At 34.8% G+C, this 144,179-nt stretch overlaps 1 pseudogene; it reads left to right on the top strand.

Moving 5' to 3' along the window:
• Window positions 1-3,431: 3,431 nt before the first annotated feature.
• Window positions 3,432-105,317, top strand: LOC115520128 (annotated as a pseudogene).
• The last annotated feature ends 38,862 nt before the right edge of the window (window positions 105,318-144,179 follow it).

Here is a 144,179-nt window from a genome sequence, read left to right on the forward strand (position 1 = left end):
GTCCCACTTCAAATTGGGGAGGAGAAGGGAATGAGTTGTTTTAATACAAGAGGTTCAGCCTTCTGGCTCATGATAGACATACAAACAAAAAATATAAACAGATGCCCACTTCATTCCTTACACCATGTAAAATTCAAGGTGGATAATAATTCAGAAGTTAAAAATGAAACTGCAAAAGTGTTAGAAGAAAACATAGGCATATATACCTTTATATATGTTAGGAATAGGCAAACACTTTCTAAACATAATCTGTAATATCCTAATAAAATTAGCCAAGATAGTACATAAATTTATTTCCTTCGAAGAGTAAGGTGGATCAATACTCAGGATATGAAGAATCTGAAAAATGTGGATATTTAAAAAGAAATAGTGAAAAGAGTATGTGTTATTTGTACATGCCCTCCTTGTATAAAGATAAATAAATAAATGCATGCTAGTTCTCATATATGAAGAATATTTTTTTTAATGTTTCGATCTTTTTATTTTTGAGAAAGAGATAGGGTGCATGCACATGAGCAAGGGAGGGGCAGAGAGAAAGGGAGAGAGAGAATCCCAAGCAGGCTCCATGCTGTCAGCACAGACCCTGATGCGGGGCTCGAACCCATGAACCATGAGATCATGACCTGAGCTGAAATCAAGAATGGGACACTTAACCACCTGAGCCACACAGGTGCCCCATGAAGACTATTTATGAAAAAAGCATATGGAAATATATTTAAAGCAAACTATTATTAACATTTATTTGAGGAAAAATGTTCTCTAGACTCTGAAGAAGACAAATGTTAGAGCTAGGGTTTCCAAAACCCTTGCTTTTAATATCTATTTAACCTTCATTTTAGATTCAATTTTAACATGTGTTCTAGTGAATTTTTATTTTTTAATATGTGTAGGAAACAGTACTCCATTGTTTATATTGGTGTTAATATAATATGGTTTGAAATCTTGTAGAAGTATTTTTAAATAATTGAGTTTCTTACAGGGTTTGTCTTTTGATGATTTTTTTTATTAACTTCTATAATAGGTAATTGTGTAAAAGTTATCCCAGTGATTTTCTATACAGACAAGAAATATAATATAATCAAAAAATATCTGAAGAAATATACATTACTGGGGTCAGATTGGACCAAAGTAATAAGAAAGTTCAGTTACTGACCTTCTCCCAAACAAGGCTCTGCTCTAACACTAGATATCCAGGAAAGCTTAGGGGGTGAAGGGATTGGCCTTGAATCTACGATCTAGATTGAGAGCATGAAATACACCATAAAGCAAATAAAGCAAATAATATAATTTTATTTTTGATAAGAGTGCTTAAAAAATTAAGCTTGAGAGGAGTTGTTTCAGATAGAATACACAGAGGGTATTTTTTCTGAGGAGATGACATTTCAACAAAAACTGTAATAAAGTGAAAAAGAGCTATGCAAAAATTGTCCAGATGCAATTTACAATGGCATAGTTAAGTTGCAGCTATAAAACCTGTGTGTCTTTGAGGAATGAGCTGGGTCAGGAGTTGGAAAAAAGTAAATCAGAACGCTAAGCAGAGAGTACATTATGTAAGGTCTTGTTGATCACCTGATGGTATTGAGCACAGAAAGGATAAAATATGATTTATATTTTACAAAGGTTACATCACCTGCTGCCAAAGAATGAAATGTCTTTGGGTTTGGTGGGTGTTGGCAAGTGTGGGGGTATGGGAGCCAGAGTACTGCTATGGTCTCTGCTAAAGAAGATGGTAGCTAGCTTGGTCTAAGGAAATAGTGGTAGATTTAGTGATAAGTTGTTTGATTCTGATTTTGAAACTTGAGCCAGTAGGCCTTGAAGATGGATTTCATGTGAGGTATAGGCAAAGCAAGGGATTCACCACGACTCCTATATTTTGCCACTGAAGACTGGGTAAATGGTGTGCTTTATTAGAATGGGGAATCCTGTGTGAGAAGTAGGTTTTGCAGGAGTGCTCAGAAAGTAAGATTTTGTTTTCATATGCAAAATTTGAGACACCTGGTATTCTAGGTGTCAAAAAGTCAGTTCAATATGAGTCGATAGCTCATAGAAAGTGTCAGACTAGAGATACAAATTTGGGAGTGATCAGTGTATATTTAAGGTCGGAGGATGAATTTTCCTTATAAATGAAGAGGAAAAGGCCAATATTTGTTCCTGATATTTATGTTTTATATAATAGATGGTATATATTTTTTTTCTTTCTTTCTTTTTTTTTTTTTTTTTTTTGGCTGGGTAGATGAATTAGGTCAGAAATGTAATAAAGAACATTGATAATGTATAACCGAGGGGGAGCAGCAATGGTAAGTTCAGTGACTTTCCTTTTTGTATAACATGATGTGAGTATTGGACAGAAGGTTCATGAAATTGAGCCCTTTTTAGGCTCTGCACGAATAGCAGAGAGATTCTCCCTGTCTCTCTCTATCTGCCCCTCCCCTGCTCATGTTCTCCTTCTCTCCCTCTCTCCCAAAATAAATAAATAAACTAAAAAAATTAAAAAAATCAATTGACTGTGAAAATAATGACTATTTTGGTCTCTATTCTGCCCCATTGATATATAATTGATTCTGGTTATCTGTGGTAGTTTTGTTCTATAAAGTCCACTGTGCTGATAAATACTTAGCAGTTACTCTTAAGGGAGATATAGGGTTAGGTTCTTGTAAACCTCTGGTCACAACATTTTTTCAGTTGATCAATATATACTATTGTTATACATTTGTTTCTGTTTTAGAACATCTTATTTAATATACTGTTGATTCATCAACATTGAACTCACTGCCAACAGCACTAAAACTCATACCTGAATGATGTTTATCTAATACACTCATTTTCTCCATAAGGCACATGGTAGCCTTCTTCAGCTTATAAGCCCTAGATAGTATTTGAACACGATGCTTGGGAACATTCTAAACAGCAAAATCACCAACTAAAAAATGTGAAAAGCATGGCACTAAATAGACTGCAAAAAAGGACATTTGTTTACACTATGAGTTGAAAGAAGGCAGAGTGTTGCCTAATTGGATGTCAGCTGGGAAAGTGTCAGGGGACTCAAAATGTTACTGCTCTGTGTATGTCTGAGACTGCACAGCATATCTTGATTTGGGGGTTACAAATAATATTAGTGAGGAAGTAAGTTCACAAATAGAGAATTTTTTTTTTTTTAATTTTTTTTTTTTCAACGTTTATTTATTTTGGGACAGAGAGAGACAGAGCATGAACGGGGGAGGGGCAGAGAGAGAGGGAGACACAGAATCGGAAACAGACTCCAGGCTCTGAGCCATCAGCCCAGAGACCGACGCGGGGCTCGAACTCACAGACCGCGAGATCGTGACCTGGCTGAAGTCGGACGCTTAACCGACTGCGCCACCCAGGCGCCCCACAAATAGAGAATTTTTTCCTAAGCCGGGGCTCTTATGTTCCTGGGGAAAGGAGGGGCAATGCCGGGCCCTGGCTGGGCCTCAGAAGCCCAGCGGGACCAGGATGCTTCACAACATGAAAGGGTGAGCATCTCTGGGTCACAGAGATACCTGCAGTACATCTGCACCCACCCTGATGTGGCCAGCACTTCCCTTTGTCTTCAATGTAATGATTTCATCATAAGTTTATACAACTTAATAGCCACTACATTTAAAACTGGTGAACACAATTAATGAAAATCAGCATTTAAATAAGCACATTAATGTGTAATTCTTTATCTCATGTAATTTCTTTTCTAAACTCAGTCTTGTCTTCAATTGAGTAAGATCATGACTTCTAGCATTATTTTCCTGCATGTATCCCATAAGACATAGTATTTTTTTTTATTTATTAAAAAAAAATGAATTGCTTATAGGTGTGACATGCACAAAGGCCAGATTGGGATTTTATGTTATGAAAGATAATGTAGCTTATTGGTTAAGAAAATGTACTCTATTATAAATATATTATTATCACATTTTTCCAAAATGTTTTTATTTAAATCAAACTCAAGCTTGCACAATTTTATTTCCATAATCTCTAGTATTAGAAGATTATTTTGTTAAAACAACTTTGTATATCCAAAATATATTAGAAATCTTAAAAATTCAGTGTAATTGCATTAAAACCATGGTATCCATAAGGTGGACACAGAAAGTAATATATTAAGTTCATGTCCATACAAATATCCGTGTTTAATGTAAAATTACAAAACTGAACACTGACAAAAGTTGAATTAATGCATTCTAATATTAAAAATAAAAACAAAAGACTTTGGAATTTATAGAAAGAAAGACTTTTATATGCTGCCTTGGTGCTGCCTATTTGCCTCTTCTCTGCCACTCGTTTGCTACATGACTGTGCAATTTTCTCGTAACCTCACTGTGCCTCAGTCTTCATCTGTAAAAACAGAAGTAACATAACACCTCATCAAATGTTTTTCTTTGCTTGGTTTTTGTTTGGTCACCTGATTCTTTTTTTTTTTTTTTTTAAATGAGGATCAGATGAAGTATAGCACTTAAAACAGTAGGTGTCACATTTTTAGGACCATAGAAGTTTAGTATGGTAGGAATAGTATTATCTAAGATGAATTTTTCTTTTACTGATTTTAAAATCTATTTGCATATATTTTTTAAATTTTTTTAATGTTTATTTATTTATTTCTGAGACAGATACAGAGCATGAGCAGGGGAGCAGCAGAGAGAGGGGGAGACACAGAATCAGAAGCAGGCTCCAAGCTCTGAGCTGTCAGCACAGAGCCCAACGCGGGGCTCGAACTCACAAACCGTGAGATCATGCATGACCTGAGCCAAAGTTGGTCGCTCAACCGACTGAGCCACTCAGGCGCCCCCTATTTGCATTTATTAATAGGTCATCTACCTGTGTTCTTTGGCCTGTCACATGTCCTTATATTTTCATGGCCCAGAAAATTTTACTAGTGTGTTTTCCTATAAGTACATGCATGCATATATATTCTCCTAAGTTGAATGTTTGTAATTATTTCTTGTATTTATATATACAGCCATAACTTCACACACCTGACTCCTATATTGCTTTTTGCAGTATTTATTGAATACTTTCTCTTTTTTTAATTAAATGTTTATTTATTTTAAGAGAGAATGAGCACAAGCAGGCAAGGGGCAGAGAGAGAGAGAGAGGGAGACAGAGGGGGAAAGAGAGGAAGAATCTCAAGCTGGATCTGTGCTGTCAGCGCAGAGCCTGATGTGAGGATGGAACTCACTCACTGTGAGATCATGACCCAAGCTGAAATCAAGAGTCTGACACTTAACCAGCTGAGCCACCCAGGTGCCCCTGAATCCTTTCTAATGACAAAAATGAAAGTTACTGTCCCTCACCTTTCCTCTCCATCTGCCCCTCCATGCTATTTAAGATATTACTTTAATATTTAAATATTTTATTATTAAGTATATTTAAAATCCCTTTATTTCATGTATCCATTTATCTATAACCCTCATCTGTAAGATGTAAACAGTTTACTAATTTATATTTCCCCTTCCTCTTTTAACTTAGCTAGATAAGAAATTATAACCTGCATTAAGCCTTAATTTTTGAATAAAATACAAACCATGTCTACCTCAAATTATTTGGAAGTTATAAAAATGATGATTTAAATTCTTTGAGATGAGCTCATAGTAACAACTATTTCTGAATTCTAGTATCTTCACAAAGACTTGTTGATACTATATTAGAACTAAAGATAACTGGGCATACAGTACTTGGCATATGCTTTCTTTTTTGGATATTTACTTGGAATTGCTCCACTATATTGTATCATTGAATGTTGCTCTAAAATAACATAAGCCATCTTGTTCTTTTACTCTTATGTAACATGATTTTCTTGTCTTTTTAACCAAACAAGCAGAATTCTTTGAAAATAAGTAACTTTGTGCGTATGTATCCTAGTACTGACCATCTGAGCTTAATTTACTCAGGCCATAGTATGCCTTTTCAATCTGTGAATCTAAATCATCTTTTCCTTTTGGAAATATTTCCAGTTGGAATTACATTGGAATTACAAAAAAATATTGGAATTACATTCATTAACTTCTGCTCAATTAGTTTAGCTTCTTTTGACAAACCAATGATGTGCATTTTGGAATTTTGACTGTATTCAGTAGAGAGGGAGAAAGAGAATCCCAAACAGGCTCCACACTCAGCACAGATCCTGATGAGGGGCTCCATCTCATGAACCGTGAGATAATGACCTGAGCCAAAATCCATAGCTCAACACTTAACCAACTGAGCCACCGAGGCACCCCAGTCTAATACTTTTGACCTCATGCATTTCTATTTCATTTTGCTCTCTTCTTTTCTGTTGTCTATCATCTAAATCTCTTACTTCATTTTCAGCCATTTGATTTTATCCAGGAACTTCAAATATACCTGCATTTCTAAAACAGTATTATTTTTTTCCTTTCCTTTTTTCCTGAACTTTCTGAGTCCTATATCTTTGCTTGATGGCCTTTTTATAAATTATATTGCTTCAAATCTTATTTTATCTTCATATTAATATAAGTGATCACAAGTTCTGTTTGTTTAATGAAATCACTTTTTCTTATGAAAATATTCATGTTCCATGCATTTCTTGTCTCTTCCCCCCCCCCCAATTTTTGGTAAATATCCTGTGCTGGTTCCTTTTTGGTTGCTCATCTGAATCAGGTGAACCTTTTCCAAGAGGGATCCATTTATATCCAATCCATAAGGGCAAGACCATATCCTCATTCCCAGGGAGAGCATGTGTTTTTTGTTTGTTTGTTTTTGTTAAGTATTTACTACTCCCCTCCATAGATAGAGGCAGATGTACAGCATTATTCATGATTCAAGTCTCACCTCATCACTCACACTACTCTTCTAGACACCTGGTTGTTTTGATTAATGTAAACGTGGTCTGAGTAATTTCCTCATTCAATTCCTCCATGCCTATTTTTTCAGTTCTAGGGAATTTGCCAATGTTGCAAATAAATGTTTTGGTCATCCTTCATCTTACCTTGTCAGATATTTCTGGGAACTTCAAATAAAATCAAAATCTCTCCTTTTCTACTGAAATCAGAGATTTGGGGAAACTTTCCATCTATGTGGTTATTTGTTTACTTGTTATTTCTTTGCAAATGGGGTTATTTTGTTCTCCTTTTTTTAGGTTTGTTCCCAAGACAAGTAGAAGGAAATGCTAGGTGTATGTTTCCAACGTTGTGCCAGTTATTAAGCTAGTGTCTTAAGCCCCAAATTCATTCATCTACACTCTGTTTTGTGATGTTGTGTTGTTGCTGTAACTCTAATCTAATTTTCTTTGAATTAGCTGGCTTCCTATTAGATTCTTCCAATGAGGGATACTGGAGGTTGACTTACAGTCAGAAGTGAAATGAAGAGACTTACTTCTTCCTGTTTCCTTGTTTCCATTTGGCTTTGCTTTCATCAACAGGACTTCATTCTCAGAAAAAGCAGTTGGTTTTAATCTTCAACCACCTGCACCAGCTTAATGGCAGTCTCTTCCTAGAGGCCTAAACCTCTAGCTTTGTCATTATTCTTGTCTCAATTCCTGGGGTGCTGGACGTAACTGGTCACTGGCCTCTTCTTACAGACCTGAGTAAGCTCCCAGGTGCTCTTCCCCCATGTCTCTTAAGTTTGGATTATCCCCAAACCTTGTTCATCTAACCACATGGGTTTTAGCTGCTTCCAGAATTTGTGATTGCTAAGTTATAGTATTGTTCCTATTTGCTTTTGCTGGTCTTATAATCAATACTTTTCAACCAATTATCTAAATTAAGCTCCCTGTTTAAATACCTCACATAGTTTCTATTTTCCTGAGAAGAATTTAATTGCTCTCCAAAGAACAAAAAAGTAAAAATGCAATAATAATGTTATTCTTGTTATATATGTTAAACAGTTTGGGTTTCTGTTTTTTTTTTTAATTCTGATATAAGTTGACACAACTTTTAAAATATGTCTTTCCTTGGTTTAAGAAGCAGAATAGACAGTTATTCCCATTAACTGTCCATAGTGGATAACCATAAAAGTAAATGCGAGAAATGCTTGGTTCCTATATCACTTAGAGACCTTTATAAATTTGTGGAACCCAGAGATGAAACCAGTTCCATAAAGGTTTTTCTTCTTTTGTGCAGGCTGGAAGACCCCACCTGAAATTAACAGTAAGCCACAAGAGTCTGTTCTGGCAATGTCATCCATAATACTATCTCACATGTCACCCATAATGATACCTCCCTTTGGTCAACACTGAATTAGAAGGAGGATAATATGTCCAGTGGAAGTTTTTTTTTTTTTTTTCTTTTACTATGCTATCAGGTTATGTCTTCAAAGGGAGAAGCTATAGCTCTAAATTGCTAAGACTAAAATGATACTGTTCTGCCCTTTTCCTGGAATCTGAGTATTGCCAACACTATTTCCTTGTTCTCAATTTCTATCCCAGGCTTGTACTTTTTCTTGGGCTATCTCCAGTTCTGCCTTAAAATTTTAGGTATGACACATCATAACTCTTCATGATAATTAAAAAAAATCTTACTCTGAATTTTAAAAATTTGTACAAAAATATGTAAACAAATTACCAACCTTGCATTTACCTAATAAGACTTTACTTTAAAGACTTTGTTTACTGAACACCTGTGTGCCAGCTGCTGTTCTCTGTCCTGGAGATAAGACATGAACAAAACAAAACAAAATCCACAATCTCATGAATTACCATAACAGTAATGGAGTGAAATGCTTCAAAATTAAGTCAATTACCATGCATGTGATGTTCCACTAAAATTGAGAATCACTGAGCTAACTAATCTGATGACTACCTAATTTTTGATGTCTCCATTCAGTGAAGTAGATTCACAATCTACTGGATAGTTTAGGATAATATATACTCAAATGTTGAATTTATGTAGACAAGTTGTATTTTTATTTCCCCAAATAGAAGCTCTTACATGGAAATAGCTGATTGGCATATTTAGTAAGATTAAAACCTTTACTCAAGACTTTGTTTAAAGCTAAAAGTAAAATACACCGTGATTTTAATATAGGCAGAGCCACTTCTAATGGGTCATTTCTGACACCAGAAACAAGAGAAGATACATGTTTAAAGTCCAGCTGCAAAATCGTGGTTTTTGAGGTAGTAAATAGAAAAGAAATCCTGATGCCACAGAAATGATTTCTGAATTAAATTGATAAGAAATGGTATAAAATCAATACATTTAGTGAAAAGTAACTATAAACTAGAATTTTTAATTCTCCATGGCAAAATAAAACAAATGGTTTTTTTAAAGAATTTTCAGTGTGTTTTAATTATAATTTTTATATAAGGTGATTTATTTTAGAGTATCTTTAAATATTATTGATTCTAATGCATTTAAACTTTGAATAATATTTAGAGTATGCCATCTTCTCGTCTCAGCTGCTCACTGCGAATGCTGTCTGAGAACGCACCATGACTTGGCAGTTGCCCACTGACCGCAAGTTCAGATTTATGACGAGGCAACAATCCAGCTCTGTTTGTTTGCCTTTGGTTCAGCAGTCTGTTCCTGTGGTGATTTCCACATGGCATACATGCAAGAAGGTCACAATCATCTTGGTCCAGGGATTTGGAATCTAAATTACTTATTAGAAAAAACAAATCCATGGTCTTTAGAGGAATATGAAACATAGCATTTTTTTGGAAAGTGCTGTCTTAAAACATTCAGAATCTTACTCTGAGGCAAACAAAATGCATCAGTCACCGTGATGACTATGGACAAAGACTACAACCTTTCCTCTAGGTGTCATTGCTATGGGCATACAATAAAATCTAGCTTCTCACAAAGACACTCTACTTTAAAAATATTTTAAAGTATGGAAATAACGAAGATTACAGGCAACTGAAATTAGTTACATTATTAGAAGGAAGTAAGGAAAAACTTGTTCATGTGTCTCCATTTTATATATACAATAAATATTCAGTGTATATATACTGAAACTTGAATGCATTCGATGTAAAGAATGGGGGCAGTTGTAGATGACTTGAGACAGGAAGCTCATCTATAGCATCTGAACCATCTGCCAGCCGTTCAGTGTCTCTGGGTTGCCAGTTGTATCTGGGACCTGCCAAGGAGCCAGATGCTCTCATGGCTTTCTATCCTATAGTAATTGCTCTCCAAAGAACAAAAAAGGAAAAATGCAAGAATAATGTTATTTTTTGTCATGTTTGCTAAAGATTTTTGGTTTCTGTTTTTTATTCTGATATAGGTGAAAATAAATGCTTGAAAACAAAATACTTTTCTAGAAATGAAACTTGTGTATTCCAAAATTGAATCTTTTACGTTTCCTTCAACCATTAGGAGTAAATAGGTCAAGAAAAATGGCCTCAGATCCCAATACATTCTGTCCGTCTACATTCTTGAAAGACTGTAAGGGTGGTTGAGGAGAGGCTAAATGTTATCAGAGGAAGAGGATAATAGCACCATATATTCAGCATTAACTTCATAAATATTTGTTTCTTTTTGAATGAATAAATTGTATTAAGAGAGATGACAAACACAATTAGAAGTATTATCTCTACCACAGAAAGGAACCCTGAATAGAAGCTGGGACCTTGATTTTTTTCCAGGATATAAAGATGTTTAAGTTAGTTGGTGTGGAAGCGAGGGACAAGGAGAAAATTAGGACCAGGTGGAACATCCTAGCAGGACCTATGTGTCATGTTAAAGAGGCATTTTGTCACTACTGACCAGCTGATTCATTCCATTTTCTGAAGCACTTCATCTAAAATCTGGCTCTCTGAAGGATATTTTGGTTTCTTACTAACTGTAATATCTGCTACCTAGTTTCCTCCAAGCCAGCTTAATTTAAATAGGTGAAAACATCCTTTCTTTGTTCTACAAACAATAAATAGTCTCTCTCTCTCTCTCTCTCTCTCTCTCTCTCACACACACACACACACACACACACACTCCTTCGTCAGCCTAGTCTGGAATTTAGTAAGTGTCCATAAATATTGGATGTTCCTATTAATTTGTATGTAAGTAGTAGTCTAGCATTTCAAAAGGGTACACATATATTCCATAGTCTAAAAAGCCTGGTTTCCAATTCTGGTCATGAAGTTTCATTAAAAATCTCTGATCTTCATTTTCTCATATCAATAAAACATAGGTGGTAACAATTCTTGTATAAGATTAATCAAAGATTAAATTTAAAAATATATTTTAAAAATATTTTAGAAACAAAATGTAGTTTATTAATCCTACTTATAGCAGTATACTTATAACAAATGAAAAGGGCACAGCTTCTCCTGGACTCACTTTCCTCATCTATAAAGCACATTTGAAAAATCCCCACTTCTTACCTTAGTTTTAGCCCTGTATCATTCCACTTTCAGGAAGAAGTTAGTGAGAATACATACTTATGAAGAATTATGTTTTGAAAGAAGTGTCATGAATGTGGGACTGAATTGATAATGGAGTATATAAGAAAGATAGGTCTTTAGCACCTCCAAAGGGAGAAGGTGGGCATCCACAAAGCATAATCTAATTTGAGTTTCTTGCCAATGTTTCAATGGATTGCCGAGTATAGATTAAAGAGAGTTGCAAAATGGTAGAGGGTACAGCATGAGGACATAGCACCTCTGTTAATGCATAACACACTGATGCTTATATTTTGATATTGTTGCCTCCTTTTACTCAAATTGTAGTTGAAGTGCTGAGAAAAATGTTGTTTACAGTTGAGCACTTTAGTTATTTCTTCTCTTTATTTATTTAAAATTTTTTTTAAGTTTATTTGTTTTTGAGAGACAGAGACAGAGCATGAGCAGGGGAGGGGCAGAGAGAGAGAGGGGGACACAGAAGCCAAAGCAGGCTCCAGGCTCTGAGCTATGAGCACAGAGTCCAACAATGAGCTTGAACTCATGAACCACTAGATCATGACCTAAGCCAAAGTCGGATGCTTAACCGACTAAGCCACCCAGGTGCCCCTCTCCTTATTTATTACTGGACTGATATGGTGTATTCTAAGAGTGATGTACAAATACAGGAAGAAAAAGAAGAGTTTCCATTGAACACTGTGAATACTTAGTGCAGTGCCCAGAATGTGGTAAGTGCCCATAAATATTAGATATTATTATTAATTGGGGATTTTTAAATTTATTTGAAAGAGAGAGAGAGAGAGCAAGCAAGAGCACATGTGCATGAGTGGGGAGGGATAGAGAGAGACAGCTGTCAGTGCATGTTGATCCCATGAACCGTGAGATCATGACCTGAGCTGAAATCAAGAGCCTGACACTTAACCGACCCAGGTGCTCTGAGATATTCTTACTAATTTGTATGTAAGTGAGAAACATGATAGCATTTCAGAAGGGCATATAATCCAGTATAAAATACCTGTTTTCTAATTCTGGTCATGGAAATTTCATTAAAAATCTCTGAACCTTATTTCTTCCTATAAAGAAAATATAGGTAATAACAATTCTTATGTAAGATTAATCAAAGATTAAATTTAAAAACATATTTTAAAATACTTTAGAAACAAAACACAGTTCATAAAGCCTACTTATTAGGAGTGCCTGGGTAGCTCAGTTGGGTGAGGGTCCGGCTTCAGCTCAGGTCATGATCTCACTACTCTAGAGTTCGAGCCCCACATCGCGCTCTCTGCTGACTGCTTAGAGCCTGGAGCCTGCTTCAGATTTTGTGTCTCCCTCTCTCTCTCTCCTCCTCCCCTGCTCGTGCTCTGTCTCTCTCTCTCAAAATTAAATAACCATTAATATATTTTTTTTTAAATAAATAAAAATAGAGCCTACTTGTAACCAACGAAAAGGGCACAGCTTCCCCTGGACTCACTTTCCTCATCTGCAAAGCAGATTTGAAAAATTCCTAACTCTGTGACTTATACTTTATATTATTTCAAAATAGTGTGCTTTTCTTTTTCTCAGTTATAAAAAGTCACCAATTTCTGAAAAATATAAATAATATAGGAACACATAATAAAAAAATAAAAAATCATGTTTATCTCATCCAAGACTAAACATTGTGCCATTTTAGTAAGAATATTTCTGGGATTCTCTCCCTTGGGAGATTACCTTGGGAATTACTGTTCCCAAGTATTATCCTACCCTCCTGCCTATTTAAGTCAAGTTGCCATGTCATCTGTGTTCCTCCTGTGGCAAAGTATACATCCTTGCTCATTGACTTTGTCTTGGTTCCTGTGACTCACTTTGGCTCATGGCATGGAAGGTACATGATATTCACCTTGTCTGAGCAAAAGCTATTGAAACATTGTGTGTTTTTGCCTGCTGTCCTTCTTTTTCTCTCTTCAACTAGGAAGAAATGTTTCATATTGGGGCTGCTCCTTCAGTGAGGTCCCTGAATCCTGGAATGAGAAAAAAATGGAAGAGAGCTTGTGCTATGGAAAATTCTAAGATGGTCCCCATGACCTCCTGATGTTGTTCTCATGATTATATTCTGGTACAAGCCAAAAGGGATTTTGAGGATGTAATTGAGGTTTCTAATCAGTTGACTTTAAAACAGGGAGGTTATCCAGTTGGGGTTAACTAATCATGTGAGCCCTTTCACAGCAGAGTTTTTCTGACACAGTAGAAGAAGAAATCTGAGATATTGAAAGCATGAGAGAAACTCAATATAAGGAAGATTCACTATCATTGAGGCGAAAAAGGCAGCAGGGCAAGGACCTAAGAGCAGCCTCTAGTTGGTGAGAGGTCCCTGACACTTTGAAAGAAAAACGCTGACAGCTTGCAAAAAAAAAAGAGGGCTTCATATCTATGACTTTGAGCCACTGAATTATATGAAAAATGAATGAAGTTGGAGGAAGATTATTTACTTCAATTTACAGATGAAAACTCCAACTGGCAAAGACTTGACTTGAGCCTTGGGAACCCATAAGCAGAGAACCCAGTTGAGTTCCCTTGGACTTCTGACTCCAGAGAACTGTGAGATGATAAATGAGTTGATTAAGACACTACAGTGGTGTTAATTTGTTACGCAGCCACAGAAATGTAATAGAGCTACAGCAACCAGCCCACAGCAGCTGCCACATAATATAAACGAGAAACAAATATTATAATAAACCACTGAAATTGGAGGGTGATTTTGTTATTACAAAGCTGTAATTAAATACACTGTGTCTTCACACACATATTCTCTGTGTGTGTGTCACACACAGTATTTTCATGCCATTATACACATCGTATTGAAAATTCTTCTTTGTAACTTACTCATCCATTGCATAATTCAGTGTAGAAATTTTTCCTACAATATTGCTTGTAATGGTTATGTAATTTCCCATTGTTTAGATGTACAACATATTATTTCCTGTAAATCAGCACTACTTCTTTAAACAAACCCTATTTCAGAAACTTTTAGGTTATACAATTATTCATGATTCAAAAAAGAAAACTCCCAACAACATCCTTTTGTATGAATATTCTCACAGTGTGCTCTCCTGAAGTATCTTACTAATTTGTAGCTTTTATTATTTTATTTTAATAATTTACATTCTTTCTTGTTTATAGTTGTTACTATGTCCCCAATTTTTACTGCTGAGATATCTGTGTACTTATACACTTATACAGATATAGAAGGTGTATACATATACATATATATATACACACATATGCATACTTTAATACAGTTTTTAAAATTATTTATTTTTGAGAGAGAGAGAGAGAGAGAGAGAGAGAGAGAGAGAGAGCATATAGGAGGAGCAGAGACAGAGGGAGAGAGAGAGAATCCCAAGCAGACTCCACCCTGTCAATGCATGACCCGATGCGGGGCTTGACTTCGCGAACTGTGACATCATGACCTGAGCCGAAACCAAGAGTCAGTTGCTTAATCCACTGAGCCACCTGGGTACCCCATGCAGTTTTAAAGGTTATGAAGCCATGGGACATCCAGGTGTCTCAGTCGGTTAAACATCCAAGTCTTGATTTTGGCTTAGGTCATGATCTCACAATTGGAGCCTCGCATAGGGGTCTGTGCTGACAGGGCAGAGCCTGCTTGGAAGTCTGTCTTTTCCTCTCTTTCTGCCCCTCACTAGCAGCACTCACTAGCACTCTCCCTCTCCCTTTCTCTCTCTCAAAATAAATAAATAAACATTTTAAAAAATGTTATGAAGCCAAAAGTTTCCAGGTATCTTTCACTAGTGTTCCCTTAATTTAGAAAGAAAGAAATATGAATTTTAAGTTAGAAATGATGGCATATAAGCAAACATTCTTTACTGTACCTTCTACATTTCCTGTTGGTATTTCAGACAGCACTTGGAAAGTCCAAATTTTAAAGCCAGAGCAGCTGTTCAACAAAATGTTCACACAAGCCAGCAGGCTAGTACACTCTCAATAGGTTTGTGTAACAAATAACTGCAAAGTTGTTTCTGCATAAATGAGAAGTTCATGGCCAACTACAAAGTTTACATGTGTAATTTAGCTCTAACACTGGAAAAGATAGCTAGGAATGTGCATATCTGGTGTATATAATGAAGGAAAGGATAACTAGGGAAGCAATGAAGAATTCAGAACATTTTTATCTGGATAACTTAAGGTATTGGCTTGAGTTCAGCATCATTAATTACTATTTTCCTCAGTAAATTTCTTACAATTCCTTTGAGACAAGTTTTATTTTCTCTATTTAAATCTTCTGAGCCTGATTACAGTAAACTAAATTGTTACAGTTTTCTTTTCTGTACAATGGATATCTATATATCATAATGTTGTTTGTGTATTATGGAAATTGTATGAAGTATTTGGGGTTCTTTCAGAATGAAAGACATTGCCTAGGCTGAAGATAGCAATGTTAAACAATGTGATAAATAAGTTATTTCCTTTTTGTCTGACCGAAGAGTTTTATGGTTTACTATTGGTAGTAACTGTATTTCAAGTGTTTTCATCTGAACAAACAAACAAAAATTGCTTTTGAAAAAATCTAATCTTTAGGACATTTAATACACTAGAAAAACTTGTATTCTTGACCAAACTAAGTGGCTCCAGCGGTATTTCCTGTTAGATTGGAAGTAAAGTGCCTCTGCCAAGAAAAGACTAATAATGTCTATAATGCCAGTTCTACCTGCATTGTTTGCTTGATTGCTTTTTAGCAGTAGGAGTTTGAAAATGAAAGGCAGTAAATGGAATTATAAGCTTTGTACCTCATTGTCTGAGAAAGAAATAATGGTATGTTAGGGCCCAAAATTCAATGGCATATTTTATTTTTATTATTCTGGCTACGTAAAAATTTCTTATGAATATAAAAATGTATAGAACCTTCCTGTAGAACATTTTAATGTTTTAGTTCATGAATTTTTCACTTTGAAACCAAATACACAAAGACCTCAACTTTCAGTGATTCACCCTAACAGAGAGCATTCCAACTGCATCAGTCCTGTTCTTTGTGATACGACAGGTAGTGAGAACATGACATGTCACCCAACTAATTCTGAGGAAATAACATAGGAAAAATCATTTATGAGAGACAGGTAATTTTATTTAAAAAACCAAATGACTGTAAGTCTCCACAAAATTGCCCTCACGGCACCTGTTGACGTTCCACCAAGAAATTCTATGAATTCCACAACCTCCATGATAAAATACCTCATATTATGATTTGTTCCAGAAAATAGGGATACATATTAAAGAAGATCGTTATGTGAAAATGAGTCCGTATCGTATTAAATATTATTTGAATTATGCTTATTGTTTCTCTTATGAGAAAAAAGAGGTTGAGATCTCAACCATAGTCAGTGTAGAAAGATAGATGAGATTAGCAATACCCAAACTCATGATTTCTATATTTTTCTCCCCCTGACCTGGCAATTCCTGCTGGGACCTTTAAATTACTTTCTTCAAAGACAATTTGTCCTCTAAATCTCTTCCCCTGCCTTGATGAGAGTAGATAAATTTGTATGACTGCTAATTAATCATATAAGTACTTGATGTGTCTGCTCATTTTTGTAAAAGTTTGGGAATAGGGTACTTGTTATGAATACAGATCCCAGTGATATCACTGTGTTTAAGTCTTAATCTATTTGACTTTGAATACTTTTTCTAGAGATGTAACTCATAATGAAGAATGTCTCCTCTCTGTCCAAAGCATTATAAAGATAAGACTATCAACAAAATCTACCTTTTACTTTTAAGCAATAAACCTTCATGTCAGGTAGTATAGAAAAGGCTACAATTTTATGCATTACTTTGGAGAAATATAATGAACTAATGAGTTCTATTATGTATCAGGTATTATGACCACAAGAGAAAAAGTAATGAACAAGCTGTTCGGTGTTTTAAGGGAGCTTACCACCTACTTGGGAAAACAGACATTACATTGTAATATCAAACTACTTAATAAATGATGGTGTATGTGATGGTAAATATAGTGCTATAGGACCCAAAGGGAGGGCACTAAAGCCATTATGAATTGTTGATGGGGACTGTGGTCAGTGAAGTGATCACAGAGTTCAGAGATATTTATATCAATAGATAGGTCATGTGAAGTAGAGAGTGGGGGAGGACAGAGAGGAGAGCTCTAGAAGTGCAGTATAAACAGAGGTTTGGATGCTCAGAGCCTAGAAAGCATAGAAAATTGTGGAATTAAAATGAAGTCCTCAAACTGGCTTATCATTTTCTGTTATCACATCTTAAAATTAAGTTTTTATTATTTAATAACTTCACTATATTTCATTATTTTATTTTATTTTTGCCTTGTTTTCTAGTTTTATATTCTTATATTCCCTGTATTATCTGGCTATTCTCTGGTCTACTGCAAAGCCAGAAAATGTAGGTAAGGTAGAAGAAAGGCATTGTGTCACCATGAATTCTAACACCTTGATTTTTCTTTTCTTTTCTTTTCTTTTCTTTTCTTTTCTTTTCTTTTCTTTTCTTTTCTTTCTTTTCTTTCTTTCTTTCTTCCTTTCTTTCTTTCTTTCTTTCTTTCTTTCTTTCAAGTTTATTTTTATTTTTGAGAGAGAGAGAGAGCAAGCGAGCAGCAGAGGGGCAGAGAGGGGGGAAAGAAGATCTGAATCAGGCTCAGAGCTGACAGCAGCAAGCCTGACATGGGGCTCAAACCCATGAACTGTGAGATCAGGACCTGAGCCAAAATCAAGAGTCAGACAATTAACTGAATCAGCCACCCAGGCACCCCTAATTTTTCTTTTCTTAATTTTTTTATTATATTTATTCATTTTTGAGAGATGGAGGAAGACAGAGCACAAGTAGCGGAGAGGCACAGAGAGAGGGAGACACAGAATCCGAAGCAGGTTTCAGGCTCTGAGCTGTCAGCACAGAGTCCAATGTGGGCTCAAACCCACAAACCATGAGATCATGACCTGAGTCCAAGTCAGACACTTAACCGAGCCACCCAGGTGCCCCATCCCCAATTTTTCTTAATAAGAATAATCTACCAAGATGTCAGTGAGAAAATGTGCACAGAGTTCCATCCAAGAGACTACTGATATTTAGGAATATATCCTTTCACAAGTAGCACTGAAAAATCAATAAAAGGTTGGCTAGATTTGAATCTTTCTTACCATTTTTGATAAGTTATCCTTGAATCTCTACTCAGCAAAGCAAGACAGGTAGCTTCTGCTTATTTCCTTTCTCTATTTAAGGAGCATACTCAGAGACACATCAGGCGGTTTCGTATCTGTTATACATAGCACCCTGACTATTGGAAATGAAGATACCTTCAATAAATGAGGACTATTTGAATAACTATGGATCCTAGAAATCATTGAGATACTGCAGATAATCTCTTTACAGACTCACCCAAGGTACAGATCATAACATTTTGATAAACACACAAAAATCCCTAATATGCAAATAGACATGTTTGCTCTATTAAAAAAAAAGCAACAAGGTGATGTGATTACACTAAATTATATGTTGAAAGGTACTTTGTTGTTCCCCATTTCTTTACATGTACTTACTGTGCTACTACTGATACTTTGGGAAGCCACTTTTGTTCCTAAGGTTAGAAGAGCTTTATTTAATACAGGTGGAGCGGTAATTATGATCAATGTAAATTTCCAAGCACAGATTGTGCAAGCTGCTGGTGCTGGCAGTGTGCTTTGTGTGTATTGATGTCCATGTGCCAAATGTTGTATCTATTAGCCTAGAGACATCAGCAGGATTGGACATCAGCTGAACACGGCATACTGAAAAGTAAATAGAAACTCAGCATCTGAAGTCAAGGTGCAAAATCAGTGTGAAAAATGTAGTGAATGAGAATTTTAAAAATTGATGAAATAAAGCTTGCTTGAACTTAAACTCTAAATTTAAATTTCTCTAGAAAATAGAAATTATTACCGGTTCATTATTTATTTTGCTTCACTTTTTGTACTTGCCTTTTAAAATTCTGTAGCATTTTTGGAAATGTTAAATTCTAGAATAATGTAAGAATAATGTAAGGGATTCCTGTGGGATAGCTGAGCAAATCACTATGACATATTTGATATATAAAATACATGAAAATGGGGGTAATACAGATACACATACATCTCATGTTCTTAATAATGAAATGAACATTGGTAAGCCTGTGCATCAACAAATAAGCTTCAGCATTACAGATCATTCCCTAACATACAGATATAAAAATACTGTTCTGCATTTCTAGGAATTAACTTTTTTCTTTTTCAAATTGAAATATTTAGTCTGTATTAAATGGGTTATTGTGGATGCTTGCTGTATGGATTACATTTTAATTTTTTGTTCTATTTGGATATCCAGTTGTATCAACATCATTATTGTTAATTTCCTTTAAAAAACTATGTGGTTTAGCTGTAAATGTATGGATTCAATAGATCAATCTTTGTGGTATGGACTATACCTGTCTTCTAAAGGGTGTATTACCTCACTCATTTAGATCTTTTAACATCTTTCAGTATGTTTCACATTTTATCTTCAAAGTTTTTGTATATATTTTGTTTACTACAGCCCTTGATACCTTATAGTTCTGTTATTAAATATTGTTTTAAATGTTTTGTAACTATTTTTACTGATAAATAAAATTTCAGTTTGCTGTTTATGCCAATATTTACAACCTTGCTAAATTCTTTTTTTTTTTTTTTAATTTGTTTTTTTCAACGTTTATTTATTTTTGGGACAGAGAGAGACAGAGCATGAACGGGGGAGGGGCAGAGAGAGAGGGAGACACAGAATCGGAAACAGGCTCCAGGCTCTGAGCCATCAGCCCAGAGCCTGACGCGGGGCTCGAACTCCCGGACCGCGAGATCGTGACCTGGCTGAAGTCGGACGCTTAACCGACTGCGCCACCCAGGCGCCCCAACCTTGCTAAATTCTTAAACAACTCTAATAAATATAATTTGTCTATGAATAAATTTTAGGGGGCATTATATAAATAGCCATATAATTCATTAATAATAAGAGTCTGACTTTTTCCTCTCAAAGATCTCTAGTGCATATTTACAAAGAGCCTGCTATAATAGTCGTCTTTGTCTTGATGTTGATCTAAAGAAATAATTCTGCATTTTCACAGAAGAAATCATATTTGCTGAGTGTTGATAGAATTTAGGAAGTTAAGAAAGTTTCCTCCTATCCCTAGTTTGCTAGGGGATGATAAATTTATGGTTTGTAAATTTTGTCATGTGTGTTTTTTTATTTTACATTTATTTATTTTTGAGATAGAGAGAAACAGAACACAAGTGGGGGAGGGGCAGAGAGAGAAGGAGGCACAGAATCTGAAGCAGGCTCCAGGCTCTGAGCTGTCAGCACAGAGCCCTACGCGGGGATTGAAGTCACAAACCGTGAGATCATGACCTGAGCCACCCAGGTGCCCCCATGCATTTTTTTCTGATTCTATTCAAATGAGAGTTTAGATTTTTCCTTCATAACCTGTTAATGAGATAAATTATACTTATGAATTTTATAATGTGAAGCCACTATGCATTCCTAGGATATATCCCTATTTTTTTATATGTTGTTGCTAATATTGTGTTTTAGATTTTTGCATCTCAAGGTCCTTGTTTGATTTTGATATCAAGGTAATATAGGACTTATTAACTAAGTTGGCTTCCCTTCCTCTATTCTATTCTGTTTAAGAACTTGCTTAAGGTTGTAATTATAACTTACTTGAACTTTTGCTTGAACCTACCTGTAAAACCATCTGGGCCTGGTTTCTTCTTTGTAAGAAATTTTAAATCACAGACTCCATTTATACAGTGATTATAGAAATTTTACATTTCTTTTTTATATTTTTAATTTTAATTTTTACTTTTTTATTTGAGTATAGTTACATGATGTTATGCTAATTTCAGATGTGTAACAGTGATTTTACATTTTTATATATTACACTATGCTCATCACAAGTGTAATTACCATCTGTCACCGTGCAATGATATTACAATACCATTGACTATATTCCCTATACTGTACCTTTTATTCCCATGACATTTTAAAAAAATTTTATCTTAATTTTTTTTTTATTTTAGAGAAAGAGAATGCATGAGAGTAGGGGATAGGGACAGAGGGAGAGAGAGAGAGAGAGAGAATCTTAAGTGACATGGGGCTAAATCCCATGACTCTGAGATCATGACCTGAGCTGAAATCGAGAGTCAGATAGACACTCAACCAACTGAGTCACCCAGGCGTCCCCACCTCATGACTTCTTTTTAATTAGTTTTATTAAATTATCTATTAAAAAGCATTTTCCCATTTAATTGTAACATGTTAATCTTTACTGACATTGATGTTTTCATAATACTCTCATTAACTTTTCTTTTTTTCTTTAGTTTGTCCTCTTTTCCAATATGATTTCATTGCATGCTCTTTCTCTCTTTTGTCAGTCTTTCGAGAAGATTTTCTTTCTTATTAGCCTTTTCACTAGAGCCAACTTTTGAGCTTTGTTGGACCTCTCTCTTGCATCGTTAAGGAATCAAATTGTGGTGCCTTTCTTTTGAGAGGATTTGGAAATTCTGTTTCAGAATCCAGGGGAAGTTACCAAGTGAACCTATTCTAATTCTCCTAAATATTTATAGACACATGGGACAATTTCAGGGTCCACCTTCTGTCTCTTTGGTAGAGAATAGCAGGCTAGTTTTTCCATTTCCAATATGATATTGCCATTTTCCTGAATGCAGTCTAATTTCTGTGTGCACTAGTTTTCAAGTGTCAGTTTTACCTTGCTGACTTATTTTTATTTGTATTTATCCTTGGACATTTCCTTTGCTTACAACAGTGCCTTAGAAGTGTATTTGTTGTAAATTATCTAGGATCAAGTATTATTCTAGTAAGAAGTACCTCCTGGGTATCTTTCTGTCATACTGCTAGGAATGGAATTCCCCTCTGAGATATTTTCAAAGGTTTAGGTATTTCAGGTAAACTTTACTTAAATATTTGGTCTTAAAGAATGTCTGTTTGAAGTCTGCCCTTCAAACCTTTGGGTAAATGAGGAAAGTAAATTAAGATTCAACAATTGAAGCCTTAGCTGTTATTATTTCAAAATATGAAAATAAGTTTGTCTACACTAAATCTCTTTCCAATGCTAACATCTTGCCAACTGCTTCATATCGTATTTTAGCTCTCTTGATATTACCAAAAAGGGAAGAGGAAAACTAATTTATTGAGCTCTTGTAATATGCCAGACATTTTATTAGTTACTTTTCATTTGCCAGCTCAATAAATCCTCAGACCAATTTTATGGCTGAGTGTTATGGCCATTTTTAATTTGAAGAAAGAAAAAGATGGAGAAATTTGCACAGGCTAATAACAGTTTAAGGATTCAAATTGAGCTCTGTTTGACCTAAAGTTATCTTACAATATGCTAGTACAACCTACCTCTGTTTTATAGGTGTGGAAATTGAGGCTTCCAAGGTCTAAAAAGTAACTTATCCAAATAAAACTGAAATGTACATCTCGCTGATTTCAAAGTCTGTGCACGTTCCAAAATATTTTGTTTTGTACATGCATCACAACCACACCATAAAATATAGGGTGACATGTCAAGTCTCACATATTCCCCAACACATCAGGACTCTTTAAGAGCAGCAAGGATTTATCATCACCCCTTTACGTCACGTGTAAATGCAGATATTGACCATCTAATTTTATAGTAACATAAAATAAAATATAGCCATTTACACTGTTTAATTTCATGAGTTTTGACAGAAATAGACATACCAGAATCCACAGCCACAGTCACAGTACTGAACATTTCCATCACTCTCAAAAGGGTCCCCCTGGGCCAGTTGCTGTTCATTTCTCCACCCACTCAGACCTCAGCAACAGCCGATATGCTTTTTTGTTATATAGAATATTTTGCCTTTTTAAGAATTTTTGTATAAACAGAATTCTATAGTATGTGGTCCTTGTATCTGATTTTTCATTCATCACAATGATGAGTGAAATGTGATGTTGAGGTTCCTCCATGATGTATATATTAATATGTCATTCCTTTTTAGATGACTGGTATTCTATTATACCATATTTTGTTTATTTATTTCCTTATTGATGAATATTTGGGTTATTTACAACTTTGGGATATTGTAAATGAAACCGCTGAAGAAATTGATGTATAAGTCTTTAGGTTCACATATACTTTAATTAATCTTGGATACATACTTGGAACAGATGGCTAATCTATATGGAAGGTGTATACGCAACTAAAGAAACTGCCAGTTTTCCAAAGTTATAATGATATTTTACATTCTACCCAGTTTTTGAGAGTTCTAGTCATTTTATGAGCTCTCCAATACTTAGTATATTCAGAATTTTTAAAAATGTAGTCATTCTAGTTTGTGTGTGTTTGTGTTTGCGTGCATGTATATGTGCATTTGCATGTGCATGCACACTCATGTAGAATTATCTTATGTGGTTCTAACTTGCAATTAGTTGAACACTAATTCTATGGAGCAATGATGTGACCATTGGTCATTTGTATATCTTCTTTTCGTCTTTCAAGGGTTTTGTCCACTATTCAAATTGGCTTATTTGTCTTCCTATTGTGTTTTTGAAAAAAATATTTTTAATGTTTTATTTATTTTTGAGACAGAGAGAGACAGAGCATGAGCAGGGGAGGGGCAGAGAGAGGGAGACACAGAATCTGAAGCAGGCTCCAGGCTCTGAGCTGTCAACACAAAGCCCGATGGGGGGCTCGAACTCACAAACTGCGAGATCGTGTCCTGGGCCGAAGTCTGACGCTTAACTGACTGAGCCACCCAGGTGCCCCCCCCCCACCCCGCCTATTGTGTTTTAAGAACACAGTATATATTCAGGTTACAAATCCTCTGACTGTGGAGCACATGAGTGACTCAGTTGCTCAAGTGTCTGACTCTTGATCTCAGCTTTGGTCACCATATCATGGTTTGTGGGATCAAGCCCCATGTCATACTTTGAGCTGATAGTGCCAAGCCTGCTTGGGATTCTCTCTCTCCCTCACATTCTGCCTCTGCCATGCTTGCTGTCTCTCTCTCTCTCTCTCTCTCTCTGTCTCAAAATAAATAAGTAAACTTAAAAAAAAATCCTCTGACTGATTTATGCATAGTAAGTATTTTCTCTCTATTCATGGCCTGACTTTTGATTTTCTTAATGGTGTCTTTTGTTTAGAAGTTCTTCATTTTGATGAAGTCCATTATCAATTTTTCTTCTTTTATGTTTGTATTCATTGTGCACTATTTAAAAATATTCACCAAACCACAGATCATAAGAATTCTTCTATGTTTTCTTCTATAAGCTAATAGCTTTAACTTTTTTAAAGTTTTAATGTTTATTTTTGAGGGGGGGTGGGTAGGGGCAGAGAGAGACACACACAGAAACTGAAGCAGCCTCTAGGCTCTGAGCTGTCAGCACAGAGCCCTTCGCGGGGCTCAAACTCACAAACTGAGAGATCATGACCTGAGCCGAAGTTGGACACTTAACCGATTGAGCCACCCAGGACCCCCTATAACTTTAACTTTTATAGTTAAGTCTATGACCCGTGGTCTTTTCAGATAAGAATAGATATTGAAAAGTTTTTATATAGATATCCAGTTCTAACAAAATGTCATGGAAAAGACTTATTTTTCAACCTTGAATTATCTTGGCGACTTTAAAAAATCAATTATGTACGTGTGTGTATACATATATACATATATATATATATATATATATAATCTATGTACATATATATGCATATGTCATTTCTAAACAATCTCTTATTTTTAATTAATTTATATTATACCAACCACGCTTTTTTTCATGAATGCTTCATAAGAGTAGTTCATAAAATCAAGTATCCTAAGTTCACAGATTTTGTAAAAATTGCTTTAGTTCTTATTTGTGTGACTTTCCATATAAATTTTGGAATAGATTGCCATTTAAAAATTCCCGACATAATTTTGATAGTTGTCACATTCAAATATACTGGTCAATTGAGGTAAAATTAACATCTTAATGATACTCACTTTTCTAATCCATGTGGATAATATATTTTTCCATTTATTTTGCATTTTTTAAATTTATAACCAATATTTTATGTTTCCATATCATACCATTCTCATCTTTTAAAAATTTTTATGTTTGGGGGGCCTGGGTGGCGCAGTCGGTTAAGCGTCCGACTTCAGCTAGGTCATGATCTCGCGGTCCGTGAGTTCGAGCCCCACGTCAGGCTCTGGGCTGATGGCTCAGAGCCTGTAGCCTGTTTCCGATTCTGTGTCTCCCTCTCTCTCTGCTCCTCCCCCGTTCATGCTCTGTCTCTCTCTGTCCCAAAATTAAATAAACGTTGAAAAAAAAATTTAAAAAAAATTTTATGTTTGTTTTTGACACTGTTGTAAATAGAAGTTTTAGAAATTTCATTTTTCAACTTTCTTGCTGTGTTGGATTTTATAGATTAACTGTGTGTACCATGGCCTTTCTAGTTACATTTATGTAGTTGTTTTGTAGATTCTTTTGAACTTTCTACTTAAACTGTCATGTATACAATATATTTTTCTTTGGTTCATTTCCAGATTGATTTTCTATTTATCTTTGTTCTTCAGTAGTTTAACTATGATATACATACATGTGATTTTTTTGTGTGTTTTTCCTGTTTGGCTTCACAGTTTCTTGAATGTATAAAGATACATTTTTACACATCATTAATATTTCATCTTTATTTGGTCAAATGTTTTTACCTCATTATTATTATACTATGTTAACACTTCTTAGATTTTTGTTATTGTCTGCTTATTTTTTCCATTTTTTCCTGTTTCACTCTGATTGGATAATTTTTATTGATCCATATGCAAATTTCTGACTCTCCCATTATCTTTACTGCATTCTTAATTATCCCAGCCGATTTTCATTGTGTATTTCTCATTTCTAGGATTTCCATTTTTTAACTATATATTTCCTATATTTCTATCTTTGTGTTCATTATGAGCATATTTTTCACTACTTCATCTTATGTAGGTATGATAAATATCTTCAAGTCATTTTTTATAATTGCAACATCTGGGTCTGTTAAATTTTGGTCCTGTTAATTGTGTTTCAGCAAGCAATTAATTTAGTTAGACCCAAATTTCTAACTTTGTCACAATTGCAGTATGCATCACCTCATATCTCAGCTCATTTCTTTTGACTTAGGCACATTCTGTTCTGGTATACCTCATGCATACTTGATTTGGGGATCAGCAGAATGTGGGTAAATTTTATACAGAGAAGCTGGGATTTATCTTATCCGCTTCTCTCTTTCAGTGATATTCCCCCTCACTTTCCAACAGCAGTGGTTTGACTCGGTTCCTTGCCTTTACCTCTGCAGGACAGAAAGTTCCCATGACTTCCATTGGAGTTTCCAGCACTCTGCACTATATTGCAACTGCCTGCAGGCTAAAGCTATAAAAATCTTATCCCATGCTCTAATTCTCTGTAAAGTTTTAACTCGTCTGCAAAAAAATTTGCCTGCTTTAGTTTATTTTCTAGAGCTTTTTGGGCATTTTTGCAGAGAGGTAGGTGGGTAAATGTTTTTATGTTTGTTAAGTATTTGCTGAAATGTTTATAGTTGTTATTTGTCGGATGGTAAGTTACTACTTTACCACACCTAATGCAGAATGACTCTCATATACTTGTTTCTTGTACTTAAAGAAGAATATACCTCTCACATTTTTTTTCTTTTCTCCTATCTTTTAGTACAGAAGAGGTGGAAATTTCATTTCCTCTGTTCCACATCTGGCTTTGGAGACATGAAGTAGCTATCAAAATTAGTATTCTTTACAGTAGAAAATGATTGCTATGATCTTAATCAGGTAATAATGGCTCCTGTCTAAACATTTTGAAATTATGTGGAATTAGGCATTATCAAGGATAAAGTAAATTAGCTCAAGCTTCCCAAATTATATTTCTTTTATATACATATATGTGCATATAAAAGGTTATTAAATCAAACTTTTCTAATTGTATAAAAATTCGGTTTAAGGTTTAAAGGAATTTAAACATGACAAATACACCAATTTGCAAAGAGAGCCATTAAATTCCTCACTGCAGGGGTTGAAAAAGCAGCATATAAAACCAGCATTGCAAACCTTAGCCTATCAGCAGATTGCAATTTATATGGGAAGAGAAATCTAGAGACTGCGGAAGCAGTGAGTTTTTATTTAAAGTTTGTTGGCATAGTATTCTTCGTTTTCTCTCACTTACTTGTAGGGGAGCCCAGGAGTAGAGTACTTCTCATCCAGTGCCAACTAAAGAAAGTATCAATAAAACTGCTTTTAGGGAAAGAGTGTACTTTCAAAGAGTGGGAGTTGTTACTATAACTGTATGCTTGCTGATAGGCAAAATCTCATGGACTTGCCCTTTACTGCTTCAGGGCCAAGCAAGGGGAGAGAGCTCTTCAAACTACTTGTGTTATCACATACAGTTTGGAGGGCCAAATCAATTTCTGGCTCTGTAACCCTCGTTTCTAAGAACTACTCAGAGTTCAAAGATACAATGAAAATATTTTCCAAATAAAGTCTTCTCCTACTTTTTAATGTCTTTTTTGGACAGTCTGTTTTTCTATTATTCTCTTTTGTTCATCATGTTAAATAAATGTTCAACTCCCTTCTAATATTTTTTGTTTGTTTCAAGTTATAGAGATATATCAACATGTCCCATTACAATTATAGATTTTTCTGCTTCTTATATATTACGCTTAAATAAAATTGTAGTTACTGATACTATGATATATGTGAACACATTGAAACCTGTTATATCTTTCTGGTAGATATAACATACATACATAAAATAAAATATATACATAACATAAAATACATTTTCTTCATTTAACTCCCTTTATGCACTTTGTGCTATGGTTTTGGGAAATTATAAATTCCATATGGTGCTATTTTTATTTTACGTAGTCAACATTCAATTAGAAGTAGTTCCCTATCTACTTTTCGAGTCTTGTATCCTCAGAGACTGTTTTTCTTTCACCTGTAAAACTCCATTTTGTGTGGATTTGTTGACAGATACTTGCTCTTCTTGTTTGTCTTAAATTCTGTTGTATTTTCATCATTGGAGGGGATTTTTACTAGATAGAGAATTTTTGGCTAGGAGCTATTTATTTTTTAAAAATTTTGTTTCACCGTTTTCTAGTTTCTAGTGTGCTGGATAATCAGCTTAGCCTTATTGTTTTCTGTTTGAAGCTGACCTGTGTTTTAATTTTTTCTGGTTTAAAATTTTTATTTTCTTTAACTTGAATTTTAAGTGCACTAACAATGAGTAATTATCATACTTCCTTTGAATTTCACTTATCATATGTCCATCTCTGGTACTTTTGAGTAATTTCCTTCCTTTTACTTTACATGTGTCTGTCAGGCTGAATATTTTATTCAGGTTTCTAGTTAACCAGCCTTTACACCAGAATTGTTTTCCTGTTAAAATGATGTATTGATTACTTATATTCAGTTATTTTAATTTCTGTTTTAGGATTATTTTTATGATTTAATAAAAATCTGATAAAATTCTTTACATTATTCAATTTTTGAAGCATTAATCACATCTATATCTAATAATGTTTCTGGATCTTCTGTGGGTCTATTTCTATTATCTCTATTATCCATTCTGTCTTTTTGTGCATTTAGCTGTTTTATATTTGAGTTTCTAAAGTTTCTATGAAAACTTGATGAGGCAATTTTCATGTTATCTTCCTCTAGAGAGGATTTACTTTTGCTCTGGTCAAGCAGGGACAGGTTGCCTTCATTTGTTCAGAGGTTGAACTGATTAGAAGTTGGGCTTCAGCCTTTGATACAAATTGTCTAATTCAATTTTATCTTTACTAGTAGAGTATGGCACGTTAGGGATTACATGTGAAATCCTGGGCTGTTTCCTAATATTTCTCCTTCATGCAGAGTCATAAATTTGAAAATTGTATACCCTAGTCTTAAGAATGTCAGAAATTCTGTTCTAATTAAAACTCCTGAGCAGCCACTTTCTGTTTGGCTTTTGAGTCTTTCAGCTGCTCCATTGGACTCAATAGAAGTGTGGCTCAAAATGTAAACTCACCTTTCTTCCATTTCCTTTCCTCTAGTATACTGGATCCTCAAGTTCACATTCTGTTAGCTCTTTTATTTTGTTTTTGTGGGTTTTTTTTTTGCTCCCTCATTTTTTATGCTTGATATTTTTAAATTTACTCAAATCTAGCTTTGCTTGTTGATTGACAATATTGGTCTAGAAATAGTCTTCCTTTCCTAGAAGGGGAATTCCTATTTTCCTTTTTATGATGTTAAATTCATGTTAAACTCTTCAAATACAAATATTCAAATGCATATTAAACTATTTTAATGATGTGTTTCTGAGTTATTTTCATTAGCTAACCAATGTCGTCTTATGATTATACATTGAGTTATCATTGACTCTTTGGTTAATGAATTCAGAAATCAGGAAAAATCAAAGCTAGCTTAAATACTATGAGAATTAGGAATAGAACCTTTCTATTTTACTTACTTAATAGATGTAATTTTAGTACATGCTCTGCCACTCGTTGTGTGGTATTTTGCAAATTACTTTACTCCTCCCGGTCTCAGTCTTCTCCGATAAAAGAAATAAGTTCAAGTAGATGATCTTTAAAAGTCCTTCCATACCTAAAATTCTGTGATTTAATAAGAATAAATTAAACTTGAATCTTTGATGATTAGAGTTTAATTTGAATCTTGAATCCATGAGATTTTTGTAGTTTCTAAATTTAGAAAAAAATAATATTCTTTCTCATCTCTAGTACTGGAAGATGTCCCATATGACCTGGACAAATTTCAATGCAATAATTACTTTTTGAATATTTAATTGCCAAGAAATATTGAGGAGGTCTAGTAACATCAGGGAACACATCCTACCACATATAAATAAATAAATATTATAATGACTAATAGTTATGATATGGTATGTTAATATTAGAATATACAAATTAATACATGGATGGAGAAACTGCAGTTTTATGTATATATGAAAAGACTTGATATAGTGAGATTTAACATTGCATATCAGCGAGGAAACATGAGGTAGTCAAAAATTGTTTTGAGACAATTAATTATATAGAAAAGGGAAGAAATCCTCAGTATTCAATGTATATAGTCAAGATTGTAAATATCCATATGTAAAAATCACTTTTTTTTTAAGAGGGAGAGAGAGAGTGGGGGAAAGGGAGAGAGAGAGAGAGAGAGAGAGAGAGAGAAAGAATCTTAAGCATGCTCCTTGCTCGGTGCAGAGCCTGATATGGGGCTCAATCCCATGATCCTGGGATCATGATCTGAGTTGAAATCAAGAGTCCGATGCTCAACCAACCAAGCCAACTGGGTGCCCCTAAAATCACATTTTTAATTCATTAGGTTTACAAAAAATATTAAACTTGAAACTAAATTTTCAAGCCATAAAAAATTATTTCTAAGAAAATGTGCAGGAGGTGGAAAAATTTTAATTAAGATTAAGATGTAGAACTCTGTCATCAGATTCATGTATGATATCAGACATATGCCATCATGCCCTATTCTAGCTGTTTAAACTTGGAATGACTACTTAAAAGTTTAATCATTGTCTTTCTCTGCTGTACGATGTGAATAATAGTACCTGTTTTACTAGAAATACTGTGTGAAATAAATAGGATAATATCAAAATACTTAGCATGTTGCCAGAATAAAATAGTACCCAACTATTGTAGGAATTGTGTTTGAGAAATCTCGATTTTTTTTCCTCTGTTGAGATCAATAGAACTTAGAGAAAAATTTAAGACTTGGAGAGAGACATTAATTTTGAAAAATATGTGCATTCCTCTAGCATTTAGGCCAAGCATTCCTAAATACTAAAAATACAAAAAAGACAAGTCATGGTAATTGTCCTTCATTTGCTCCAATCTAGTGACTTTTTTGAAGAATGAGAGAGTGATGTGAAGCAGCTTTTGAAAGGATTATAAAGTAGAACTGAAGGCTCACCCTGGTAAGGTTGGAGACCAGGGAATAGAATGGCATCAATCTACATGTTCCTTGATTTTGTTTATCACAGCTTAGCATCCCAAATCTAGGGGCAGAGAAAGTGGAGTTTTTCTTGTTTTAAGTGTAAAGATCTATGGAATGGAAGTAGCAAAATTACCACATTTTATGGTTCTTATTAGATTAGCTAAGAGATCTTGGTTTCTAGGACCTATAGCAAGAGAACTAAAGCCATTCAGAGATAAAATAAAAGAAGGAAGGACTGAAGGAAGTAGATATTCAATAATTTCTGATAACCTATAACTTGCAGTAAGGAAGTAGAGGGGGGAAGAACATGAAGTTGAGGCACAGAATCATATGTTAGGGTGTACGTTTGCAGAATTAAGATACTTACATGTACATGCAAATCTACGAATTAACTATGGGAAGAACTTAACTGAAGTAGAGTGGGTATGACATTTCAAGCAGAATTTCCTGAAAATCTCTGGAGCCCAGCCAGCAAGAAAAGTGCATTTGTTAAGCATGAGCACCTGGGAATTGCTGATGATGACTTAAATTTAGTTTCTTTTGTATCCCCAATATGTGAGAGTGCTTGGCCAGTATCACAGACTTGAATTTTATTGCATGTATTTATGTTAACTGTCCCCCCTGTATCCTAGGTTGATGATCTTAAAGGGACTCTAAAACTGTGAGTGTAAATCTAGAGGAACAGAAATAACTCTGTGAATGAGCTTCATTGAACAAGTTCTCATGGGAAAGTTTCCATTTCTAAGCTAAAGGTTTCACTGAGAATTCAACTATCTTTGTATTCCAACTCAGACTGCAAAGCCACGGTTTGCTTTTTTTTGTTTTTTTTAATGTGAAACTGAAAAGGTCAACTTGGGGCAGTTTGTATAACAAAAAGATATAAGGTATAAATGACTAAAACATTTATTAATCATGGAACATGCTTTAGCTTTAGTATTTTTTCTTCAATAGAGTCCTATTCCAGGCCTAAAATGGACAAAATTTTGAATATATTTTTATCTTAATCACCTTAGTTAAAATTAAAATATGAGAAAGATTATTTGTGTTTGAACTGGGCCTTTGAAATTAAGAATGCTTTGCATGGAAGAATTATTCTTGTTTTTTTTTTTATATTTTCTTGGGTCTCTCAAAGATGATTCCTAATGAATTGCCAGATGTAGGTTTGAGACTAGAATTTATAGACCACAGTTATTCATTCTAGTCAAATGCCACAGACAAGAACAGCAACAAATCAAAGTTAATTCGTAATTGAAACCGACTATTACTAAAAGCAATTTAGCTTTAAAGAACCTTGACATGTTGAAAAGATGAATTACTTGCTGCAGCTTTGTTATTTAAAATTATTTTTAATCATTTAATAGGAGAGAAGTCTAAACTTAGGAAGGCCAGACAGGAGTGGAATCTATTTCATGTTCTTTTTAAAACTCAGAGGATAAAATACCTTTTGAAGATAAATTAAAATGTATTTCAAGGAATCGTAACAGGGTTAAGTAAAGTTTTAGGGAATTTCTGTGTTGCAAATGGTAATATAATTTAATGCAAAACTTTATACATTAAAAAAGAATTTACATGGTTGCCATTTTACTTTAATTTCCTCCCTCTAAATTACCTAGCAAATTGTCTTTTCTTAATTTTTTGCAGTTTAGGGATTGGTTCCATGAAATATGTGAATAAGAATGTGATAAATTAAGCTCATAATTTTGCTAATAGCTTTATGTTTTACAAATACACAATCCCACTCAACTTAATTTATACTCATTGCTATACCTGCATGACATTTAATTCTATTTAACTTCAGCATGTTAGTTGGAGTGAACCTTTCTCTACTAATGTTAGTCTGGGCAACAGGTTATTTTGGGTTTTGTTTTTGTGTTTGTGTTTTAAATGGCAGAATAGCCTAGATGAATATCTCTAAAGTCAAGGTCTAATAAGTTAGGAATAATGACTCTTCTTGACTTGTCTCATGTGGTCATTTATATGGAACTTGCATATAACCGTTTTCTCCCTCAAGGAAGTCTCATTTAATACCTGCGTTTATATTGGCCCCCACTGCTTTTCTTGTATTGATACTGCTCTACTTGTCCAGCAGAAGAAAACACAAGTAGCAACTATAAAATGTCCAGGTTAATAATTGAATAGAACAGAGATATTCTGTAGCAACAATGAATGGGTAAGAAGAAAAATAGTCTTGATTATTGAAGACCTTGATCATTTTGATTAAAACTCTTAATAGATACATTTAGTAGATTCTGAGAAAATTTCACAATAGAAATACATATCTAACCTATGAAAGTGCTTCTGTGTTTTCACATGGAACCATTAAGTTTGGGAATAACAAAAGAAATGAAGCTTTTAAAAATTTTATTGAAAGCATTATTGCAGTTTTTATCTGCAAGTCCCCAGATAGATTGAAGGCCACAGTTTTAATGGAAATTTCATGAAGTGGAAAGTGAAAAGAGTTGAGAACTACAATGATGATAGATATAAAACAATGACAGGCAAATTGGTTGGTAATTAAAGCATCCATGTTTGTAGATAATATTTGGCATGTCAAATTGAATGTCAGCATTTGAGATTAGAAATCAAAATATCCATCACCATAGGTTGAAATTAAAATCAAGATAAAAAATGAAAAAGGGAAAGGAAATACCACACAAGAGGCAAGAATATGTAAGATCAAATCTCAAATGTATCATATTTAGTACACAAAGGGAAAGTTAAATCAGTGGACAAAAGCCAAGTGCTGATACTTGTTCCAAAACATGGTGTTTGAATATTCAGCTAAATTGTTAGATGGAACAGGATATAGAAGATCTATTTTATTTTTAGCTATATAGTGCATTGGTTCTCAATCTTTGGGGTGATATATTATTTATTTTTGAGAGAGAGATAGAAAGCAAGCAGGAGAGGGACAGAGACAGAATCCAAACAGGCAGGCTCCACGCTTTCAGCAAAGAGCCCGATGCAGGGCTCCAACTCACGAACAATAAGATCATGAATGACCTGAGCCAAAATCAACAGTGGGACGGTAAACTAACTGAGACACCCAGGCACCCCTTGGCTATATACTTTAATCACTGAGGCAGTTTTCAAGGTTCTGATGCCCATTGAAATTATACAGTTTTAGCATGGGAACTAAGCAACAGTAATTTCAATTTGGTAAAGTTTGGCAAGTGCCATATATCTGTATTCATCTGTGAGCTTGATTTATTCATTAAGTAGTTACTAGTAACTTTCATTTACATTTTTTGCATAAGGAAAAGGAAACATAAATAAATCTAATCATGTTATTTTTAAGTTTCTGGAAAAATATATCTTCCAGCCTTGTGAAAGGCAGTAATTCATTTCCTTTGTGATTTAGATTTCATTTAGAGTTTATGCTCTAGGAAAATCTCAAAATTAGGATTAATGATTAATATACCATTATATAAGATAGGGGAGAGTTCAATATAAATACTTCTTTGAAGAAATTTACCTTGAGTATCTATTTACTTTAGGATTTCCTTGACAGTAAAGTGGTGTTTTTGACAAAACAATTTACACTTTTTATTACGTGGAAATTGCAATCATCACTATGCAGACAAGTCGTATGTTACAATAAAAAAGTAAGGTTTATTCATGTAGTATACTTTTATCATAATATAACAAGCCAGTGTTTGGAGTATTTACTTGGATCTGGAGTGTATTATCCTTAGACATTTCGACTCTAATTAAAATAAATGTCCTATAAATATAAGTTAGCATTTTGTAAATTTTGTCATAGAGTATAAAATATTTCTCAGAAAAAAATTACATTTACCTTTATGGCAAGCACTTTTTGTCTGCTTTAATAACCATAGGATTATTTTAGTTTATACGTAATGCATGTTTCACATTTAACACCTCATCCTCAGTACACATTTTGGCAATGTTGTTTTTTTTTCTTCAGGTTGATAAAATCAGTTAATATAAATTCATTTCAGAGACACAAAAGTGATATTGGGCTATTCTGGCCATTTAATTAGGATGACCATCTAGCTGTAGTCCAGTCTGTTGAGATGTTCCTTTTTACTCTCAAAAGTGTCCTAGTTCAGGGGCGCCTGGGTGGCGCAGTCGGTTAAGCGTCCGACTTCAGCCAGGTCACGATCTCGCGGTCCGTGAGTTCGAGCCCCGCGTCAGGCTCTGGGCTGATGGCTCAGAGCCTGGAGCCCGTTTCCGATTCTGTGTCTCCCTCTCTCTCTGCCCCTCCCCCGTTCATGCTCTGTCTCTCTCTGTCCCAAAAATAAATAAACGTTGAAAAAAAAATTAAAAAAAAAAGTGTCCTAGTTCAGATGACAAGTTATACTGTCTCTCTATATCTAAAAAGCTGCCACTTGTGATAACACTGTTCTCAGAATTTTAAGTTGTAACAGGATTTTTTTCAAACAAGGCCTAGAACATGAATCATCATCCATCGGGACTGAAGGAGAACTCTTCTGTCAATGTTGAACATGAGCCTGACCCTGATTTTATGTTAAACATCACCATCTTCAGTGTTTCCCCTATAATTTATACATGTTAATTGGGGAAAGAGAATACTGTGGCTTTCTTTTTTTCACTCAGCACCTTGAATCTCTGTTGTAACCTAATCAACATCAGCTTTTCAGTAAAGTTGACTCCCTAGGTTTATTATTTAGTGTCTACAAATTTGTAAATTTTGGCAATAGCAATAATCTTATTCACCTTTGAGTTACTCTCTTCCTCAATCATGGTACTTCTCTCTTTTAATTTTACCCAACAAGAAGGAAATAACTTTTTTTTTTTTTAACAATAGGGGAGAGAGAGAAAGGAAGGAAGAAAGAATAAAGACTGACTGACTTACCACAGCAAAGTATTAATATGGAGTTATAGTGGTAAATGTGGTAATATATAGAACAGGACAGGTGTCCTGATTGCACAGAAATATGGCCAGAGGAGTAATAAGAAATGTACTGCCTTGGAAATAACATTATGACAATAATAAGAAGAGAGACATTAGCACAAGGAGTTTAATTTTTTCAGCTTTCTTCTTTAACATTTCTTTCTTCTCACCCGATCCTACTTGCTTTCCTCTTCCTCTTTATCTTTTTTTTACTCTTCTTCTTCCCCTTTTTCTGTCCTGTGTTATTCTTAGCCCCTAATGGCCCCTAATGATGTTGGAATCTTAATGAATGGGAGTTATTATTGCTAGGAAACAGTGTATATTTTCTAATCCTGTGCTCTAAACTGGAAACTAAAATAGTAGAGGCTAGTAGAGATTATATAATTATCACTTTCAGAAACATGAAAAAAATAATTAAAATGACTAGAGGGGGACACCTAGGTGGTTCAGTTGGTTAAGTGTCGGACTCTTGATTTCGTCTCAGGTCATAATCTCACATTTCATGAGATTGAGCCTGGAGAGCTGACAGCATGGAGCCTGCCTGGGTTTCTCTTTCTCCCTCTCTCTCTGCCCCTACCATGCTCACACTCTCTCTCACTCTCTTTCAAAATAAATAAACAAACATTAAAAAAATGACTAGGAATTGGTGTCAGGGGAAAAAATACACATAAGGTCTTTAAAATCCACAGTAAATTCAATTATATAGTAAGTAACTTGTAAGTAGACTTCATTTTCAATACCTTCTAATTTGCCAAATGATCATAATACACTTTTTAAAGTACCTCAGCAAACAGAGTCTAGACATTCTAAAAACATGCTGAATTTGCTAATGAACAGAAAGAATAATCCTTGCTGAAAGATTCGTTCTTCTGCTTTAAAATACATCTCAGGAAGTCTTACTGTAGTCAATTATCAGTTTTTTTTTTTTTCTCTCAAGCATGTAAAACTAGTCACGTAATGGTAACTTGTAGCCTATTTTGTAGCAAAGGTCTAATTTCTTCTTACCTCAGCCGTTGATCTCCGAATCATTTAATACTCTATCAGATTATTTCCAATAATCTCTACAAAGAACAAGATAAACTAGTGATTTTTTAAACTTCAGTGCTGTACATTTGCATAGAAGTTTATAACCTTACACTCTTGGCAGTCAACCTCAGTTGTGGATACTTTAGTCCTTCACAGATAGCCATTTAAGAAAAACAGTCTGGGAAGAATTACCATAGGAGAGAGTTATGCTTGATTCTCTTGTTTGCATGTTAATACCCTAAATACTCTTCAAGTTTATTCAGGATGGCTGTTTTATAGCAGAAATGCCATCTGAACTCTAAGAATAAACTAAAAAGACTCGGGAGGACCTCTGAGCTCACTGAGTTCTTTTTTATAAATGTAAGTGATCGTAAAAAGCTCAGCATCTCTAAGGAAAAACAAAAGAACAGACCCTCTTTTAATATGCAAATACAAGAACTCAACATCAACAGTGTGTTAACTCCTAATCTTTTTTTTTTTTTTTTTTTTTTACAAATCTTTAATTTTGTGATCCCATTTCTTTGCCACGCTGCATTAGATTCATTGTTCACAAATTGGCCCTGGATTCTCTGAGGCAGAAAGGCCAGGCAGTCAGCTTAATACAGTTATTCTCTGTCGGGAGCATCTGTAGGCAGGTTCCATAGGAGGTGGAAAGAAGAAGGTGGCAAAAATCTAATACATGGCTAATTAAATGGGAATGATACAAAATTTGGGACAGATTTGCTCTTTTATTTTCTTAGTTCAGGTGTCTGACATGACAGGCTTAACTGTGGAGCACAAATGATCCATTTTGAAAAAAACAGACAAATGGAAAAGCGTCTATTGTATGTGGTAGAACATTAGAAGCCTTTAAAGTACCAGCACCTTTCAGCCAACCATCATGTTTTCTATCTGATAATAACTTGTTCCAAGTCGAATCACCATGGTTGGCTGCATCCTATCACACCTTTGGATTAGGAAAGTGGAATTTAGAAGTTTGTGAAGTATTTCTTGATTATTCACAAGCTAACTCCTGTTTCAAACAGGCTGCAGCAAAACACTGAGTTCACCCCACCATACAGCAAAAGCACTGAACTGTGCTTCAACAAATTGACCTTCAGAGATTATTATGACCTTCAAATTGTCACTAACATCAATGATACATTTTTTCTCATTTTATTTTTTTAATGGAATTTGGTGGTAAACCTCTGGGAAGGAAGGCACATTGAATCAACTTATTTGCTAGTTTTCTGAAAAGGGTAGGAATCACTGATATTTGTAGACATATTAACCAAAAATACAATTATTTCAATGTAAATGTTAATTCTTATTAACATTGAAAGAATATATGCCTGTATTTTTAGAATGTTAAATTCTACTGGAAAGAGTAAGGTCTGCACTGTGCATATATAAATATTTAATCTGGGTTTTTTTGTAAACATTCTAATGAATCTATTTGTGGAGCATTTTATAATTAAATATTGTGTTGTAATAACTTCAAGTTTTGGCAGTTCACACCAAGGTCATGTTGGCTTAAAAAACACTGAAATGATTTACAGTCCAAAGCAGGCAGTAGTTTTCTCCTTGACACTGATACTAAACTCACATTCTTAAAATTTACAACTTGAAGGTGAGGGGTAGCAACAAAGAATGACAGTTATGGCCATTATCTCTTGTTTTTTGTTTTAATCTGAGAACTGAAGAAGACACTTTGCCACTTCAACAAGCTTGATAACAGAAAGAGCATGTGCCTGACGTGTTTGTTAGTGTGCAGGCAGACACGTAAAGCGTCCGTTCGTGGCCAGGTAGAAAATACGTGGATATGAGTAAATGCTGCAAAGACCTCATTTACGCATTGTTTTTGAATGAATTACTCAATGTTTTCTGAGTTTTTTGTCTCAATGCAATCTAATGTTTGGAGGAGAAACTGACATATTCCTTCAAAAAGCAGATGCTTCTGTATATGGAATGAAATATTTGAAAAAGAATTCAGAGGACATGAGTCCTCATTTCAAATAAAAAGTCCCTTCTAGGAATGTGGACAAGTGAATTACAGAGTTATCTTTGGCCTCTCCCTATTGACTGAGATTTCTTCATATGAGGCAGCTTTCATTCCATTAGCAAGCAGTTCTAGATGACACTGAAATTGAAACTAAAATTTCATTCTAATACTGGCTCAAAATTTGACCTTATATTTAATTGCAATCTATTTATCCATGTTTTTTTTTTCAATTTGTAACAATTCAGAAGAAATGTAGTCTCTGTTGTATATTAGAGATCATCAAATGTTTGAAAATATTTACTGTTGCTTCAAAATCACAAGTATTTGATTTCTTTCAATCCTATGTCTTCTGTTTCAAAATCATAAAAAAACATAGATTATCACATTTTCTTCTTCATGTATGACCACAATTGTTGGCAAACTGTTTTTACATATTGTTATTGAATGCCTTGGAGAGATTATTTAGCATGTGAATCTGTTTATTTTATTGCTGACTGGATTCCAGGCTGCTATGCTTTGTTGAATCCATTTATATCATCCTGTACTCTGTTAACTTTTGCTCCAGGCATGGTTATGCTTAAGACATTCCATTTACTTATAATCCTTATAATATATAAGTTGGGTAAAATAAAGCCTTCCAGATCAAAATAGATAACCAAATTCCCTTAAATTAATAACATTAATTTCAGACTGGGTTCAACATCAGTAAAGCTGTGGGATGAAGATTTTTAAAGCAGTTCTAAAAGTGTATTCTTGAACTATGTGATGGTTGTTTTTCTCATAATGAATAGTTAATGGGGCTTACTAGATAAATAATTATTATTTAAATAAATAAGGATGGACCTGCTCATATTTAAAAAAACACAAGACATATAAGAAGTAAAAAAGGGGCATCTGGGTGGCTCAGTGAGTTAAGCATTCAACTCTTGATTTCAGCCCACATCCTGATCTCATGGTTTGTGAGTTCGAGCCCAATGTTTGGCCCTGAACTAATAGTACAGAGCCTGTTGAGAATTCTCTCTCCCTCTCTCTCTGCCCCTCCCCCACTCGTGCTGTCTCTTTCTCTCAAATAAATAAGTAAATAAATAAACAAACCTAAAAAAAAGAACTAAAAGGGCTATTGATGAATTTCTGATTTGAAAGTAAAGATTTTGAAAGTTATTTCTTTTTTGCCTACATAATTAAAATTATCTTCTTCACATGCCCTATATTGTCTGCTGAATGTTATCTCTGTCATTCATTTCATTTGCTTGTTTTTATTGGCTACTGCTAATAGAAGGCTATTTACATTCTAGAAGATGGCTATGCCCCATTTCTAGGTAGCAGGTGGCAAGCAGCCAACTGTGACAGATTTTGACAGTTGTAATCTGGAAGCTCCACACTGGTCCTATGTTTATAATGGCTAATAAATGACTGTTGCAATCCATCTTGTAAAGACTAGTGTAGGTGATACTTGTTACATGAAGAGAGTTTCAGAATCTGAGTTGTATCTGGAAGTGATTCCTAAAAACAGTCATATACTGTGATCCTGGAACTTATTCCTCTGTGGTTTCACTCCCTCTTACTCTATGCTGCATGAGTGGGAGAGACTTTTTTGAAGCTTTGAGAGAGTGGCTATACATTAGGTGTCCTTTCTCATTTTGGGCTGTCAGTTTATTTTGTCTAGACAGTGGGCCAAATTCTTTTGTAAATTAGAGGAAACTCTTTGGATTAAAATATTCTAGTGGATCAATTACTATTCATACCCTATTTTTATGCCCCAGAACTTTAACATTAGTTTTGATCTCTATAACCACTTTTGTGTACTTCCACACTTCATATTATTTATCTTCCTTTTCATTTAATATGAAAAAGAATATTCACAGTTACTTACCATAGCAACCACTGTAGAAGTAGATTCAGATGCCAAGACTGGCACAGAGTTCACAGTTGATATAATCATGCCATGCAGTTTGCAACATGATCCTATGTAGTTATTTTAAGGCTTTTGTGTTCTGATGAGTTCATTGAATGTAATATACCAGGAATGGAATTTTCCTAAGTCAGCACGCATGAATACATCATCGTCATCATCATCATCAACAATAACAACGGAAAACTATCTTGAGTGCTCCCAATGGGCCTCAATGCTACACTTCATGGAATGTTTGATTCCATATTAAATATGAAAATATGATTGCATATTGATGTAAAATGCTATTGATGCTCACATCACACACACACATATCTCGTCTCAAAATTATAAGTGATTAGATCATTTTAGATGGAACATGATTAAAAGGTTTATTATCAACTCAATCAGCGATCATATATCATATTATCCTTATACATGCCTGTAGCCACCTCTGCCCTGACAAGTGAGAGCCCATGCTTTTCGACTTATGCATAGCCACTGTCTTTGCCTTAGAGCAACTTTGTTCGTGCACCCATTTTGCCAACACTGAGGTGGCCAATGACAGAGAGTTTATTTTATGATATCAACTGTTGGAATCTTTTGTCTACTCTGCTATTTACTGTCTCTTCTGTGCTGGATGCTCTCTGATGGTTAACTTGGAATAAAAATATTTCCACTATAAGAGCTCATTTTCATATGCCAATCTACATGTCTCTACCTCAGAGTTTCTTTTCTCTTATCATATATTTCTCCTTCCAGGCACCTAAGCAGGTAGCCAGCCATTTACTACTTGAGTATGTGTGTATTTAACTTCAGGCCACTATCCCCTCCACATCAAGTGGATTCCTGGGTGCAACACCTAAAGCTCTATTCAGTGAGAGAATTTCCCACCAACCACTTTCTTTCAGAGGCCTCCATTGGTGGGTCTGTATTGTGGCCACTGTCCGTTGTGGCTTCCACCCATTAACCTCATCCATCAGTGAGTTTTGACTCACTTAGACCGTGGCCTCCCTACCAACTGGTCAGAAGGGACCGATCTCTTATATTCGTAGGCATGAATTGAATAGCCAGGCACCTAGGTAACAGTGTGAGATGACATAGGAGTCTAGGATATCTCTTCATGAAGATTGTTTATGTCCTCTGGCTCGTGCTTGATTCCTGATGCATTTTCTAACTTATGGTTGCTTGCTGCTGAGCTTGTCTAACTTTATGACCATGAATGTGTAAATCTGTTAGAAATCAGCTCATAACTGGCAATTCTGTCTGCATGCTTACTTGGTATACTATGGTAAGTAATTCTGTCTTTACCAGGGCTTTGCAGCCTGCCAGTAGCTGTTTTTCTCAAATGTTTATAATTATTTACTATGGACAATGTGAATTTTTGCAGAACTTCAAGGATATGCATTATTTCATTGGGGATTGCCAGAAAAATTTCTTGGTGTCTTTTCCAACTTTGAAAACTTTGAAAGCATAGGGTTTGCTGGATCATATGACTCAAGCTGCTGGACTACTTGCACTGCAGTTTGGACCTGTGATAAAGCAGTTTTCTCTCTAAGCCTCAAACCTGGAAACCTTTTGTGTCATCTAGTTTACGGTTTAAAATAGTATTCTAGGGGCGCCTGGTTGGCTCAGTCGGGCAAGCAGCTGACTTTGGCTTAGGTCATGATCTTGCAGTCTGTGAGTTCAAGCCCCGCGTCGGGCTCTGTGCTGACAGCTCAGAGCCTGGAGCCTGCTTCTGTTTCTGTGTCTCCCTCTCTCTCTGCCCCTCCCCCATTCGCACTCTGTCTCTCTCTGCCTTTCAAAAATGAATAAATGTAAAAACAAAAAAATTTAAATAGTTTTCTCAGGTAGGATCCAAAGAGTTCTAACAGATATGATGCATCGTTATTTGTGGTGAGAGGGTTAAAGTGAACAATTTATCTTTTATTTTGGGAGGGTAAACTGGCATACCCACTCTCGTAGACCCCTACATAATCTATTGATGTAACAGATAACTGAAACTTTCTAAGATACCTCTCGCTCCTGGGAATTATATGTTTAATGAAGTACTCAAAAATATTAGTCACTTCTTGCTTATCCTGTGAAATTGGTGTAGTCATGAATATAATGGCTTAGTGTGATATTCTGCAGGATGCCAAGCTGATTCAAATCTCTTTAGAATATGTATTTGCAAAGAGTGAGGGAGCCCAGTGGCAAGACTGTAAATACATGATATGTTCCATTCCAAATGCATGTGAAATGTTTTTGATCATCCTTCCTGATAAAGTTGGAAATAATGCATTTTCCAGATCAGTAGCTGCATACCATGGATGTGAAGTCATATCAATTCTGCTCTAGCAAAGATACCAAAAGGAGAACAGCTGCAATCCATGTTATGATTTTGTTGATTTTTCCATAGACCATCTCCATTCTCCAGATTTATTTGTTTTTTGCAAGTGACACCTACATAAACTAAATGGCAGGGATCACTGTCCTTATATCCTTTAGATCTTTATGGGTAGCACTAAATTCATTGCCCCCCAATTTTATATTGCTTTTTATTTTCTATTTTGGGCATACAGAGGGAATTATCATTTCAGAGTCTTCCAACTGGCTTTCCCTATAATGAAAGTTCTTAACCGTAACCCCACATCTATCTCTCTCTCTCAATCTCTCTCTGTCTCTCTAATATATATTAATGTTTGTATATGTGTATGTAGGTATACGTATATGTTTGTGAATGTATATGTGTGTGTGTGTGTGTGTATGTGTGTGTGTGTGTGTGTGTGCAATCCATTTATACATTTGGAAAAGTGTATAAATTAAATATTTGTACATTTTGTCACTTGGAAAATGCCCACTCTGTATGCCCAGAAATCTAATATGAGCCAGACCTGAGCCACAACCCCAATTATTACCTACTACCTATACTATTACTCTTTAATAGGTGATCTGTGATGATGGTTCAGGTCTCTTGGTATCAATATCAACTAGAAACCCATATCAAACAGTCCTGAAAATATGTGGGTTCCTTTTTCCCAAATGTTATTAGAGTAAATAAACAGTCCCATTTATTTAGACTGTTAGACTGGGAGAATCAGTCAAACTATGTATAATTGCCATTGTGTTTGAGGGCTCTTCAGTCAATAATTTCTAGGCTTGTAAACTGTCTTAAATTCAGAATCTCAACAAGGTATTATATAACCATTATTTTTTTTTTCTTTTAGAGAAATTTTTTTTATAATTCATAGGAATTTTTAAAAGTAATATGGGGAGGTCCTGTATACACTTATCCCAGTTTTTTTTTTCCATCTTACATAATTATAGTACAATATCTAAACCAGGAGTCTTGGGGGAACATTGTGTTTTTATAGTTCTGTGTCATTTTGTCACGTGTAGATTTGTGGAAGTGCAACAACGATCAAGACAAAGAACCATTCTCCATCACCCAAAGATCTCCCTCATACTACCCATTTACAGTTATACCTTCCCTTTTCCTCAACATTCCAACCTTTGAAATGCACTGATCTCTTTCCTATCTTTAAATAATTCTGTATAAGTGGAATCATACAGAGTTTAAGACTGGATTTTTCACTCAGCATGATGTCTTTGAGTTCTATGTAAATTATTGTGTACATCAGTAAGTCATTCTTTTTCCATGATATGCATGGAAAACAGGTTAGCATTCACCTACTGGAGGACATTTTGGTTGTTTCCTGTTTTGGGGCTTTTATAAATAACGCTGCTATAAGTAATTGTGGACAAGTTGTTGTGTGCACATATTTTTCATTTCTCTGGGATAAATGCCCAAAAGTAAAATGCAGGATAATATGGCAAATGTATGTTTCTTTGCTTATAAAACTACCAGTAATATTTCCCCCAATAATGTATGAGAGATGTATGAGAAATTGGATTTTTCATATCCTCATCTGCATTTAGTATTATCACATTTCTTTCCACCTTTCTCTCCTTATCTTTCTCTCTGCTGTTACAATTAGTGTGTAGTGATTTCTTATTGTAATCTTAATTTGTAGGTCCCTCATAGCTAGTGATGTTGAAGATCTTTTCATGTGCTTATATGCCTTCTGTATGCTCTCTTTGGTTTTGTTTAACTATTAAACTTTGAGATTTATATATTCTAGATAGAAGTGTTTTGTCAGATATATAATTTATCAGTAATTTCTCTGAGATTACAGCTTGTTTTATCCTCTTAAAGAGTCTTTTGCAGATGAAAAGTTTTTTTTTATTTTGATGAATACAAATTTCTTTTTTTCCTCTCTTTTATGGATTATGTTTTTGGTGCCTAGTTTAAGACTCTTTCCTTGCTCTAGAGCTGGAGATTTTAAATTTACAGTTTTACATTTTACATTTAGTCAGTGTTACATTTTAATTTTTTTAATGTAAAATTTTAGTGGAGGTTTATTGTTTCCCTACAGATAACTAATTATTGCAATGATATTTGTTGAAGAGGTTATCTTTACTCCATTGAACTATGTTTGCATATGTATCATGAATGAGTTGACCATGTGTCTTGTGGGGCCACTTCTAAGTTTCCTTTTCTATTCCATAGATCTAGATATCTAACTTTAGATAGTTGTTAAACTTTTTCGAAATGGAACAATAACTAAGGTTTGCAATGATCTCAATAGTGTATATTCAAGAAATACTACTAAACCTTGTTAAAAATGGAAGCTTTTTGACCTTTTCACTTACCATACTCTTAATATGTGTATTCTAGTCTTTCCAAACTCCATGATAGTTTTGAAAGCCAGCAACATGCAATCAATGAAGAGGATTGAAATTCCTCAAAAAGGCCTATCTTTTTTTTTAATTTTTTAATGTTTATTTATTTTTGAGAGAGACAGAGACAATGCGAGTGGGTTGAGGCAGAGAGAGAGGGAAGCACAGAATCTGAAGCAGGCTCCAGGCTCCGAGATGTCAGCACAGAGCCTGACGCGAGGCTCGAACTCACCGGCTGTGAGATCATGACCTGAGCTGAAGTTGGACACTCAACCAACTGAGCCACCCAGGTGCTCCAACAAGGCCTATCCTTATAGCATTACACTCTCTCACATTTAAACTCTGTTTTATCTCACTATAAAATCCCCTTTCAGAATATTGTTACTATTTGAACTGGCAGCATTTGTTCTGCAAGAAAAATCCCTGTCTCTAGGGTATTTGTAACAAAGAATTTGGGACATTGCAAATTTAACATTGCAACTGCCTGAAGCTGCTATACAATTGGGACACACAAGTGCCTTGACAAAACTTAAAATGAATATCTGGGTAATGAGGTGTACATAGGGAGCTTAGAATTGCTCTGAAATATTTATGGGAATTTTTAAGAATGAATACAAGTACATGATTGTACACCTGTCCAGAAAAAGTGATTGAGAGAGATTCAATCATTCACCACTTCCTCACTTTGAGGCAGATTTTTAATCTTCTTAAGCATTGAAGTTATCCCCAGTAAACACACAGGGTTCCTCAGCAAAGAATACAAGTCCTATTGGTCATTTAAGGAAGTCTCGTGACTAATCATTGGCTGAAAATAAGATATTTAAGCAGAAGTTTCACTGGCCACATACGAGAGGAAATCTACTTTATAGCATCAGTCCAGAAACGTCACTAAATAATCAAATAGCTATAACAAGAAAAAAAAACAATAACAAGAAAAACAATAAAATCTGGTCAAAGGGGGAGGGAGTATATGATATCCACAGTTGTCACATAATGTTATCTAAAATTTCCAAGTTTTTTTTTTTTTTTTTTAATTTTTTTTTTCAACGTTTATTTATTTTTGGGACAGAGAGAGACAGAGCATGAATGGGCGAGGGGCAGAGAGAGAGGGAGACACAGAATCGGAAACAGGCTCCAGGCTCCGAGCCATCAGCCCAGAGCCCGACGCGGGGCTCGAACTCCCGGACCGCGAGATCGTGACCTGGCTGAAGTCGGACGCTTAACCGACTGCGCCAGCCAGGCGCCCCTAAAATTTCCAAGTTTTAACAAGAAATTATAAAACACACACAGAAACAGTTAAGTATGGAATATACACATAAAATAAAACCAGTCAGGGAGCCTGGGTGTCTCAGTCGGTTAAGCATCCAATTTGGCTTAGGTCATGATTTCATGAGTTTAAGCCCGTCAGGCTCTGTGCTGAAAATTCAGAGCCTAGAGCCTCCTTCAGATTCTTTGTCTCCCTTTCTCTCTGCAGTCACCCACTCGCACTCTGTGTCTCTCTCTGAAAAAAATGAATAAACATTAAAAAAATTAAAAATTAAGAAATAAAACCAGTCAATAGAAATTGTCTCATAGTGGGGGCATAGAGGCCATAAAAGAGCTAATATAAATATGTTCAAGTAACTAAAGGATAACACACAAAGAATTAAGGTATGGCAATAATCTATAATGAAATAGATATATAGATATATTTATATATAATATAAAGATATATTAATTATATTAAAAAACTAAATATAAATTCTGGAGTTGAAAAATACAGTAACCAAAAGTTCATTAGAGTGACAATCACTAGAGCAGATCCAAACTGTAAGATAAAAGAATCGGGGCACCTGGGTGGCTCAGTTGGTTGAGCGTCCGACTTTGGCTCAGGTCATGATCTCACGGTCTGTGAGTTTGAGCCCTGCGTCGGGCTCTGTGCTGACAGCTCAGAGCCTGCAGCTGGCCTCAGATTCTGTGTCTCTCTCTCTCTCTGCCCCTCCCCTGCTCATGGTCTGTCTCTGTCTCAAAAATAAATAAAAACATTAAAAAAAATTTTAAAAAGATAAAGGAATCAACAACCCTGAATATAGATCAACTGAGATTATTCAGTTTAAAGATCAGAATTAAGAAATACAAAGAAAAAAGTACAGAAAAGAAAAAAAAATGGAACTGGGAAAATGTTTGAAGAAATAATGGATGAAATGTCCCAAATCTGATGAAAAGATTAATCTGTATAGATGTTCAACCAACTTCAAGAAGGATAAACTCAAAGAAATCTACGATGACTTCCAGTTTCAATTCCTCACTTAGAGAGTTTAGAAGTCACTACTCCATCCTAATAACAAGTAAAAAACTAAATGGACTGAAAAATTAGCTCATCTTAGATCTATAAGAGAGAGGAGGATACTGACCCAAGATTGAGGAGACAGGGTACTTTGGTTTACTGAAGCAGAGACTAAGCAGCAGAAACCAACAGAGGAACCATAGCCAGGGTAGGAAAACCTGGACTGCTCTTCATAACATTCTGGAGGATCAATGTGTAGAAATCTGAGTTAAAAGATCCTGAGGGACCCCCACAATGTTGTGAGATTTACTTTCAGGAATTTGATGATTCCCATAGTAAAAATGGAAGAAAAATCCCTTCCTGCTTCCAGCAGCAGGAGGGGAAAAGGAATCATTTTGATATATTCCAGTATATTCTTCTTAACAAGGCCTGCCCTCAGGGGAAACAGTTAATCAGAGTCTAACATGTTGGAGGTATTATCAGAGCCAAAATGACCAGGGGAAAGAAAATACCCAAATCCAGCCCACTCTAGCCATCCTGTACCACTTAAGGAGGGAAGAAAAAACTAAGAAACACTTGGGAAGTTCACAGTCCAGAGGCATAAATTCACTAAAAGACTGAGATCTAATCATAGGACCACAGAGCACTTCCCCTCCCCTTACACCTCACCACCGCCTTACTAAAGGCTTATTACAACAGTTCCTTATACCCAGTACAGCTGTACCCATGATAGCAAGCAACAAAAAAGTCTAAGGCATACCAAAAGGAAAAAACCCAGAACTTGAACAGACAAGGTAAGCATCAGAACCAGACATGGCAATGATGTTGGAATTATCAGACCAGGAATTTAAAAACAAGGATAATCAACATGTTGAGGACTCTTTTGAATTAAGTAGAATACAAGAAGAGAGTGCTGTTAATTCTGGAGAATTCCTTGTATGTGATTTTTCTCTTGTTGCTCTCCATATGCTCTCTTTGCCTTGGTTTATGCTTACATTGAAGATGGCAGAAAGATGGAAATCCAAAGAAATCACCAGAAAAGGATTCTAGAGATAAAATCATTGTAACAGAAATTTAAAATGCCTTTGATGGGCTTCTAAGTAGACTGAACTTAGCTGAGAAAAGAATCTCTGAGGTAGAAAATATGTCAATAAAATCTTCAAAAACCTAAGAGTGAAGAAAAAGAGCCAGAGCAAGATCCATTATGCCCAGAGAACATCAAGATGGAGAAATGCCCAAACAACTATACGTAGATATGTTATCTTCAGACTACAGAAAATCAAAGATTTTTATTACCAAGTGAAAGAAGCCAATCTGAAAAGACTACATGCTGTGTGATTCCAGCTATATGACATTCTAGAATAGACAAAACTATGGAGACAATAAAAAGATCAGCGGTTTCCAGGGCTGGTGGTAGGGAGACATTAATGGGCAGAACACAGAAAATTTCTAAGGGAATGAAAATAGTCTCTATGATATTAAATGGTATATGTCATTATCCATTTGTCCAAACCCATAGAATATACACCAAACTTGAAGAGTGACTCCTATGGTAAACTAAGGACTTTGGGTGATTATGATATGTCAGTGTCAGGGGTATTTGGGAAATCTTTGTATCTTCCTCTCAATTTTGCTCTGAACCTGAAACTGCTCTGAGGAAAACAAAGAATAAAATATTTAAAAAAAAAAAAAAAAAAGAGATCCACAGTAAGCATAAACCAAGGCAAAGAGAGCATCTGGAGAGCAACAAGAGAAAAATCACATACAAGGAATTCTCCAGAATTAACCACACTTTTCTTCAGATGCCATGGCAGCCAGAAGGCAGTGACATGACATATTCAAAGTGCCCAAAGAAAAAGACTGGGGAGGACAAGGGAACTCCCTACCCTTTCCCCATACTATGCCCTATGTATCTCTTCCATCTGGCTGTTTCTGAGCTATATCTTTTTATAATTAAACCAGAAATGTAGTAAGTAAAATATTTCTGTGAATACTCTGAGCTGCTCTAGCAAATTAATTGAACACAAGAAGGGGGTTGTTGGAACCTCTGATTTATAGTCAGTCAGAAATAAGGATAATAACCTGGACTTGCAGTTGACATCTGAATTGGGAAGTGTGTTGGAAGTTTTGCAGAATTGAACCCATAATCTGTGGTATCTGATGCTATCTCTGGGTAGATAGTATTAGAATTGAGTTGAATTGTGTGTATGACACTCAACTGGCTTTTGGAGTATTGTTTGTTGGTGTGGGGAACCCAACCACCACCACATTGAGAATTGGGTCTCAGAATACCTTTTTAGTTAGTGTCAGGGAAGTGGTATTTGCTAGATCAGCCCTGGCTCATGGAAACATATAGTTTGGGAAGAGAAAGGATGAAATGGCAGAGAATGAGAATTTGGGGAGAGTGACATGCTCAGAGGAACACAGAAGCTTTGTGCCCTTTTACCTTGCTCTATGCATCTCTTCCATCTGGCTGTTCCTGAGTTATATCTTTTATAATAAACCAGTGACCTAGTAATTAAATTGTTTCTCTGAGTCTAACTCAAGAAGGGGTTCCCTGGAACCTCCCATCTATAGCCAATTGATCAAAGCATAGATGATAAACTGGCATCTGAAGTGGAGATTGGGCAGGCTTTAGGACTCAACTCTTAACCTGTGGAATCTGATGCTGTCTCCAGGTGAATAGTGTCAGAATTGAGTTGCTTCTTGGTATGGTGAACCCCTCCCCCCCAACTTTGGAATTGGCTCCACAATGTCAAATTGGGTTCAGTTCTTTTAGAAATAATAAAGAACAGAGCAGAAATTAATGAAATAGGGAATAATAAAGCAATAGAGAAAATTAACAAAAGCAAAAATTTGTTCTTTAATATAATTGATTAGTGGACAAACCTTTAGCTATACTACCCAATAAAAAACAAAAAAAGAAAAGAATAATCAAATTACTCAAATCAGGAATGTAAGAGGAGACATTAGTTTCAAGCTCATATTAAGATAAAAAGACTATACATCAATAGTAAGAACAATGAATTAAATAACTTAGATGAAATTGATAAATTTCCAGAAACAAACTGTACCTGTTTTGAGAAGATATAGAAAATCTGAATAGATCTATATCAGGTAGAAAGATTGAATTAGTAATCACAAACCTTTCCACAAAGAGTCCAAGTCCAAATAAGTTCAGTGTTAAATTCCATTTGCTGTTTGCATGATAATCAATACCAATCTTTCAGAAACTCTTCCAAAAAATAGAAGATGAAGAAACACATCTTAAATCATTCTACTAGGCAAATATTATCCTGCTATAAAAGCCAAAGACATTACAAGGAAAGAAAACTTCAGACCAATATCACTTTGGAATATAGGTGCGAACTATTTTAAATCATACCAAAAGATCAAGTCTAGAAATACATAATAAATATACACCATAAACAAGAAGAATCTATCCCAGGCATGCAAGCTTTGCATCTATAAATCAATCAGTATGATAGACCATATTAACAAAATAAAGGAGAAAAAAATTCATGATCATGTCTTTAGACGGAGAAAAAGCATTTGGAGAACAACAGCATCCATTTACGATAAAAAGAAAAAATAACAGACTAGGAATATAAGGGAACTTCCTCAAACTGAAAAATGTCCTCTGTTAAAAACCTATAGTGAGTATCCTACTTAATTGGAAAACTTTCAGCTGCCTGTTTGTATTTTTGTTTGTTTTTTGAAATTAAAAAAATTATCCTAAAATTTACATAAAATGGTAGGGGCCCAGAATAGCTAAAACCTAGTCCTGAAGACAAAGGAACCATTTGGTCAGCTAACAATTCTCAATTTCAAAACTTACTACAAAGAGAGAGTAATGAAGACTTTGTAGTACTGGCATAAGGATAGACAGTAGGTCAAATGGATAGAATTGACAGGCCACAAAGAAACTTTCACATTTGAGGCTAGTTGATTGTGACATGGGTTTCAAGACAACTCAGTGGGATGTAATAATTTCTTCAACAAATGATGCTGGGACAACTGGATACCCACATGAGAGAATAAATGAAATGGATTTCTTCCTTACACCATACACAAAGATTAACCCAAAATAGATTATAGGTACAAATGTAAGAACTAAATCTCTAAAATTCTTAGAAGAAAACATATGAGTAACTTTGTGACCTTGCATTGGGCAGTGGTTTTGGATATGACACCCAATGTAGATATGACAGAGGAAAAAAATAAATTGAACTTTATCAAAGTTAAAAACTTTTGTGCTTCTCACCATACCATCAAGAAAGTGAAAATCAGTCTACAGTACCAGAGAAAGCATTTGCAAATCTTACAGCTAATAAGGCACTTTTATCCATAATATGTAAAGAATTCTTGGGGCTCCTGAGTAGCTGTTGGTTAAGCATCCAACTCTTGATTTTGGCTCAGGTCATGATCTCATGATTCCTGGGATCAAGCCCTGTGTTGGGTTCTGTGCTGACAGCTGGAGCCTGCTTGGGATTCTCTCTCTTCCTGTCTCTCTGCCTCTTCTCCCTTACTCTCTCTCTCTTTCTCAAAATAAATTAAAAAAATATAATTCTAACAATTCAATAATAAATATCTCAGTTAAAAAGTAGTTAACACATTTAAATAGATGTTTATCTGAAGTAGATAAACAAATGGCCAATGAGGACATGAAAAATGGTCAATATCATTAGATAAATGCAAATCAAAGCCATCAGATACACTTTATAACCACTAGATTGGATATAATAAAAAAAAAGATGGGAAATAAAATGTGTTAGCAAGTGATATGGAGAAACTGGAACACTCATACATTAATAGTGAGAATTTAAAATATTGCTAGAAAAACAGTTTCAGTGGTTCCTCATATGATACTGCAGTTCTGCTCCTCGGTGTGTACTCAACAGAATTGAAACCAGGGGTTCTAAAAAATTTAAAAGCAAAAGATCAGAGCAGCATTATTCTTTAAATTTTTTTTTCAACGTTTTTATTTATTTTTGGGACAGAGAGAGACAGAGCATGAACGGGGGGAGGGGCAGAGAGAGAGGGAGACACAGAATTGGAAACAGGCTCCAGGCTCCGAGCCGTCAGCCCAGAGCCTGACGCGGGGCTCGAACTCCCGGACCGCGAGGTCGTGACCTGGCTGAAGTCGGACGCTCAACCGACTGCGCCACCCAGGCGCCCCAGAGCAGCATTATTCTTAATAGAGAAACAGAGAAAACAATCCAAATCTCCATCAACTCATGAATAAATTAACAAAATACATATTTACTCAATGCAATATTGTTTGGCTATTAAAAGGGAAGCATTGGTACATGGTACAACATGGCTGAGCCTAAATAGGCTGAACTTGAAAAATATTATGATAAGCAAAAAAAAAAAAAAAAAAAAAAAAAAACAAGTAAAAGAGTTGCTTATTCGTGTTTCCATTTATATGACATCAAAATAGGCAAATCTATAGAGGCAGAAAGTAGATTTTCGTTTACTTAGGGTGAGGAGGTGACTCCGAATATGTAAGTGTTTTATTATGGAGTAATGAAGACTGTCTGAAATTAGATTTTGATGATGGTTTCACAACTCTGTGAACATGCTAAAACCTGTAGATCTGTACACCTTAAGTAAATTAACTTTTAGTATGTTAGTATAACATACTAAACATATGTAGGGAAAAACTCTTTGATAGCTATAATGATCCAGCTATAAAACTATGTAATAATAAGTATTTTAGAATATTGAATCCAGTGTGTGTGTGTGTGTGTGTGTGTGTGTGTGTGTGTGTGTGTACTGTCATTGCATATGGTGGTTGTTTCCGGAAAAGCCCTACACATGGTTGCTAAAATTTGAAAAAAGTCGAAGAAATGTAAAGATAAGCATCTTAAGTGAGGAAATTATAGGATAGAGGCATTAGTTCTATGAACCAAGGAGTGATTTGTAATCTAATTTAATAAAAGTAATAATTAAGACAAAAGAACAATATATCATAGATTGCCAATGAAAATTTTAGTTTTCTGTGGTGACCGCTGCATCTCCCTGATTATGGGCTTTTATGAGTAGCTCAAGAAATTTTTATTTGTTTTTCTCCAATAAATGAATTGTATCTGTAGAATAAAAGGTATTTCTGAGTGGTTACTCTGCTTTTGTACAGAGGTGTCAATAACCTATATATTCTGTGATGGTGTCAATGATCTTGCTTCCTTTAAGTGTCAGAGAATCACAGTATCCTTTTCAAGACGGGAGAATCAATCTCTGTTTTCTCTTTGCCTGTGAGTTACAAAGGTTTGAATAATCCAAAGCCTTTTTTATGATTAGAGAGTGATTTTAGGTAGTATAGTAGAATAGATTCTATAGTCAATTGCTCTTTTGAAACTGTTCAGAGATGTATTTCCATAAATAAGTCATTTTCCTCTTACCCTATTTTTGTATTACTGGAGAATGTTGGATGCTAACATTTTCTTCTTTCTTATGTATTAACTTCTCATTCCTTAGACATATCCTTAGTTTAATAATTTCAGTCTTTGTGTGAAAATATCTAAATAAATTTGTTCTTTGTTTCCCTGAAACAGTACCAGTTTTCTCACAGTTTCTTTTTTTGTACCAGTTTCCTCACAGTCACAGTCATTATTTTTGCTCCCAAGGCCAGAAAATTTGAACTCAATTCTCATTCTGACCTGTAGTCTCCCCTCCCATGCACATTTTGTACCTACCTACCATTACCTCTGGAATATTGCCCAGAATTGTCCTATTTTCACCTAGCATCTATTCTTTTTTCTGCTAAGCACTTTTTTCTCTATTTCACTTCTCTAGTTCATGAGGTTTCTAAATCCACCCCTATGTGTCCAAGACCTGAGAAAGACACAGATCTCTGTGGTTTTGAGGAAAATAATTTTTAGCATTTTTTAAAAATACACAGTGAGCACAGAGTATATTTTGTTGAATATATTTTGAAAATAAAAGAACTTTATTAAAAGGATAAAAAGGAATGAGAAGACATAGAGAAAGGAAAGCAAAAGAAATAAGGTGAAAATACAACTTGGTGAGAGTAGGATCCTTGAGAAACAGAAAACAGAAGAAGAATGCCTGGTGTGGTCTATGAAGGACAAAAGTTAATACAGGAAAAAGCAAGGCAGACACTAAATAATTGTGCAGGGGGTGGGAAAAAATCCCCCAAATCAACAAGAACAGGAAGTGAATGGGGACATGGGAAAGTTTGGGAAAGGAGATTCTGCTTTTAAAACACATAGTGAAGGCTTTGATTGTTCACTCTGTGAGCTCATCAAGAGGGAGCCCCTAAAGCTTTTGGGTATAAAATGCCTTTAGTAGATGGAGTGGAACCAAGCAGCTCAGTGTCTGGGGAATGGGCTGCCTGCACTCTATGCTTTGGCCCCCATAGCCACCGCACAACGTGCTATTCATAAGTGGCCCCAGTGTTCCCTGCCTCTGAGAAATTCAATGTGTAAGCTTTAGTTAAGAATGAAAAGCCATTATAAATTTTTGTCTCCATGCATATGGATAAGCTTTGATAATAATGTGTGGTAAAAAAAAAAACACACTACATGGTGGAACCTAATAGAAACTTTCACATGGTATTGTTTCCACCATGCATAATTCATAGAGAAGAAATTAGAAGAAAGCAGGCAGACATTGACTTCCTTAAGTTTTTGTTTTAGATTTTTTTCCTGACTTTTAATTTATTCCTTTGAGGGAAAAAAAATGCGTGTCTTGTGCTCTATTGATATTGTTTTGCAGTGAGCTTTAAGTGTCATCCAGGTTTTCTTGTTCAATCTAAAATCATATTTTATATGTTAATTTTACCCTTCATTGTTTGTTGTCTCATTTGTTTTTAATCATCATCTTTTAGAGAATTTTATTCAGGATTCAAGAACTATTATCCTTCAGTGATTCTACAATATAATGAAGCATATTTGCAACACAATATTTTTCTTAAATCCAAGGATATTATCGTCATATGCATTTTCAAAGTCTCCTAGAAAGTCTTCGTGTAACTGAATTAAATATAGTTTGATTAAATTAAGTAAATTAAATTACTCATTACCAGTAATAACGTTAAGCTTTAGAATGCATTTGAATTGGAAAAGAATTTGAATACCTGGCTTAACAGCTCTAGTGTGGTGTGAAATTAATTTGCATTATACATATCTTACCTCTTTTCAATAAATGCATAGATGGAAGACAGAATGAGAAAGATAAGAGACTCTGAAAACCACTTTTAAAATTTATTAACTAAAAAGGGCATTTTCCATGGTGAGCAAATGAACTAAAACATGATTACTTATTGAAGAAAAAATGTTCAATTATACAATAACATTAAATAATGAATCATTAAATACCTAAAAACATTATTTTCCTAGAGGCCATATCATTTCATTGTAACCCAATATAAGCACTAGGACTATTGTTGCTAATGCTAATAAATTCATTCTGAGGGGTCTAGTTTTGGTAATTGGTTACAGAAGGGGAGGAATAATAGGTAATGAAGTCAGAAGTATAACCTATCACTTGATTCATTTCACTTGATATTTTTGCTACTGTGAATTTCTAAGGCCAAGGTAATTTTTTATCTTGTTTTTTGGCAAGTAAACTTTCTTCTTTTTCTGCAGACAAATGGAACTCACCATCAACTTCTTAAGAAATGTTAGACTTCTTCCTAGAATAAATTTATGCAAGACATGTAAAAACATGTAAATGATTATCCTGACTGAATTATATGAATGTAGGTAATATTCTAGTGTTAGATAATATATAAGAATTTTTCCCCACCTAATACTAGTAGCATGCAAATTCTAAAGATGGAATCTGTGCTTCTCTGTCTAGTATGCTATCATTTAATTTTAATTGATCAGTTGGTCTACAACATCCAGTAGATGATATACATTATCTGTGAAAGATCAAATATTTTAAAAGATATTGGACTAAAAATGCTGCTTCCAGAAAGCCTAACAAAACTTATATCAGGAAAATGAGACATTTAAAAGTCTTTGATACATACTTTAACTACGGAGAGTACTCAACAATGAGATTATAAAACAGAGGCAAATTGAAACTTCTTAATAAATAAAGGAGGAAGAAACTAACACACACACACACACACACACACACACACACAATCTGCAACCACAAAGGGACATGGAAAGAAAGAGAGCATATGACAATTTTTCATAAGAAAGTTATCACAGAATCCAAACATGTGGAAATATTTAATATAGTCAACTTTTTCCCCATAAGTTAAGAAGCACTCAATCAAATAATCCCTCTCATAAGATTACCTTTTAAGATATTAAATTCATATTTATGACATCAATAAAGCATAGGAATGCAAAAAAGAAATTCAACTTTGAGAAATTATCTACATTGTTCCAAATATAAATATACAAGGAAGTGTGATCTTAATTTCAGCATACATGTAATAAAGTTTTGTAATTAGTAATACATAGATGGGGGAGGAAAATGGAACATCATTACCTCTTTAATTCTTAAGGACTTTTAAGGTCTAACTTTATCTACAGTTGTGTTCCATTCAAAGTTATGAGTTAAGCATCTATTTTGGAATTTTTGAAAAATAATTTATATAAATGACATTAAATGTTAGAAGAGATACATTAAAATAATATAATATTATATTACCTGAGCTAATTTTACTATGTAAATATAAGTGACTTCAAGTCATTTTATACATGCATAATTAGTCTTAAAACCATAAAGTGCCAGTAAATTTTATTTTTAATAATGCTGCACACCATTTATTTTAATATTATTGCTTTGTATATTACCAAAGTAAAATCTCATTTTGATATGGGACATGGAGCTGCTAGAAATTATCCAGATATCTAAGGTTAAAATTACTCTTAAAGAATGGAACTGGCCTATATCAATATGTTAGTAATAAAGTCAGTAATCTGGTTAAAAAAAGGAACTGTAAGTTCAGTCATTAAACAAATCGTATTTAAACATGTAGAATTTGCTGGCACACTTACAAGCATACAATAGGAATGAACATCCAATATCCATTAGGAAAGTGTACCTGTTAGAATCTTTAGAGTCATAAGGGTTTTGTTTGAATCATGACTTTAAAAAATTTTTATATCTTTGTATACATATGAAAGCTATTCTTTCAGAAGATAAAATGTGTTATTTAAGGAAGATGATTTGCACATGATTTATAAAAGTCAAGCAATCTAATCAGACCAAATTGGCCGTTATGTATCCATCCCTAACCAGGGTAGACTGTGACCAGACTAACGGAAATGTCTCTAGGCTGTAGAGCAGATCTGTCATTATAAAGGAGATGAATGCATCCAATGTTCATTGCTTGAGGACATTAATCATAAAGATTTTACAATCTACCTCCAACCCTTGTTATGATTATCTAGTAGGAAGCAATATTCTGATTTTAATTTGACTTCTCATACAATTTTGCCTACAGGGAGTGATTATGAACACAAGTATCCTATTATATTCCCTACTTTAATGCATTGGCATTCTTATTTTAATGTATTAGTTTCAGAGAGCTTGTTCAATGTAAATCTTTCTCCAAGTGATTAATCCACTATTACACAAATGAAAATAAATGAAATTTTTAAATCTATAATCTGACAGATCCTGTTTTTTTCAAGGTAGTGTTACACTACAGGACTCTTAGAAATGTCCACATGGATTCCAAACTTACTATACAAAATCTTTTCACACTGTAAAAAAAATGATCCACTTTTACATTACAAGAAGGGGAAAATTTAGAAGAGAAGAATGCATGATAATGTGTAGCTTACTACTTTCCTTCATTAATAAAGTAGAAGCACAAACTGGAAATGACTTGTATAGTGTGTCTGTAGAAAACAGACAAAAGAGGCAGAAAGTTACCTTCTGACTTTGTCATACCATACAAATGAGTGATTGCAACTGTCAGAACTTAATACATATTTAAAACTCTAACTGCATGGGATTCTGGGACACATAGTCTGTGGCTTCTAGACTCTATGGTGAAGTTTAAGAGAAGGAAGGTGAAATGGACTTTGAGCTATGCCATACGACACAGTATTTTTTGTAAATGTCCTAAAGAAATATATTTACATTTTTCTCCAGGTAAGTTGTGTAAGGATATTTATTATGGAATTCTTTGTGATAACAGTGAGTTGGAACGTATCTAAGTCTCATCTGTAGAGGAAAAGGAAAGCAATATATGCTAGATATATACTATAGATTACTATGTAGCAGTAAGAAGCAACAAACTAGATACACATACCTCAACAAGATAGATGTAAAAATAGTTTGGAGATAAGGGACTACATCAGAGAGCTTGCAAAAATAGCTTTTATGGAAATCTAAAACACCATAAACAGTGTGTATTTTATGATATGCATGAATTATTAAAAGGCTTGCAAACCTATTTATTTATTTATGTATTTATCAAATATATTAGTCTAGGCACCTATGAGAGTGCTTCTTATTACCAGCTTGAACCTGGAAACCACAAATAGAAGGGGATTCTGGAATATATTGTCCTGTCTCCTCCTCTTGTGATACAGAAGAGATGTTACTTAAGCCATACAAACCAGCATAGTCCACCCTTTGCCAATTTAGCATCCATATATCTTCCCTTTAAATTCTATCTAATCTTTTAAGACTAAGCAGTGTTATTCCTAATTTTCTGTAACTATCCTTAGTACAACCATAGACCAACCTTCTTTGCCCCCAAATGCACCTTTATGATTTCTGAGTTCTAAATCATTTTTGTAGTTTAATCACAGTCTCCCTTAACATTTTAATGTAAACTGGATTATAATGTAGCCACTATTAATCCACTTTGATATTAGGTAGGAGGGCAATGGGGAAGGGAAATATCAGTTGATTATATACAAATACATTCTTGTCAAAGAAGTAAGAAAATAGTCATGGCTATTACTGATTAGATTCTGCAATGTGTGATTATGTTTGGACTTATATTTTCCTTTTATCACCATTTGTTCAATCATCTCATTGGTTCCAACATCTGCATTTTTTGTTTTTGTTTTGTTCTTAGAGAGAGAGGGAGGAAGGGAAAGAGCACACAAGCAGGTGAGAGGGTCAGAAGGGGAGAGAGAGAGAGAGAGAGAGATTGAGAGAGAGAGAGAGAGAGAGAGAGAAAGGATCTTAAGCAGGCTCCATGCTCAGCGCAGAGACCAATGCAGGGCTGGATCCCACGACCCTGGAAGTATAACCTGACCTAAAAACAAGAGTCAATGCTCAACAGACTGAGCCACCCAGGCATCCCTCAGCATCAGCATTATTTACCTAGTGGGGTACCCAGAAGGGTCCAAATCAGTAAGATCTGCCTCTATTGGATCTTCAATCATGTACCCAAAATATTGGTTCTATCTGTGTGTGCATAGAGCACATTCTGGGGTGTCTTTTAGTACTTTTTTATCAAATTAAAATTAAAAGAAAACTGTAGTCCCTATAGTCTAGCCATATGATTACTGGCTAAACTCTTTATATGGCTCCATTCCCCAAGGAGGCTGACTACTGTTCCTTGGAAAATTTTGCCATATAAAAAGTTTAGCACTGATTTCTACTGTTGGCAGTTTGTTTGTTTGTGTGTTTGTTTTTTAAACTCAATAATAGTTGCACCTGAAATATATGTGGTGAGAATAAAAGCATACCGGTATGATTGCATATAACATTCACCTTTGCTGCAATCCATAAGCTCATTATTCAATAACTGGATGTTAGAGGGAGAGACTGAATGACATTCACATAAAATGTAATTTTTGTCCATGTGATTATTGAAAGTTTCCTCTATGGTGGATTTTCTTTGGTGAATGTTTACATGAGATGTGGATATAATTATACTATGTCTTCTAAGGGAACCTACACATATTTCTAACCCAGATCTCCACTTTTCCAATTATGCTCCTTCAAGTCCCTGAAAAATCAATCACACCATTATTAACTGCTCTTGAATTAGGATAGATCCATATCCCTGATCATTCCTCCTCCAAGCAAAGTGAATAACCAGATGCACTATTTTAAATCATTTTCACTGGGAATATATTCCTTTCCTACTGAGAAGTTACACTTCCTGAGCCATCATCCCTTGAATGGTGTCAAAATGTCATGTGGAATTGTCTGAAAACAGCTCCAAGTATTGTCTTTCCAAGTCCATTGGACATAGGCAATTGCCCATGTGGCTGTGGGTAGGGGTGTGGAAGCAGGAGTGGTATGAGTGAAATTTGAGCTATGTCTCATGCAAATTACTTGTGACTATAGAATCTGTTCTAAATCTATGTTGATTATTTGCACATGATAAGTACTTTTTTGTATGTCCAACTTTATGGTTTCGTAGGTTAGACAAGGTAAAGAATATCTTAGGATGCATCATACCTTGATGTAAGTTAGTAAAGGATTCATTGTCTTTTAAGGCTGTTATCAAAAATAAATAAATAAATAAATAAATAAATAAATAAATAAATAAATAAAAGTTAAAAGAAGAAGATGAAGTTGAAGGAGAAGGGGAAGGAGAAGGGGAAGGGGAAGGAGAAGGAGAAGGAGAAGGAGAAGGAGAAGGAGAAGGAGAAGGAGAAGGAGAAGAAGAAGAAGAAGAAGAAGAAGAAGAAGAAGAAGAAGAAGAAGAAGAAGAAGAAGAAGAAGAAGAAGAAGAAGAAGAAGAAGAAGAAGAAGAAGAAGAAGAAGAAGAAGAAAGAAAGAAAGAAGAAAGAAGAAGAAGGTGAGGAGGAGGAGGAGGAGGAGGAGTTGTATTGTGAAGAGAGCATGGCTATTTTCCAGATCTCTTAAGGAGCATACAGTTTGGAGAATGTAGAAATACAGTATTGGAGAATGTAGAAATCTTGTACATAATCTCTGTTAGTCATAAACATTTTAAACACTATTGGGTATGCACAATTATATGACCAATGAATAAAGGACCTTCTGTGGCAATATGGACTTTCGTTCATGACACTTATTTCTCTATATAGGTTGATCAGTTAATGAATAAAGTGACATACTCAAATGTAGTATGTGTGGGACAAGTTGATTTTAGGATCTGAAAAGACTCACTTCCCGTTTTTAATGTTAGAGGGTACAAATTGCAACATAATTGTCTTTCACTGTCATATATATCTCAACATGATGCAAACCACTAGACTTACAAACTTCACTGAAGTGATGATAGTCCCTTAAACCTTGGGAGACTAGACTATATTGACCATTCTCTGGCAAACATAAATATTAATGGGGTTTCTAGGGTATTTTATTTTTCTTGATCACCAAATCCAATGAGCATGAGGTCATCAATACAGATGAGGTCATACCATATAGATCAGAATGAGATATTGAGTAATGGAAAGATAATCAAGGTCTGTAAGGACTAGGTGATGATAGAGGTAGGGAGCTAAGGAACTTCTGCTCTAAGATAAAAAAAACAGCACTCTCGGGGCGCCTGGGTGGCGCAGTCGGTTAAGCGTCCGACTTCAGCCAGGTCACGATCTCGCGGTCCATGAGTTCGAGCCCCGCGTCGGGCTCTGGGCTGATGGCTCAGAGCCTGGAGCCTGTTTCCGATTCTGTGTCTCCCTCTCTCTCTGCCCCTCCCCCGTTCATGCTCTGTCTCTCTCTGTCCCAAAAATAAATAAACGTTAAAAAAAAAAATTAAAAAAAAAAAAACAGCACTCTCAAGATTAACAGAAACATATAAAACATTACTAGAGGTATTAATTTGCTCCTATTAAGTAACCACATCTGGAATTCAGCTACAATTGTAAGAAGTTTCTGGAAACCCACTTTAATTCTCCAAGATGAGTTTTTCTTTTGCACAGGCCAAACAGGAGTTTGGGAATGTAAATGTAATATCCACCACTGCATCTTTCAGGTATTTGATTATGATATTAATCTCTGCAGTCTTCCAGGATGTGGTATATAACTTTTGGTTTATTCTTTTGGTAAGAAGAAGGAGTCCCAGAGACTTGTGCTTAACCTTTTCCATCCTGATAGTCCACACTTCATTTATCATGGGACTAATGTGGGAATTCTGACAGTGTGGAATTTATCTGTTCATATTGTATATCTGAGAACTGGCAAAAAAAAAAAAACCCGCAGAGTAAGTTATGTGACCCACCAGGTACATTGTGCAATGGACCACGACAAAATCTCTATCATCTCACTACTAATAGCCCTTGTTTTTACTGGTAAGCCAGAGGAGTGTTTCTGGTCCCAAGGAATTAACTTCAGTTCAGAGATAGTGCCAAGTAGTCCATGAAAAGTTTTTGATTTTTCCTCTCTCCCCATTCCCCACCTCCCCCTCCAAATTCACTCTGGCAAATGGGTTCAGGTTCCCTTGAGAAAGACTGGGAGAAGTGTTATATTATGTAATCGTGGCAGCATTTCAAGCTCCTTGCTGAAGTGGTCCTTGCCTCTCTCATGAAGATCTGGGTCTGGAATTGGCTTATATCTGGGAACTGAATATGGGTTCATGACTATCTCATTCCAGTGTTAAAGAGGACTTTATTGACTTCAGATAAATCAGAATAGAGAGCCAATTTTAGATTGTCATTTTTGAAGATTTTTTCCCCCTGAAATAATTTCTGGTAGCCACATATATATCAGTCAGTGTTAATTTAGGAATAGAGAAAATTTTGTATAAATTAAAAATGCTGAAGATTTTAATATTTTTGAATACATGTTTATGCAGTTATTGACAGAGGAGTGAGGTTATTGCTGGAGGAGTGAGGTTATGAAAATATTATCAATGAGAATATCAGCTTGTTAGTGAAATCTCAAAGCTGAGAATCTTTGACAAAAAGTATCAGTCCGCAGCGGCAAAGCAAGTTATTCACGAGGACTTAACCCGAAGAAGCAAATGCCTTTGGTTGTCCCACAAGTGTGGCCGTCATTATCTCTAGAAAATAATGGCTTCTTCTTGAAAGACTAAAGCTAGGACCATAAAAGGAAGAAAATCACGGCAGATATAGATCCCAACACCTCTGTAACTGAAAAGAGTCCTTAAAAGTTGGCAGTGATGAAGCTGGGTTAATAACCAGCAATTCAGTGCATATAGAAAATAATATCCAGAGGGCTTTTTTAGTCTGTTTGAATATATGGAATGATGATTTTCCATTTTTGGATATATTTGTTCTTTCTTAGAACTCGTAATTTCATACTATTACCACTGAATTTCTGAATTTTTCTATGCACTCTAAGAAAAGAAGGACATTTTGTTTTATTTAATGATTTACTTTTAGGGTCTAGAAGAGTACCTGTCATTTATTAGCTCATAATTTTATAGATGGATAGATGTACAGATAGATAAGATCATATATGTGAAATTATATCTAGGTAAAATTCTGATGGTTAGAATATACTTCCTTAAATGGAGATTAAAATATCTTTGTAACTCTTCTACTCTTTCATTTCTAAATCTAATCCTTGGCAATATACAAGGTATCTTCAATCGTTTTTTCTAATAACATTGTTTCAAATACTTAAAGATTTGTTCTTCTTGCATCTAGTTCAATGCAGGCTAAATATCCCAATTCCTTTGAAACATATCTCACATGATATGGTTCCAAATCACCATTCTAATTATTTTTAAAAAATAAACCAATGTTTGTCAATGTCTCTCTTAAATCCTTATAAATCAAGGTGTCCAGGACTAGAGTGGATTGTTCCAAATAGTTTCAAGCAGAGTGTTGTTATTATTCACCTTATTCTACTCTCTATCTGGCAACCATGTCAACAATTGTTTAATATTGCCTTGTTGCATCTAAGCCACATGTATCTTTTTGTGTATATCTGCTATTGGTTTTAAGTATATAAGAGTTAATTCATTCCTATAAAAACATTCACTTCTAAAGCAAGTGTAGCTATGAGTTTTGAACTACAAGTCTTTCACAATCCATTATAGGAGTGAGATTTCCTTAGGCATATAGTTTGGTGGCAACAATGAGAGAAGTCAGTTATCAGCATTCATAACGCATGATAACAAGTGAAACAATAGTTGACCCTGTCTATTTTGAAGAGTAATTGTGCACAATATAGTTCTCTTGAAGAAGAGGAAGCTTAGGGAAAATGAACTTAAAATTGACAGGAGAGCAAAAGGGTCTCAAAGCAAAAACAAACAAACAAACCAAAAAACAAAAAACAACAAAACACTGGACTTCATCAAATGAAGTTATGAAGAGAAAAATAGAACAAGATCTTATACATTAAATTAAATTTTCCAGAAGCTAGAACCAGCAATTATTTTGACTAAAATCATGGTTTAGGGCTACAAAGCACTTTATTTTAGGAATCTTATTGTGAAAGAAATTCATAGTCTAAGCAAGTCACAGTTTTGTGTTAGAATACCTACTTTATGTTCCAATTGTGTTCTATAAACATTTAAATGTGCTTTAATGAATTATGGGCATTATTCTCTTTCAAAATGATGTACATTGTTTTAAAAGGTTTTTCTAATCACCTCTGAATGTATTAGCTACAGTAAAAGTATTCTTTTAGTCAACAGAAAGGCCGAACTTGAATTTCCATTGAGAATATTGCAGTGACAGTGAAGTATTTGGTGGATACAGTCATCACATGGCAATGCGTACATGATTCTGATATGGGTCTTTGGTGCACCATGAAGATAAATAGCCAAGAAAGTTATGAGAAAGGGAATAGCCAGAGTATAGAGTTAAAAGAAATGTTCAAAGACTATGGGTTGGTGATTTATTGTTTTAATAACACTTGATGATTTGTCAAAATCTTTTAAAGGGCACTTATCTTCTTTCATAGAATATGACAGATTGCAACCATGAAATTCTGTACTTCCAAAAATGCACAGAATTCCCACTGATACCCTTGATCTAATGGCAGTTTTTCACAGAAAGAGAGTTCTATTTCCCAAGGCCTATATATACCCTGATGTCCATACCTCCACAGAGTAATCAATCTATAACATCACTATTAGCTGAGCAGAGATTCACAAGAGACTCACATGCCCTATGTATGTGAATTGATCATATTAATATACGTTTTCTTCATGTTTAAATATATTCTCTCATTTGTGTAACAGACATATAGCAATGGTTTATATTGCACATATTCTCTCTTCTATATACAGTGCATTCCTATTTACATTCTATACAGATTTTAGCCTTCAGAGGTGCATATGAAAAACATATAACACTGTATTGCATGCATTTCTTAACCACTTATGGGTAGGTCCTCTTATTTTATTGCCATGAAGTCTTGTTATAGTGTCTTCTTTCTCAACTTTCCAGTCTCACTTAATAGTGCATTCTTATCAGCAAATACACACACAGACAGTGACATTAAAATAAACAAACCAAATACTATCCTTAATCCTGGACACTTCCCACCCAGGCATCTATTCCCCACATTCACACACTCATACTCCCAGTACCAAGGTTTTGCTGTTTTCCTCATCTCTCATATACTCCTTGAATTTTGAGGTCTGACTTTTGTACCATCTCTAAAACCCCTCACACACTCTTGTATAACTTGTGTTCCAGTTCCATCAAACACCTAGGTTTTCTTACATTTGCTGCATAAATTCCTGCTCTTTGCTTCTGTACTGTTTATTGCTTCTGTACTGTAGAAGAAGTAGTTTTCTCTGTGTCTTTCCCCCCAACCCCGGTTTGAAACAGAACAGTAATCATCCTTCAAAGCAAATTTCACTTCACATTCCACTGTACTGTACAATGTATTCCAGATCCTTGGTATAGTTATTTCTATGGTAAATAATTTTCTATTCTCTGTTCAAACACTGTAGTGCCTGTAGATTGAAACAACAAAAGCATATATATATAAATTTCAGATCTTTTTGGAAAATAAGTTGTATTTCTTAATTAATAAATACATAAATAAAAGAAGTTTACTGTGGCAGCTAACATTTTAAGGCTCAAAAGTGTTATATATGTGATATATAGAATGTACATGTTCATAGAGTGTATATATGCAAGTATGTAAGTACATATATATAATTAATTACAAAATAAATACCCAAACTTTGGTATAATACATCTCAAAAAGTAATAGTCAAATTATTAAAAAGGATTTAAAAGGCATCAAATTTGAAAATATCATATTTGTTAAGGAATGATGAACTAGTTGAATTCTACATCATTTATTAGGGAGAAGCTGAAGTAAACATAAGAGGAAAATAAAACAGAAAATCCCTGTTTTTGTCAAAAAATTCATTAGCAAGTTGATTTTTATTTTAAGATTGGAGATGTGCATTCACATCCATATATGCTGTCTCTATTTTAGTTTTTAAAATTTATATGATTGATGTTATTGAAATAAAACTTAAATGACTCATTTTGGAAAAATATTTTAAAATCCAATCTCCCAATCCTTAATCTCACTGATTAATGCATATTCCATTTTGGGGGGCTTAGATTAGTCTCATCTTTGCCATGAATTTTATAATCTAATTAAAGGAAGCACGTGATGAACTAATTTTTTATCAATAATTAATCTATAATGAGTCAAGTAGGTGCATCATTCATAGATAAACTTTTAATTAATTAGTTAATTAATTAATTTTTTATAATCTGAGTATGGTTGATATACAATGTTACATTAGTCTCAGGTGTACAATATAGTGATTCAACAAATTCATATTTTATGCTATGCTCCCTGTAAGTGCAGCTACCATGTGTCCTGGTACAATATCATTTACTGTATTCCTTATGCTGTGCCTTTTATTCCTGTGACTTATTCATTCCATAACCAGAAGCCTGCAGATAGATGAGCTTTTAATTCCTGAAATGTGTATCCTCTACTGAGTATACAGTATAGACCCATAGTTTATATGGGGGTATATTATTTATGACTTGCTGTTGATCATGTGAGAGTGAAAATAAATCAATTAAAAATACAGAACTTAATTTCTACTCATCAGAGGAGAGTTTTGAGCCTTTGCTCCATATATCAAAGTCAATACACACCTATTTTGAGTAGTTCTGTAACCTGCTTTACAGTGTTATTGACATTTAATTTTCTTATAAAACAGAATTTTTGTCTAAACTAATGCTGCACATTTATATAACCTAACTAATTGTAAGTCATGTGCTTCTTATTTTCATGGTTTTCCATATTTCTATGAAGTACAAAGACAGCTAAGAATAGTAATAGAAATGCTTTATTGATTTCTTACTGTACACCAAGCTTTATTTACATGATACATATACAGAAATATACTAAGCCTCAAGTTTGTGAAATAATAATTGAAAGGAATAGCAATGAAGTTTCTAAATGATTGTGAATATATCCTAGGAAATATATGCTATTTAGCCAACATAGCATTTGATAAACTAGTAATTATATATATTTAAAAATCAGGATAATATTAGTTTGTAATATTTTGAACACTAATTGTTCGATCTGCCTGGATTGATATCCATACTTGCAAAAGATTACATGGTCTCTACCTATTTAAAATGTGCCCAATATGTTTCCATCACTTGTGCCACCTTCCTGCTCCTCACAGACATTTGTCACTGTTAAACCCGTAAAAGCATCCAGATTTTTGAACACCATATAACCACTCTAGCCATGCTGCCATCATGTTGCCTCATGTGATGTGGCCCAGACAAACTCTTTGGTAAGATATAGAAAGCTCACAAGAAGGAGAATGCTCAGTTTCCTAAGGAGGTCATGTCACTGCTTTGCTATTAGAAGTATTCTTTTTATCCTTCCATTTCATCATACATTTTTCCCCTTTTTTTATACCCTAAGAAGGTATTTAATTTGTACTTTAAAAAATATTACATTTTTTATTGTTATTTATTTTTGAGAGAGAGAGAGAGAGAGAGAGAGTGAGTGGGAGAGGGGCAGAGAGACAGGGAGACACAGAATCTGCAGGAGGCTCCAGGCTCTGAGCTGTCAGCACAGAGGCTGATGCAGTGTTTGAACTCAGGAATCATGAGATCAAGACCTTAGCCAAAGTCAGAGGCTTAACCAGACTGAGCCACCCAGGTGCCCCTAATTTATACTTTTTAACTTCAGCATATAAAAAATATTTTTGTTAGTTTTTAGTGAAAGGGATTGAACATGGTGAATTACTGGTTATCCAGGTTAGGTAAGGACTTGAGAAGACTCTAGGCTCTGCCTCCTAGAAAAAGCACAACCAGAACTTGCTCCTGAGGGAGCTGCACTATGGTTAGAAACCTAAAGAACCAGGAACTTGCTGCTGTAACTGCTAGCTTGTGAACCACATGGCCCTGGTTGTTACCTGAGGACCAGAAAGCTACTTCCAGAACTATTACATCCAGGCCCACACTACTTTAGCCATAATCTTTATCAGCAAAAAGAATATCCCATGCTGTGGTAGACCTTCCCAACACGAGGATCAGCTGAAGAATAGGAACATTCTCCACCCCATAAATTTCCTCTAAATCTCCTGCTCTATGTCTGCTTAGTAGGAACGGAGCCACAATCCAAATCCAAGCTAAAGAAAGCTGAGGAGTGTATTCTTTGGATTTCCAACTTCTAGCATGCAGTGACTTTTTATTTCTTCAAGTTCCTTCCACTACAGTAGTCTCTAATCATCTGGGAACTAATTGGAAATGCAGAGTCTCAAGTCTCATCCCAAACCTATTGACTCACCATCTGCATTTTAACAAGATTCCCATTAGAATTCGTAAACAGATTGAGATTGAGAAAGTAACTCATCTGCAAATGGGTTGGAAAGGATAGAGTGAGTCAGTCAGCCATGTGTATCATGCCTTAAGACCACAGATTCACATATCTGAAGAGTATGCTGATTTTTTTTATTAATACATTAAGATTATTTTATCTAATTATGAGTGTAATTATGTGGGTCAGGACTCTGTAAATCTTACATTACAGAAACCCAGTAGAAGCTGGCTCCGGCAAAAAATACTAAGTGTTCAATCTAGCATCAAACATGAAAGGATATTGGCTCTCAGATGACATCATCAGAAATCCTTTCCTTTTTTATCTTAGTTGCACTTCCCTGTGTTTGTTTTTATTCTCAGGTAGTTTTCTCGAAATTGATAATCAAATAGTTGCCAGAGCTCCAGCTTGATGATCCCAGTGCAAAAGGAGATTTTTTTCATTCTGAAATTTATAGTAAAATGTATAGAGCCAATTGCTCTTTTCATTTGGTAAACTGAATTTAAGTAATCTGCCCATCCCCGAGGCAGTCTTTATGGCCAGGGTGATATGATACTCATGCCCACTCATAGAATGACAGGTTAGGGTCAATCTCACATACAGAGAATTACTGATTGAGAAGAAGGGGTGGTTCTATAACCGGAAATCTGGATGCTAGTGTGGAAGATAATAATTAGCTGAGCAGTAGAAAACAATAGATACCCACTGTATTATTTCACAGTAATTAGTTATAGGACTATTTAATAATTATGTTCTCTATTCCTTAGATAAACAAATTCATAGATTTAGGTTATATTTTGTATAGTTATCAGTCAATAGAATTTTGCATGGATGTAGATTCATGCTACAATAAGGGATTTTTTAAAGTTCATTTTATATTTCTTTACAATTTGTAAGTTCCTTGGATTCCATAAAAATGACACATGCATGACCAATTTCAGGCAGTCAGATGTCAGTTGAAAGTGGTAAGATAAATCTTTTCAGTGTAGCATTTCTTCTAGTATGTAGGACAAGAATGTTGATAATATGTCTTTGTTTATAATAAAATAACTCAAGACATTTTTGTACTCCTTGAGCTTACATAGTAAATATATTGTACTAGTTTTCACTTTAACAAGCAGTTAATTCAAGATGAAAAGTTGTTTTCCCCTCTGTCTCGAATGCTGGTCAGTTTCTTATTCATAAAAAACTATGAAAAACATAAAGACTTGTAAAACTTTACACTAGGTCTGTAAAAACATCCAACACTACAGAAATTTTTTTTGTCCCTTTAAAACATATTCTCTATTGCATCTTCAGTGGATAGCCCTTCTAAAGAACTATTAGACTCCTCTTCAATGGATTCAAGCTCCTTAATGACAGATAGTGAAGAAGATTTCCCTGGAATGTAGCCTAAAGTTATTTCTATCATCTACTGTATTCTGAGTAAATAATATTTAGGTACCCTTAAGGCATTTTTAGGGCTTATTTTTAAACATATTGCAATACTAGTGTGTAAAGAAATTTAAATCTGAAGTTTCAGTAGACTTAGTATTGGAAAACTCATAGATCTGCCTACAATTTGCCAGTATGATGAAACAAATAAGACTAGTCAAAGAAATCCTCAAAAAGAATTGATATGAACAATCCTTTGTGTTGAGGACTTATTTCAAGAAACAATTTTAACTAAAGATATCTCCCAACTTGAATTGGGGAAACCACCACACCACACGATGACTTTAAGCCCTGACACTTTGGCAGCTGTATTTTTGTGAAGGAAATTTTGTGGTACACAATAGGTTGCCTTAGCCATAAAGAGATAGGTTTTAAGAGTTTGTAAGTTAAATTAAATATATCCACAGGTTCGTGTTTATGGACAACATTTTTCTCTCTTAGGAGATCAAGCAAATACTGGTTTTTGAGATTCATGGTGATTATGTTCCGTCACTAATATTTTAGATTTCTAAATCCAAACTGTGACATATTTTGATGGCTGCTAATAATTGCAGCTGCCTTAAGATGGGGTTGCCCTAGAAATACTTTCTGTATCTGGAGAGCCATTTATTACTTGTTTGAATTGAGATGGCAGGGAAGTAGAACTAGTGCTGTTGAGATGGCTGCAAGACTACAGTTAGTGACCAGGGGCTCCCTATGGAAAGACAACTTGAAAGTCATGTTGCTCTGGTTTCAGATGCCTACCAACCTGTCCATACACGACGTTGGCAGAAGTGTTAGATATTTTTCTCTGGCACTCTTTCCCACAGAATTGTCCGTTGCTTTCATTTGCAAGCTAATGGGATGTGTTTTCTGACATTGAGGCATCACTCACCACCCAGAGTCTCTGCTATCTTTTGAAATCCTTTCCCTAAAAGTTCAGGGAAACTCACTTGTCTTGAATTACATCTTCCCAGAGCTATTATTAATGATCGAAGGTCGTATGTTCCAAGATTTAGAACATAAAACTTCTAAACTACAAGCTACCTTAATGCTAAACTTGCTATCATACTCAAAATCTGTAATTTGCCATAACTCCATTTGGCAAGTATCCGCTGAATCATGAACAGCCAAAGACAGAACTTTCTGTTTGCTATAAATGTCAAGTACAGAATCTCTTCCACAAAGTCATGGTTAGAATTAAATAAGAAATTTATAGAATATTTCCATAACTTTATTGCATAAGTCAAGAAAATGTCTGTAAGAAGGGAAATTGAGGCATGGCTAAAAAGATCCAAGACATGTAGGGCTACTTGAGATTATATTAAATGAGTGAATGAGTTGATATAATGTAAAAATATGATTCAAACTGTGCCTTGAACATAGAAATTTCCCTGTGAATGATAATTTTCATTGCTGTTATTATTTATTCTCATTATTAAATTGCCATAGCCTAAAATGCCCCCAAACAATTGTTGGACCTGTATTTTGTCTGCATTTTAATTCCCAAGTAAAAATTAGCCATTTATGAAGTTATTCACTTAACTTTCGGTAGTCTTGAACATTTTAGTCCAATCACAAGTAGAGAAAATAAGATAAAAACTTTGTTTGCAAAATTAAGCAGATGACACTTTGATTGGAATAATTTTGAAACACCTGAAAAACACCGATTGATTCTCAATGTAAATCATCTGCTGTAATCACCTAAGTAAGCAAACAGCTTGGGTCCCTAACCCTTCATTATATTATTAAATGTCCACAGCTCCGCATAATTTTGTTCCATTATTTAATTACTTTTTGAGTATACAAGTCCTTAATTACATGAAACAAAAATACTTCTGGAAATGTTACTACTGTTTTCTTGCTAAGCTGTGACATTCAGTAGCACAATCAAAATGATGTAAATTGAAGAAAATCACTGTCACTTATTCCATTTGATAAACCTCGTTTCCTTTGACTTAGATTCCAAGAACTCTTTCCCCTCACTTTGTTGGCAAGTGACTTTAAAAAGTTTGCTAATTCCCTTCGCCCTTCCTGCATAACCTCTGTCTACATCAATAGTGGTGATGCAGGGACTGGTATTAAGAGAGTTCTGTAGGATTCCAGAGATTTTCAGGCACTGGTTGCCCACCTTGAATTCTGATAGTCAAACTTGAATCTTCAATTAGCAATGTATGCCAAAATGCAGTTTCAGCTTTAGTGTGGCCAGAGCAATACCAGAATTATATGAATAATTTCAAGATGTTATAAGATGTCCTATTGTCATTTTATTCAAGATAATTTGGACTATTATGACAAAATAGAAATAGAAGAGAAAAACATAGATACAATTCCCTCTGCTTCATTACAAAATCAAGTCAAAGCACACTCTTAAAAAACTAGGCAGAAAGAACAACAAAGTACATTATTGTTCAGTATTAAATGCCTATGTTTTGCTAGACATGGCAAAACATCACTGCTATTTGGCAATGTTTATAAGAGTCAGTGACCTGTGAAAAAAAATCATGTCCTTTTGAATTTTTTAAATAAAGGATTTTTGTCAGAACTCAACTTTCCATAATCAGGCAAGGAGGAATTTCTAGAAAATAGAAATCTAGAAAATAGAAAATTAGAACTACTAAGTTAATTTGATGGAAATTTAATGTGTGGTTGAAGTTTAAAGTAGGTATCCTATTCTAGCCTCCTTTTCCTCACCATTACTTGGAGGAATTTAGATGTTGGGCCTATATTTGATTATTTAAGAATGTAAAATCAACATGAAGGGGAACCATTTAGATTCAAATACTATTATACTGAAGTCTTTAAACCAATAAATTTGGATAACTCCTTTCTTAGGAAGACAGAAATTTAGAGGAGCCCATAGCAATATAGTATTTGTTTTTATTCCAAGGGCTCCTACGCTAGAGTCAGCAAAATGCTCTATGAATCTGTTACGGTAGCCTCAGTTTTTTCTAAGGAACAAGTGTAATAGTTATTATCTGAAATAATATTTACCTTCTTAATTGTTTATTCATCTGTGTATGAGGAGATATTGCAAGATAATCTAAATTGGACATCTTCTTAATTGTGAAAAAATTAGAAATAAATAATAGAAATAGCATGAGTACTTGAGAGTAATGATAAGACTGCCAGGAATTTGCATTTAGGATCTTTATTTGGATATTAATGATAACCTACTGATATACTTGCTCATTCACTGAAGGATGATAGATGTTGTCATGTTCAAAGACAAATTCAAAGTTCTCTGAAAGGGAAAGAACAATATCGAAAACGGTCCTGGACAACAAGGTGTGTGATGAGCACCTAGTGCCTTATCCAAGGTTGACAAAAATGTAATTAAATTTTAGGAAATTTGACTATTTCCTTCAGGTCTTTTATCATTCACCTTGTATCCTAGGGAGATGATTTGAACACAGAGTGCAGGCTGAGTTAAAGAAAAACAATTTTCAGTTATGCCAGAAGGCAATTATTTAGTTTATGTACCATTATCCAGATCCTTTGATTTTCCCCCTTCTTCTTCTGGCTTTATTCACATGTTTGTTTTAGTTTTCATGAGTATCTCTACAAAATAGAAATAGGAAATACATAATGGAAGGAAAAATATACCAGGTTATTTCTCTCTGATGGTAGATTTGGAAGTAACAGTTCGTAAAAGGATTCATCAAAAGACCTATTTATTCCTTCCAGGGTTTCCTTAGAAAGTATATGTCAGATTTTTTTTTTCTCTTTTTCAACACAACACACACACACACACACACAGAGAGAGAGAGAGAGAGAGAGAGAGAGAGAGAGACAGAAAGTGGAAAGAGAAATTTGTTTATTCTTTCTGTTGTCCCTCTCCCTCTGCAGGCTTTTACTCTCTAAGACATGGACTTGTGCTGCCATTCCTGATTCTATTCCATCCTGCATATCCTTCCTTAACCAAGCTTCCTTAAGCATTGCACTTTAACTCTAGTCTTAGAGTGACTTGCAAACATCTACTCAATAAAATCCAAATCCTTTACATGACGTTTAATATCTTTCACATTCTACCAACACCTATCTTCTCCCTTCTCATTTTAAGTAATTCCCTGAAAATCTCTCAGATCGTCAGACCAGGGGCTCTTCACCATCTTAGGATCATAGTGAGTCATTTGCACTTTTCACCACAGTTTGTGTGTTCCATACCACACCAGGCTATGATGCTTTCCCTTCATCTCTCTAATTATCCAAATGCTTCCTATCACTCAAGGACAAATGAAGGTCTCTCTCTTTGTGTTACTGGAAACCCAATTCCGAGATGAAGATCTGTGTGCAAAAGTTTCTTGAGGCTTGCTTTAAAGAAACCCACAATGACGATGATATAAGGGAAGCAGTACTGCACAAATTAAGGAGGTAATAACAATGGTTTTATCTGATCCCATGGGGAGTGTTGAAAAGAGTGGCCTTTTAGACATGTGTGGAATTGAGGCAAGGGTGCAACCTTTGTACTGACATAAATCACCAGATGCAGAATGAAGTGAAGGCAAGCAAGTTTTCAAGGCAGTAGCAGTAGGTGAGGTGTAGTTCCAGGAGAGGAACTCAGCTCTGGGCTGTCAGTGGCAAACATTCTTGGTGGCTGGGATAATGAGCGCCCTATTTCTGAAGGTGGACCTGAGCAGGGTTAACACTTTCCACTCTGGTTTTCCTTAATTTTTTTTTTTACCTTGACAGCTCTAGAAAATTACAATGAACTTAAACTTATTTTTGTATTTATTTCATATTTGTTAGACTAGTCTCATCCACAGAATCTCAGACTGCTGAGAAAACATCTTTCCTAGCCTCTAGTGCCATCCTGAACTTAGGCACTCTTTATACTAGTATAGATGTTTTATATTTTCCGCTCAAACTTCTAGCCTTGATATGTATTAATTTAACGGAATAGAATTATCAAAAGGGAATGTATTTATCAAGATATATAATGTTTCAGACTCATCTATACACTGTATTCTATCTGTATGAAATGTCCTTTGTACTGAACAGAAATCTTGAATACAGGTCTTTAGTGGGGCTGGGATATATATAAAAATTTCAGTGTAATACACGAAAATAAAGATGTTTGTCTCTGGCATAAAAATTTCCTACATTTTATTTGAAAGGTAAAAAAAAAAAAGTTAAAATTTTAATTTTAATTCTGCCTTTAAGAAAGGCAGAATGTGGGAAAATGGTTCCACTTACATAAATGGATTAGGAAAAAGCTTAGGGCGGAAAGCCTCCACCAGGAAGCAAAGCGCCTGAGGTTAGCTAGCCAGATATTTTAATGGGAAATTACTTTCCGTCTGGTGCCAACGTACCTTGATCACAAACACCACATGCCCCTCAGACCATTTGCTTCTTACACACACAAGTTAATGATTACAGTCTGATTGTTTTCTCCATGTTCATCTGTGTAAGATCTTATTTTCTTCACATTCATCATGTGGGTAATATCTTGTGAGCTCAATAAATACAGAGAAGAAACCCCTGTTCGGAGCTCTTGTCTCCACCTGGACATAGCCTCTCTTGTATTCAATTCTGTGTCTGGTCTCTTGCTGGACAAGAGAGAACTCCAGACTTCTAGTCTGTGACAGCAGAAAAGTGATGATGTTAAATGGGAATAATGGCAATGTCCCTGCTATGAATTTCATCTATCATTTTTTCGTAGTAGTGAGTCTTCAAAGAGTACCATTTTGAAAATTGTAATGTTTCTACATTTAGTATTTAGATGGCTGGATTTAAATGACAACAATATTACTGTTATATAAACATGGGGGCTTTAAAGGGCTTCAGTTAGAAAAAGGGCAGAAAAATTTCAGGAGTGCCTGGGTGGCTCAGTCAAGTTAAGCATCTGACTTCAGCTCAGGTCATAATCTCACGGTTTGGTTCATGGCTAGGAGCTCCATATCGAACTCTGTGCTGACAGCTCAGAGTCTGGAGCCTGCTTCTGATTCTGTGTCTCCCTCTCTCTCTCTCTGCCCCTCCTCCACTTACACTCTGTCTCTGTCTCTAAATAAATAAATAAATAAATAAATAAAACATTTAAAAAAAATAAAAAGGGCAGAACAATTTTAAAATTGAAGTAATGTTTGAAAAATATAAAGAAAAAATGCTTTAACTCAAAAAATTGGGCATTTCATTATATTTTTCATGCAAACTAGTCAGATTTGTTGAGGTATTTTGGTTTTTATATTACTTTAACATGAAATAACAAGCAACTAAACTTTACCTTTGCTAGGTATTATTAAAATAAAAGTATTTGATTCTCATTCAGAAAAAGGTTGAATCAGTATTTTCACCTGTGCATCACTTTTATATATATAATCCACTGACAACTCATAAGTTTGACAGAGGGGAAAAAAACTATCAAAGATACTTTTACTGGTTTAAATCAACAAGGATAATTGAAAAGAAAATAACTGTGTGTTTATATTATTTCTTTCTCATTAGCACAAGATAAGATACATTTTGTTTTGCATTTGAAAAGGCTATGAATCATCTTAAGGGATTTATATTGTTTAAAAAAAACATGCTTTATTTCAACCTTTTTAAAGCTGTTCTTTTAAGAATATTTATTTTTAAGTCTTGTTTTTTTTTTATGTGAAAAACTGATTCACTTTCAAACACCCTCTAAGATTTTGTTAGTCGTTAAAAATATTCAGCTACGAGATAGCCATTCAAGGCAATGTCACAAATGTCTGAGTTATTTTCAATGAAGACTCAATTATATGTCTTCATTTTTCTTTCCCTTTGATATGAGCAACTAGCAAAGAAGAAAATCATTTCTATGATGGACAAAAGACATTTCATATTGACTTCTGGGTTTCCCAGAGAATGAAGAGCATAATGAAAAATAAAAAGGAGTGAATAAAGAATGTAATGCTTTGTAATCTTGAAATCTATTCTTGAAGAATCTGTAACTGAAATCCACTTCTGAATGACACCATACAACATCATATCTAATTCTTCACCAGAAAGACAGCTTTTCTTTTCACAAAAGTTTTATCAATTATATATTTCAAAACTGCCAGGCAGATGAGAGCTTAGTTGATCTAAACCATCTTAAGTCCTTGCAGGTCAATGGGGCCATTGATTCAGTTCTTTGGACATATCGTGAATGTGTTATGAATTGCTGGGTTTCTGTCACATGAGGAGAAAAGGTCTCAGACAAGACATTTTTGAAGGAGTAACTAGTTTGGTGGATTTATTTTATTTTATTTTTTGTTTTGTTTTGTTTTTGTGCATCTAAGAAAGATAGAAAGGTCTGCTTAGTTTAATCCTACTCTGATTTCTTTTTAGTAACAGTCTTAACTTCTTTTAAGTCATATCTTCAATTCAATAATTTAGGTAAACAATAAGTTCAAGAAAAAAAAAATTGATCCCTCAAAGTAGGCCTTCATCTGCAGGGACTAAATGACAATTTACAGCATATTTCAATAGTGCATGATTTTTTCACAAATTTCATTAGCACACCATTGATTGCTCATTTTTCAGCTCTCAAAACAATTTAACATAGTCTCTTTCATGCAGAGGATAACATATTCATATTATTTGATTTTTGATGAAACCAAATGACCCTTTAAATTTGCAATAGAGTTCTTTAATTTTGTATGAGTTTCTTTACTGCTGTTCATTTAATTTTCTGTTTCCATTAACCACCTGCAAGCATTTGACTCTATGACAATTATTCAGCTGTGCTACATCATGACTGACATATTTTATAAGTGAAAAAATAAAGAAGAAAAGAAAATGGAGGAGGGTTAGAGATCACAAGAGAAAGGAGGAGAAAGCAATCGAACACAAATGTCATGGTTTGGAATCATGTATTTTCCATTCAGCTGAAACATCTGAGTGGTAATTATTGGTCCAACTGTAAATCTAGCCTAATTGCATTTTGTCTTCATTTCTGATAAGCACTTCACGATGATGATGATTACTCCTGCTAAATGCATTCGTTCCATGAATGTTTTCCCACACTGATGGCCAGGGGGCCTTGCAGATAAAAAGACTGCAGACAAAATAGCTCAATTCTGCTACAACTAAATCAGTATTGATTTCTTTTTCCAAGTGACAGAGGGACCCACTATCTATGCCTTTCATTTCTCTGTCTACCCACCACATACAGGGGTTTGGTCAGTACATATGAGAATGTACTTTAATTAACTGACATAACTGAGAGGCCAATCCTGGGCAATTAGCACTGATTAACTGTGTCACTTGTCTGACAAATAAAGAACATTACATCTTGCCCATTTCCTTAAAGGCCTCAATTGAAAAGAACCCCACTGTTTGATTTAATTTTTCTTTGTACCATGGAAACCTTTTGCCATGTTGATTTAAATGTAATTTTTGCCTCTTTATACTTATGCTTTTTTTCTTTCCTATTATTGAATACCCAGTGAGCCTTTTCAATGATGGCACGGGGACAGGCTGTTAGCATCTTTTCATAAATCTCTGTATTTCATAGTAGGGCAATTAAGCTAAACATTTGGATTTCTGCTACAAATTTAAATGTGCAAGTGGGAGCAAATGGCTATGGAATTGAAGGCCATTATATGGCTTCATCATTGCAGTGCAGCTTTTCAAACTCAACGAGGGTTCTGACAAAGAAATTCTAGAAAAATTGTAGTTCTGGAGTCTTTCTGAGAAAATTTCAATAACTTAGCATCAAGTAAAAGCTACAGACTGAAAATCACACTTGGCTATTCATTTGGCTGATTTAGACATTTCATCTTCTTCTTAAACATTTATGAGCAGCACTTGAACCCATCTTTGACAATGGGACAAGAGAGAAAGACTGTCATCAAGCTTCTGGAACACAGGCTCTGAACGATTCTTATTTTAACTCAGGGCTGAACACCTGCAGATGGGGATAATAGTCAAAGATGTAAAAAGCTAATGTATAAAAGTATGAAGACTGCAGTTTGTGGAAAAAAAAGGCTTAAATTAAATGGATCTGGTTCTTAAAATCTGGTACAATGCTTGGAATATTCAGAAATAAATAAATCCTCCTGGAATAGAACTTTTACAAAGATTATTCTCAGTAGATGGTTACTTGCTTGCCCAGTATCCACTCTTTCTTCTTGTGACAGCCCTGGCTCTTCATTTGCAGTTCTATCCTCCCCTTAATCCCAGTCTATGTGGCCTGAAACAGGCTTCACTCTAGCAATAAGTAAGGGGCCTATGAACCAAGCCTACACCCATCCTTGGGTAACAATTACTGGCCACATAATTCAATTAGGGTGAGCACATAATCCAAGCTACTCTGATCAGAGTGACTCTCCAGGCTTTTCAGATCACTTCAGAAAAGATCTCCTTTCCACTGGACTTTAACAAGGAGGTGTCTATTGTATCCACATATCTTGCCAATATGCACAGCCACAGAATGAAGTTAACCCATTGAAGAATGTAGAAAGATAGCACAAGCCAGTGCCATCATTGGGGTTTGTGCTTATGAGTCAGTATATTCCATTGTTGTAAGCCAGTTTGCATTGATTTTTCTGTCCCCAAAATAGTTAATTATAAAAGCTAAATCTATTTGAGTGAGAGCAGTATTAAAGCAAATAGGGGTAAGAAAATGCTCCAACTTTATCTGGGAGCAAGCACAACTTATCTTCCACTGCTCCCTTAAATTTTATTCATTCAGTGTAAATTTCCCTGACCCAGATGAAAATTCTAGCAGGATGGTGATTTTACTGCATATTATATAAACCGTCCAAAAATCCCCTTTAATTTCAGTGATTCAGAAATAAGATTGTTTAGTCCCATAGACGAATACAAACTCTAAGTTGCCTCTGTGTTCAGTCATTTTACCAGCCTCAGAATGGAAGCCTATAAAAGGAAGAACATGATCCTTTTTAATATTCTCCATCTTGTTTTTTCTCCTTGTTTACTGTGGCTTCAGAATTGGGTGATTCAGAGCAATGAAGCTTAGGATGCTCTTTGAGGAAGTCAAGGAGGGGAAACCAATTTATTTGGTGGCTAGTGATAGGATAGATATAGACAAGATGGAGAGTCATTTGAATTGGGAAAGAAAAGTGGCTCCGGAATGAGATAGATGGTTAGCATCTGTGCTTGGCTTCCGTTGGCTGTGACCTCAGAGTAAGTTGCTAAGCTTTAGCCTTTGCATTTAGGGGTAAAATCTTTTAGGTGTTCTATAAGAAATGCAAGATACTGCACAGCAGGCTTACCCATTGCAATCATTTAATAAGTTGTTAAAATTATTTGGGAAGATTTATTAGCAGGGGGTCGGGAATAGTCCATCATACCCTTTTCTAGTCATACAGAGTGACAGCATATGACGAATGGTTACTTTGTTTGAAGTGTCATGATTTCCCACAATGTAAAAACAGATAAAAATCCATGTTATAGAATTATTCTAATGATCTATCCTTACTGATAAACATTTTGAATCAGGAGTTAACTATTTCTGAGAAGGGAAAACATTAGCATCAACTAAGAGTCTTAAGTCTAAGTCCTCTGTGAGCAGATAGCAATCTAGGCATCCCTAGGAGCACATTGGAGAATGCTTTGTGAATAGTTGGTACATTCATGACTGTTGGCCAAATAACCTTTACAAGCAAATGTGATGAATATTAAAGATAACAATATATTTTGCTTTTTACTAAAAATATTACTTATTTTGTGTGTCATTACAAAACACAGCAAACTAAAACTTACCTCAGCAATTAATTTCTTCCTCAAATAGCTATACTTGTACATGATTACATATTTCTGCAACTCTATGTATTGGATCAATATGCTCTATAAGTTTTGCAGCCACATGCATCATAAGGCATTAATGTTTTCAATTCTGAGTGTTAATTTAGGGTTCCACAATTAAACATGCTTTAATCAGTGAAATATGAATAGTTTGGGCCTGCTTGAGAGTAAAAAGTAGAACTTAATTCTTTCAAATTATACCTATGTCTAAATGAAGAAAATATAGTCCCTGAGGAATATATGGGGTATTTGTGTGTGAAATATATTCTTGACAAAAAATATATAATTTTTTTTGGAAAAATGTGATTTGACTTGAATTAAGCAATATGTGATTATAATAAAAATAGATAAAGCTTATGTTGGTTCTCTTGGTAGGAACTAGAGTTTACTCTGAGGTTAAGAGTCACTTTCTGTGACTATGTAACAAGTTACCAAAAACTAAACCATGTAAAACAACATACATGTATGGTCTCACAGTTTCCATGTGTCAGGGATCTGGGCATGTCTTCATTGGATTCTCCTCTCAGGGTCTCTCACAAGGATGAAATCAAAATGGTTTCCAAGTTGTGTTCCTTTCTGCTGCTTGAGGCCCTCTTCCAAAGCCTATGGTTTTTAGTAGAGTTCAGTTCCTTGTGGCTATATGATTCAGGTCCCATTTTCCTTCTTTTTTTTTTCTTTTTTAATGTTTATTTATTTTTGAGAGAAAGAAAGAGTGCCAGTAGGAGAGGGGCAGAGAGAGATGGAGACACAGAATCCAAAACAGGCTCCAGGCTCTTGAGATGTAAGTACAGAGGGAACTTGAACTCACAAGCTGTGAGATGAAGACCTGAACCAAAGTCAGACGCTCAACTGACTGAGCCACCTAAGTCCCCCTTAGGTCCTCTTTTCTTGCTAGCTGTTGGAGACTAACACTAGGTTCAGTTCTTTGCCCTTTGCTCTGCCTTGACACTTTGACTTTTTGGTTCGTGGTTTCAAAGCAGCCAGCAGGAGAACATATCTGACCTCCATGAAGGCTCTAGTCTTTCTTTTACCTGATTAGATCAAGTCCTCTTAGGGTAACCTCCCCTTTAACTAAGTCAAACACAACTGATTAAGGGCTTTAATTACATCTGAAAATATTTTGTCATGTAAAATACCTAGCTTTATATCACATCGTATTCAGGAGTTCTTCCAATAGTCAGAGGGAGAGTTTGTAGAGACATGTATACTGGTGCATTTGAACCTTCAGGGTCATATAGAATTCTCCTTACCACAGAATCTAATTGAGGAATATATCTTTAAGTGAGACTAACTTTTTCTTTCCAAATATAATCTCCTAGGTAATGATTAAAAATAATTCTTTGAATCCAACTATCTAAATACAGTCATGGACAATCATGGTTCTTTTTGTCTCCCTTTAATATATTCTATACTCTATAATGGGAAATTATACATAGATATGTGCATTTTGCTTCAGGACTATCATTACTAAGATTTAGTCATTGTTTATTAATTTGCCTAAAGAACAATCTTTATGCAGGCTTAGTCAATTGTTTTTAGGATTGGCTTTGATTCCATCTAAAATGCTTAGAAAAACATTGGCTGTGACTCTGTGAAGCTATAGTTTTCTTTCCTTTAACTGTAATTATTGTTTTGCTTTAATCAGTGCCATCCATGTATTCTATTTATGAAAATTGAGGTTTGATGTCTTCTGATAGAATAAGCTAATTTTATCCTGACATCTGTGACTGTGATGTGATGTCTGCTTAACATCATTACACCTCCAGTGACATTAGTAGCTTACTTATCCCCAATATCATACAAAGTTAACTGTATAGGATCAAAAACTCAGGAATGAAGCTGAAAGCTCACGTTTAAAATGTTCAATTTTCCTGATTTTGAGAGTTTGCAATCACTCCACTTCAAAGTGATAGGACCTGAGGTTACAGATAACCCTTCATCTTTCACCTCTGGGATGTTAGAAAGCATTAAAGGTGGGGGAAAACAAGAAGGTACAACATTGACTTAAAGCCGGAGGGTTTGGGGATGAAACATTTATTTTCCTTGTCTGCTGTCAAAATCCACAAAAGTGTACTATGTAGAAAATTATTTGTTTTCAGTGTTAGTTCAGGTACTGTTCCAAGTGTACCAGTCTAGGGGTGTGTGTGTGTGTGTGTGTGTGTGTGTGTGTGTGTTGAATGACTTTGCAAAGAACTGGAATTTATACAGTTTTAAGTACTTTTGCTCAATACACATATTTGGGACTACTTGAGTAAGCTGTATTTAACATCTTTCTCTTTGTCAATTTATTGACTGCCAAATAGGAAGTCAATACACATGAAATAATCCTTAAAAGTGTACTGCCCGTTCTGGGAAATATTATTTCAGAATATAGGTGTTTATTTTACTCAAATATTTTTTTTTATTTTTGAAATACAGTATATACACTTTTTTAATAGTTGCAAATCATGCATATGGACCAAGTGGTCATCAACTCAGACATCTAGGATGCTGTAGGCTCAGCACAGCCTCCAAGCCACTTGCTCAGATTCCATCAGGGTGATTACATAGCCCTCCATGTGGGGCCTTTTATGTTGCAGTTGATGCAGCAGCTGATATGTCCATGAACCCTATGCATACCTGCATGCATGATCCCTGTGTACCTGCCCGACCTAGCACTTGGTGACTCTTACGAGCTTGATGGGCTGCAGAGACCACTGGCCATGAGAGTGGCTTGGTAGCTGTCAGAATGCTACTCAACTAATTCTTAAGCAAAGTTTTGAAAGCTGGTGCAGAGTTGCTTTTCAGAATTGATTTTCAAAATATAAAATATATTCTCCTTTTTATTCTTCATTTGATCTTTAGAATTAAAATTGATTGTGAAGTCAGCTACAGGTAAAAGGATAAACAGGATTTGAGGTTATATATGAAAACTGTTAAAAGTACAACTTGTTTTATCCTTCCTTGTGGAAAAAGCTTGATCATTTCATTCTCTATTGGTAAACATCCTTTATCTATGATAAATCTCAGTTGTATGTTCCTGGATGCACAGTTCAAAGTCAACTGAGCAAAGCTGCAGGTGCTACACATGAGGCTGAGCCTGACGGTAAGCTATTCAAGTAATCAAAATTGAGAATTAAAAAACCTACTATGTGCTAACTACTAGTTTTAAAAATAAGAATTGTTATGTTGTATTAGAGAGTCTTTCAATATTTTTATTTTTTTTATTTTCTGGGTTTTTTTTAAATGTTTATTTATTTTGAGAAAGTGTGAGTAGGGAGGGGCAGAGAGAGAAGGAGAGAGAAAATCCCAAGCAGGCTCCCTCCTCAGTGCAGAGCCTGATGCGGGGCTGGATCTCACAACCATGAGATCATAACCTGAAATCAAGAGTTAGACACTTAACCCACTAGACCACCCATGTGCCCCTTAATCTTTTTAGAATGTAATCTCTGTGAGTGGCTTAAAGGGGTGGTAAAAATAGGGTAGTAACTGATGTCCTCCACAGGCTCAGCAAAATCTATAAAGATACTAATAAATCTTAGTAAATATATTATTGTTGAGGTATTTGTAAATTTTCCTTGGCCTTCTAAAGATAAATGGTATGTTGTTTATATCTGGAACAGCAGATTACTTTTTGTCCAACTATTAGCTAAAGTATTATTTTTTTCAATTGCAAGCTAAAGGATTTTTGCCTTACGCTTATGGTAATTTTATCTTTTTTAGATGTCAAAAATTTCACATTGGTACAATTATTTTGGGTAACATATTTTGTTTACTCTCCCCTTACCCACTAAGATTTTAATTTAATTTTTTTATTTAAAAAAATTTACATCCAAATTAGTTAGCATATAGTGAAACAATGATTTCAGGAGTAGATTCCTTAATGCCCCTTACCCATTTAGCCCATCCCCCTCCCACAACCCCTCCAGTAACCCTCAGTTTGTTCTCCATATATATGAGTCTTTTCTGTTTTGTCCCCCTCCCTGTTTTTATATTATTTTTGTTTCCCTTCCCTTATGTTCATCTGTTTTGTCTCTTAAAGTCCTCATATGAGTAAAGTCATATGATTTTTGTCTTTCTCTGACTAATTTCACTTAGCATAATACCCTCCAGTTCCATCCATGTAGTTGCAAATGGTAAGATTTCATTCTTTTTGACTGCTGATTAATACTCCACTGTATATATATATATACCACATCTTCTTTATCCATTCATCCATCGGTGGACATTTGGGCTATTCCCATACTTTGGCTATTGTTGATAGTGCTGCTGTAAACATGGGGTGCATGTGTCCCTTCAAAACAGCACACCTGTATCCCATGGATAAATGCCTAGTAGTGCAATTTCTGGGTCATAGGGTAGTTCTATTTTTAGTTTTTTGAGGAACCTCCATACTGTTTTCCGGAGTGGCTGCACCAGCTTTCATTGTAAAAGAAAATGTAATTATTTACAAATTCAGGATAATGTAATGGGGATTAAGTACACATCCTATAGAGAAGTTTTGAGTTTGAATATTGCTCTTGCTCCTTACTTGGTATAATTTTGAACAACTATCCAGATGAATCTATTAACTATAATGAGATTGCACATAAAGCATTTATTATAATGCCTGATTCAGGGTTAAGTGTCAGTAAATATTAGCTATTTATATCACTTTATTATCATGATGAGCATCTTATAAAGTCAAAATGATAATGTTTCTGAGAAGAAAGATAGATAAACAATCGCTTGGCTTTATATGACTGCTGTATTAAATTTTGTTCGTAAAATTTATAAGGATATTTAGGACCTGAAAACACTTGTCAAAAGTGCTAAATATATAATAAAAGTCAGGTTGTGAAGTTTCATCAACAATATTGAACACATAGTTTTGAGATTTTGTATTCATTGAAGTCATTTTAACTTCAGATTTCCTAATGAATTTATTTTTTTTCCAGATGTGAAACCATTGCTATCCTTTTAAAAATCAAAACCTGTATTACAAACATGTTTAAAAAATAAAGATGAAGGGTTCTGAGATTTTACAACTAGTTTGCATTTGTGTGTTTGTATGTATACATGTGTATGTGTGTGCATATATGTGTGAGTGTATGCACATACATATTCCCAATATATGCATAGATAAGCTTAACATGTTTACTACCAGTCTTTAATGATTTGCTTTAACAATTTAATTTTTAATCTGATTCTTTTCTTTTTGATATATTTTATTCTTAATAGAAGGAGTTATGTAATATTTTTACCATTTAAAGTGTTAATTTGAAGAATCATTTTCACTAGAATCTTGTTTTTAGTGTTTTCTAGTATTCAAACATAGGATTATAAAATTTCTGATGTTTCTTATTATATAACCTTACTTTCCAGTAAGTCAAGTAAGGTTATATAATAAGAAACATCAGAAATTTTATAATCCTATGTTTGAATACTAGAAAACACTAAAAATATGTTATTCTGCTCTACCATGCACTTTCTTGCCCTTGATTAAAGCATATTTTTCCTTATAATTCCCCATGTTTTAGAATGTGGTTCTTTCTCTATATATTAAAATATCAATTAGAGTTCTGTAAATGAAAAAAAGTCTTCAGAACCATAGAGTGTTTAATGTATGGGGAATAAGTTTCTAGAGGTATCATCAATATTATACATTTTAAACGTTTACTGGGTGATGTTTTCTATCAAACAACTCATCACAAACAACTACAATCTTAGCCTCTTCATTTCTTTATTTTTGTATTTGTGTTCCCTCTTCTAATGGTACAGCCAGTGTTCAGTTCTTCTTTACATCATTTCTTGCCTTGTGTTTCTGTACCTTGTAACTCTGTCCCCACAGAAGATTCTTCTCTTTAAAGTGTAAGCCTAATCATACCATTTTCATATGTAAAAAGCTTCAATAAGCCTAGAACTCCAAAGAGGTAGAATATATGTACTTCTTCCTGTTCCACCCTCCCAGTGGGAAATTGATCATCTAAACATAAATGTTACAAAAATAATACTCTGAAAGGCAGCAAGAACGCAAACAAGCTTGGGCCCTCAGGGCTCAATGAAAGGTGAATTTCCCCGGTTTTCTTTTTGCTTTATATATATACAGACAAAGCCTGGAGAGGCTGGCAACCTGGAAACACCAACAGATACAGACCAAAAAAGGCCTTAAAAAACTTACTCCCTTAAGACAACAGACCAGAAAAGGGACAGCTGGCAAGACAGCAATCTTTTAAACAATGATCATACTACTCCACAGGAAAGAAAAACCACAGAAAAAATGCTGTCAAATTTCTACCACTGACAGCTGTCTAGACTTCAGTTGCACCAGCTTGTAATCAGGATATCTAATTCCACACCAACCCCTGCTGATGAGGTGTCAAACAAGACACGATATTGAGTAGGTACCTTCATCACTGTCCTGCGGTACTGAGCCACTACCTACCCACCCCTATTAGTGACCATACAGAAAGCCTGAATTTCCACTCCTACCCAGAGATGAAGCTCCCTTTCCATCTATGTTGAGATGGCATCAGAGGGACCTAGGGAAGAGTCAGGACTTTGACCATTTCCTATTATAAGGAAAGCACTCCCACAGAGGCCAAGTAGGAATCACCTTCTCAGCCAATGTGCTGTAAATGAAGACCTTATTGGGTAGCCATTATTTCCACTCATGCCCTGAGAAAGCAGGAAAACCTCCCCACTAGGTATCAACAGAAGCTGAGTGGGAAAGCTAGACTTACAATCCCATTTGGAAGTAAATAATTGGTGTCGCCTCCTTTTCTCTGTTGCAAAAAATCAGGAAAAGCTCAAGGTGAATAAAAAAAAAGGCGGCATATGCCAAAATCGAAATGGCACAGATTATAGAATTATCTGACAAGGATTTTAACTCATAATCATAAAATGCTTCAAGAAGCAATTGCAAAACATTTGAAACAAACAAATGATTAAAAAGTCTCAGCAAAAGCTTTGAAGACCCTAATGGAAAATTTTTTAGACTCTATTTTTTAAAGCAGTTTTAGTTTTACAGCAAAATTGAGAGGAAAATACAGAGATTTCCTACATACCCTGGCCCCAACACGTGCATTGCCTCCTTCATTGTCAACATCTTCCGCTTGAGTGGTACGTTTGTTATAACTGATTAACCATCCAAAGTTTACATTAGGGTCCACTCTTGGGGTTTTCTCTTCTGTAGATTTGCAAAAATGTATAATGTCATGTATCCATCATCATAGTATCATACAAGGTATTTTTGATGCCCTAAAAATCATTACACCTATTGATTGCCACCCCACTAATAGTTTCTGATTTCCAATTTTGCCTTTTCTAGCATGCCGTATTGTTAAAATCACCACAATATGTAGTCCTTTCAGACTGGCTTATTTCACTTTGTAATATGCATTTAAGTTTCTCTTATGTCTTTTCCTGTCTTGATAGCTCATCTCTTTTTAGCATTGAATAATATTCCATTGTCTGGAGGTACCACAGTTTATGTATCCATTCACCTACTGAAGGACATCTTCAGTGATTCCAAGTTTTGGCATTATATATAACACTGCTATATATCTTAGTGCAGGTTTTGGATGGACATTAGCTTTGAACTCCTTTGATAAACACCAAGGAATATAATTGCTGCATTATATGGTAAGAGTATGGCTAGTTTTGTGAGAAACCACCAAGCCATCTTCCAAAGTGCCAAAGTGCCATATCTATGCCATTTCCATTCCCACTGGTAATGAAGGAGAGTTCCTATTACTCTACACCTTTACCACATTCTTGTTACCATTTGGAGTTGTGAGTGTTCTGGATTTTGCCCATTCTAATAAGTAGCATTTCAGTGTTGTTTTAATTTGCATTTGCCTATTGACAAAATGATGTTGAGCATCTTTTCATATGGTGATTTGCCATCTATATGTCCTCTTTGGTAATGTGTCTGTTCTGGCTTTTGGGCATTAAAAAAAATTTTTTTTTAGTTTATTTCTTTATTTTTGAGAGAGAGGCAGAGACAGTGAGTGGGGGAAGGGCAGAGAGAGAGAGAGAGGGAGAGAGAGAGGAAGAGAGAGAATCCCAAGCAAGCCCTGCACTGTCAGCACAGAGCCTGATGTGGGCTTGAGCTCACAAACTGTGAGATCATGACCTGACCTGAAACCAATAGTTGGACACTTAACCGACAGAGCCACCCAGGCACCCAGTGTTCTGGCTTTTGGAAATATATATTTTTTAAATTTTTTTAACGTTTATTTATTTTTAAGACAGAGAGAGACAGAGCATGAACAGGGGAGGGGCAGAGAGAGAGGGAGACACAGAATCTGAAACGGGCTCCAGGCTCTGAGCTGTCAGCACAGAGCCCGATGCGGGGCTCGAACTCACGGACCGTGAGATCATGACCTGAGCCGAAGTCAGACGCTTAACCGACTGAGCCACTCAGGCACCCCAGCTTTTGGAAATATTTTTAAATTGGTTTGTTTGTTTTCTTATTCTTTGTATATTTTGGATGGCAGGATTTTCTTTTTTTTTTTTTTTTATTGTATGTGTCTTTTGCAAATATTTTCTCCCAGTCTGTAGCTTATCTTTTCATTCTCTGTCAAGGTCTTTTGCAGAGCAAAAGTGGGTTTTCTTGTTTTATTTTGTTTTGTTTATCTGAGAGAGAGAGAGAGAGAGAGAGAGAGAGAGAGAGAGAAAGTAATGGGGAGAGGGGCAGAGGAAGAGGGAGAGAGAATCTTAAGCAGTCTCCAGGCTCAGCACAGAGCCCAACACAGGGCTCTATCCCAAGACCCTGGGATCATGACCTGAGCTGCAACCAAGAGTCTGACGCTCAACCGACTGAATCACCCAGATGCCCCAGAAGTTTGTAATTTTAATTAAGTCTAGCTTATCAATTATTTTTTTTCATGGGTTGCATCTTTGGTATCTAAAATATCATCATGATACCCAAACTCTTCCAGTTTCTTTAATCTACATAAGCCTATTAGGATTGTCTATTTCTTCTCCTATGAGTTGTGGCAGCTTTTGTCTTTCAAGGAGTTGATATTCATTTCATCTAGGTTCTCAAATTTGTGGATATAGAATTGTTCATAACATGCCTGTATTATACCTTTAATGTTCATTGGATTTGTAGTGATGTCTCTTCTTTCATTTCTAATGTTAGTAGTTTGTGTCCTTTCTCTCTCTCTCTCTTTTTTTTTCTTAGTTTCCTGGCTAAGGCTTATTGCTTTTATTGATTTTTTTTAAACAGCTTTTGGTTTCATTAATTTCTGCATATTTTTCCTGTTTTCTAGTTTATTTTCTGTTCTAATTCTTATTTTTTTCTTCTGTTTGCCAGGATTTAGTTTGCTCTTCTTTTTCCAGTCCTTTAGAAAAAGATTTTTAAATCTAAAAACTTAGATTATTGATTTTAGATTTTTTTTTCTAATATGTGTTCAATACTATAAACTTCTCTCTACACACTGCTTTTGCTTTATCCCCGAAATTTTGGTAAATTGTGTTTCCACTTTAATTTAGTTCAAAATATTTCTTAATTTCTTTTCAGTTTATCCTTTGGCTCATGTATTATTTAGGAGTGTAATGTTTTATGTCCAAATATCCTTCAAGGGGATGGAGCATAAGTCCTTACACTGTAAGTGAGCTCTGCATAGTCACTTCCCTCCAAAGAGTACAGTATGAGAAAAGCAAAACAAGATTGACTTTACAGTGAAGAATCCTGACAAACACTACCTCAGCCAAATGAGCAAAATTAATAGCAACAGTGATGAATAATGTTGATATCATATACCCTAGATATGGATGTGTGAAAATGCCCTCCTCTGTGTTCTTCCCCCAAAAAGCCCATAACCACAACCTTATCAAAAGAAGAATATTAGATAAATTCCAATTAAGGGGTGTTCTATAAATTATCTGACTAGTATTGAGGGTTGCTAGAGGGGTGTTGTATATGGTCCTGGGCTAAATGGGTAATGGGTACTAAGGAGGGCACTTGTTGCGATGAGCACTGGTGTTATAGGTAAGTGATGATCACTAAATTCCATCCCTGAAATTATTATTGTACTATATGTTAACTAACTTGGATTTAAATAAAATTTAAAAATTAAAAAAGGTTTGATACCATATTTCTATTTTCTCAGAGGGTTTCTAGTTCTCCGTTCCTATTTTAATATATTTTCTTTCATGGAATAAATATCTATTCTTACCTCTCTGAAAAAAATTTTCAAGATTATTGAATACAAAGGAGGTCTGATAAACTTTTACAGAAGGAGGAACCTAATGAAGATTACATGAAGATTAATGTAATGTTCCCTGGGTGGGATTCTGGAACAGAAAAAAGAACATTAGGTATAAAGAAAGGAAATCTGGAAATATTATGAACTTTTGTTGATAATAATGTTTCAACATTTATTAATTGTGACAAACATATTGTAGTAATGTAAGATGTTAATAATAGGAAAATCTGGGCTTGATGGATATGGCACTTGTGGGTACATGTGGGGCATGCTACTATTTTAACTTTTCTGTAAATCTAAAACTATTCTGGAATAAAGCTTTTATTAAAAATAAAAGTAAGTCTTGTCACCACAGAATCCAGAGCTTAAAACTGCAAGATGCTAGAAACAGAAAGAGATAGTTATAGAGGTAAAGACTTATATTTCACTTCAATAGGAGGGGGGCATATACAGAAATGATACAAGTGTTTTGGACAAAATTAAAGACAGCCTGATACACAGGCACTCTTATAGCTTTAAGGAAATAACTTGTAACTCTCATCTGCAGAACTGACCTAAAAGGACAGAGAATAGACCACATGTGATAATTTCAGCAATATAAAATAGATTCCTGCCTGATTGACTGATAATTTGCTGCAGATTCATGGTGGGTTATATTATCTAAGTGGTAAACATGCTGAATTATGATTACTCATGAGTTGTAATCAATCATGAAAATGTTTGCTAAAAAGTAGTTTTAACTTTAGAAAACTAGTTACCCAGTAATCCTGGCGATAACTGTATATGTGAGCAGGACATCTGAAAACTTTTTGTAGACGTTATCCAGATTGATAGGCTTAAATATGGGGCTTGTATGAGAAGGCAAATAGCTTTGTAAATTAAATAAAAGGCAGCAAGTGAGATGTAAATCCTAAGGTTAGTTAAAAACAGGGTCAGACTTTCTTACACCATACACAAAAATAAACTCAAAAAGGATGAAAGACCTAAACATAAGACAGGAAGCCATCAAAATCCTAGAGGAGAAAACAGGCAACAACCTCTTTGACCTCAGCCATAGCAACTTCTTATTTGATATGTCTCTGGAGGCAAGGGAAACAAAAGCAAAAAATGAACTATTCAGACCTCATCAAGATAAACAGCTTCTGCACAGTGAAGGAAACAATCAGCAAAACTAAGAGGCATCCAACAGAATGGAGAAGATATTTGTAAATGACTTATCGGATAAAAGGTTAGTATCAAAAAGCTATAACGAATTTATCAAACTCAACAACCAAAACACAAATAATCCAGTAAAGAAATGGGCAAAAGACATGAATAAACACTTTTCCAAAGAAGACATCCAGATGCCTAGCAGACACATGAAAAAATGCTTAACATCACTCATCATCAGGGAAATCCATACCAAAACCACAATGAGATACCACCTCACATCTGTCAAAATTGCTAAAACTACAACTCAGGAAACAATAGATTTTGGTAAAGATGTGGACAAAGAGGAACCCTTTTACACCGTCGATAGGAATGCAAAGTGGTACAGCAACTCTGGAAAACAGTATGGAGATTCCTCAGAAAATTAAAAATAGAACTACCCTACAACCCAGCAATTGCGCTAGTAGGTATTTATCCAAAGAATACAGAAGTGCTGATTCAAAGGGGCACATACACCCCAATGTTTATAGCAGCACTATTGAAAATAGCCAAAGTATGGAAAGACCCCAAATGTCCATAGATAGGTGAATGTATAAAAAAGATGTACACACACACACACACACACAATGGAATATTACTTGGTGATCAAAAAGAATGAAATCTTGCCATTTGCAACAATGTGCATGGAACTAGAGTGTATTATGCTAAGCGAAATAAATCAGAGAAAGACAAATGTCATATGATTTCACTCATAATGGGGAATTTAAGAAACAAAACAGATGAAGGGAAGGGAAGGAAAAATAAGATAAAAAAACAGAGAGGGAGACAAACCATTAAAGACTCTTAAATATATAGAACAAACTGAGGGTTGCTGGTGGGGTGTTGAGTTGGGGGATGGGCTAAATGGGCGAGGGGCATTGAAGAGGACTCTTGACGGGATGAGCACTGGGTGTTAAATGTAAGTGATGAATCATTAAATTCTATTCCTGAAGTCATTATTACAGTGTATGTTAACTAACTTGGATTTAAATTTAAAAATATTTTAAAAAAACGGGAAACAATTGAGTCATTTTCTTTAGATGTGTTGCTCTTTACCCCCATTCCTCCTGCCATTAAACCTGAAATTAGGAATAAGAACTATCATAACAGCAGAGTGATTCTAAGCTTATCACCATAAAGTAAACGTTAGTAGGTGTAAAACGTGACTTGATAATCTCCCACCAAATGTAAATATAAGATTTGATATTCATCATGAATTATGAGCAAGAAAACCCTGAACCAGAGAAATAAAAATCTGAATAATCATACTTTCTGCAAATATTTTAAATCAGACACTTACTTAAAACTTATTTAACCCCAAACAAGGAAAGACATCCAAGTATTGAAATCGAAGTATATTAGTGCATCCATTTGAGTTTCTTATTATGCCTAGGTGATATAAGGATATCACAAAATCAAATTTTGTAATTTGAACATGTTTCAGGCATTTTGAGTGAAATGTCAATTTTAAATCACTTTAAATGCATGTCTTTATTCAGATTGAGGCTAGGCCTGAAAATATACATATATGCAAATGAATATGGAAAGATATGGAATGATAAAGACTTAGAGCTCGTTTTTTTCTTGCCATAACAATGGTCACTACAAATCTGCACACTAGAAAAGTATACCAGGTAGTTAATGAATATCATGATCAGCCATATTTGTATAGGAACTATTGACAGTTAACTATACATTTAGAGTACTGGGGTACTCATTTTTCATTATGTTCAAAATCTAAAATACTGTGGACCACACTGTGTGTCACTATAATCAGTAATTCATTTATCTACTTATCCCCTGTTGATATGCACAGCATAATTCAATTCATCATGCAATACTTCTGGATTTTCCTCATGATGGCTATTATCACAAGAACAACAACATACTGTTACCCTTTTTTTTGTTGCAAAAGTGTACTCATTCAATGTTGAAGGAACCCAGCCTTCTTTCAATTCACATGGATATTTCCTGTCTCTAAATTGCACTTTTCTCCTTTTAATTTTGGTAACTTTCTAAATTGCTTTTTGTTTTTCTCACATAAATGAGATGACAATGGCATTTGAAGGGAAGTGAAAAAATACAGAAATGATTACCATTGATTATCTTTCTTCTTTTTACCTGCTTGCACTCTTTGACTGAGTGTGCCTGGATGAGCTGAACAGTTTGTTAGCACATGCTGGGCAATTACTGTGCTACAAATTTGCAGCTACAGTGATCCTGCAAAACACCACTTTCTTGATCTCTCTGTCTGCAATTAAGAAATGACATGACTAACAAAAGGTATTCTTATTTTTAGTATGAAAAAGACTGAATTGTGCTTTCAATTTACAAAAAAAAGAAAGTGAAAATAAGGATAAATATGAGTGAATTTAATTTAGGGTGATTTGTAACATAGTATGCTGCCACGTTTTTGTCATTGTAAGATTGCATGGGTAGCAATGTTTTGTTTTTGTTTTTTTTCTTTTTTATCCAATGGGAACTAGATAACTCATGTACCTTACTTAGATGATAGGTTTATGCATTATTTTTTTTTTTAGAAAAAATGCAGTAGACTGAAAAAATTCAACTCAGCCCAAGTAATTCTGCTGGCAGACAATAGGATGTAAGAGACAGTCCTCAATAATCACAGTTCTTATTCAGATGAAGTATTTTGAATATAAAGTGACAGTAGAAAATGGCATAGATTTCAATAACTTTAAGAACCAATCTTCCATTGTCTGAGTAAACTCTATGGTTGGTAGTTATTGAATGAGCATGTTTACCGTGATTTTACATAGGAAAGAGTATCATTTCATAGCAAGCTAAGGATCCATGAATTATAAAAGGAATTATTAATGTTCAAATAGTACATCCTAGGAATAGATCAAACTGGAAGGTTATTTTCTGCATTTGCAATTGAATAGCATATTTGATTTTATTACAAATAGCAAAAACTGAGTCATTTTTAGGATAATGTCAAAAAAGAAAGGAAGAAAGAAAAGTGTCACTCAAGAGCCTTAGTGTAATCTTAACATATTCAAATAAACATTCATAATAACTGAGTTGCTTTTCTGAAAGGAACATAAAAGTAGTCAAGCTCTACTGTGAGTTGCCATCCAAATTTGGTATTTTCATGCCTATTTCTGACATGAACAGGCTGTCATAAAGTGAAAAGAATTATTATGAAATGAGATTAGTAAGCAGCTTGCTGATGGATCAGAACACATTATCCAGGATTCTTAGCCCAGGATAGATGTGATCTGGAGGCAGGTAGGCATCCCAGCTAGTAAAGAGGAGCCATAAGTTGCACTGATACACATCCACGCAGAGAAAGTTTGTATCAGAAAGGTTGATGGCATCAGACATGGGACTTAGTCAAAAAACTGCCTAGACTGGATAGGAAGCAAATTAGAAATGTGCTTTAGGGCAGTGTAGTACAACTTTGCCTATTGCTGAGAGTCAAAAGAGACATTAGTGAAAAACAGATTTCTAGACTACACCAATACCTACTCAATCAGTAGTTATAAGTGGGGGAGACTCTGCAAGTCTGTATTGTTTAATAATTATCATAGATGATTCTAAAACGTGGTTAATAAACGAAATGATCCTAAAAGTACTGAAAAGCCAATTATTCATTGGTTATTTAATAAATATTTCTTGAGAAAGTAATATGTATTCTCAAAGTTCTATGGTATACTTGTGGTGATCTTTGTAAACCAAAAAAAACCACCTCATTTGGAGCAATTTGATTTTTTAAATTGTTAATTTAATTTGTTGACTTAATATATGAAAAAAAAAACAGATTGAGCATATATGATATCTCATAAACTAGTACAATTTAATTATCACTATTGAAAAGACTTATAATTTTGTCACTTAACATGTTTAAATGATACCGGCATTTATAATTTTAATAATTCATGTTCTTTTTAAGTCCTTAAATTGTCTGAATAACCAAATGAACTCTCTCAAGCACTTAGGTAATTCCTAGAGTCTAATGAGTCAAGTTTAAATGTAGCGAACCATAATTGTTTTTGTGAATTTAAAGTCAAATTATCAGGGCGCCTGGGTGGCTCAGTCCGTCAGGCGTCCAACTTCAGCTCAGGTCATTTATTATCTCGTGGTTCATGATTTCAAGCCCCCGAGTCAGGCTCTGGGCTGACAGTTCAAATTAGATGCTTTTGATATTCTTCCACTCAGTATCTTCCTCACTCCAATTCTCTGTTTAATGAAGACTTCTCAGATTGGTTTTTTGGTTTTTGTTTTTTTGCCACCTATCCACAATACCCCTCCTTCCCATCAATCTTTACTTCTTACTTTTAATTTTGACTTTTAAGCAAAAGCTTAACTTTGCCTCACATAATTTGTTACTGTATCATATAATAGTATCCGTTTACCTGTTTATATATTCATTTATTTATTATGTGTCTTCTTCAGGAAAGTATCAGTTTCCATTGGAAGGACTTAACAACTCTCTCACTATTATATCTCTATAATAATAATGCTGTTCAATTCATAACACTAAATAATTATTTGAGAAATTAATACCTTTAAAAAATCACTAGTGCTTGTATTAAGGTTTGTCATACAGTCATATATCTAATATTCCTTACACTGACCTTGACTAGTGACATGACTGGTCCTAGTATTTCACAAAAGGCTTTTGATGAGTATAGTTGATAGGATCAAGAATCAGAAGGAAATTACACAGATGACTTAAAAAATTGGATTATAAAATTTTATTACCCATATCATAAGCAACACATATTCTATGATTTTAAAACTTCTCATTCTAAAAAGTTAAAGTGATATTAACAGTTACAGATACACCTCTTCAGTACCTACTGCTAATTATTTTGTTAGTGTTCTTTCCTTCACCCACCTAAACCTCTAAGATAAGTTTATTGAGAACGGCTAGCTCTTATTAACTCGTGAATTCATGAAATCTAACACAATGTATGGTACATTTAATTGTTAAATATTATAAGTGAAAAGCGAAGCCCAAAGTACAAACAATTAACCTTATATCTTTTTGATGGATTCAAAATGTGATTTCCATTTATGTACCTTCGAAGGAAGGTAATGTAATGTCTTCATTGCATTAATGACAATCTCAAAAGCAGAAGACTAAGGTTAATAATTCTATTTCTTGGTAAACTAAACCACTGTGAATTTCTTTTTCTTCTTCAAACAAATGAAAAATCTTATTTTTAGCTTAAGAATGCTTTCATTGCTTTCTCCTTCTTATGAAATGTTATCTTTGGAATTTAAATTTTATTTAACAGAGGGCTCCGTCTGCTCTTTTTATAGCTGAGCCTGCATTAATTTGCTTTAGACCATCCCCATAGTATTGGTACATAAGCTCCTTCTGCTGGTGAAAGTAACTTGTAGCTAATATTCCTTGTATTTTGTTTTGGGTTTTTTTTTTACTATTGGTTTCTCAGGGTATTTTGGGCTTAAGAGTACACAAGGCATTGTTTTTACAAATCAGCTTTTAATGGGAAGACAGCTTCTAAAAAATGCAGATGAACTATCTCATGTTCTGACTGGGGATTAGCACAGGGGCACTGATAATCCACCTGACTTGATGGCTGTTCTTCAAATGTGCTACTGAGATAGATCCTTTCTGGCAAGCTCCACTTGAGGGGTCTCTTCAAACTAATCCTTTTCCCAATTAATTGGATTTTCCTCCTCCAGGGTCACTGTCAAACTATGCAATTGGCTTTCTTTTGGGTTCAGATTTTGTTATATGCATGAGTCCAGTTCCAGACATTTTTCTTTCACTTTAAACTTCTGACCTGCAGTGGTCGAGACTTTCTTAGTTGAGGGATAAGCTACCTCTTTGGGATGCATACCTCAGAAATACAAAGACCAGGTTCCGACTTCTGCGCAGCCTTTCCAGTTAGCTTCTAATTCCATCACTCACTCATTTTCTTAAAGAGAGGGGTGGAGGTACCTTTCAAATCCTCAAATTAAGTCATTATGTCACTTTATAAAGGAAGCATAAAAAAGGGGGGGTACGTTTTCTGTACATTCCATGTAACTCATAAAAGCCACATACAGATTTGTGTTTTTCTGGTGAGGTTAAAAACATGCATTTATCCCAAAAGTAAGTTGTATTATATAACCCATCTTGTTAGGTAATGGAGAAATTTACATTCTCCAATGATATTATGAAATCTGTGGACTTTTATAATCTTTAATATACATATATACTGTTAAGAACACCCAAATTATTAACACAACAATGAAATGAACCAAGTCATATTTATAACTCATTTTAAATCTATATTTGAACTCTTCATAGCTAAACACATTAAGATGTTGTACCAAAGCAACCACTCATAGATTTGTATAGTTGAGGTGTTTTGAGAGGTATAAAGCTTGTAAGAAACAAGAGAATTCAAATGTTTGTAGAGTAGAAATGCACTCTTAATGAAGCACTATTTGGTTACACCAAAGTATTATCCATTGCAACATAACTAGTAATAACTAACAGAATATACCGAGGTTTATTTCCTGATATCTAGGTAATATTTTATTTTCTTTTTTTATAGTCAGTTTATACTTTATTTACTTGTTTTTATTTTATTATTTTTTTCCTACATGATAATGGTACTCTTTAGTCCCCATCACCTATTTAACGCACCTTCTGACCCACCCCCTCTTCTGGTAACCATCAGTTTGTTCTAGAGCTAATAGTCTGTTTTTTGGGTTTCTCTCTCTCTTTCTCTCTCTGTCTCTCTTTGCTTGTTTGTTTTGTTTCTAAAATTCTACATATGAATGAGATCATATGGTATTTGTTTTTCTCTAGTTGACTTATTTTGCTTAGCATTATACTCTCTAGCTCCATCCATGTTGTTGCAAATGACAAGAAATCATTTTTTATGGCTGAATAATACCCCATTATATGTGTGTGTGTGTGTGTGCGTGTGTGTGCGTGTGTGTGCGTGTGTGTGCGTGTGTGTCTTCTTTATTCATTTGTCAGTAGACACTTGGGCTGCTTCCATATCTTGGCTATTGTAAATAATGCTGCTATAAACATAGGGGTGTGTGTATCCCTTTGAATTTTCTATTTTTTGGGTAAATATCTAGTAGTGCAATTGTTGGATCATAAGGTGGTTCTGTTTTTAACTATTTGAAGAATGTTCTTCATACTGTTTTCCACAGTGGCTGCACCAGTTTGCATTCCCACCAACAATGCAAGAGAGAGGTTTCTTTTTTACTGTATCTTCACTAAGATGTCTAATGTCTTGTGTGTGGATTTTAGCCATACTGACAGGTGCAAGGTGCTCTATTATTGTAGTTTTCATTTGTTGAGCATCTTTTCATGTGTCTTTTGGATATCTGTAAGTCTTCTTTGGAGAAATGTCTGTTCATGTCTTCTGCCCATTTTTAAATTGGTTTAGTTTTTTGGGTGTTGGGTTGTATTTGTTCTTTGAAGTATTTATATGAATATTTCCATATGCATTCAGTTTTCTTGAGTAAATAGTTCATGGTAGGTGTACAGTTCATTTTTTAAGGCAGTTGACATTTTTTCTAAGTGGTCTACCACTGTGAATTCCTTCCAGAAATGTAAAAGACTTGCTTCATATCTTTTCCAGCACTTGATATGGTTTAAATGTATCCATTCTAATAGATATATAGTATTCTCTCATTGTTTTAATTTGTACTTCCCAAATGACTGAGGATCTGTAGCATCTTTTCACATGCTTATTTCCTATCTATATATATTATTTGATAAAATGTTAAAGTATTTTTCCAATTTTAATTTTTTGTTGTTGTTTCCTTGTTAAGTTTTGAGTAGACTTGAGATATTTTGGATATACACAATTTACAAATATTTTCTCCCAATCCCTGTTTTGTCTTTCCATTCCCTTGGTGGTTTTGTTGTTGTTGTTGTTTTGTTTTGTTTTGTTTTGTTTTGTTTTTGGACAACATACATTTTAATTTTGATGAAAACAAATTTGTCAACTTCTTTTTTTATGGACTGTGCTTTTGGTGTTGCAGAAGTTGATGTCATTTAATAGATTACAAAGGTCTTCTCCTATGTTTTCTTCTAGAAATTTTACAAAACATTTTGTAAAATGTTTGGAATTACAAAACATTTTGAGTTTATTTTTGTATATGCTGTGAAGTGTATATAAAACACTTTTTTTTGTATATAGATATTCAATGATCCCCAAATCATTCATGGAACAAAACAATCCTTCTTCCAATGGTTCATCTTGCAAAATGTACACACATGCCTATATATACAACACACACATATATTATGTATTATATGCATTACATGTATATACATATATAAAACACACTGATAAATCATACATATAAATTGATATTATTTATAGATTGTCCTTTATGGTTACATATAGTTTCATTTAAGAATCAATAAACTTAGAATGTCCAGTTATATAGATCTCTGCCCCATTACATGAAAAGCGAGGCAGAGAATATTTGTGTATATATGCCATATTCATTTAGCACCACTATAAGTAAAGGAGTATTTTTACATAGTTATCTTAATAAACGCTGACAGAATTTATGGGAAGTAGACATTCTTATAGATGTTTTAAAGAAAAATGCTTGCTAATCAGAGATTACAAAGCAGTTATTTAAAGTCACAGATACTTTAAGTGGTCAAGGTAGAAAGCAAACCCAGATGACTGATACTCTTTCTAACACTGCCTATCCTAAAGGGTTAAATCATAGCATCAGTTGGGGCACCTAGGTGGCCCAGTCAGTTGAGCGTCTGACTTTGGCTCAGGTCATAATCACATGGCTAGTGAGTTCATGGTTCAAGAGTTTCACATTTCGTGAGCTTAAGCCCCACATCAGCCTGGAGTCTGTTTTGGATCTTCATCTGTCCTGCTCCCTGCCCTTCCCCCGCTCAAGCTCACACTTGCAAAAATAAACAAACATTTTTAAAAAATCATAGTATTATTTAAAATTGACAACCACAATACTTTGGCCTATAGCAGTTATAAGGTTACCAAGGTGAACCAATATTTCCAATTTTATTACTTTTATTCCTCAAAATAAAATCCATTGTTTAAGCTGTAGCTACATAAGGAAAGTGAAGAAGTGAGAGGAAATATACTGCAAATTATGATCAGATAGTCTGCAATTCTAAATTGTAAAAAGCTAAACAAAATCCACTTTCTCCTCACGATGTAATTTTCTCTTAATGTAGGTTATAAAGTCATTTTTCTTAAATTTTAAGTACATGAGGCCTGATATAATAGAACTAATTTAAGTGAACTTACAAGTTTGAATTTCTCCACAATATGAATGCCTTCCTGAATGATCCCATAGAAGCAACATGACTAACATTATGTATACTGGAGAGAGCAGCCATTCATTGACCAATGGCAGTGATTTTGGCATACAGTCTCAGTCAGCACTTTGCGTCATTTCCAAAGTAGAGGTCATCTGGCAAAGTTCAGAGTCAAGAGAGGTGATTGGCTCTGGGGAGCATAACTGCTCCATGCCCTGTACTCCATTCAAATCCCAGGTCATTTAGTGTACTCGTGCATGTGAGTACTCCTGCATGTCTCACACAGAGTTTTAATAGTCAAAACAAATGTCTCTCAATATGTATCACTCTAGAATTTCTACACAGAGCAGGGCTCTTACAAGGACATTGTAGTAATAATTTCAATAAACCCTATGAAGATTAACTTTCAGCATCTGGAGTGGAAGGCTATTTTAAAACACAGGATCAATAAAATCTAAATTTCTCACTAATCTCTATTTTATAATTATGGTAGTGTGATTCCAGGTATGACATCGACGTGCATTTGATCTAATTTTTCTGCAATACACTTTAAGAATATTAGATTCAGCTCCATGGGCTTAAAGGTTCTATAATTCCAGATACATTTTTTTTATTCATCCATTTTTTCTGTGTTCAATACTATAGGCCAGAAAATTGTACCAAATGTCAATGCAGATATTCTTCTTATCCCAGATCTCAGGGTCCTACTCCAACCATATCTCTGTTCTTACTTTAATCTCAGAGATTTGCCAGTGCCCTATATACTTAACCAATTGAGCCACACAGGCACCCCTATAATGTTATTTTTAACTAGTGGAGTATAAATTCTCCACTTCATTCCATCTTCTAAACTCTCTCTCAAAGGGGATTACAAACTCATGAAGTTTTCAAACTCTGGTCATGACCTTTTTGTTTGTTTTTCCTTAGCTAAACAAAATACCTTCATAGGTAGTGTGAGTACCTTATACCAAGCAAATAATCCTGATTTAACCTTCCCACTTGCTCAGTTATCTCACTTACAAGTAAGCACACATATATACACATAAGATATATACAAAAGATTACATAATTGAATACATTGTGGCTATTATTGTTTTGAACAAGCTTATCTGTTAGAGCAATTAAAAATTAAAAAAAAAAGTTTTTATTTTACCTTCGGTATTCTTTCTTCAGTAGTCTTCCTCTTAATCTGAGTTTCTGACCTATATTATTTATCTTCTCTCTAAAGAATTTCTAACATGTCTCCCAACACTATCTACTGGCAGGAGATTCCCTCAATTTTTGTTTGAAAAAGTCTATTTCTACTTCATTTTGGAAGGATAATTATTCAGGGTACAGAATTCCAGCTTGTTGGTTTTTTTTATGTCTACTCTTTAAATATTTTCATCCCATTCTCTTCTGGCCTGTACAGGGTTTAAGAAGTCATAGGCAGTTCTTGCTTTTCCAGTCGGGGGGGTCCATACAGTTGTTTTGCATTTTCATCGTAACTTAAAGGGAAATTTTCACAGTGTCTGAAGCCCTTGATGTCCAGCAAATGAAGGAGGAGGATGTCCTCAAATTTCTTGTAGCAGGAACCCACTTGACCTCTAAATAAAACAGTACATCTACAAAAGGAAAAGTGATGGTATCTCTATCAGAAATCTGAAGAGAAGCTGGGAGAAGCTTCAGTTGGTAGCTTGTGCCATTGTTGCCATTGAAAACTCAGCTGATGTCAATGTCTTATCATCCAGGAATACTGGCCAGTGAGCTGTGCCCAAGTTTGCTGCTGCTACTGGAGCCACCACTATTGCTGACCACTTCACTCCTGGCATCTTCACTAACCAGATCCAGGTATCCTTCTGGGTGCCAAGGCTTCTGGTGGTTACTGATCCCAGGGCTGACCACCAGCCTGATGTCTTATATAAACCTGCCTACCATTGCTCTGTGTAATACAGGCTCTCCTCTGCACTGTGTGGACATTGCCATCCTTTCAACAACACAGTTGCTCATGCAGTGGGTCTAATGTGGTGGATGCTGGCCTGGGAAGTTCTGCACATATGTGGCACCATTTCCTGTGAACACCCAGGGGAAGTCATGCCTAATCTGTCTACAGAGATCCTGAAGAGATTGAAAAGGAAGAGCAGACTGCTGCTGAAAAGGCCGTGACCAAAGAGGAATTTCGGGGTGAATGGACTGCTCCAGCTCCTGAGCTAATCGCTACTCAACCTGAAGTCGCAGACTGGTCTGAAGGTGTGCAGGTGCCCTCTGTGCCTTTCAGCAGTTCCCTACTGAATATTGGAGCACTCAGCCTGCCACTGAAGACTCGTCTGCAGCTCGCTCTACTTAGGCCACTGATTGGGTAGGAACAACCACTGAGTGGTCTAAAGCTGCTCTTCTACAGAGGCAAATAAACAGATGGAAAATAAACAGTTTCTGGAAAAAAAAAAAAAGGTCAGATGCAATTCTTATTTCTGCTTCTCTACAGGTAAGATGTTTTCTGCTCTCTGGCTTCCTCGGGAATTTTTGTTTATTTTTTTATTTCTGTATTTGATAATGATATGCCAACATAGTGGGGTTTTTGTTTTGTTTTGTTTTGTTTTGTTTTGTTTTGTTTGCATATATTCTATTTGGTATTCTCTGAGCTTCTTGGATCTATGATTTGCTCTCTGACATTAATTTGGATAAATTCTCAGTCAATATTTTTTAAAATATTTCATCTGTTCCCTTCTCTCTTTTCCTTTTAGCATTCTTATTATGTGTATGTTACAGCTTTTGTAGTTGTCCCACAGTCCTTGGATATTCTGTTCTGTTCTGCCTTTTTTTTGTTCTTTCAATCTTGTTCTTTTTGCTTTTCCATAGTGGAGGTTTCTATTGATTGACATGTCCCCTAGCTCAGAGATTATTTCCCCAGCCAAATCTAGTCAACTAATAACTTTGTCATAGGCATTCTTCATTTCTGTTACAGTTTTTGATCTCTGGCATTTCTTTTTGGTTATTTCAAAAGATTTCCATATTTCTGCTTACATTGGCCATTTTTTTTTTTTTACTTTATCTAATTTACTGCAATTTAGTTAACATACGGTGTAGTATTGGTTTCTGGAGTAGAGCCCAGTGATTCATCACTTACATATAACACTGAGTGCTCCTCCCAACAAGTGCCCTCCTTAATGCCAACGCCCATTTAGCCTATCTCCCCACCTAAATCCCCTCCAGCAACACTCAACTTGTTCTCTGTATTTAAGAGTCTCTTATAGTTTGCCTCCCTCTCTGTTTTTATATTATTTTTCCTTCCCTTCCCCTATGTTCATCTGTAATTCCACATATGAGTGAAATCATATGATACTTATCTTTTTCTGACTTATTTTGCTTAGCATAATACATTCTAGTTCCATCCACATTGTTGCAATATATATGTAGTATTATATATGTTATATATATAATATAATATATATACACCACATCTTCTTTATCTATTCATCAGTAGAGGAATTTGGGCTTTTTCCATATTTTGGCTATTGTTGATAGCACTGCTGTAAACAATGGGGGACATGTGCCCCTTTGAATTAGCATTTTTGTATCCTTTGGATAAATACCAAGTAGTGTAATTGCTGGATCATAGGATAATTTTATTTTTAAATTTTTTGAATAACCTCCATACTGTTTTCCAGAGTGGCTAAACCAGTTTGCATTCCCACCAGCTGTGAAAAGTGTTCCCCTTTCTCCACATCCTTGCCAACATCTGTTGTTTCCTGAATTCTTAATTTTAGCCATTTTGACAAGTGTGAGGTAATATCTTATTGTGACTTTAATTTGTATTTCCCTAATAATGAGTGATGAATCATGTGCCCGTTATGCCTGTGGATGTCTTCTTTGGTAGTGTCTATTCATGTCTTTTGCCTATTTCTTCACTGGATTTTTTATTTTTTGAGTGTTGAGTTTGATAAGTTCTTTATACATTTTGGAGTCTAACACTTTATCTGATATATCATTTGCAAATAACTTTTCCCATTCTTTTAGTTTTGTTGTTTTACTCTTTGCATGATATAATACTCGATGTGGAAAATCTGAAAGATTCCACCAAAAAAATTTTTAGACCTGATACATTAATTCATCAAAGTCACAGGATATAAAATCAACATACAGAAATTGGTTGCATTTCTATAGACCATTAATGAAGCAGCAGAGATACCAAGGAATCGATCCCATCCAAAATTGCATCAAACACCATACGATGTGTGGGAATAGACTTAACCAAAGAGGTAAGAGATCTAAACTTATGAAAGAAATTGAAGAAGACAGAAAGAACTGGAAAAGCATTCTATGATCATGTATTGGAAGAACAAATGTTAAAATGTCTATACTACCCAAAGCAATCTACACATTCAATGCAATCCCTATAAAAATAACACCAGCATTCTTCACAGAGCTAGAACAAACAATCCTAAAATTGTATGGAACCAGAAAAGACCCCAAATAGCCAAAGTAACACTGAAAAAGAGAACCAGTGCTGGAGGCGTCACAATTCTGGACGTCAAGCTGTATTACAAAGCTGTAATCATCAAGACAGTATGGTACTGGGACAAAAACAGACACCTGGATCATGCAACAGAATAGAGAACCGAGAAATGGACCCACAAATATGTGGCCAACTAATCTTTGACTAAGTAGGAAAGAGTATCCAATGGAGAAGAGACAGTCTCTTCAGCAAGTGGTGCTGGGAGAACTGGACAGCGACATGCACAAGAATGAACCTGGACCAGTTTCTTGAACCATATACCAAAATAAACTCAAAATGGGTGAAATGTGAGACAGGAAACCATCAAAACCCTACAGGAGAAAACAGGCAGCAACCTCTTTGACCTCAGCCACAGCAACTTCTTAGCATGTCTCCAGAGGCAAGGAAAACAAAAGCAAAAATGAGCTTTTGGGACCTCATCAAGATAAAAAGCTTCTGCACAGCAAAGGAAATATGGCCCATCTTTTCTAAATGCCATCTACTTTATCCATTGGAGCCCTTAGCATGTTCATCAGACTTGTTTTCAACTGCCAGTCAGGTAATTCCAACATCCTTATCATGTCTGCTTCTTATGCTTGCCCCATCGCCTCTAATTGTGTTTGCTGCCTTTCGGTATTTCTTGTAAGTTTTTCTGGATATCCAGATAACATGTCGTAGGTAAAAACATGTGTTGTAAACAGGCCTTTAGTGATCTGGGGTAAATTGGTTGGGGGAATGGGGAGAATTCCATAGGCCTATAGTCAGGACTCAGTGTTTTAGTGAGCCTGTACCTTTGGACTGCGAACTTCACACATGCCTCCCAGTTCTCTCATCTCCCCCTTTGAATTGGAGGAATTTAACAGAATGGTTAAAGTGAGCTGCATTTGGGCATTTCCCTTTTCCCAAGTGAAAGGCTAAGTGTGGCTGGAGTTGGATATTTTGTTTCCCAAAGGCCAATATGGGTTTGATTAAACCACAGCAGTTTAGGCTCTAGTTAAATAGTTTCTCCTGAGGGCAGGCCTTGTTAAGAAGAACCAGGTTCTCTGGAGTATTTAAAATGGTTCCTCTTCTTCTACCCCTGTCAGAGCATAAAGAGGTTTTTTCTCCGGTGTTTACTCTGAAAACCTAGTCCACCTCCTGGAGGTAAAACTCAAAGAAGTGTGAATAGTGTGGTGGCCCCTCTCTACCTGGATCCCTCTGGAGTTTTTAACTCCCAGATATGTCCACAATGAGCCTCCAGTAAATCATCAACTACAGTTCAAGTTTTGCTACCCTGGCACTAATTTCTGCAAAGGAATGTTCATTCTGGTAAGTGGTGACTCCCTCTATTCACCTGACTATCCAAATTTGGAGACAGCGGTTTGTCCTGTGTATTCCCTCCTCGTATGGATCCAAGAAGAGCTGTTGGTTTTTCAGTTTTTTTGTTTTGTTTTGTTTTGCTTGTTGTAGAGATTGAGTGGTGGCTTCAAACCCCTGTTTCTAACCCTGAAACAAGGCCCAGCTTATTTATTTAAAGTGTTGGTTACTATGGCATGCCTGTGTGTTTTGGGCTTTAAAGCATACTCATGTGGTGATTTGGGTAGTTTCATGTTTGTACTGCCCACTTCTCTGGATATCAACCATTTCAGTTACATTAGTTTCTTACTTTTCAGGTTTTCATGCTCCTTTAATAAGATAAGTGGTTATTGCATGCAGATGTTTTGTGCGGCCTCAGGTTGAGATTGCATTTGGTTGATTGTTTAATCATAGCTTTACCTGAGCAGGGAGGATACTCTTGTTTTTAAGCAATGGGAAGATAGTTTCTAGCCCGAAGTCTGATAGAGAGGAGAGATTCTTGTGTTCTTAAGTTGGTCAAGCCAGGCGATGAATCTCTAGCTCTCACCCAATTGTAGAGAGAAATTATTGAAGATTTCAAGAAACAGATCCAAAAGTTAACACATTTTCTCTCCTCTATAAAAGAGACACATTTTATATGCAAATAACCACATACCTAAGGTTGGCGGTTAGTGTTATAAATAAAATATAAAAAACTATACAAAGGTGGAAGTAGGGATACATGAAAAGAAAAACACTGTGCGAGCATGGACCAAAAGGAGATGTGGATCGCTGTCAGGTGTCCTCTCCATTATTCCTAGTATTCACCTCCCCTCCAAAACCGACTCCCTTCTAGTGAGAAGTAATTATTAATTTTCTTCAAAATGCAGGTTGAAAAAGAAAAAAACCCTGCTTTACCAAGCTGAACAATTTATCATTTATCAGATGTGAACATTTTCCTATTTAAATATGCTGCTAGAGAACACAGCAGGAGCAAAAGAGAGATGGGGCATGCTTTTGGAAATTGAAGTTGAGACCAGATTATAAGGGGATCTGATCCTCAGGTGTAAGGGTTTAATTCTGTAGGCAATGGGGCATTATTGATTGTGTTCTGAGCTAGGGATTAATGTGATCTAATTGTACTTCTGGAAGAAGGCTTACGAAAAACTGTAGAATTGATTAGAGAAAAATGACTGAAAGCCAAAAGCCTGTTAGAGGTGTTTGGTATATTCTTAAGTATAAAGTACACAGCTGTAATGATAAGCTGTTAAATATGAAACTAAAGGCCAGTTAAGTTTATATCAAAAAAAATACTTGAACTGGATGATACAAGCCATGTGATATATCCAACAACACATGAGCATTTGTTTTAATGCAGCTGTCTATAGTTAATACTATGCTCCTTAAGACCTCCATCCATGGGCCTGTCTAATTATAGTGTCTGTGAAAGATCTTGCAGTAATAAGTCATTCAAACATTTTAAACTTGAGGTATGTATGATAATCTGTTATAATTATAGTGTCCTTAAAGCATTTCTTTTAAAAGTAAGATCCTATTTCCTTTAACTTATCAGACTGTTACAGTGTTGATAGAAAAATGTTTCCTCTTTTCATCTGAAATTCTCCACAATCATTTCTGAAAACAACCATATAATGGAAAGGTTGCTAACTGGAATGAGTTTAGGGACAACTTTTGACTCAGTAAACAAAAAAATTAAGTGATAAAAGTATTCACACATATGAAAAGTCTTTTTTCCATTGTAAGATTTTTATAGTTAGGCATCTCTACATGAAGAGAAAAAAAATAATTACAACTTCATTCAATAAAAATTCCTTTACCAAACAGTTAAATACAGTGCTACAAATTACTTGTATGTAGAGCTTTTAGCCTAAATCAACCAATTCATATTTTAATCAGAAATCTTTCCATAAAAGTGATTTTTACCTTCTCAGAAAATGTCTGCAGCCTTTCATGACATGGTATTTCTTTTATTTATCTTTTCTCTTTGCTTTCTGCACAACATTCATGTTACCCTCCTTGGTCAGTTATGTTCTTACTGAATGTAAGAATAGCCTCCATTTCCTATTTCTACCAATTCTTTTGCTTAATTTTGCACTGATTGTAGTTACTTTGAGGTTACTTCATTTAGAATAGAAGGAGCCATTTGAATTTTCCAATTAAATGACAACAATCATATGTAATTTGTTTTCTGTCAACATACCTTGCTATTAGAACTGTGAATATTTTAGTACTATCTTCTATGTGTTAAACAGTGTGGTCTTTTATCATGGAGTCTTTGTCTTCAAAGATACAAACATTTGGTATTAGCATAATTTGAGGAAAGACTAATTTGATACACATATTACCAAAAAATCCTGGAGCAGAAAAATTATTCAGTAAACATGTCAGTGTTCATGATGGACAGAAGAGGCCTGAAGAGGAACATAATGTGATTTCTGAAAAAAATTATATGAACTGGGGATACCGTCATTCTTTCCTACAATACATTAGACTATTAGAGAAGGTAAATTACAAGGAAAAACTAAGTTTAGATAATGGTTTTCTATTTCCGATTCTTCGGCCTAGTTAAGAACAATACACATGTTTCTGTTGGTAAGTGGAATGGGTAATTTAAACATCCAGTACCTGGAGTATATTCTAATGATGGAATACTATGTTGAAACATTAAACGTAGGGAGGAAGTAGAAAGTGGGGGCCGAATTCTTGAAAGCGAGGAAATGTTCTCTTGAACTCCTAGTGATAATGGCTCAAAAGCTGTAGTCAGACTACATAAAGTATAGTAGAACCATGGCAATTGAAAATATTTTGAGAATTTAGGTTTGTTCACTGTTATACTGTACACCTGGGTCATTTTCTTAACAGTGATTGTAGCTCAAGCTTTAAATGTTTGTAACACCTATCAGTAGCAATATTTCTTCTTTAATGTTATATTTCCCATCTATAATGCTTATTATATTCATTCAATGTATCTTTCTTTTTTAAATATATAATGCTCCCATGTATCCCATGTTAGTTTTTTGATAAACATAAAATTAGAAATGTAATATACATGAATTATGCCAAAATTAATACTGGTATTTTTCTATACAATTGATGGGTAAGTTATTGAGATAAATATTATAGTACCTTACCCTTTTTGTTAGTAAAAATGGGTTATTTTCCAGAAATTTTTGATGAAAAATTTTTCTGTCAGCATAGTTTATTAATACATAGTAAAATACTATTAGTTAATACAGACTTTAATGTGTAGGCATTATATCTTATTTCTTAAATGTAATGCCAGAGATTACCCATTTTTATTTCAAATGCTTTTTTTTTTGTCACAGAAACACCATTCACTAGTATTACACTTCCTAAACATCACAACTTGTGAGAGCCCCACACAAACAGAATATATGTATATATTTTTGCTTACTTAATGCCTTCACAAAGCTTTGTAGCAGGTGAATAATTACTTGTATAAACTGACCTTAGTGACTACCATAAAACATTCTAATTATTGCATTATTAAAGTGACTGTAATTAATGTAATCTCCAAAGCCGTAAAATACCAATATTTCAGGTAGCAGATTATCTGTAACTTTTGTTGCACAAGATGGTAGTTTAATGTTCAATCAGTACTATAATTCACTGTTAATCTTTCAATACAGAACCTTAAAAGTGCCAGTTCTTAATAAATTGCTGGTGTAGTATCATAGGCTTGAACCCAACTCCCAATGAAAATGAGCAATTAAATGTGCAGCAAAACTGAAACATGAGAAAAAAATGCTATTAAAAATGAATGTTACTATCAGAGCGCCTGGGTGGCTTAGTTGGTTAAGCATCCAGCTCTTGATTTAGGCTCAGGTCATGATCTCATAGTGAGTTCAAGCTCCACATCGGGCTCTGTGCTGACCGCATGGAGACTGCTTGGATTCTCTCTCCCTTTCTCTGCCCCTTCCCTACTCATTCTCTCTTCTCTCTCCCTCTCTCTCAAAATAAATAAATAAACTTTAAAAAATGAATGTTACTATCTATAATATTTCATAAGCAAGATACTTGAGTACAGGATAAGTATCAAGCAAAATTTGAGAGCTTGAATTTTCACTGCAAAAGCTTTGCCAGTATGATATTAACAAAAATTATGTATGAATTTGGGCACAGTTAAGGAAAATACAATCTATGAAATTTGTTTAAGAATAGTATTTCCAAAATAAATATTTTTTCAGCAGGTACAAAAATTGCCAATTTCAATTGTTGTATATATTGAATAGCTTGGGCCTTTAACCTTGTGGCAACAAAAAAATGTGCAGGTGTGGAGTGGGTCAATAACTAAATAAAAAGATCTATGAAGTGTTATTTTTGTATCAAAAGTTATCTTAGCCACCAGTGCACCTTGTTCTTGAGACACCGTTAAGCATGCTTAAAGGATTTGAAACTCCAAAAACTTTTATTAAACTGTAGACTACAGTAAATATGTTATTAAAAAGTAAAGAACAGGCTTCTTTCAATAAAACTGTCCTTGGCATTGGGAGACCCTTTAGGAACAAACTACAGTTGATCCTCTGAGACTATTTTTTCTTACTATACTGAGTTTTTGCTTTATTACGCTTTAAAAAAAATAATTTCATGCTATTTAATTATGAGCACTAAACTTGATTGTCTCTCAAATTTGGGCCCTCTTCAATCAAATAGGCACAATGATTCATTCTTTTACTGATTTCTATTAAAAATCTGTAAGCAAATTTGAATGTTTATCAATTAAATCTGCTTATAATGTGTGTAAATCTCCTCTGAAGCATATAGGTAAAAAGTTCTTGTAAAGGAAAATGAAGGAGTGAAATAGAAATGATAGTATGTGCTTCTTCCCAAGTCCCACTCACCCCCCCCCCCCAGATTCTCTATATTTATAAATCAGGAGTATTTATACCTATATCTGACAGAAGTGAAAAAAGAACACTACATTATATTCAGAGGACAGGCTATAGAACAGAAATGTAATGACTTCTAATTAGAAAATGGAAATACTGTTTATATCCAAAGAAACTCTGATTTTTCCAAACTATTTTTTTGTCAGACTTTGTAAATGGGTATAGACATAATATGAGCTGAAATTGAAGAGTGGTTGGTAAATCTTAGACTTTGAGAGGAAGAAGAAAGAGGACTTCAAATGAAGAAAATATTTTCTTTACACAGTTTTGCTGTGAATATGGTTTGACTACATGAATCAAAATATATTTCAATTATGTTTAACTCATTTAATGAGCGATGGCTTGAAATTTTCTAAATACAGCGTACATTTCTCTTTAAAATCATTCTTAGGCATTAAATCAGTCATTATAACCTATATAATAACTGTATATAACTACTTTATATAAGAAATAGAAATATCTAATTAACTTTACTGTAGATTTAGATGCATTTATGTCTTACATATGAAGGCATGAATCAATTTATTTTGTAATCCAATTTAAATATTCTCCTTCCAGAGTTTGTTTTTTAAGGATCATTTCATACAGAAACATGTTTGTGCCTTAAAATGCCTTTCTATGTTGATTTGTTTTTTATAGTTTTCAATAAAAAGGAAGCCTATTAGGACAAACTTCCATAATAACACTGATAAACCATGAACTATGAATAACTGTGAATATAAAAAGGGTGCATTTAATCTCAGATTTTAGAATGCATTTCCTTGTAAAATTTTCATGAAGTCATGTAGCATTAAGTGTAATATTTAAAAGCTTTGAGAAGGTAAGCCTGATGCTCTCTATATTCACAAGCCTAAGTTGTCTTTTTTATGAATTAGTTCTTTTAAACTCCAGCATCTTTAATTTTCATAATTATTTACCTCTAAAAGATCTTAAAATATTGTATTGAGTTTTACTGGATCTCTAGATATATGTAAATCAATTCAAGAGAACATGTTTAATAGTAAAATAAAAGCTTTATCTCTTTATTTCAAAATGAAATTCATATATATTTCCAGGATAGCATCACAGGTGTTGCTCAGGGATTCTAAAGAGGCATTTGGGGGGAAAATATGAAAGCATTTAATTCAAATCTATTTAATTCATTGTTCATTTCCTTGACATCCTACTAGTCATACCAATTACTATTGTAAGGAGATGACAATACACATCATGATGAGCTGACATAAAGAATAAAAGCAGATCCTAAATCTTGTTCATTCTTCCACTGTTATCTGTGAGGTCTTCGATATGTCCAATAAGCTCCCTTGGATGCAATTTCTTCCAATTTCTTCATGGTTAAATGAAAGTGTTGGACTAGTTGAATACTGTATTTCACATATATTCAGCAGTAGGGATGAATAAAATTTGAAGACTCTGAAGGTCCAGTATGTTTCTCTAAATAGAAGACTATTGCATTTTTAAATTTTAAATAATTATCATGTGTCTAAATGTGGCATCAAACCAAATACTAATTTTCAGTATTATACATTACTTAATGTATTTTTACTTCATGTGTGATGTTAATATATAAAGTGTTTTATATAAAAATAAGAATATGTTATAAAATAACATGTAGGTTTACGGGAGCCTGGGTGGCTCAGTCGGCTGAATGTCCAACTTCAGCTCAGATCATGATCTTGTGTCTGTGGGTTCAAGCCCCATGTCTGGCTCAATGCTGACAGCTCAGAGCCTGGAGCCTGGTTCAGATTCTGTGTCTCTGTCTCTCTCTGCCCCTCTCCTGCTCACGTTAGCGCGCTCTCTCTCTCTCTCTCTTTCTTTCTCTCTCTCTGTCTCAAAATATAAACATTAAAAAAAGTTAAGAAAAACTTCTATGTAGATGGTATTTTGTTTCATAGTGAAGGATGAATAATACTTTAAAATTTTATGTTTAATTGAAGTATAATTCACTTACAATATTTTATTAGTTTCAGGTATACAACAGAATAATTTGGCAATGATACATATTGTGAAATGTTCACCATGATACACGTAGTTATAATCTGTAAACATACAAAGTTACTACAGTATTTTTGGCTGTACACTTAACACTTGAACAACACGGAGGTTAGGAACACCAACTTCTCATGCAGTAGAAAATCCACATAGAAATTTGACTCATCCACAACTTAACTACTGATAGCCTACTAGTGGTCAGAGCATTACTGATAACAAAACCAGTTGATTAAAATATATTTTGTATGTTATAATATACTATATAGTATATTTTTACAGTAAAGCTAGACAAAGAAAATATTAATAAAATTATAAAGAAAGCACATTTACAGTACTATATTTATTGATAATGTAAGTATTCTATCCTCTCTTGATAAGATGAATTATCTGTCACTAAGTCAATATGTCTCACAGGATAAAAAACGCTAAAGAACTTACCAAGATTATTAACACCATATATAAAAAAATGAAAAGGTAATATGAAAAAGAAATGTGTAGGTATAATGAGTCATGCACTGATAATGAAGAAATTCCACTATGATTATTCTATGGTAGCCTAAGGCAATCAATTAGATTATTTGACAGTAGCCTTGCCTATACACTAAAGAATAAATATAAAATTATAAATGTACACTAATAAATAAATAAAAAATTATAAAATTTTTATGACGGAGTGTTATTGTCATACTCACAATACAGTGTTAGAAACATGGTTAATTAAAAAGAAACACCACTGACGTATGAAAGACTGGTATGTAGTTTCTTTATAGAGAGGTGTACTATACGGTAATGTCATTCTTCTCAAAGCAAAGTTAAAAACAGTAAGAAAACTAACATTAATTGTATATTAACTATCTCACTTAACGCCTAAGATAGGCTACCCACTTCCATACAAGTCTTGCATATGATGTCATACACAATGGAAACTGAAGTGGTGATGACCCAAAAAAGTCTCTTCCAGTTCTTGTACAGTAACTAGATTTGACATGAAGACAATCACACAAGTTTATTAACTGTGAAGCATAATTATTAAGTGGAAGGGGATCATCCTAAAGGTCTTCAACCACGTTGTCACCTTGAGTAGCTGAGGAGGATGAGGGAGGGTTGGCCTGTCAAAGTGATGGTGGAGGCAGTGGAAAGTGGAGGCAGAGCAGCAGGCACACTAGATAACTTGACAGAAATACATTATAATTTCTGTCTGTTTCATTTTTTATTTCTCTAAAAAGGTTTCTACATTATACTCATCATTCCACCTCTTGCTTTGTTCTCAGTGTGTTTCAATGTCATCAAAGAAGTCAAAAGCTTGTGAATAATCGGAGCTGTTTGGCTACATCGTCTAGTATCTGTTTTGTCATGGCCAAGTCTCTTTACAAAATTATCAAACCATCCTTTGCTGGCATTAAGTTCTCCATCTTTAGATGCTTCACCTTCCTTTTGCTTTACGTTGTTGTGTAATGACTTGGCTTTTTTCTCCAAAACCAGTTAGAGTCTGTATATACCTTTCTTATAGCAATCCTGTACCCACATAAAAGCTACATTTTCAACAGGAGATAAAAAGGTATTTTGCAAATTTTGCAAAAAGAGCAACGTTTTTATGCCTGCTAGGGTAGCTGTAGGGAGAGCCTAACAAATTTCCTTTTTTTTTTTTTTTTTTTTTTTTTGACAATGGTCCCTATGCTGGATTCGTTTATCCTGAAATGGTGGGCAACCACAGCTGCAGACCTCAATATATCGTTCACATCCAGCATTTCAACCTTTTGTTGTAATGTCATGACCTCTTTTTGCTTTGGGGAGCATTTCCAACATCACTAGTTACATTTCACGTGGGTCCCATGGTGTTATTAAACTTTTATGCATTGTACTAAACTCAGTGAAAAATATATAAGAACTGTGAGATGTCTCTTTTTACTGTGATACAGTTACTGGAGAGACGAATTGTACTGTGGAGATGATTAGCATCACCTGGTGTTTTAAATGGATACTAGCAACACATGAGCTCATCACAATAGCAACAGGCAGTGGCTAAAAAACTATTACAGTGGTACAGTTTATATTACAGTTAGTTAATGGGTTTATGATTTAATGCTGCATCTTGACATTCATGAGCCTTTAAGAGAAGGGTTTCAGTTTCCTATAGCCCTGTGTCTCCCCTGGAGTTAAGCTCTGCAGATTTTTAAAGCCAGATGTTATGGGGGGTGTCTTCCTGGGCAGATTCCTAGGGCTAAGTTGCCCACTTCAAGACCTGATCTCGTTGCTCCTCAAGGAATATCTCTATGCCTGTGATATCACTCGCTTCTGTGGGTCATTCCATCAGGGGTTTGGTTACTGACTGCATGTCTGCCCCTCCTGTCCTGTATGGCTTTTTGTTTATTTCCATAGCAGTGTGAAAGGTGTTCTGCTAGTCTTGAGATCATTTTTGAATGTACTTTGGGCATTGTACATATAATGTATAACATATATTTATGCATATATATATATATATATATACACACATAATAGTATATATTGCAAATAAATGCATTTGCAACCTTGGTGTGTTTATGAGAGGAAGTGAGAGCTCAGAATCCTCCTGCTTTACATCTTTCTCTGCAATTTGGATTTAATGGTTTATATTAATATAAATATAAAGTTAAAGGATAAATTTGGATTTTGCCTTTTATGCTTAATATATGGATATTTGTGCAAGAGAAGACATTTTTTAGGAAATACAACTTAAGCAATTCCATAAAAGCAAAGATTGTAAATTATGTTATTTAAAATATCTGTTCGGCATATTTCCACCAAAAATTTGAAAAACCTATAAATCTGAAAAAAACATTTCAGTACACAAAAACAGTAAGTATGGTTTAATGCTATTACCATATTAGTGCATTGTGCTACTTAATGCAAATAAGGTTTTAAAACTCAATAGGTAATTTAGAAAAGCATAGAAAATTGACAAAAGATAAGAAATATAAACAATAAACATGTAGGCGTGTGCTCATTCCTTTAGCATAAAAAAATCTTAAAATTAGGGGTGCATTTCCATCTTTCAAGTTGATAAATATTGGTGACAAATGGTATTGGAGATGTAAGGCAAAAAAGCACTGGAGGGAGATTCGTCATTTTCTGTCAAAATTAAAAATTGGATATCTTCGCATTTAGCAAGTCCACTTGGAGGTATTTGTCTTAAAGAAACAACCATGAATAAAAAAAATAAAAAAAAAAAAAAATAAATAAATAAACGTTAAAAAAAAAATTAAAAAAAAAAAAAAAAAAAGAAACAACCATGTAGGGGCGCCTGGGTGGCGCAGTCGGTTAAGCGTCCGACTTCAGCCAGGTCACGATCTCGCGGTCCGGGAGTTCGAGCCCCGCGTCAGGCTCTGGGCTGATGGCTCAGAGCCTGGAGCCTGTTTCCGATTCTGTGTCTCCCTCTCTCTCTGCCCCTCCCCCGTTCATGCTCTGTCTCTCTCTGTCCCAAAAATAAAATAAACGTTGAAAAAAAAAATTTAAAAAAAAAAAGAAACAACCATGTACGTGTCCAGTGATGCATCCAAAGCCTTCACAGCATCAGTGCTGCTTTTTTTATTCCTGACCTATCCCAACATCTTGACCACACCTACCTGCCTACCACTGTGGTTTCTGCCAAAGTTTGACAAAGGTGGGGCATATCTAAATAGAGTTTAAGGTCTTAATTAAATGTAATTACAAAGTTAATCTAAGATTTAATGATACGCATGGTTATTATGATGCCGTGTAAGTAAAATTGGTCAAGTATTCATTTAAATAACTAGAATTAGTATTATGCTTAGAGACAAAATCAAATCCCAGATGAGCCCAATAATTATTACTGATTCATGCTATTTGCAACTAACTGTGCTAGAGGTATTATATTTTGGGAAAACACTTTGATCAGTTTTATGGGATTTCTGTTGTCCTTTACTGCACACATTTGTATGATTATCTCAACCATTTCAAGAAAAGTAAAATTTACTTCTACAATTGTTTATAAATGGGCTGGAATGAAATTCGTACGTAGGATTTAAGAATATATAATTAGAAAAATGAATATTTTTATCCTAATCAAATTAATTTTTTGTGACCCCACTATGTCCCTTTTTCCCTCTACTCACCAAATTTGGTACTGCTTTCTAAGACAAATGTTTTTTTTTTTTTTTCTTTCCTGTAACTGTCATTTTCAAAAGTAAGCATTCTGAAAAGACTTCAATATAGATAAACTATTCATATTGTTATAAGTGAAAACATCTTGCCAAATTCCCTTTAATAAAATAAATACTAATTAGTAAAAATATAAATTGAAAATGGACAGATTTCTTCATGGAATAGCTTGAGAAGGATAGGTATTATCTCTGCTTTAAATGTCTGGTAGAACTCCCCTGGGAAGCCATCTGGTCCTGGACTCTTATTTGTTGGGAGATTTTTGATAACCGATTCAATTTCTTCGCTGGAAAGCAGTGTGGAGGTTCCTCAGAAAATTAAAAATAGACCTACCCTATGACCCAGCAATAGCACTGCTAGGAATTTATCCAAGGGATACAGGAGTACTGATGCATAGGGGCACTTGTACCCCAATGTTCATAGCAGCACTCTCAACAATAGCCAAATTATGGAAAGAGCCTAAATGTCCATCAACTGATGAATGGATAAAGAAATTGTGGTATATATACACAATGGAGTACTATGTGGCAATGAGAAAAAACGAAATATGGCCCTTTGTAGCAACGTGGATGGAACTGGAGAGTGTAATGCTAAGTGAAATAAGCCATACAGAGAAAGACAGATACCATATGGTTTCACTCTTATGTGGATCCTGAGAAACTTAACAGGAACCCATGGGGGAGGGGAAGGAAAAAAAAAAAGAGAGGTTAGAGTGGGAGAGAGCCAAAGCATAAGAGACTGTTAAAAACTGAGAACAAACTGAGGGTTGATGGGGGGTGGGAGAGAGGGGAGGGTGGGTGATGGGTATTGAGGAGGGCACCTTTTGGGATGAGCACTGGGTGTTGTATGGAAACCAATTTGTCAATAAATTTCATAAAAAAAAAAAAAGAAAAAAAGAAAATGGACAGATTTAAAAAATATCAATGTTTATTATTTCTGAGAGAGAGAGAGAGAGAGAGAGAGAGAGAGAGAGGGAGAGAGAGAGAGAGAGAGAGAAAGAGATAGCATGAGTGGCGGAGAGACAGAAAGACAGACACACAGAATCCCAAGCAGGCTCCAGGCTCTGAGCTGTCAGCACAGAGTCCGAGATGGGGCTTCAACTCACTAGCTGAGTGGTGAGATCACAACCTGAGCCAAGGTAGGAAGCTTAACTGACTGAGCCAACTGGGGCCCCTGGATAGTTAGGTATCTCAAGGTTTTTAATGTAAATGTTTAAATAATGTTTCTTCTTTTTCCAAAGGTGCTTGCTAAAGATGGATAGAGAAAGAACTCATTAATATAAACATTGTCTATAAAGTACATAATTATTTGGTGGTTATATTAGAAGAAAATACTCTTCTCTGGTAGAAGAGTAAGGACTATAGTTTGGATTTACAACCTGGAAAACATGAGAGATACAGGATAAAATGATTTTCACATGATGAATCAATGACAATGTTAAAATAGTATAATTTCAATAAATGAAACTAAAACTCATAGTATAAAATAACATATCACATGCACTTATTGCCTATATTAAGGATTCTTAAAGCAGGCAGTTACAATACAGTGGAAATTTGTGATTGGAGTTAATAAATGTACAATAATTAAATCCTTTGGGATGTGTGAATGATCCAAGGAAAATTCCCTTTAGAAGATTTTCATTGAATGAGGATTGTTTTTGTTACATTGTACATTACCATCAGTAGAATGTTTCCAAGATTTTCTTTATTTTTTTAAGATTATTTATTTATTTTGAGAAAGAGAGAGCATGGGTGGGGAAGGGCCAAGAGAGGGAGAGACAGAATCTCAAGCAGGTTCTTGAGTAGGGCCTAGAACCCACAAACTGAGAGACCATGACCTGAGTCACGATCAAGAGTCAGAAGCTTAACCGACTAGGCCACCAAGGCCTTCTTAAGATCTTGATAAATCTCTGTATGATATATTTGTACTAAGTAATTACATTTGTATTGATACAGAATCTGTAAATTGGGAGCAAAATATTTGGTAGAATGGTACAAAAATTCTTCACACACACAAGCATACTATGCCTCTCCTCCTAGGAGCAATTGTCCTGCTAGTTCCAGGAGCTGCCACTCATTTTAGAATCACCAACAATGCTTAGCCCTTCACACAATTTTGCTCAAAAGGAACATAGTTTGCCCTTAATTCCAGTAAAATGTAATTATGGTTATCATTATTAATATTGGTCCATGGTTTGAAGCATTATAGATTACATTATTGAGCGTTTCTTTCTTTCTTTCTTTCTTTCTTTCTTTCTTTCTTTCTTTCTTTCTTTCTATTTTTTTTTTTCTTAGAGTTCTGCCATTTCCATCCACTCTTGCCCATGGTATGTCTCCAAAACTTGACCCCTAGTGATAAATCTGATTTTTCACTGGATGGTGAGCCCTAATCTGTTACATGATAAAATTTTTTAAGGAAATAAAATTACAGCTTTAACTCTAATAGTTAAAATCTGATCCTAATTAGGTCTTAGGAATAATTATTAAGTGCTATCATAACAATAAAACTTAGAGTAAGTCAAAACTTAGTTCCATCACAGCTTAACAAACAGAAATGTAAAAATAACTTGTCATGAACATTTAGATATTTTCTGTAAAAAGAGATTTGATTACAGCTGCACACCTTGTTTACCCCTGCATTTGGAGAAGTGGATGCAATATTGCTTCTGTTACCATTTTGACCAGTGCTATTAGTTGTTAGAAAAGGAAAATATAAAAGTTATTCTAAGTTGCTAGTGATATCATTGGAGGTAAATGGTTTCTTTAAAACACATTTTCCAAAAACAAATAATTTCAAATGATACACTGCTTAATCAAGTAATTTATTCTAAGAAAGAATAATGAAAAGTTAACTAAAATATTGTTCTTGAATTGTTATAAATATTTCCTTTAAATGTTTGTAGAATTCACCATGAAACCATCTGGGTTTGCTGTTTACTGTTGTGGAAGATAATTAATTATTGATTCAATTGATTCAGGTTAATAGACATAGGTCCATTCAAATTATCCTTTTATATTGTGTGCATTTTGGTGTTTTTCATCTTCAAGAAATTGGTCCATTTCATCTAAGTTATCAAATTTTGGAGGCACAGACTTGTTAATAGTTTTTCTTTATTTCTCTAAACGTCCCATGACATCAGTAGTGAGGATTCATTTCATGATTTAGTAATTTGTGTCCTCTCTCTTTTCTTAGCATGGCAAGAGATTATTAATCTCATTGTTCTTTTCTTTCTAAGAAGATTTTTTAAGTGTTTATTTATTTTAGAGAAAGAAAGTATGGGGAGGGGCAGAGAGAGGAAGCAGACGGAGGATCTGAGGTGGGCTCTGTGCTGACAACAGAGAGGCTGATGCAGGCTCATGACTAAGATCATGACCTGAGCTGAAGTCAGATGCTTAACAATTCAGCAATCCAACTCCTCATTGTTTTTTTTCAAATGACCTAGCTTTTGGGTTTGTTGATTTTCTGTTATTCTCCTTTTTTTCAATTTTACTGACTTCTCTAATTTTTAATTTGTTTCTTCTGCTTGTTTTAGGTTTATATTGCTCTTCTTTCTCTACTTTCCTGTGGCAGAAATTTAAGTTATTTGATGTCAGATATACATTCTTCTAAAATATATATGTTGAATCCTGTAATTTTTCCTCAACACTCTATTTGTTACATCCTATAAATTTAGGTAAATTGTATTTTCATGTTCATTTTGTTCATTTATTTTCAGATACTTGCAGTTTATCTCGGATTTTACCTATGTGTTGTCTAGAAGTATGTTGCTGAATATTCACATATTTGAGATTTTTCTAGCTATCTTTCTGTTAGTGATTTCTAGTTGTCTTTTTCCATTTGGGCTGCTATAGCAAAATTAAAGAGGCTTAGTGATTTATAAACACCAAATTAACTTCTCACAATTCTGGAGCCTGCGAAGTCCAAGATGATGGTTCCAGCTGTTTTGATATGGAGGACCAACTTCCTGATTCATAGACAGTACCTTCTTGTGTCTTCACATGGTGAGAAGTACTAAGAGTTGGTCACCTTTAGTCTCTTGTGTAAGAGCACTAATCCCATTCATGAGCACTCCATCCTCATGACCTAAGCAACTCCCAAAGGCCCACTTCCCATTACTATTACACCAAGGATTAAAATTTCAACCTATATATTATGGAGGGAAACAAACATTTTGACCATAGTACTAGTTTAATTATCATGTTTAAGAACATTTTTTTTGATTTCTATGCCTTTTCTAAAAACATGTTTTGTGGCCAAGAGTGGTGTCCATGTTGGAGAGGATTCCATGAGAGCTTGTGAGGAGTGTTCAGATGTTCTTGTAGTACTATGTGAATGTCATTTATATAAAGCTTATTGATGATGCCATTTGTGTCAAAAGTATCCTTCCAGATTTTCTGCCTGCTTTATTTATAACGGAAAGAGGGCTGTGGCATCTCCCACAACAATTAGTGGATCCTCTAGTTCTCCTTTTAATTCTATCATTGTTTTTGACTCTCAAGATTGTTTTTGATTCTCATCATTTAATGACACTCTTTATTCTTAATACTTTTCCTTGTTTTTGATGTTTTCTTTGTGTAAAATCAATATGGCTATACCAGCTTGCTTTTGATTAGTGTTAGCATGTTACATATTTCCCCCTATTTCCTTTTACCTAATTATTTTTTTTACGTGTTTATTTATTTTGAGATAGAGACAGAGAGAACAAGTGGGGGAGGGGCAGAGAGAAAGGGAGGGAGAGAATCCTAAGCAGGTTCCCAGCTGTCATCATGGAGCCTGACGTGGGGCTCAATCTCATGAACCATGAGATCATGATGTGAGCTGAAATCAAGAGTCGGACACTTAACCAACTGAGAGACCCAGGCGCCCCTCCTTTTACCTAATCCTTTTTGTTTAAAGGAGGTTCCCTGTAGACAGCATGTAGTTGTGTCCTATTTGCAGTACTTCAAAAGAAGTCTTCAGAACAAGGACACTTCACAGGAATAAACGGACAGTGCATGATGAAGTTAAAAACTGAATAGAAATAGGAGGAGAAATAGAGGAATCTATTATTATTGGAGCTGTCTCTAACCTCTAACCTCTAATCTAATCTGAAGATTCCTTGTTTATAGCTCTTTGCTTGATAGACGTCCTCTTCCTCAAAGAGAGCAATTTATTGCTCATTCAGCTATAATTCACTGTTAAACTGAAGCCCCTTTGGTGTGTTTTTCAGTTGTTAGGTAGAGGAAGCATTCTATAATCTTATCTTTAAATCTTAAGTCTTGTAGTGGGGACCTCATCAGGGCTGAGTCCATCAGAAGTGCTATTGCAACAGCAGAACTTTTTTTTGTCTCCTTAGATGAGGTAGGAAGACAAAGCATGCTGGTTAGAAAGAATGCCTTCGTCCATTTGGGGTAAGGTTCTAGAAAATTCTCCCTTGGAGAGTGGGACTTTGTTATGAAGGATACTCTAGGAATTGTTCACAAGGATTATTTTCTTTCCCCTCTGCTAGACTCATGAGAGGATCTTTCTTGGCACTTCACCTTGAGAATCTGGTTGGTTTTTAGAGTTAAAACCATTGAAAATGTGATCCTCTCTCCCTAGACTTTGGCTTCTAGAGATTTTACTCTCAGTCCTCATCCACACTCAGCCCCCAGCAATTTATAAAAGTTGCCATTTAAGTGTTACTTCTAGTTCATGTCTTCTGTAACCTTCTCAGAATCCATAAGCTGATGTAAGTTTGATTCTCGGTATTAAGAGTCTTGGTATTTGATTCTTGGTATTAAGCTGTCTCTCCATATTTGGGATGACTATCCTATGGCCTCAGTTCTCTGATATGTTTCAGGAAAAATAATACATGGGTAGAGTGTTCAGCTTTTTCTCCTTGTAAGAACAAGAATGAGAACTTGTAAGCTCTTTAAATGTTGGGGCCCAAACCAACAATCACATTATTCATTTTGTTGCTTAAATTGTTCCAAATTTTGTACATTGGGAAAATATTTCATGTTGACTTCCATTTCTTTGAACATGACAAAATCAACATCATCGTTACTATCCCCACCATCATCATCATCATCATCATCATCATTTAGCAGTTTCTTGTTTTCTGGTGGTACAAGATGCTCTAGTCTCATCTTCTGTTTTCACTGTCCTTGCATAGAAATGGGCTTTTTTCCAAGGAGCTCAGTTTCCTTTTATTGGATAATGGATATAGAAACCAAAACATGGTCACTGGGTGTGCTTGTTGCCACTGTAGTTCTAGAACTTTTCAACTTTGTCTCTGTGCAATTTTTACCATACCCTCTCTATTTTTCCAGCAATTAATGCTTTTTAAGTATAAGAAAAATAAACACACAAAGAAGAAAAATGTTACTTAAAATTATGTATTACCTTACTACCTGTAAAAACATAACTCAGAATATCTGGTGGTATGAAAGGAATTTTTACTTATCAAATACTCTGTAAGTTGTTCCTGTATCCTCTAAAGTCAAAAAACTATTGTTTGAAAACTCAATGATCTCAACACTAATAGAGGATAACATTATATATTTGTAATTTTTCTTTATTACAGGAGTGATTTCTGTAAAGTAGGAATATAACCTTAGAGAATTGAGAAACAGTCACTATATTTAGTATAGCAGTTTTAAGAGACTCGTAAAATTAGTAAACTTGAATTCATGCTGTACTACATTCCTATTTATTACCTGTTACACCTTGTTGAAGATAGAAGCACTTTTTTTTTTCCTACTTCTTCGGAGTGTTGTGGCTATTATTTGTACCTTTCTAGTAATTACCCTGGTTGAAAAGAGCTACTTATACCAAGGTTATACCCCCCTTTTTAGAAGTAGCCCACAGCCAGTGACTGGTCAGTATAGGGCTATGAAGAGTTAGTGCCCTTCCCACAGTTGGGGATGACTCTGAAGAGCCATGCCAGCTCCATAACCACTTTTAGGGTAGCCCAGGAAGCTGGTGCAAATATTCTGTAATGCAAAGTATTCCTCTGTCCGGTCAAGCTTTTTTCACACCTGACTGGTAGTATTTTTGAGAAAACTGCACTCTAGGTCTGCCCCCCAAATTTAGAACATCACATTCTGCTTCTAAAGAACCCAACCATGACCATGTTATTTCCTCATAACGTGTTACATGATGAAACAAAGGAAGGATAACAAAATTGTTAATTTAATTGTGCATTTAGGATTTGGCTGCTGTATTATACTTACTGTTTGCATTTAATACTTCTAGTAACACCTTGAAGTTAGTTTATGTAATAGCCATCCATCCTAATTATGCCATCATTCGAATAGCATCTATTTTGAACTTTCATTCTAGTCAGGGTGTTGATTAAAGCACTTCCAAATAAATAAATAAAAGATACTTTCAATATTTAAAAGGCACTTTGAAATAAATAAATAATGCATCTAAGATTAATTTTCTTGACTAGGAAAAAATTAATAACCTGAGGTTTACAAAAAGAATACAAAAAGGTTAATGACCTAGAGATTTCCATAGCTACTTTTAGTCCATTTGTCATAGGGTACAGAGAAAGGAAAATAATAATTCTGTTGTTAACTGGCTTTTCCTTTATATTTCTCATAATGGTAAATGCAGATAATAAGAAAGAGAGGTAAGCTAAAATGGTTAAATCACTGAACTGTTACCTTTATTAATGCTTTTGTGTATTTTTCTTTGTTTTAGTTTTTTTTTTTTAATATGAACTTTATTGTCAAATTTGTTTCCATACAACACCCAGTGCTCATCCCAACAGGTGCCCTCCTCAATACCCATCACCCATGTTCCCCTCCCTCCCACCTGCCATCAAACCTGAGATGTTCTCAGTTTTTAGGAGTCTTTTATGGTTTGGCTCCCTCTCCTCTAATTTTTTTTGCCTTCTCCTCCCCCATGGTCTTCTGTTAAGTTTCTCAGGATCCACCTAAGAGTGAAAACATATGGTATCTGTCTTTCTCTGTATGACTTATTTCACTTAGCATAGCACTCTCCAGTTCCATCCACGTTGCTACAAAAGGCCATATTTCATTCTTTCTCATTGCCACGTAGTATTCCATTGTGTATATAAACCACAATTTCTTTATCCATTCATCAGTTGATGGACATTTAGGCTCTTTCCATAATTTGGCTATTGTTGAAAGTGCTATTATAAATATTGGGGTAAAAGTGTCCCTATGCATCAGCACTCCTGTATCCCTTGGGCAAATTCCTAGCAGTGCTATTGCTGGGTCATAGGGTAGGTCTATTTTTAATTTTTTGAGGAACCTCCACACTGTTTTCCAGAGCGGCTGCACCAGTTTGCATTCTCACCAACAGTGCAAGAGGGTTCCCATTTCTCCACATCCTCGCCAGCATCTATAGTCTTCTGATTTGTTCATTTTGGCCACTCTGACTGGCGTGAGGTGATACCTGAGTGTGGTTTTGATTTGTATTTCCCTGATGAGGAGTGACGTTGAGCATCTTTTCATGTGGCTGTTGGACACCTGGTTGTCTACTTTAGAGAAGTGTCTATTCATGTTTTCTGCCCATTGCTTCACTGGATTATTTGTTTTTCGGGTGTGGAGTTTGCTGAGCTCTTTTTTAGATACTAGCCCTTTGTCCGATATGTCATTTGCAATATTTTTCCCATTCCGTTGGTTGCCTTTTAGTTTTGTTGATTGTTTCCTTTGCAGTGCAGAAGCTTTTTATCTTGTTGATGTTCCAATAGTTCATTTTTGCTTTTCATTCCTTTGCCTTTGGAGATGTGTCAACTACGAAATTGCTGCAACTGAGGTCAGAGAGGTTTTTCCCTGCTTTCTCTTCTAGGGTTTTGATGGTTTCCTGTCTCACATTCAGGTCCTTTATCCATTTTGAGGTTTTTTTTTTTGTTAATTGTGTGAGAAAGTGGTCTAGTTTCATCCTTCTGCATGTTGCTGTCCAGTTCTCCCAGCACCATTTGTTAAAGAGACTTTTTTCCATTGGATATTCTTTCCTGCTTTGTCAAAGATTAGTTGGCCATACTTTTGTGGGTCCAATTCTGGAGTCTCTATTCTATTCCATTGGTCTATGTGTCTGTTTTTGTGCCAATACCATGCTGTCTTGATGATGACAGCTTTGTAGTAGAGGCTAAAGTCTGGGATTGTGATGCCTCCTGCTTGGTCTTCTTCTTCTATTACTTTGGCTATTTGGGGTCTTTTGTGGTTCCATACAAATTTTAGGATTGCTTGTTCTAGCTTCGAGAAGTGCTTGTGCACTTTTTTTGGGATTGCATTGAATGTGTAGATTGCTATGGGTAGTATTTTCATTTTAACAATATTTATTCTTCCAATCCATGAGCATGGAATGTTTTTTCATTTCTTTATATCTTCTTCAATTTCCTTCATAAGCTTTCTATAGTTTTCAGCATACATATCTTTTACATCTTTGGTTAGGTTTATTCCCAGGTACTTATGATTCTTGGTGCAATTGTGAATGGATCAGTTTCTTTATCTGTCTTTCTGTTGCTTCATTATTAGTGTAAGCATCCTTTCTTAATAAAATCCCTCAAGAAAGTCGGCATAGAAGGAACATACTTAAATATCATAAAAGCCATTTATGAAAAGGCCACAGCTAATATCATCCTCAGTGCGGAAATACTAGGAGCTTTCCCCCTGAGATCAGGAACACAGCACGGATGTCCACTCTCACCTCTGTTGTTTAACATAGTGTTGGAAGTTCTAGCATCAGCAATCAGACAACAAAAGGAAATCAAAGGCATAAAAATTGGCAAAGATGAAGTGAAGCTTTCACTTCTTGCAGATGACATGATACTGTACATGGAAAACCTGATAGACTCCACCCAAAGTCTACTAGAACTGATACATGAATTCAGCAAAATTGCAGTATACGAAATCAATGTATAGAAATCAGTTGCATTCTTTGTTTTAGTTTTAATTGAGCTATGATTATATTGTAGGTACAAGTTTAAACCCATTTTATACCTTTTATAGTTAAACATTTTCAATTTCCTAGGAACACTGATTATATAAATAAAAACTATTCTAGAGGTGCCTGAGTGGCTCAGTCGGTTGAGTGTTCAACTTTGGATTGGGTCATGATCTCACGAGTTTGTAAATTTGAGGCTCCCATCTGGCTCACTGCTGTCAGCACAGAGCCCACTCCAGATCCTCTGTCCTGCCCTCTCTCTGCCCCTTTCCCACTCTGCTCTCTCTCAAATAAAACATTAAAAAACTATTCAAAAATACCTTGAGTATATAATACCCTATTGAATAGATACTTCATCCTATATTCCCCTAGTGCTATTTTTTTCTTAGTGTTATTTTTATGTTGTTTTGAATAGCCCTATTATAGTAATACCACAGTATGTATTTTTGTCCATGGTTTCTTAGTGTTTGATAAAATTTTGTTATAGTGTCTCTGAAATGGAATTACATGTGAAATGGTATATTGCTATTTTTTTACCTTGAAATACATTACATGAGTTTTATCATATCTATTTTAAACCATTTAAAATGTTACCTAAAATAGATGATATTTATTTTATCATTTTGTTTCTAGTATTATATATTCAATAGGCCAATTTAATAATGAAAATAGAATTTGATAGACAGTCATTGAATGAATTTAAATGTTACAGTTGTTTAATCTGAATTGTGTTCTGAAATAGTAACACAGTTCAAATCATATAGGATAGACAGGGCAAAATAGGCAACTTGAAAAATGTTAGGAGGTAGATAAACAATGATGGTATATCTAGCTGGGTGGCAAACAAAATGGAAATATATAGGCAAATTCTAGGTACACTTTTTAGAGGAATGGAGAGTTTTAGATGATGAAATGAGGATGCAATTGTGAGAAAAGAGTAGACTTACTTTAGATTCTGACTCATTTTCTGAAAGTTGTAAGTTTTGAGTCTGTGTCCTCACAGTTCATTTTTTTGAGTATACACACTCCAAGTCTGAAAGAAGTGTGTATGGTGTGCATGCTTGAGAGTACATGAGTGTCTGCATATGAAATTTGCATGTGTGTGTATGTTTGTATGGAGGATATGTGCATTTGTGTATGTAAGTGTGCAAGTGTGGTGGATGTATACATGTATGTGAATGTGTGTGGGGAGATGCATGTGTGTCTGTTTAGGTGAGGGGGTGCCAGTGTACAAGTGACAGTGTAGGGGGTTACACATAATTCATAGGATTATCTTTCGGTAGTGTCTGTGTATGTATATGGATGTGCAGGGATATGCATGAAATGTGTGTATGGGAATGTGTATGTGAGATATGCATATCTGTGTGAGGTTACATATCTGTTTGAGTGTGTACTTGTGCATGTGTTTTCTGAGGGCATACATACTTCCATTTGGTCATGTAAAGTATGAGAAGGCATTACAGATTGAGATGAGGTGATCATACATCAGAGGGAAATTTAAGATTTGATTCTATCACGGATGGAAAAGGAGGAAAATACTTAATGAACTAAAGTAATCAAAATCAACCAATAGAATGAGTTGAGGTTAAAATTATCGGATTGTACAATATGAAATCGTGGGTCACCTTGGCTGGATCAATTTGAATCAAGGTATAACCTAGATTGGAGGATGTCTAAGAATACTGAGGGAATAAAGAGGTGGAGAAAGTAAATATAGACTATTGTTTGAAGAAGTATGGTTGTGTAGAGTAGAGATACGAATTTGATGATGTGACAGGCAAGTAGGAGTATTTTGGGATTTTTGTTTTGATTTTAGGACATGAATAGTACAATGTGTTCTTAGATCTATAGAAATGATATATTAGAAATGGAGAAAGAAAGGACATCTAAAGCTTAAGGTAAGGAGGATAGGATTCAGTGGACAATTAGAGATTTTGGCTTTGAGAGTTCTAGGGACATTTCTTCTTTTGAAATAGTACTGATAAAACAAAATATATTTATTTTGTTTAGATAGACAAAATATATTATATATTTATATAAACAAAATATATTTATTTTGAATAGATAGACCTTAATAAAGAGTGAAAGGAGGGTAAGAGTTCTCCAGTCTGATGGCTTCTCTTCTGTCAGGAAATACAATAGCTATTGCTAAAGAAAAAAAAAATAAAAATAAAAGTCAAATATGATAGGAGCTCCTGGGTAGCTCAGTCGGTTGAGCAACTGACTTTAACTCAGGTCATGATCTCATGGTTCCTGAGTTCGAGCCCTAAGTAGGGCTCTGTCCTGACAGCTCAGAGCCTGGAGCCTGCTGCAAATTCTGTGTCTCCCTCTCTCTCTGCCCCTCCTCCACTCATTCTCTGCCTCTCTCTCAAAAATAAACATTAAGGGGCGCCTGGGTGGCGCAGTCGGTTAAGCGTCCGACTTCAGCCAGGTCACGATCTCGCGCTCAGCGAGTTCGAGCCCCGCGTCGGGCTCTGGGCTGATGGCTCAGAGCCTGGAGCCTGTTTCCGATTCTGTGTCTCCCTCTCTCTCTGCCCCTCCCCCGTTCATGCTCTGTCTCTCTCTGTCCCAAAAATAAATAAACGTTGAAAAAAAAATTTAAAAAAAAAAATAAATAAACATTAAAAAAAAGACAAATATGATAGATTTGCAGAGAAGTTTTGAGTGTCAGTTTAACCCTAATGGTCTTGAATGTTTTGGACCCTAATCTGAATGCGTGATTTTCAGAAGTAATGCTCACCCAAACAGAGGTGACTATGGAAAATGCAATATATTGAGTTCATTATGATTATGGGTTATCAGGTAATTTCATCTGAAGGAAACAAAAAACTAAGGATTTGATTCAGTTGCAAAGCTGTATTTATAATTGCTAATCATTTAATATAAGCAGGAAAATGAGAACAGACTGCAAAAAATGATAGAAAAATACTTTGAGGTCACTAGATTAGGTTGTTTAACTACATGTCATACATTGTACATTTCTTATCCCCTTCAGTGAAGTCTGTGGTGATACAAAAGCAAGTGGGCCAAAGTGTAGGATGTTTCATTTGTTGTTTGGAACCACAACAAATGTCTTAATTCCTGCTATTTGTCAAGTACTATTCTAGGTACTAGAGAAACTGTACAAAAAGAGTAAAGAAAAAATCCCTCACCCTCTGGAACTTTTTTTCTATTGCCACTGGCAGGTGATAAATGTATGGTTTTATGCTTTTATATGTATTAAAAAGCAATAAATGCTATAAATAAAACAAATTAAACCTAGCTAATTACTGAAATGTATATTCTTAAAATTGGCTTATTTGGACCAAACTAAAAAGTGACCTTTATTTTATTTTAATTTTTTTAACGTTTATTTATTTTTGAGACAGAGACAGAGCATGAATGGGGGAGGGGCAGAGAGAGAGGGAGACACAGAATCCAAAACAGGCTCCAGGCTCTGAGCGGTCAGCACAGAGCCCGATGTGGGGCTCAAACTCATGGACCGCAAGATCATGACCTGAGCTGAAGTCAGATGCTTAACCGACTGAGCCACCCAGGCGCCCCAAAAGTGACCTTTAAAAAGCAATTTGATGAAGTGAAAAAATAAGCTACAGTAATATTTGAGAAATTACATTCAGGGAGAGGGAATATCAAGTTAAAAGTCCTTAATTTGTGGGACACTGATGGGTTTTGAGGAAAACCAAGCAGTTAATGTGGCTGTAGAACATTGCATGTAAATTTTGAGAGATAAATGAGGACCTATGATAGAAAGGTTAGGTTTTATTACAAGCGTGGTGCGAACTTCTTGAAATACTCTAAATAGACCAATGCTGTAATATTATTCACATATTGAAATCACTGCTGTGGTTTTAGTAACCAATAAGAGGACAAGGATAGAAACAGAGCCTTTGGGAGGCTATAGAAACATTTCAGTTGAGCCATGTATGGAATAATGGTAGTGCTGGTTGAAAGTGGTTGTATTCAGTTAACATTCTTAAGAATTTAACTTTTACTCACCTTGTGCCCCAGCCATTGCACTTCTACGTATTTATTCAAGAAGTGAAAATATGCATTATTCTGGAAATGAAGTCTAAATTTATTGTTGGCTTAAACAAGTAAGACCCATAACTGAGTGGTACATTTTTACTGAGCCAAGCATAGATATAAAAACAGGAGGTAGTAGGGTCTTTGAATTTACCAACTGATACACTTATAATATGGATGTTGCCAAAGGGATTAGTTGAATCTTAAATATATAAAAAAGCATGTTGATTATTGCAAAACTGACAATGGGTATTTTTCTAGAGTGGGTACTTTTAATTCTCACTTAGGATTTTGTCATAAGCCATCACCTCTGCATTAAAATGTTTAAGTACTGTGATAGCTAAGATGTAATAACATGAGGCATTGGTAAACATGGACTATACTTATGAGTGAATGATGAGAAAAAAACAGAAATTTAAAATAAATGTGAAAGGGGGAGTTAATGGAAAAGGATATTCTTCTAAGGTAACAATCCACATAAAGAAGTGTAACTCATGGGGCCTTGCTGGCTCAGTCAGTAGAACATAGAACTCTTGATCTCAGGTTCATGAGTTTAAGCCCCATATAGAACTTACTTAAAAAAGAAATATAACTCAGTAGAAAGTATATACCTTTTCCCTTTGGAAAAAAATAATTATATTTATATTATAATAATATTAAGAAGAAAGGAATGTAGTGCATTACATATTTTCCCCAGGAAGGTAAATTTCTGAGACTGAAGAGTGTTGGAATTTGTGTTGGATTTTTTTTTTTTAATTTTTTTTTTCAACGTTTATTTATTTTTGGGACAGAGAGAGACAGAGCATGAACGGGGGAGGGGCAGAGAGAGAGGGAGACACAGAATCGGAAGCAGGCTCCAGGCTCCGAGCCATCAGCCCAGAGCCTGACGCGGGGCTCGAACTCACGGACCGCGAGATCGTGACCTGGCTGAAGTCGGACGCTTAACCGACTGCGCCACCCAGGCGCCCTGTGTTGGATTTTAATAGAGACGTGAGAAAATTAAAGATGGTAAACCCAGTTTAGAAGCTTGAGGATTTGGAGGGCATCATTTTGTAGATGAGATGATTTTTATAAAATATCATTTTTTAAATAGAATATATTGCACTTTCTTCTAAATTATTATTTTATGGCCATCTAGGGTATTTAACCTTGTAAATCTCATTCATTTTCAAATTTGCCATTGACCTACTTCTCCTAAAGGCTCTATTTTAATGTATTTATGATCATATTATATTTATATGCTGCTAATTGGTCTTGTAGTACCTTGAGCAGGAACCTCATTTGTCTTTGTCCCAGGACTTTAATGCAATTTTACATAGCCTGTAAGGACTCTGTGAAGACAAATCAGGGACAAGAAAAGTTGTTGAGAGTAGGCAGGAATACATTGAACCTTTGTATCTCATTTCCTTTTTTTAAAAAAATGTAAAAAATGATAGCAGTCCTATGTCCTATATTTTTGGATGGACTACAATGTTCTACATCCAGACAAATAAGCCAAACATGAGCTCACAGCCCCCACCACATAGATGTGCACGCTTGCACACACACCCACACACAAATAAGCAGAACAGTATTGGCATTGTCTTCATTCATTGAATATATATTTATTGCACACTCAGTATATGCCAAACACTGGACCATATGCATATTTATATTACATGCTATGGTATTTTGAATGAGAACAATTTTTTAGTTGTTTAATGAATCAATTACTTTGTGTTAAATTTTACAATTTAATACAGAATTGAAACACAAAATTTTATAATAGAATATTGTTTATGAAATCTTTTCCAAAACATTATGTGATAATGACTTTAAAAAGAAGAAAGGAGATGAATAAAGAAGATTTGTGGTGTGTGTGTGCGTGTGTTAAATGGAGTGTGACTCAGCCATAAAAAAGAATGGCATCTTGCCATTTGCAATGACATGGTCGGAGGTAGAGAATATTATGCTAGGTGAAATAAGAGAAAGACAAATACTATATGATTTCACTCTCATGTGGAGTTTAAGAAACAACAAATGGGTGAGGGGAAAAAGAGAGAGAGGCAAACCAAGAAACAGACACTGAACTGCAGAGAACACAGTAATGGTTACCAGAAAGGAAGTCATTGGGGGGATGGGTTAAATAGAGATGGGAATTAAGGAGAGCACTTGCTGTGATGAACACAGGGTGGTATATGGAAGTGTTGAATCACTATATTGTGCACCTGAAACTAATATTACGCTGTATGTTAATCAACTAGAATTTAAATAAGAACTCAAAAAAATTTAAAAAAAGGAGAAAGGAAAGGCCTAGCAGTTAGAGTATTGCAAGAGGACCCTATAGGAAAATGTTAAACATAAAGCTTATCTTTTCACAATGTCTTCACCATTGAGTTTTGATTGAATAACTTGATAAATATTCTGTTTTCGTAAATAATAAAAGGTGTGGGGAAAAATATCCAGCTTTGCTTTTTTTGGACAGATGGATGTTTCAAACATGGTTGTTTCTAATACACAGTATATTTGGGGAGTGGCAAGATGAGGAAGTTGTTTTTTTTTCTTTATACTGTATTATTTGACTTTGAATAATAAATATGTGAGTTTCTAATAAAGACATTACTTTAAAAAGCATGAACCATTCAGGATGTATGTACAGGTATTTAATGACAAATTATATATTTAAAATTAATACATATACAAATTAAACATTTTGAAAATACTTATTTTGGAAGAGATAAGTAATTTAAGATCTGAAAGGTAAAACTAGCATATATAAACTAACTAACTTTGATAAAACCTAACAACAAGAGTGTTTAATGCTTTGTATTGTGTTAACTTGTATTAGATTTCTCTAGTATCCGGAAGTGAATTTTTGCCTGACCCTGACAGTGTCTTGGTGATCCTGACATCAATCTCAAGGATCACAGATGCTCCAGATCCTACCATTCTTTGAGATCACAGAGGGGTATGCATTATTTGTAAATGGACTGTATATATAATCTTTGCCTACTTTGCTTTTTTATGTAACTCCTTGGCTACCAAAAAATATGTCTTATTTGATAAGTACTGTATCTAGTTGTTAAAGAATTTAATACCCAGGTCTATATTGTTCTATATTTGAAAGCTAAAAGATGTTTAAAAAAAAAACAGTTTTTGTCAGAAGTCTGTATTTTCTTTATACATCAAGTATAACCATATTACATCTTTATTATTTTAGAATTCATATTATAAATTCTTGATATATTCATGTTCTATACAGAGATCATTCTTCTCTTGATTTCCCATTGTAGAATGGGACATCATAGAATCTGAACTAAAATTTGGCAGTTTATCTAGCTTCACCTCATTTTGAATCTAAAATTGAAATTGAACTTAAAATTTCTAGAAGAATTGTCTGCATGTGGGAAACAGCTAAAACATTTTGAGAGAGTAGACATGGAGAGAGTAATTAATATATTTACCAATTAAATTATTTGCTTCAGATTTTATTCCACAGAAAAACAACCCTTCACACTCAGATATAACTTATATTTTAGTTTAAAGAAATCTGGATTTGAATCCTAGATCTCCTAAAACAGTTATACCTCAACAAAGTGATTTAATTAGTAGATAAATGATAGGCTTCTAAGAAAAAAACAATAACATACCCTTTAATTTCAACAAGATTTTCTGATGATGGGTTGACGGTTTAGAATATGAATTCTGTTAAGGGATCTGAACAAGATATTTGAGTGCCAGATGCAGTTACCCTTTAAATATTTTATATTAGCATACAAGCTATTAGAATTATTTGATTTGGTTAAACACTAAAAACTGTGCCCAATTGCCTGGTTATTAACAGTGCATGATTACTGTATAGAAAGGTAATATTATAATAGAGCCTGTGACATTGTTTTTAATGGCTTAAAAACACTTTCTTCTCTGATTTTCCTATCAAATTTAGAAGAATATATGTTCAAAGAAAGATAATCTAACCCCAAATTTCTGAGACAGTATTTTGGGTCTGAGAGTATTATTTAGAAATCAGCTAAAATTGAATCTGTTCTTGACTGTTTCCATTAGGAATTTAAGACTGAAATGACAGCTGATATTTAGTTGGTGTAGACTAGCTCTCTTTGCACTGATGAGAGATTTGATTTGTTTCAAAGTGGAGGATTTTTTTCTCCGTAAAATGCAGCAGAATCTTCCTTTATATTTTATAAGAGACAGATTTTTGTTTTAGGAAGCATATCATGGTATCCAGTTCTTGATAATACATTTCATTGTGTTATTTACTAACCTATGTAATCATCTGTTTGAATGAATCGTGGTATTTTTTTTTCAATTACAGCGATTAAATTTTGAATAAAATTTAAAATGTGAGAATTGAAAAAAATTGTGTCAGTAGAATACTGTTTGAAAATATTTTAAAGGTTTCCATATCTTCTAAAACAATTTTATTTTAAGAAGTATTTTCCTTTTGAAGTCATAATCTGTGTAAATATATTTAACCTGTACAACATTAACCATTTCTTGGAATCTCCTATGGACATTCTATCATTTTTTTTAAAATGCTGGACTCGTGATTTGTTGAGAGTTAAATGATTTCATTACTTGTGAAATCCTTTTTTGATCGGGGTGAGAGTGTAGGCTGGCAAGACATTAGATTGTTTCCACACCTTGACTATTGTGAACAAAACTGCAACGAACAGGGAAAACAGATACTGAAGGTCCACAGTTTACGAAAACCAGAGGGTTAATGGCACAGAAGCACATGTGCAGAGCAAAGTTTACTTTCTCATTTTCACTCTATTCTTTTGTGATTTAGAAAAAAGTGCTTGAGTTTCACAGGAGAAAAAGAGGCAGTTAATGAAGAAGGACAGAGGCCTCATTCTGTGAAATGAATCAGGTTTGGTACTCCTTCTTCTTATTTCAGTTCCTACAAGTCACAAGAAGTGCCTACTCTGATTCCTTGATGAGGAACTGCAGCTTCCCATATGGGACTAAGGTTGAAAAATTCTTGTTTATATTATCTCTTTTAAAAATTCTTTTTACCCTTTATGATGAGATATTTAAGTTCTACTCCCTTAACAAGTTTCATTTACAGAATACAGTATTAACAACTATAGTCCTCATAATATGTATTAGATCCTCAGGACGTATTCATCTTATAACTGAAATTTTGTATCATTTTACTAGATTCTATTTCCACCACCAAGGAGCTCCTGGCAACAATCATTCTACACTGTTTGTAACATTAGAATTTTAGTTTCTATGTACAGTTGACCCTTGAACTATTCAGGTGTTAGGGGTACCAAGCCCCTGCACAGTAAAAAAAATCATGTATAACTTTTGCCCCAAAACTTAATTACTATTAGCCTAGTGTTGACCAGAAGCCTTTCCAAAAATTAGAAGTTGATTAACATATTTTGTGGGTTATATAAACATATTGTATTCTTAGAATAAGCTGGAGAAAATCAAATTAAGAAAATTATAAGGAAGAGATAATACATTTATAGTATTTATAAAAAATCTGCATGTGAGTGAATCTGCACAATTAAAACCCATGTTATTCAAAGGCAGTTGTGTAAGTGATTGCATTGTCACTGTTTGTTACTTTTCTGTCAGGTATTATGCTAAGTGAAATAAGCCAATCAGTTTCCCATGTTGTTGCAAATGACAGTTTTTCCTTCTTTGATAAGGATAATAATACTCCACTCTATATATGTATACATGTAGCTGTGTGTGTGTGTGTGTATCACATTTTCACCATCCATTGATCTGTTGGCAGACATTAGATTGTTTCCACACCTTGACTATTGTGAACATAGCTGCAGTGAGCATGGGAAAACAGACATTTCTTAGAGATACTGAGTTGTTTCCTTTGAATTGATACCCAGGGTGAACTTGATGGATCATATGGTATTTGTATTTTTAATTTCTTTAGGAAACTCCAAACTGTTTTCCATAGTGGCTGTATGAGCTCACATTCCCACCAATAGTGTACAAGGGTTCCCTTTACTCTACATACTTGCCAGCATTTATTATCCCTTCTCTGTTTGATAACAGAGATCCTAACAGGTTTGAAGTGATATCTCCTTGTGGTTTTGAATTACATTTCTCTGATGATTAATCATGTTAAGTGCTTTTACAGGTACTTGTTGGCCATTTGTAGGTCTTCTTTGTAAATGTCTATTTAGGTTATTTGCCCATTTATTTTTTTTAATTTGGGTTATTTGTGGTTTTTTTCTCCTTTTTTTTAGATTAAAAGAGTTTATTGTATATTTTGGATATTAATCCCTTACTGGTTTGCAAATATGTTCTCCTATTCCATAGGTTGCCTTAAATTTTTTGATGATTTCCTTTCCTGTGCAGAAGCATTTGAGGTTGATGTAGTTTCACCTGTTTACTTTTGTTTTTGTTGACTTTGCTTTGATGTCACCTCAAAAAAATCATTGACAAGACCATTGCTACAGAGCTTACCCTTTATGTTTTCTTGGAGGAGTTTTACAGTTTGAGGCCTTACATGCAAGCCTTATTTAATCTATATTGAATTGGTTTTAATGTACAGTGTAAGACCAAACTCTAGTTTCATTTTTTGTCTGTGGATATTCAATTTTCCCAGCACCATTGCTTGAAGATACTGTCCTTTCCTCACGGTGTATTCTTGACTCCTTTGCCAAAAAATAATTGACCATATATACATAGGCTTATTTGGGGGCCCTCTCTTCTGTCCCATTGATCTATTGTAACTGTGCACTGAAGAAAAAGTTCTCAGGCACTTAGACTGGGCTGACGTGCAGGGCTGCCTCTGCCAGTGAAACAGCAGCAGCAGCGAAGTGCGCACAGTCTTTATTTCATGTTTGCCAGGTATAAACATCAAAGAATGTTAAAGCATGGGAGGAAAGCATAAAGAGCCTCCAGACATAGACCAAACACACATGTGGTCTTTACGTGAAATTTCGCACGCGGGGAAGATGGGCACTTTTAAGGACTGCTAGGCAATTACAGTGGATCTGTTCCCTAACTGGCTCCTGGGAGATCATGGGGATCTGTTCTCATAATGCTAACAGCTTGAGACCAGAACATCGCTGACATTTCAGCAATTACCCCATTCACTTTCCCAGGGCTTACAATATACTCTCTAAAAATAACTCCACAATCTATGTATTATTTTATATCAATACATAATGTTTTGGTTTCTATTGCTTTGTAAAATAGTTTGAAATCAGGAAGTGTGATGATGCCTCCAGCTGTGTCTTTCCCAAGATTTCTTTGGGTATTGAGAGTCTTGTGGTGTTCCATATACATTTTCAGATGCTTTTGTCTATTTCTGTGAAAAACGACATTGGACTTTGAGATTGCATTGAATATGTAGATTGCTTTGGGTGACATGGACATTTTGATAATATCATTTAAACTGCAGAAAAGAGGTTATAATTCCATTTATATGTGTCATATGCAATTTCCTTCAATATTCTATAGTTTTCATTGTGCAGATCTTTCATATTTTGGTTAAACTTACTCCAAAGTTTTTTTTTTTAATTTCAAAGCCATTATAAATCGAATTGTTTACACGATTTTTTTGATTGTTCATTATTAGTGTATAGAAACGCAACTGATTTTTGTAGGTTGATTTTTGTATCTTGCAACTTGACTGAATTTATTTATTCTAACTTGTTTTTAGTGAAATCTTTAGGATTCTACATAAGAAATCCTGTCATCTTCAAACAGATAATTTTAATTCTTCCTCTCTGAATTAGTTGCCTTTTATTTCTGAAGTTCTTGCTTACTTGTTATGGCTAGGACTTCTAGTACTATATTGGCTAAAAGTTGCAAGAGTGAGCTTCCTTGTCTTGTTACTGATCTTAGAAAAGCTTTCTTCTTTTTACTGTTGAGTATGATGTATTTGTCATATATGGCTTTTAATAAATTGATATATGTTCCTTCTATAGTCACTACAAGAGTTGTTTTTTTTCTGAATGGAAATAATGTTGTTTCATCAAGTGTTTTTTCTGCATCTATATAGATGACCAAATAATTATCACCCTCCATTTTCTAATGTGATGTGTCACATTATTGATTTGCAAATGTTGAACCAAACTTGCATCTCTAGAATAAATCCCACTTGATCATGGTATACAGTCCTTTTGATGTACTGTTGAAATTGGATTGCTAGTATTTTGTTGAGGATTTTTACATTGATGTCCAACTGGCATATTGGCCTTTGGCTTTCATTTCTTGTAGTATCCTTATCTGGCTTTGTTATCAGGATAATGCTGCCTCATAAAATGAGGTTGAAAGTTTCTTGTTCTTCTCTGTTTTTAAAAGGATTAGGATTAGTTCTTTGAATATTTGGTACAATTCACTAATGAAGTCATCTAGTCATGGACTTGTCTTTGTTAGGAGGTTTTTATTTACTGATTTAGTATCTTCACTTGTTATTGGTCTGTTCAGATGTTGGTTTTGTTATCATTCAGTCTTGTTTGGTTGTACATTTCTAGGAATGTACCCAGTTCCCCTAAGTTACCAATTTTTTTTTAATGTTTACTTATTTCAGAGACAGAGCATGAATGGGGGAGGGGTAGAGAGAGAGCGAGACACAGAATCAGAAGCAGGCTTCAGGCTCTGAGCGGTCAGCACAGAGCCCGACACGGGGCTCGAACTCACAAACTGTGAGATCATGACCTGAGCTGAAGTCAGACGCTCAACTGACTGAGCCACCCAGGTGCCCCTAAGTTATCCAATTTTGAGACAAAAAGTTATTCATAGAAGTCTCTTACAAACCTCTGTATTTCTGTGGTTGTAGTTGTAATGTCTCCTCTTTCATTTATAATTTTAGTCTTTTTTTCCTTGAAAAGTCTAGCTAAAGTTTATTTTAATGATCTTTAAAAAATTAACTCTTTTTTAATGTTTTCTATTGTTTTTCTTATCTCTATCTGGCATATTTGCAGTCTGATCTTCATTATTTTTTTTATTCCTTTATTATTTTGAGCTTAGATTGTTCTTTTTCTACCTCACTGAGATAAAGTTCGGATGTTTGAGATCTTTTTTTCTTCCTGTTAAAACTACTTTTGCTGCATTGAATATGTGTTTGTATGTTTCCATTTTAATTTTCTCAAGATACTTGCTGAATTATTCCTATTTTTTTGACCCGTTAGTTATTGAAAAGCGTGTTGTTTAATCTCTACATTTTATAAATTTGTATTTTTCTTCTTGTATTGGACTTGTAGTTTTGTATCATTGTGGTTTGAAAAGAATGCTTGATAGGCTCTCAATGTTCTTAAATTGATTAACACTTGTTTTGGGGTTTAACATATCATCTTGGAGAATGTACCATGTGTACTTCAGAAATTTTGTTTTCTTATGCTTTTGGCTAGGATGTTATGTGTATGTCTATTAGATCCATTTTCTCTAAAATGAAATTTAAGTACATTGTTTCTTTATTAATTTGCCAAGTGATCTATTGTTGAAAGTGATCTATCCAATATTAAAGCCCCCTATTATTATTGCTATTTATGCTTTCCCTTCAAATCTGCTAATATTAGCTTTGTATACTTAAGTGTTTGGATGTTGGATGCATAAATATCTACTATTATTATTTTTCTGGCTGAATTGACCCCTTTAGAATTATATAATGACCTTCTTTGCCTCTTGTTAGTTTTAACTTAAAACCTATATTTTTCTGATATCTACCCATGCTTTCTTTTGGTTTCCATTTGCATGGAATGTTTTCTCATGCCTTCACTTGAAATTTGTGTGTATCCTGTAGACTAAAGTGAGTCTCTTTTAGGTAGAATATAGTTGATTCCTGCTTTTTATCCATTTTGCTACTCTCTTTTATTGGATAATTTAGTTCTTTTAGAATTAAAATTATTAATAGGGATTTACTATTTCCGTTTATGATTTTCTGGGTGTTTTGTACTTTGTTTCTTTCTCTTTTGTGCTATTCTATTGTTATTTGATCATTTATTATATTGGTATGCTTTCATTCCTTTTGGATATCTAATCTTAGATGGACTTGGACTTAGGTAATTATTAGGAGCTATGTACATAAATTTATAATACATTATAATTAATGCTACAGCAGAACAGTGTCCTTTATGCACAAAGATGATGTTCTTGACTGTGATAGAATAAGGAGGAGCCATGGAAATCTTTATATAACAGGTCACTTTTGACCTAACAAGAAAATTCACTCTGAACTCTCACTGTTTGTAGACAGAATTATGAGTGCAAAACATGGAATTGGAAAAAGGATGGAACACATACAGAATAGAAATATGTCAAGAGTGGAACATTGCATGTGTATTGGAAAACAATGGGAAATGGACAGAAAAGATAGGCATGAGCCATATATATTGACTTGTGTGTCATAAGGAAGAGTTCCTACTTTATCACACAGGCAATGGGGAGTTATAAAACTATTTTAACATTATGGCAATGCCACCCTTTTCTAGCCCCTGTGGTAAAAGCAGTAGACTTTGCTGATTGCCAAATCAATTCTCAAGCACTGTCAATAGAGTAAATTCACCTTTTTCCCTGTTGTCTCTTCTCAGAATCTGCCCTTGTAGCTATAACAGTAAATACAGGAGGTAAATCCCGCTCAGTTTTTCTAAGTGAATAACACTTAGTGAGGACCAGGTGAGTGGCAGAAACAAGCCTGTAGAACTGCAGATCTTCCAAAACATGCATGCTTTAATGTGCATTTCTATAGAAAAGAAAAAAAAACTGTTAATTCTTGACTCCATCCGTGTTTCCTCATAATGTTTCTTAATCATAAAATAATCCTTAAAACAGATTTCAGGCATAGTAGAAGGTTAGTGAAAATAGTCATTTTGGGGAAGACAATGGTATCCGTATAAAATAATACTAGATGCTACTTATATAATGATTATTATTTATACAGAAAAGGGAAAGGATAAAGATAAGTAGATCCAGATATTAGCTTGAAAACAGTATACAGAAGAATTTT

Source organism: Lynx canadensis, chromosome A1 (assembly GCF_007474595.2).
Source record: "Lynx canadensis isolate LIC74 chromosome A1, mLynCan4.pri.v2, whole genome shotgun sequence".
Classification (NCBI taxonomy): domain Eukaryota; kingdom Metazoa; phylum Chordata; class Mammalia; order Carnivora; family Felidae; genus Lynx; species Lynx canadensis.